The sequence below is a fragment of the Sinohyriopsis cumingii genome, chromosome 1 (assembly GCF_028554795.1).
Source record: "Sinohyriopsis cumingii isolate HCF-2022 chromosome 1, ASM2855479v2, whole genome shotgun sequence".
Taxonomy (NCBI): Eukaryota; Metazoa; Mollusca; class Bivalvia; order Unionida; family Unionidae; genus Sinohyriopsis; species Sinohyriopsis cumingii.
The window spans coordinates 130,775,181-130,919,359 of record NC_142961.1 but is presented as its reverse complement, the minus strand read 5'-3'; the positions used below and the strand labels follow the sequence as shown (position 1 = coordinate 130,919,359).

General features: G+C 36.4%; 1 protein-coding gene and 1 pseudogene across 3 annotated transcripts; one reads left to right on the top strand and one right to left on the bottom strand.

Annotated features, from left to right (window-relative positions):
* Window positions 1-31,986: 31,986 nt before the first annotated feature.
* On the bottom strand, window positions 31,987-116,711 carry LOC149807866 (uncharacterized). 3 transcript variants are annotated; one of them, XM_089971411.1, is made up of 11 exons: window positions 116,571-116,711; window positions 92,486-92,636; window positions 71,945-72,155; window positions 61,660-61,766; window positions 51,963-52,082; window positions 44,613-44,735; window positions 43,756-43,786; window positions 42,695-42,822; window positions 42,063-42,105; window positions 36,518-36,595; window positions 31,987-34,518 (listed from the first exon to the last, which is right to left on the bottom strand). In XM_089971411.1, the coding sequence occupies exons 2-10, from the start codon at window positions 92,547-92,549 to the stop codon at window positions 36,520-36,522; spliced, it is 903 nt and encodes a 300-aa protein (XP_089827537.1). In that variant the 5' UTR covers window positions 92,550-92,636; window positions 116,571-116,711; the 3' UTR covers window positions 31,987-34,518; window positions 36,518-36,519. The 3 variants fall into 3 exon arrangements, with proteins under 3 accessions (XP_089827537.1, XP_089827550.1, XP_089827543.1); XM_089971424.1 differs by lacking the exon at window positions 116,571-116,711 and adding an exon at window positions 112,044-112,130; XM_089971417.1 differs by lacking the exon at window positions 116,571-116,711 and adding an exon at window positions 111,900-112,037.
* Window positions 84,620-85,823, top strand: LOC149807867 (uncharacterized; annotated as a pseudogene).
* Window positions 116,712-144,179: the final 27,468 nt, after the last annotated feature.

Sequence of the window (144,179 nt, the reverse complement as noted above, 5' to 3'; positions counted from 1 at the left end):
CATATTGGTTCGACTGTCCACTCAAAGTAGTGATAACAATATTGTCAAGATGGATGCTGTGTTGGCCATGTTAAATGTTTAAGTGGCATCATTTTCATTTAGAACCGATCAGAATACGTGTGGTAAACTTTCATGGCAATCTTCAAGGTCGAGTCATACCAGCAGACAATGCTTCTTTACAATGTGTTATCTTCACATTTTTGTATGATAAATCCAATGAGCATAGTTCACTAAAGTGATCGTGCATGTGAATATCGGAACAATTTCATTGAACTTTATTGTAAAATACCACCTCGGAAACAATGCATTACCTGAGAAGAATATGACAATAGCTAGGGATTCATTTCTTCATTGTTCTAAATTATGCACCAATCATTTTTGGACTGAGGATGGGAGCGGAGTTCTGTACAGTTCTAAATTTCCATTCACTTGCTCAGCTCTCTTTGATTAAAAACATACTCTATTTCAGTTTGAAATACATTTTTGGACCAATGGTAGCAGGGCATCCCCATAATACTGTAAACTTCATGTTCCTTTTCACTGTTCTCAAAAGATCCATTTTTACAGCGGTATTTTGCAATAAAAGCGAAATTGGTGGTGGTTTGTCCTTCTACGTATTATACAGGTGGTATAATCCAAGGACTTTTTTCTCTCAATACCAATGCTGGATGTAGCCAAGACTCTAGAGACTGCTTACACATAAAAACACAACTTTAAAAACATGTAACAACGCGTGAAATGTATATTTAATATGTTTTTTTTTTGGGGGGGGGGCATTACGATTATTTGTTACGTATCTATAAATTGTGATATTGACCTTGGTCAGTAATTGAGTTTAATACGTACCTGACAAAACTCTTAGTTTTGTGTAAAGAATATGATACATAGCTAATATTTATCTATGATTTTAGGCTATATATTAAGAAAAATATTACTTGAAATAAACGTTTACTTGAGTTTGAATTTTGGACACTTGTGTTCCTCTTGGGAATTCCAAGTGTACTTGCTGCATTACATGTTCTTAACTGAAGTTGTAATAAGAGACCTAACAGTGTTTAAAACTAAGAATATTCTCAGAATAACCTTCATCCTGGTTCTGTTATTAAATTTTGGGGGTTTTGTACAATGGGAGAAGTAACAGAACTTCTTTATTGCATGTCTTGACATCAGTTTTTGAGGATTCAGTTTAGGTTGCATTTCAGTTAATATTTCATAGGATTTATTTCTTTAAATTATTCACTGGAATTTCAATGTACTCATTCTTACATCTTAGGGTAAATCACTATTTTGGAAATGTACTCAACTGATTTAGGACGTTTAGGATTATATCACCCCGATACATGAAGAGAGAGAGAGAGAGAGACGAGAGAGAGTGAGACGAGAGAGAGAAAGAGAGACGAGAGACGAGAAAGACAAGAGAGAGACGAGAGAGAGACGAGACGCCAAGCCAATGGAGTGTGTGTGTGCGTGTGATTTGTATATTGATCATAGCTTTAAGAATTTTTCAGTCATATCACTACACTGTCTGCAGCGTGGCAGTATATAGTGATGTCTAGCACTGGGATGTCATGCTGCTGTCCTACCAAGACACATTATCCTAACACCAGGATAACAAGCGCCAACATTAAACTCTAAATGCTAAGCACCTGTCGCGGAAGCTGTACTATTTTTATATCCTTGGTATGGCTCGGCCAGGGTTCGAACCAGCAAGCTCCCCCATCCAGGACTGATGCCCTATCCACTAGGCTAACGGAGTGGTCTGTAGGAAAATGGAAATAAAAAAGAGAGATGAAGATACAAAGAGAAAAGGAAAAAGTGGAAATGCAATTTAGATTATAAAATTAGAACTGAAAAGTGAAAGGCGACCCTCCCTTTACATGCTCGCTTGTGTTTTGATTCTATCATAAATACTAGGTTAGTATCAATTGTTAGAGAAGAGGAAGTAGATCAATATGGCCAAGAGAGCATTGAAATAGATTTGTGCAAAGTGTACTTATTGGCAAAACTAATAAAATCTACACTTCATTGTCATTACAACAAAATATAATTATGATGTGGCTAAGGATTGCATCTTGAGGAGTGAGTTGGTACCTGACATATATTAGTTAGGAAATTCAAACTGGAAACTGGATAGATCTATATTGCAACAAGAAAGTGCATGTTATTTCTGATTGCTAAAGATTGAAAAGTAAGCAATATAATAAAGACAGACTTTCCAAAAGCTCCTATTTTAAGAGGTCATGGTCACAGTCCTGTACTGAAAACAATACATTTGTTGGATCAAACAAATTAGCCTGATTTTATTATTGAGAATTATAAGCCATTTATGTTGAAAGTTTCTATATCACCTGTGGGCAATTCAACCAAACCACTCCCGATTAAAATATTAAGGGACACATGAGCTACTCAGAGTCTTTTATTATCAGGTACATTGCCTTGCCTGTAACTGAGAAACAGTCTAGTCAGAGTGTTCTTATTCAGGATGTATAGTCAGGATTTGTTTTTCCTCTCCAGTGTAGTGAACTCATGACCATTGGATTACGAAACGCAGTGATCCACCTACTGAGCTGATATAGCCACCTACCCAATAATGTTTGAAGCCAAAGATATAAAAATATATAGCAGCAGGAGGTTGAGAAGAAAAAGAAAAAGATTAAATGGTTATAATGAGTTATAATTTAATTGAGCCAGATAGACATGTAGAAATGACACATATTTCACCGCATACAGTAAATGTTCATCTCCACAAAAATGTTTAATATAAAAGATGCAACCCAAGAAGCTGACCATAGCTTACATACTGAGCCCACTTATGAACAACATTCAAAATGTTGGTTACAATATTATTACAGTGAAAGGAAGTAAAAATTTGTACCATTGAGGGTAATCAAAGGGTGTTGACAGATGAACGAAAGGACATCAACTCCATCCTAGGTGGAGGAGTCTTGACAAAAATGGCATCATAAAAGACATATGCAATACTGCTGCATGAACAATCTCTATTATAATCAACATCAAGAAGCAAGACAATTTCTTTTGTAAAGTGTAAATGTATTTGAGTAATTCAAATAATTTCATCTGTACATATTCAGAGAAAGAAGCAAAAAAAGTTTAAGTTATCTGCACTATAATTCCAATTAGATTGTTTCCCTAAGTCCAAAAGAATGATAAAAATGAGACATTTTCAGCAGAGCTTTGAACACACTTAAAACTGGTGCATAATACAAGTCAAGGATACAGCTGTGACATAATCTCGTCAATTAACATTTTAAACATCTGAAGAAACAAAACAGTTGCATAGGCAGATTCATCTGAAAGATGTTTAATAAATTTTGCCTTCAGTACATTCAAACTTAGGTTGGAGCAATACAATTGTACTAGACTTACATTTAAGGTATGCAATGTCCCATTTTAAAACTGCCATATACTTGTTGTTGTTGTTGTTGTTGTTGGGTTTAACGCCATTTTTCAGCACACGATAGACTATGCATGGCGGCCAGAATTAATGGTGGAGGAAGAACCTGGGAAATATGGCATCACAAAAGACATCTGCAATACTGCTGCATTGTTACATGAAACCATCATCTTATTTATCATTGCTGTCTGCATGGACAATATCTATTATAATCAGATACGGTAGTTCCTTCCAAACTTGATGAAACGTCACACTGTCAATTTGATTTTGGAAGGAACATCAAGTAGCAAAACAAAATCCTTTGTAAAGAGTAAATGTATTTGAATAATTCAAATAATGTTAAATTTACATATTCAGAGAAAGAAGCAAACAAAGTTTAAGTTATCTACGATATAATTCCAATTAGATTTTGTTCCCTAAGTCCAAAAGAATGATAAATATGAAACATGGGCAGCAGACCTTTCAACACACTTAAAACAGGTGCATAATAGAAGTCAAGAATAAGGATGTGACATAATCTCGTTGATTAACATTTTATACATCTTACAAACAGAACATTTGCATAAACAGATTCATCTAAAAGATGTTTAATAAGTTTTGCATTCAGAATATTCAGACCAACTTAGGTTGGAGCAATAAAATTTTACTAGACGTGCATTTAATGTATGCAATATCCCATTAATCTGGCTCCCTGCACACCTTGCCATAATACGCTCCTTCTTCTTTGCCTCTTACTGGTAGTGAATCAGTTCTACAGCTGCCTTCTCCTCCATAGACTATGGTTTATAGTCATTTTCTTCCTTGTTGATTTCACACTTGACTTGCTCTTTTTATCTAAAACGAAATATTCCCTTTTTCTTTCTGATCTTACATTCCTCAAACATTGATACCATTTGAAATAGGAATTATTCGACTGTTTACCTTAAAGAGCTGTTCCATTAAAACATACATGAAACCCAGGGAAGGCACTTTTAAAGTTGATACTCACCCAAAGGTACAATTTAGACATTTCTTATCATTTTAATATGAACTCTATGAAATCAATGCACCGTGGCATATAGTTTTATAACAATGTCTTCCCCGGGTACCATGCATGTTTAAATGAAACAACTCTAAGCAATGTAAAAAAAAACAACAATACTGACAAAAGGAAACATTAACATTTACGGTCTTGAGTGCACACTGACAAATATATTATTGTAACATACTATTAATTTCTTTTAACAGCAAGAGCTACCAGTGAATATCATCTACAAGCACAGCAAATGTAAATGTTTTAACTTCAGTATCACAGCCATAAAGTGCATGAGTTGTAACCAGTAAGTTTAATTGTTAACATCTCTAGCAACATATCAAATCAAAAATGGAATAATGCGCCATTAACTAAATATGATTTAGATATACTGGAACAATTAGCTTTGAATTAAGATGAACTCAGTTTAATATTGTGAGAAATAGCCATCACCAACTTTTGTTAAACAATCTTGAAAGTACAGATGTTAGCATTTACAGTGATTTCTTTATTTTCATGTGAAAGCTTGTAGTATTTAACAAATATATTTCTGATCGTGCTATAATGTTCTGAAATATAATTATTTTGATACAACAAAAGGTCCAAGAAATCTAGTATCATACATTTAAATAACAGGTTATAATCATGTAATTTCAACTTATATATGTTGCTAAGTGGATATCTTTAATGCATGAGCTCGTCTTCCAATACAAGTTATCACAGGTTCTTGCAATTAGTTGTTTGTGCTAACCATGAAGAAAGGAATTTACAGCCTTAGTATTTTTTCTGATCACATCTGGGGTTTTTTTAAAGCATTGCACATCAGTCTTTTTCAAGTGCTAAACTCCAGGGGCGAGAAGTTTAATATATTATCTTCACGAAATTCTGCTGTTATGTAAATTTAATTTGCAATTCTTGTTATTTTTTATAATTATTTTGTATTGCATTACATGTTATTGTAATGTAACATTATATGTTGGACTTGACCTTGTCCACAATTGAGTTCACCTTTTGTTTGACCTGAACTGCTATTTGTTTTTAAATTTGTAAACAAATAATACATAGTTAAATATTCTTTATGTGTATAGGCTTAATATCAGGATTGTTATTAACAGAGGAAGTAAATACGTTTGTTTGGGTCTGGGTCAGGTTTTGAAGTTTCTTTTAGTTTAATTAATATAGTCCAGGTTCAGCTTTCTAATAATAACTAACATTTTTATTTTGTAAGCATCAGTATCATTCTAGAAGGTATTGTCAATATGGTATTAGGATTTATTTTATAAAACTGCTAATTGTTACCTGAGGTCAAGTAGAGTACTATGTAATCTTGTAATTGATAGCACGTTTCAGTCATGCTTTAATATCTACCAATTTCAAGTTGAATTATAAGTTGTGTTCAGAATTTTATTCCGGGCTGGAATCTTCTTCAAATTACTGATTTCAAGTGATTACTTTCTCTGGAAATACAAAAGTGCTCTGACACAAATCTTGGATAGAGATAATCACTGGGATAAATAGTGAATTCAAACCTTGTACTATACTACTGTGATTCAACAAAAGACTGTTGGAACGTAAACACTCTACAAGCTACGACAGACACAGCAACACCTTCAGTTTTGAATTTAACTTACTCAGGCCTTTAAATGATTAGGACTTGTGTCTGTAATTCTAGGATTATTTGGGGTTTAATACATAATACCATAAGTTTCTTTTAATTACATTTTCACTTTGCATTCTATGGAAATAAATCATTCGTTGAATTTTACAAAGCTTATTAGTTTACAGTCTTTTATGTTACTTAAGACCATATATTTTATATCTTGCTATGATCTGACCTTTAAAATTGGGACCTATCAAATATGTGAAAATTGTGAGCTAACATGTATATTTGCATGTCGATTCATCATCATATTTCAAGAAGCTAAAAAGACACTACATATCTGATACGTAAAACACATCAGACAGAAAATGTTTCGCTGTGCATGACACTCCGTCTGTTTATGATACATATCTGATAAACTGCAGAATAATCAGACAGACTTTGGATAGCACAATAACTACATTATCCTTCCAGCTATTTTTAAAAATGATGAGAAATATTGGATTGCAATGTGAAGAAAAATTATCAATATGTAAAATGAGGTCACTAATATCAAAGTGATTATATTTAAACCAATTAACTGGAATGCCATTTGTTCAAGCTGTCATTTTTACCTAAAGTGTGTGCTCTACATCAATTCATTATTTATAGGACCATGTATCAAGCCCAATGTTGATATCTTCCAGTGAGTCGGGATAATCTAAATTTATTTGCATCTACAACCCGTTCACGTTTTTACTATGCAACAGAAGTTAGAAGCATTATAAAAAGCTGCTATAGGGTACCAGTCAGACATAACATGTAGGGCATCACCCCTGATACATACTGGTGGAGGGTCCATGTACTGCCTGAATAATCATTGACCTATAGCATAACCTACTGGCAGTCAACAACAAGGACAAGTTTTTAAGAATCTCACTCATACAGTCCATATTGATAAAACTGCTCGGATTTGATTCTAACTGTGATAATCATACAACATTTACTCTGATGCCTTTCTCATTACAGAAGTATATACATATAAAACCAGGTATTTTTTCCTTCAAAATGTTTGACCATCATTTCAGTAGATTGAAGAGTTATGGAAGCAGATATGTGCCTAATATGGGTGAACTAAGTTTAAATTTTCTTTTAAAAAAGTGGTTAATAACTCTTAGTGGTTCAAAAAAATATAAAAACATAAGCTACTTGATTCTATCTGGATATATTTCCAGAAGTAAAAAGGCGTAAAGGTAATTTCAGTATGACCAAAGCAATTAAACAACAGAACATGTATGCAGCAGATATTATTTAGGAAATGTGTCTGATTTGAATTTTTAATGTAGCTTTAAAATATTTTAAGTCATATTCAAATGATGTCTGCAGTGAGAAAGTTTATAGTGATGTCTAGCAATAGGCATTATGCTACAGACGTGTAGCATCTTGTCCCACTCAGTCAAAGAGCACTGGCCTTATCAAATGTGGGGCCAGATTCGGATCGTTTTGGTGGGGCCCCCTGTATTTATGCAATTGACCCCTTGTTAACAGGGTATTTAAAACTAATTTTTAAAACATGGTTTTATATGATGTTGAACTTAATTTTTTAAAAATGATATTGAACTTAAAATTGTTCCCATCAGACTAAGACCGACCCTGCAGTCACATTATCCTGACACATGGCCAACCAGTTCTAGTACTAACCACTTAATGCTGAGTGCTAAGCGAGACAACTGCTAGTACCATTTTTATCTCTTTCGTATGACCAAGCCGGGGTTCGAACCCATAATCTCCCTCATCCGAGGCAGACACTCCAACTACTTGGCCACCAGCACGGTTTTGTTTAGGAAGTAAGACAACTTCTTTACTGACCACTTAACGGGGCCTTCAATGAGACAACAACTTAATTCATAAACACCATTTTAGATTCAAATACAGCTAATCATAAAAACACATTAAATTCTGCATATGTAATATAAATATGCACTATTCATTTGATTCTGTAGAAAGCAGTGATAAGGAAGCTCAAGATAGAAGCAATCATGCTACTGTTTTGACAAGGTAAGCCCTAATTACACACGGAGACAGGTTCTCAACAAATTTCCAAACTAAAGAGTCATTTGACAATTAATTCCAAAATCTCAAGGGCATTTTATTATATTTTGATGATGCACTGTTTTGAGTCAAAGACATAAACTCCCAGTTCTAGCAATATGACTGAAAAATTGTTAAAGCTCTGTTAAAATGTCAAAATCACACACATCTTCCAGTTCTCATGAGAATGAATCTCTCCATGACAAAAAGTTACTTGTCATAAAAAAAACTGTTACACTAATTATCCTGTTTTTAATTAGTAAAGTTCTCATCAAAGTCCTTAGAAACTATTTTGATGAGGCAAACCAACCTCTGCATAAAACAGTCAGCTACTAAGCATGTGTTGGCAATGTGACAGACATTGGACACCTACATCAGCAACACTGTTCAGAATACTGTAATGAAATCTCAAGTTCCACCTAAGAGCTGTTGTAACCGATTTTCTTAGGTGGTTCTTTGTTACTGTAAATATCTTTATAATACATTTCATAGCTGTATCAGAGTCCTTTATATTTGTTTTAGGGGCCCCGAGTTGCCAGTGTCTAAAGCACTTACTCTTCCTGATCACTGCCATCTCACCTCTGTCTGCGTGGGTTTGATTCTCTGGCTCGGCTAGCGTGGGTATTTGAGATAGCTTACCAGCAGCTTCTCGTGGGTCGATGGTTCTTCCTAAGATTTTCCAGTGTGCTTCCTCCACGAGTTAGACTAGCCGCCATGTACAGCCGATCTTGTGCAGACAAATGGCATTAAATCCGTCAAAAACAACATTTGTTATGTATGAAAGTAGTATGATCTTAAATCTGATGATAAAAGCAATTTTACTTTAAAAGTCAATTTCCTTTAACATAATCTTGATATTTAACTCAATCTGGCCTATTTACGTTAGTTCTCTTAAAGATAATTTAAATCAAACCTTCTCCTGTAACTTTGTCTTTTGTTTTCGATATATGCACTTCTCGAGGAATGAGTTATGATTGATGCATATGCACATTGCCCATTTATTTATTTTTAAAAACTGGTCAAAAGCTAAATCTGATAGGCTATTTTGTTACTAACAAGTAAGCAATTGTATTATTATACCATCATGGTTTTCCCACAATTTTATTATTTTTGTTTTCGAGACAAAATCTCTCCCCATACAAAATTATAATATAAGAAAAACTTTAGGAATGGTAAAGTGAGTATTTTGTCTCATTTTTCTGGTAAATTAGAGTTTTTTATGTACTACTGTTGTTACTTTAAGCAGTATTTTCTACTGGAACATATATTGCAATAGTGGCACTGGGAGTAGTAGACTTGTGTGAAGGTGCGAAGTTTGACAAATCTCAACTAGGTTAGTTTGAGAGTCATATATTTATAGATGATGTCACCAATATTTGTGTGTGGGAAAATATCACCTAGCTCTGTGTATGGATAATACGTGTATGGCACAGGACAGTGACATCTTGTGATGTCCAATCTAAGCTAACTAATAATCATGTGCTAATAATAGCAAGGAGATAGCACATGTAATAGTCAAAAGCTCTGTATCACAGTAACAGAACGTCAGTGAAACAAATATTACAACATACCTATTTGCCCAAGAAAGCTGTTGTCAACAATGTACGCTGATGTAAGCAATGGCTATGCTGCTGACTACTGTATATATGCACGAGATAGTCCTAAGTTAAATAAAGTTTGTTAGGGCTTAGTGTGGAAGTGTAGAAGTATAAATAGCAATATGCAGTGTTTTCCAAATTTGAGAATTAATTTTCTGCAGGAATATACATTTTGATGTGAAAGTGCTCTCATATATCACATGCTGACATGGCCATCCCATTCAATAATAACAGACAAGTCCATTATCAGTGAAGTGGTATATGCAGGACTACACATAAATGTACATAGAAGGAAAATGCTATGTTGTCTGCCTTCGATATTTACAATGTCAAATCATGCACACACAAAAAAATGAAAAATACAAATTTGCCTTTCCCGTGGATTTAACAAGCGGTGTAATTTGCATAATCATGAGTGGGAAGAGATATAAAACTAAACTCTCAACATTATGGTAATTTACGGAATTATCCAGCAGTTACCGAACAGGATGAGCTACATCACTATGCTGTCTGAGGAAAAGAGACTCACCCATAGTGTATGCAATATGCTGCAATGATAGTATGGAAAGACCGTTAAGCTTGAAAGGTGCGGATGATGCTACTATTATTGCCACTCGGATCAGTCAGGTTAGAAATTCAATGAATAAAATGACTTAGTTCTGTGCACTTTGTATCACATTAAAGATTTGCTATTGACGGGGTACAACCAAAGGGGGAGCTATATCTATCTATAAATATGCTGACAGTCACACGTGGGCTTGGCAATTAGGCAACGGATGGTGTGTGGTCAAAGATAAAGTAAAGACGGACGTGATAGGACAGTGAAAAGAGTAATGATGTATGTTTACGTCCCTTAATATTCAGACCAATCCGGCTACAAAAGCAGCGATGAGATAAGGACCTCCAACCAGCATAGTCCTGAGAATCACTAGGTCTTACTTTGTAGCTGACTAGTTCATTAGAACGTGATTTTGGAACACTCCTGCTTGTGAGATACCAAGTCAAGATTCAGACTACAGTAATCAAATTTGTTTATGAACAAGTCTGTCATGTACAGAGCCTTATTTTATGTTGGGGATATGTTGTTTCATCAAGAATGAGAACTGTACTAGCTTGAAAGGGACCAACCATTTACTTTTCAAGGGTATCAGGTATTGACACAGGGGTATTCCGTTTTCCTGTCCTTGCCTATCTGACTTCTTTTTTTTAAATTTGGAATTAAAAAAAGCAAACAAGAGAAAGCGCAATATTCTTCTTCTACTAAAAGGTTAATATTCTCTCTCGACAATCAAGTTAAAAAGGAAATATAGAGAGAGAGAGAGACAGAAGCGGTTCTTCGTTTACCAACTCTTATGACATCAATGTGAACTGTTTTGACATTCGAATATAATAATCAAGACCTTAATTATTATATAGTACGTGTATTATACAGGAGATGTATGACAGGTCAATTTTTAAGCAACGATACAGCCCCTGTGGGTGGATACAAGCAAGTTGTCACAGATAATAACTAATGAAAGAACGAACAGCTCTTTAGGAATAATTTAATAAACAATTTTAAAAAGCATCTATTTGTTTCTTACCAGTTCGATCGATTACGTCTTGCCATCTTCCAAGTTAGGTGCATCAAGTCTAGAAGCAGTAAAATCCATGCACACCAAATCACGCGCCACTAATACCGCATATATATATATATATATATATATATATATATATATATATATATATATATATATATATATATATATATATATATATATATATATATATATATATATATATATATATATCAGCCGCATCGGGCTTGAAATAATGCACTTTCTGCTAGCATCACCAGTTTTCCATTTTACAAAATTATTTCTTTCTAAAAATCACTAATAATCCTAGTAATTATTTTATAGTCGTATTCATAGGTATACGACATTTACAGTGACGCTGCACAGTAGAGATGTTCTCATTGGATGACAAACAGTCAGAAGTCACGCGCCTTCTTATTTGCTAAGTGTTTGCACACCAGTCTACAGCCAAAGGAGAGTCGCAAATTGTGTGAACAATATACACTGAGTGTAAATGTCTGTCAGACATTACCTACTTTTTGAGGACTTTCATAATAACGCATAATTCATCTCGTAATATCATTCTCAACATTTCGAGGACTGGTGTGTAAGTCCACACAATGTAGTCCAGTCCTCAAGATGTTGGTGTGCATTCAAACTCAGATCCTTGCAAGAATACCAAAACACACACACACTCACACACACACCCACACACACATATTCTTGTAAAACCTACCAAACGGGGACATAATGATTTTTAACATCAAAACGGGGACATTTTTATTGTAACAAATTATGACGGATAAAGACTCATTTTAATATGTATTTGATACATACATGTCATTTCTAATTGATTTTTGGTTGATCTGCAAGAAACACTGTATGTGAATCTTTACTATCAGAACGGGGACACACACATATACACAGTACTGGAAATTATACAATCAAAAAGGGGACATCACTAAGTATGCATCATGATTCAAAATAAAATCAATTGAATCGAAATACTGCAGTAATCTCATTTCATGCACATAGTTCCCATCCATATTAATAAACTAAATTAAAATTATAATGTTGAATCTTTCTATGTTTGTTGGATATATAAGTAATAAGTGTCCAGGAGTTTGACGAAGTTGAATTGTCAGAATTGTTTGAAAATACTAAGAATGTATCCCTTTTTCTAAAATTAAATAATCAAATATCTGCATGCCAATCTTCAGTTAAAATAATTGTATTGGCAAAACCAGGGTTTAGAATCTAAAACGCTCCACACATTTTTAACTTTGGTATACAAGAAATCACCATATTAGTGCAATCCCCTTCATTAATAAGCCAATGCATGATAAGATCTTTTCAATATTAAACACACCAAAAGTTTATTTTGTATGATGGCATTGTTTAGTTTAAGTGAGCACATATCGGAGCCGCATAAGTGTCCCTGGAGCCAAATAGTCCCTGTTAAAATCTAATCGTGTGGATCGATTGTGTGACATCATGTGCAGTATTCATGAAAGTGACTGGTAAATCGTACAATTTAATGATTGAAAGGGACAGTCCCGTTATCTGGAGACGCCTTTTATCCTTACTATGATGGTAAATATGGTGTAGAGTTACAGGCGAAATGACGCTTAAAATCATGATTTGACTGACTTAAGGTAGCGTAGGAAAAATAGCTCCAGGTATTTGGTGTTTGAGTTGTGATTTGTATTGTATGGTAGTTAAGTACCGGCGCTACGTTACGGAAATGTATTAAGGAGAAACAATGCATTTGTGAGGTGGGCAGGCAATAGTGAAATTGTGATGTAAATGTGTAGTTGAGATATTGCTGGGCATGCATTAATTAGAGGAAAATTATTCTAGTTTGTTTCATTCGTTCACTAAAGATACCTCTTGTATGTAACATTATTAATGTTATGCCTTTCACTTAGTGAAGTCTGTTGTAACTTTAAAGTTTCATGTTTGTGATAATTGATTGATTAGTGAAAAATTGACGACTGTTATCATCGAGTCCTTAGAAAAAGTAGAAAACAAGGGATATACGGCCATTATGAAATAAAGCTAGCAAGAAGGAGGAACGACAGGCAAAAGTAACGAAGCTGAGAGAGAGAGAGAGAGAGAGAGAGAGAGAGAGAGAGAGAGAGAGAAATAAAAGGTACTGACTAAACGAGAACAGAATGTGACATATTTGATAATTTGCCTCTGAGTCAAACTAAAAATTTATCTGATTTTCTTCTTTCACATAATTTATACTTCAGCCAGCATGCACATGTATTATACACCGAGAAACACTAAATTTGAAGCTTGACTGGTGCCATGAACAAGAACATACGAAGGTTATTTTTATTTCCTATTGACTCAATCATAACTTGTTGGATTTACCTCTAATGCGATTAATTGTAGGAAAGAAATGGTATTATGTTTTATTTACCATGTAGACTGTTCGTTATTATGCTTCTAACTACATTTGAATGAACTAAAATCAATGTTGATATTTTCCAGTGTATTTCTTATCAAAATGTGCATGGCTCATAGTTAGATAGGAGATACAATAAACAAGCTCACATGAATAGCTAGAATATATTGTCCGTCGTAAAATCCGTGCATAATATCTGCATGAAAACTTTTATTCAGTTTTCTTGGTTCCCGATCTAGTTTGGCAAAATGTTTTATGAACGTTGGACTACCATTAATACACATGTTTATCCATATTGTTTTCTGTGTTCTTGATGCTATCTTCGGTCAGTAATTTGGAAGCGATATGCGCAAGCCGACAGCACAATATTGTGAATTTTACACACTATGTTTTGAGTCGAGTGAGCAGCAGAAGGAGCGAACAGACCAGGTTTTTTTCCAAATTTGAAGGCTCCTATGAAATAATTATTTTTGGAAACCTTTGTTTTCAAATTTAAAGGCTGCTACCGGGTGTTATTTTTGATCGAGCAAACCTATGTGACATTCCATGTGTATCAGTGATACATCGATGAAAAAAATAATAAAAATTTAAAATATTCGGTCAAGACCAACTCGTAATTTTTTTTATTTGTATAAATTGAAATTATTTGTATATTAAATACTCATGGATATTGGAGAACCACATTCTGCTAGATTAGCACGAGAACGATGTGAAGCAATACAAAAATATCTTCCAGTGAGAAATTCTGTTAAACGAAAAATACGAACATATGAGGATGCAAAACATGGATTTAGAGAGTCATCAACCGAATTATTTGAACCAATAACTGCAACCACAGAAAAAGTCCTACTTGGAGATGTTAAAGATCCAGATGTGAGAAAAAAGGGTATTCTTCCGGTATTGAAAGAAATTGAAGAACATGCTCGACCTACACCTGCACCTGTACCTGCAGCTGGACCTCGAGGTAGACCTGCAGGTAAACAAATGGTGTATAAACCTCAGGATGCTGAACTTGAAATTCTTAAATCAAAATTTAACGAAGCGGGTGGTGAAACGATACAAAATTTTTTGATTAAAGGTGTTGATGGCGTAGAACATTTTGGTGTGTTTGCAGATTCGTCTTTTATAAGGAGAGCAATGTATTTAAAACCAGAACATTTAAAAGAAGTCCCCAATCGTAAAATCTGGGGTGATTGGTTGTATAAATATAAATTTGATATGCCAAGATTAATTCCTGGTGATGATATTTACAGAAGATTTAGATATGGAATGGAATTAGAAAGAGAACGTCAACTAAATATTAAGAAGGAAGAAAAGGAACTAAAAATACAAAAAAGAAGAAAAACCAAGGAGGTTCCTCAAGAAGAAGAAGAAGATCAAGAACAATATAGACTTCCTCCACCCTTAAAAATATCAGAACAGAGGCAACTTTCTCCAGGGGAACTTTAACCTTCACAAAAACAAGAATATCCAACGAGTAAATTTTTCATCGATGAAACTCTTCGTGTTCTTAGAAGTAATCGAGAAAATGCAATTCGAGTTTCTGCATTAGGTCTTAATGTACGAGAAAGATATTTAAAACCAGATTATGTTTCAGCAGCAGCAATACCTAGTGATTGGCACTTATACGTATATGGTGCTGCTAGAGGTGATAAAAGTGTTGATTTACAGGGTCAAGATTATAAGAAATTTTATGATGAAGGACTTGAATGAAGACATTTAGCACATCAAAGAGGTTTATATCCGCTTCAACTAGGTCAACATTTACCAACTATCTGGGAAATAACTGGTTCTTCTCAGCAACAACAATTATCTCCCTAGCAACAACGACCTCCGCGATATCAACAACCTCGTCCACAACAACCTCCCCAGCAACAACAACCTCCGCGGCAACGACAACCTTTGCCACAATTATCTCCTTCCCAACAACAACTAATTAATAACCCTGCTTGTGTGTTTAATGAACAAATTTTAAAATATTTTCAATCGGGTGAACAATTATTTGATATTGCTGTGCGTGGTTATAATGATAGGGAAAAATATCTGAACCCAGGATGGGATAAATTAATATCTCGTTCTGATTGGATTCCCGCAGTGTACTATACTTCCAAGGGAACTAAAATAGATTTATATGATCCAGAATTTAAGGAGTTTGAAACTAAAGTTTTAAATGAAAGACTTAAATCTTCATTATCACCACAAATACCTGTTACTGGTAGCGGTTATAATTTTATTTGTCCTGATAGCGTTGTTAATGACGTATCTCGGTTAGAGGTTATTATGGGGGGAAAACGAGCTGGAAATAATTCACCAGAAATAATTAACGAGGCAACTGATATTTGTCAGCGATTATTTCGCGGTCGTATCATGGATGTTCACGTTTATAGAAATCTCATCGATGAATTTATTGACGATCACAGCGATTAGTTGTTAAATAAATAATTAATTAAATAAAATGATCGTTCACAAACATCATCGTAGACCTGTGCAAGTTCGAGTAGTAAATGTTCGGTTGAATGGACTTGGTGAAGTTGTTAAAGGATTTGTTACACGAATAGCTCCTAAAGCCGGATCTGTTGCTAAACAATTATCAATGAAAGCTATGAGTTTTGTTCGTGATAAAGCCGCTGCTGCTACTAGTGATATTGCCGGTAAAACTTTTAACACTGTCAGGGACAGAATATTAAATTTAATACGCAGAAAAAACAACCGGTTGAATTACCCAGCACCGCTGTGATGCCTAGCGACGTTAGTAAGATAATAAACGGTGCAGCAAATCAAAAACTAGCGGAATTAGCAAATCAAGAAACAAATAAATTAGTCGATCAGGAAGTTAATAAATTGGTCGATCAAGAAACAAATAAAATGATAAATACTAGTTTTATATCGGGAAGTGGTCTTCCTTTTAGAAGATAATCTTTATAATAAAATGTTTACGCGGATATCTAATGAAGCATTTGACATGAATGAATCTGTAAGTAAAGATACGTCGATACGTGATTATCAATATTACTCGTACGACGCAATACTACCAAATGCGGTTGGTCGAATTGACCTACAGGTCCATGATACAAGTAGATATTTTCTGCTTTGTGAGGCGTTTATTGAGGTTGAGGGTGAAATTATAAGAGTTAATCCCACTCCTGGTCCTTTAATTGTTGACACGTTCGCAGTAGATTTCAAAATAGGATTTGTCAATAACGGTATTATGGCGTTATTTGATAGCGCTAAATATATGATTGATGGAAGAGAGATTGAATCAATTAACGAAAATGTTGATATTGCTACAACAATTATAGGCCTGGCTAGATACTCAGATGATTTTCCCAGATCAACCGACCCAGGTATGATGTTTGCCAAGGATAATTCTGACCACCCTTATCATGAACAATTTCTTAAGGTACAATTAGCTCAAAATACCGGGGCTGCTCAAGTACCAGGAACAATAGCTCAGCCAGGTGCTGCGTTTTCAACGCTAAAAGATATCAATGATAATCTGGGATTTTCCACACGTAATAAAATGTTATCACGTGTTCGTATAAGATTTTCGTGTGCAATTCCGTTATCTCATATATTTGGGTTTTGTAGAAATTTTAGAAAAGTAATTTTTGGAGCCAAACACACAATTGTTCTTTATCGAAAGGGTAATAGTAATGATGCTATTTGGCGAGAAGCTGGTGCTGGTGCCGGAGATGACAGTAAAGTAGTATTATCTAAACTTTCCCTGTGGATGCCGGTAATGACTCCATCAATAGTTGAAGAGGATAAGTTGCTTTCTTTTATGGATCAGGGTGGTAAATCAGTAATGTCGTGGTTATCAACGTCTATCGACAGTATTAATATTAGAATAAATCATCTTTTTACCCGGCAGATATCATCACAGCAAGGTGTTTCTGGGCCTAGACATGTCTTTATTGCTCTTCAGTCAGCTGTTCGAACAAATAATCAACAAAATCTAGGATGATATTTCAAAATTATAATGCAACTAATGTATCATTAAGAATAAACGGACATCAAGAGCCATCCGAAGATATATCTTTAAATTTTGACGAGGAACATCAATCAGTAGCTCGTGTATATCATCGCCTGTTAAGTTTTATGGGGCGAGATCAAAATGTTGATACTGGATTACAAATATCACAGTTAGATTTTATGAATTTATATCCGATCTATTATTTTTCGTTCGAACATATTGATTTGGCAAAACAATCTGTCGTTGATATACATTTCAGAGCTACGATACGTAATGCTGGCGCTCTTGAATTTAAAGCAGTCGCTGTTATACTTAGTGATAAAACTATGATTGTTGAAGGTATTAGCGGTCGAATGAGAATCATTGACGCACCGGTAGAAAAAATGTAATTTAAATTTAAATCAATCGCGTTAATCATAAAATGCCGTACGATCATGTTAGTGTGACTCTGACTCCGGGTCAGATTAAAAAAAAAACTCCAATCAAATATAACAAAAACATGTGGGGTAAAATTAACGTTAAAAAATGCTCAAATTCAAGGTGGAACAAATAAATTAGCGTTAACTAAAACTCAACATAAACATTTTACCAAAGCTAAATCATCAAATACTGGTGTTCATGTTGATTTCTCTGCGGGCGCCATCAAAGATATGGTTAAAGCTGATGGATTTTTCCCACTCTTAGTTGGGATAATACCAGCATTAATTGCAAAAGCAGCAATGGCGGCTCCGATAATAGCAAAAGGTGCTTTATTGGGTGCTGCCGGATAAGCAGGTAGCAAAGTAGCAGAAAAAATAACCGGAGGAAGATACGGTAAAAAACGGTCGCGGTCTGAGGTTGCCAGGAACGTATCTACGACACGGAAAAGGTCTTTGGCTACCAGGAACATATCCGAGAACCCATTAAATATCACACCGATGTCAAATTTTGATTTATCTAACGAAGCTAAAAATAAAAATATAAAATTCTTCAGAGGTGTATTTATGCGAGATCAATTACCAGCTCAACCAAATTCTAACGAAACGGGAATTATAAATCTCGATTCAAGTATTGGTCCAGGAACACACTGGGCTGCTTACACGATAAATCCGCGTGAAATTATTTACTTTGACTCATATGGGTTAGCGCCACCGAAAGAGTTTTTAAATTATGCGAAACAATTAAAAATTCCAATTTGGTATTCAACGTTACCAACGCAGACATTAACTGATCCACCGATATGTGGTAGTGAATCAATTAATGTTCTTGATAAAATATCACAATCTTCCAAACCGTACTACAAGGTTGTACTTGATTACACATCTGATAAATTAAATCAATCGCGATTAAATAATAGTTGATATTTATGGAAGATCTTTATCAAGAGCGCCAAAAAAAGGACCAGTTGATGTTGATTTATCTAAATAAGCAACAAAAGATGACCTTAATAATTTATTAGCGATATCAGGAATAGATCCTGACGAGGTTGTTATTTTTCAGGATCAACACGGAAAATTAAAAACAAGTAATATCAAATCAACCGATATAATTAAAAGAATCGAGTACAGCGCACACGTGAATGATTTTACTGGTTTACAAGAAACTTTTAGAAAAAATAACGAAACCGCCTCTGAAGTAAATAAGAAAATAAATGAGATTAATACAAAAATCGCCGCCATCAGAACCTCCGTTGATATTTGAGGGAACTAATGTATTAATTCCAGGAATTATCACGAAAACCAGTTTCATTAAATTTCCACCAACAATAACATCATCGCAGGTCAATAATATTATATTTACAATAGCGTCGGGATCACTAACGTGGACACCAGAAAATAACACCTTCAAATGCACAGCAACAGTTACTGACATGTACGGATTGTACGTTTTTTCCTCAGTGAGATTTAGAATATTCGCTGAAGAATATAAATGGCGGCATATCAGCGATAGATTTCTTGGATTTAATGAACAAAAATGTCGAAGAAATATTTACGTTAGAACTACCTGAAAAATTGGTAGCAGCGCCAACATCATATTGGTGGCTTATGGAATTTATCTCTGAGTCACCCCAATTTTTTACTTAGTAAGATATAATGACCGCGTCCGAGTACAGATATAATCAGGCACGCACGTGGCAAGATTCATTAAAACTCATCATAGATACGTACACGACAAAAGATAAAAAAATATCAACGTCGATTAGTTATCATTGACGTCGTTGTTTATTCGCTATCAGCAGCTGTTGCTAGCGCCGGAATTATATTATCCGCGGTAACAATGATGGCGCCGGTCGCTGTTACAATTTGTGTTTGTGCAACTACGGCGCTCGCAGGTGTTCTTAATATTATTGCAAAAAAATATCCTCATGCACGAATGAAAAATTATCCTCGTATGTGCTTAAATTGCACATGGCAACGATCGCGTACACGAAATTATCATCGTTGTTATCAGAAAGTCTCAACGACAGGAATATATCTGATTTTGAATTCTGGATGATGATAAAAATTTACTCGCAGGCAGATATTAAAGCTACGAATATTAATAATGTCGCAGCTGCAACAGTTTCTGAAAAACACAACTCCACACAGAACAACAATGATCTCGGCGAGCTCGACTAAGCCAGAATTTAGTATTAATTTTCCAACAGAAATTCCCATCGACGAAATTGCGTTATCACAATTACGAGTTTATTATTGCTGGCCTAATATCAGATCAAAATCATTTGGTGATTTATTATCAAATAATTCGCTTGTTTTTGCTTATAAAAATAACCCAGATGGTACTCCCGATTGGAACGTCGTTGGATTACCAACAGGCAGTTATCAAATCGATCAGATTAATGACGAATTATTACTTAGAATGAAAAATATAACCGGAGATAAAGAACCGGACATAAAAATAACCGCGCACGAACCAACGTTAACTTCGATTATCGAAATAACCTCACCGTACATTGTTGATATTTATGCTAGTTCAATAAGATCCGTACTAGGTTGGCCGTTGATCAGACCACCAATTCCACTTATATTACCAGAACCTATAAAATCTGATTATATCACAGACAAACAAGATTACCATGGGCTTAGAGAAAAAGGTTACGAAGCCTTATTAGTTGGCATGGCAGCGTCAACAGAAGTTGAATTTATTTTTAGAAACAAAGATGATATGATATGGAATTTTACTCGTAGAGAGGGACACATAATTCATTTGCGTCATGTGTTTGAGCTAACTGATGTTAATGATTTTTCAAAATTTTATAATCAAGCACATAAAGAATTATTACAGCGACTACGACAGTATTTTCAAGAGTGTATTTTCAACGTATCAAGTTCATATAACGAGATTATCAAATACGTAGAAATGCTGAATAAGATCGCATATTATATGAATTATATGCACGAGAAGATAATTCAAGTAACAATCGATGATAACTCGGGTAATAAGGAAAACATTTTAACCGCATATGAGCAAACCGAAGCATCTTTGCCAAATTTTAGATTTCCCAGCTACAACGTGCCTGAGTTAAAAAAATCCGTCACTGACACCATCGATGAGTTATTTTCTCAATTAATCACCGCGTGGAGAAAAACATTACCGCCAGCATACCTGCTTGCGCATAATAATGATCAATCCGGACTTGGACGACATATTTCGCCAGATGTCGTAAATATAACAAACGTCGTCGCGGTTAATCTCCACGCTGACGTCATCGAAAATAGTTATAGCGCAGACGCGTCAGTGTCAAATCAGGCTCAACAGGATTTATTCTTTATTCGTTTTCACCAACAACCCCACCGGGATCTCTAATCGTGCAAGAACCGATCAATCCGATTTATCTGCGGTGTCGTAATCGATTGTTATCAGGAATTAATTTCAGATTTACCGATCAGGGAGGAAATTTACTTGATATGCGCGGAGAAACGTTAAGTATTAATTTATTAGTAAAATCCTGACCTTGAAGATCTTTGATCGAGGATCCTTACAACCGTAAAAAAATAACAAAAAAATAGAAAACGGTAAAAATTAATGTTTTATTTAAATTTTACAATTCTCAAATTTCATTTACCATTTTTCTTAGTTGTCTTGCTCGAGTATTAATTACTTTTCTTGATTCGTATTCGTCAGACAACTCCGATCTGATTTTCTCGACAGCGTTAGATTGTGCAACAAATTCCTTAATTTGTGATTCATTGACAGATGCCAACGACTGATACATCGCTGACTGAATTTTCTTTATAAATTTATATTCAGCCGGTAGAACGTATCTACCTTCGTTTTTGTTTTGTGCAAGTGTATCAAAGTCTGCTACGATTTTATCGGTGTCTAACTCGTCAGATAATTTTATTTTTTCTTTTTTAATTCTTCGATTGCGTCAATTATGTAGTTGATATTTTCCTCGTTCATGATATACAAATATTATGTCTTTAATAAATGTAAATTTATTTAAGTAAAATAATATATTTTTTAACGTTAGAAATATTATATTTCTGAAATAAATTTATTAATCTAGTATCAGAGAAATATAATAAAATTCGATCCACGATCCAAGTTTGTATGAAAATGACGATTTATTTACTTTATCTGCAGAACGTCGCACTGAATAACGGTGAATACCAAAATATTTACGAGCAGAACACGTCGACTGAAAACATATTTCTTCGTTAGTTTTTGCATTTATTAATTTAACAGCTCTGCGAACTCAAGAATATTTACCTGTGTTCCCTTGTATGTTATTTTCACTTGGAGTAACTGCTTGGAGATTAGATAATTTATTATTTAATTTATCTCCATCAATATGGTCAATTACAAGACCTATTTCGATTAATCCACTGAAGCACTCGTATATGAAACGATGAGAAAAATAATTTTTTATTCCGGTATTAAATCTGAGATAACCAGTATTACTAACAGTACCAACTGGATTTTTTGGTTTGAAGTTTCTGACAACACCGTCGCATGATGCTTCGTAGTTATCATCGAAGATTGGATGTCTTATGAATATGGAATCCATATAGTAATTATTATTTATCTAAATTAATGTTTGTTTGGAAACCTAATTAGATAATCCTCTTCGCATTTGATTATTTTGTCATCGACGTTAATTTTTTTGTCATAATGTCTCTTTAGTTCTCGATAACGTTTGCCGCCGCAGTGTAAACACAATCTAGTTTTTCCGCGCATTCCGATATCACATTTTATACACCTAGTTGGTCCATAATTACCTTCACGAACAGCTTGCATATGTTCGCCGCAGAATTCATTTCTGTTCGATTTATTGCAACAAGTCAACGAACCGACTAATATCCATTTGCAATGGTTCATTAGTATTTAGATATTTGTTTAAAATATAATATGAAATTATTTGACCTTGACAAAGCTGAATACGATATACCTGACGCTGATAAAGCTAAGAAAGAGTTTTTTGACGATGGGGCGGTTCATACTTGGTCAACTTGGAGAACTAATTCGGTCGATAATACAATGACTGACGAGCGAGCCAAAAAAATAATTGATTATATTCGAGTTAACCACGCCGACGAAAAATTTATATTTGGAATAAATTTATTGCACAAATGAACAACGATGTTTGGGTTATTCGTGATAAACGTGATCCTATAATCGGAGGGAAAACAAAATGTTATTTTATCTGCGAGCAGCCGGCACGGATTATTGACCGGCATAGATAAACCGTATTATGCTAGACCATATCCAGTAACCGCGGTTGTTTATGGAATTTATCGGCTAAATAATAAACCAGATGTTAAAAATCTGTCTTTGATGAAAGTATCTTCGGTAATAAACTGTGTAGCTGAGCGAGTAATGGAGCATTTAAAAAAATACAAAACGTGGATCAGGTTTAACTGATTCCAGATTAACAAAAATAAATACTTGGGCTTAATCAGTTGTTAATGGCACATCGATAACTGACGTTGCCGCGTTATCAAGTAAATTAAAATTTCCAATAATGGTAAAAACGTTATCGGGAGAAATTTTATACGAATCCGCGTATAAATCTTGAGGAGCATCAATTGAAATTGTTGATCATAATTCACACGCTTGGTCATCTGCGGCGACGTTATTTCCACGACATCGTTTTGTTAAATTATATCCGGTAGAAGATTCTGCGGAAAAATCTTTTACGAAAAATGTGTTTGAATTTATTCACAAAATAACTAAATCTGATCCGGTATCGGTGTGGTTATTTTGCAGCGAAGATAAATATGATCAATTCATGCGACCAAACGGTGACGTGTACAGAAAAAAGTTGTTACATGACTCAATGAGTGAATTAGCAGAAAAATATTCGATAAATTCCGAGCAGTTATTAGTTAATTGTTTTACTGTTCCATCTGTTGCTGCTCACGCTGCTAGAGAAAAAAACTCGTGGAAGCCAACTCGAAGTGAATTTCTCAAAGATATTCAAGAAAGTTGTGTCGAATATGGACATGGCGGATTATGGAATACTAAATATATCACAAAATATTATATCTGTTGACATGGCTGCGTGTTGTCCTGGAAGTTTTTTAGAATTAGGTGAGTGTGCTAAATATTTTGCTCAATTTGGACATCCCTGTAGCGAGATGACGCGAGCGGCGATAAATGGTCCACTACCGGATTTTCCCTTAACAGGATTCGCTCGTGTCGTTTCATTCAAATTTGCTGAAAATTTACATAAAATCTGCTACGTCTGGTTTGGTAAACATTTTACATATCAACGATGGGTTCATACGGCGTTGTTGCGATATATGCTAGATTCAGTCATGTTAACGTCGTTGATAGTTAGTGAAGCAATTATTTCATATAAAAAAACAAACTGACGTCTGGCTGCCAACTGATCACGACGAAAAAACCGCAAAAGATTTAGGTAGAAAAATAATCGGTAAATCGGTAAATTTACTCAAGGTAGCGCCTATGATCAGAAACGACATCATTCTAGGTTGATCATGGACGACCTGAATTAGATTTTATAATTGCTGATACCGCATCGAAAGTTATATTTTGTAACCGAGAAACTATTTATCTTGATAGTGGAACAAAATTAGGTACTGTAGTTAATTATCTTGACGGAGAATCACCGCAATATACCCATTTGAGATCATCGATGCTTGCATATGTAAGCATTAATTTACTTTCGATGATAAATAAATTTCCTAATCACGCAGTTAGAGTGGCTACCAATTCGTTCTACATCGATGGTAAATACTCGTCGATGTTAGAAAATTTAGTTGGTAACGGTTCATGGGGCACCTGGAGAATAAAAAACGAAGATATTCTTTGTTATTGTGCATCCGCTGACGTCGTTGACAATGACGAATATCATTATAATACAATGCCAGAAATTTCTTCATCACCGTGTGTTCATGATCCGATTTCAAGACATAAATTTGTTTACATAAATGGACCGGATGGTTCATGTAAAACTACTCGAGTAATCGAATTATTTAAAAATTCAGACTTAATTGTGTTAACACCAACACACAGATTAGCGAAAGATATGAAGCAACGTGGCGTTAATTCCTGTACTTATCACAGTTTTTTCAAATATAGTGGTGGTACGTGGACATCTTCGCGTATGGGTGAAAAATATATAAAGTTATTATTTTCGATGAAATTTGTACAGTCCCGTTAGAAACATTAAAATTATTTTTAGATTGGTTGTCGTTAAAAAATACCGCCGTAATAATGTGTGGAGATCACGGGCAACCAAATCCAATTGACAGTGAATCACCTCATAACTGGCTAAAGAATTTTGTTGATTGTTACGAAGAAGTTAATACCGATTATAGATTTCTTGATGAATCATTAACTGAGTTTAAGAAATTAATTCGATTACAACCAAATAAAATTCAATGTGACGTAATGAGAAAAGTAATCAACGAAACATCGATGAAAAATTTATTAAATTTATGGAGGCCAGATCATTTGATAGTTGCTAGTAGAAACATAGTTCGTGATAATCTTCAACGAGAATTATTTAAATTACAATGTAAGAAATTTCCGTTATTGCCGGTACCGTTATGTTATCGACCAGTAGATACTCGACGACAAAATATTGATGTTGATATACCGGGGAGGGGAAAAAAGAATTTGGTATTAAATGATATTGTCGCCGTTGATATTAATCTCGTCAAGGAGGCGTTAAATGCAGAAAAATCTCCTTGGAAATTAGGATACGCCATGACAATTCACTCGTCACAGGGATTAACTATTTCAGATACTCATGTTTGGATTGTTGATGATCGCATAGTGTGGTCAAATTTTGTTTATTTAGCCTTATCAAGAGTTAGAAAATTATCTCAGCTACGACGAATTGGTTATTTAAGTGATTTAGGTGGTAACTGAGTATCAGCGGAAATTATTTGTAATTCTTCGCGGGGAAATCCGCGTTGAGGAGCCAACGAATCAAGAATATAAATTGCAGGTCTTCCTGTTGACCTTGTTACGGTAGATATTTTATGCGATGTTACGCTTCAAACTGGATCAGTTGCTCTTTTTCTTCCACCTTCAGCCTCACCTGGTTTATATAAATACCTAACAATGATGCTACCTAGAACAGGTTGTGTTGAAAAATCACGCCGTTTTATTGGTATAATTGTTTTTGTAATTGCAATTGCTGGTCTCATTTTTATTGTTCGTGTTATTTCATTATTAACTGCATTAATTACGTCTGGTAATCTTTCGACCCATTCTTGAGATCGCTCATCAGAAATAAATTCTCTCGCATATTGATATCCAAATAATCGCTCAGCAAGTGTTTTATTAAATCGCTCAACAATCGCTTGACCTCGGTGAATTCCAGTGTGACCGCGCCGTATATTAGGATTATTTTTTTTCATCAACGATGAAACAGCACCAAGAAATTCTCTTCCTTGATCAACCTGAAGTAAATTTGGCCAAGTTAGAGGTCCTTGTTGATAAATTCTGTTAAATGCATTTGCAACTTCAGTAGCTGTTTTAGTTGCTAACGGTTCCGCTTCTTTATATCTGCTAGCGATATCAACAACCGTCAACACATATTTGTAAGTTTTACCGTCAATGGTGTCATGTGGAAGAAACATAATATCAGCCTGATGAACCTCGTTAGGTACGCTAACATCAAAATGTACGTGTTCAATTTTCTTAGGTGGAGGAAGATAAATTTGCCAAACAGCTTGCTTAGATAACCACGATGCCGCCACGGGAATTTTTACATGAGCAGCTTTTGCAAGTTTACTAATCGCTGCTTTACCTCGCCAAAATCCCCACGGCGAATAACAAATTGACTCCATATTATTAATTACCAGTGCCGAATACTAATTTACCTTTCATCACGGTATTAATTAACCAACTAACTAATCTTTCCTTGATAGATTTATTAGGAATAGAATTTAACGCGTGAATTAAATTTATATCTGCGAGATGCCTTTGTTGTAAATCACCACTCCGATAAGCAATATCATGAATAAGACACGCATCATCTATAGCATTTACTGGTTCTTCGTTTGGATTTGGTCTATTATCGCTATCAAGTCTAATATCTAATCGAGTACCAGGACCACAATAATTATACCCGGAAAGATGTTTTTCTCCAGAATATTTTGCCCAAAGTGTACCAGGTAATGATGTTAATTTTGCTGCGATATCACCGCCGTGTTTCTTTTTTGTTTAGGTTGTCCAGAAGTAAATCTAAATGTCTTTGTCCCACATTTTGCGCACGCACCAGTCATTGCTGGTTTATTATTACGCGTCGTAACTTTAGTTAGGCCTATCGTTGGAGTGCGTGAACGACATTTTACACAATATAAATCTATAAATATTATTATATCATGAATGTAATTGATTTTTCCGCCACAAAAATACGTGAGCAAGTTAAACATCACACTGCGTTACCAAATTCGATTAGAGTGATAATAATAGGACCATCAGGATCCGGTAAAACTCAGTTATTGTTAAATTTGATAATGCGGTGGTTAAAATGGGATAAATTGTATTTAGTTGCACCATCTGTCGATGATCAGCGATGTTATCAGGTACTAAAAGATTTTAACAAAAACGCGTCCGAGATAAGCAATAATGTTATTGAATTTATCACAGATATCAATGATGCACCATCTGTAGAAAATCTTGACGGAGAAATAAATAATTTAGTTGTGTACGACGACGTAATGTTAGATAAACAAGCAAATCCGGTGAGGATATTTTCTCGCGGCAGACATAAAAATACAGACATTATTTATGTAACTCAGCGATATACACAAATTCCTAAAGTAATCAGGGATAACTGTAACATTTTGGCAGTATTTAATGGTGTTGACACGCACACGCTAAGAAATATTCATCAAACTTGGTGTAATGGTGACATGGATATTTTTAAGTTTAAAAATTATTTTAGTCGTGCTCAATCAACTCTACACGGATTTATAACGATAAATTTACATGATCCACGATCATGATATCGAGTTGGTCTCGACAAAATATTTTAAATTTTTATTATTTTTTTCATCGATGTGTCACTGATACACATGGGATGTCACATAGGTCTGCTCAATCAAAAATAACACCCCGTAGCAGCCTTTAAATTTGAAAACAAAGGTTTCCAAAAATAATTATTTCATAGGAGCCTTCAAATTTGGAAAAAAACCTGGTCTGTTCGCCCCTTCTGCTGCTGTCGAGTGGGACGTGTATATTATTGTGTATAGCATGATGTGAAAAAATACCAACAAAATGGGTACATGTTCAGATACTCTTATTTTATGTTTGTATCATTAAATAAGGCCTGGACATTCCATTGAAGCCGAAAGTACAAAACGGGGACGTTTCGTTTCGAGGTGGGTCCCCTGTCTGTTGGTGTGTATTGACACTGATGTCCCAGTTTTGCGCCTTTTACAAACGCACACACAAACACACACATACATACAAACACACATAGTTGTGTTATGGATAGTGAAAAAGCAATCAATATAAACTTCACTTCTCATGGACTAAGGCACTTTGTCACTGAATATTTTTGAAAATCTTCCAAAAATAACATAACACAGATGGACATCTGCTGCATGGCGCAATCACGTAAACCCCGGCCCCATGTTAGCCATCGTAAAGTCATATTTGCCAACAATCTGTGCTTGTGTCTGATCCACCATGGCGATTATTCGATGCATCAACAAAGTCTGGTAACAAAAAACTGGTTATATTCAGGATGGTTTAGGGTGTTCTCTTTTGCAGGTAAGTCAATGAATGAAATATCTTTGATCATTGTTTCCGCGGAGTTTTCAACCCTTTAACATCTTGAGATCGTTTCATTTTAAATGACAATCTTGCATAACGCAGTATATACTACAATCATGTCTTCATATATGTCCGTATACGACACGAGTTCAAACAAGTAATAGATGACCAAGAACGGTCTCACTGTGGAGAAAGAAAGTTCACATTAATAGGAAATTCCATTTGAGAAAGCCATGGACGAACAAGGTCCAGGTTATAAATCAGTTGGCAGTGATGTTGCTTCTATGCTAACTGCATCAAGTGAAACACAGTGGAGTAAATACCTTTGTGATAAACATAACCCTTGATACAATTAGTGCGGACCCGGTACACGGTAGGATATACGACGTGACTCTAACAAACAACCAAAGCCTGGCGGGGCATCTTTAGGTCTGTTAATGCCTCATGTTACTATCATCATCAACCCATGAACGTCAATGTGCCGACATGGATTTCAAGCATGTCTTTAAGTGAGATTAACACTACACTCAAAAGGCGAACGGAAACATCGATCATCAAAAGGTGCATAAAAGCCATATTGTTTCGAGTGTTCGACCATGTCCACTCATCAAATCCTGAAGTGGTGGCCATTAAAAGTAAATTATATTCATATAAATAAAAAATCCATACTAAAGCCAAAACATCAAAATATACAGCAGGCCGGAAAATGGATCAAGTTGGCCAAACAAGAGCTATGGCAAATGTACCTACCAGTACCATAAAAATTTCACATGGGTGGTTTAATCTCCATACCAATAGTGAAGTTCATCAGACCGATTTCTCATTTCTTCCACATGATAGTTTCACGAGGTTTGCCTACAGGCGTTAACATTTGCAGATACAAAGATTCTACAACTGTTGCAGATTACATCAAGCGCATTTAGGAACATCCATACATTAAGATCGAGTTTGTTTTGGACATATCAATCAACACCCTGACAAACTATTGTGGAACTAATTAATCGCACGATTACGGAACGGAAATTCGGATATCAGTACGCACATGAATTAATAATGAAATCGCAGCGATCTCACGACTGGGTAACACTGCGTCCTTTGGTCATTAGCAGAGTTAAGCTATATAATCACTCTTGGAATAGTTTTAAAACCTACAAATATGATTAAACATAGACTGTTACGTTTACACAGAACATAATGTTACAGATGGCTTGTTTTTGTGCTAACTGTACGTACCTGCAAAGTTTTAATGTGGACAAATTAAAACCAACTAACCAGGAATGGTCCTTTGATGTATTTTCGGTGTCGAAACGGATTGATTCTCCATCACAACAAGCACATTACCCATTACGTCCTATTAATGAAAGAGTAGCAGATACTCCCCGCTAAACATTTCTACGAGAGTAAATGCATATAGTTTCAGCCAGTACAGAACAGCCACCAGTAATAGCTTTAACAATTTAATAGTATCTTTTTGTGCGATCTGAAATGCAATAGTGGACTTCCTTGGACATCATTCAACCGTAAGCTGATGACTAATAGAATGATGACAAATTGCAAAAGTGGTCGGGAAGTGTCCATGTTTCCATCTGCATGGAAATGTTTTACCATTGTATTTGCTATGTCTGTTAAGCAACTGGGTAAGATTCTTTATCCATATATAGTATTACACAGATCTGGAACAATCATACCACTCAGCAACAATAAATCAATATGGGTTTGTCCACGTTGTGCATGTGGGGATATTGCAAGTATATAGTTTTGTTCATCCCAAGTGAACACATTAACAGCGATACTGATGTTAAACATTTTAAACTGGTTAAATTTGGCCTTAGCAACCTGCACAGGAAATTCAATATTGCTAAGATTATGTTCACCCAGGTGTTGCCGGTATTTTCGAGGCTGGTCATGGTTATAACACTTCGTAATGCTGACAAAATCGCCCATTCAAAACATATAGTGCCGTGGTCCGTTATTTATCACTGACCTCGGTGGAGCACAAGCTGGTGTCGGTGTGTAACTGGATACACAAAACAGTTGATATGGGGAGATATGTAGATCACCTTGAACAATTATTTCAAAGAGTTCATCCTCAGCCTGATTTTGTTTATCTATCCGACCTCTCCAGAATTGTTTTCAAAAAGATTTATACCTTGTATTACTTTTACTTCAAGATTTTCTATTGTCTACATATTCGTCACAAGCATTCAAAATACCCAACACAAGTTCTGAGGCCTTTGTTCCCATAAATGATGATGATGAAGGAAAGTTGTTGTTGTTGTTGTTGTGGGGTTTAACGCCATTTTTCAGCACGATAGGCTATACATGGCGGCCAGTATTAATGGTGGAGGAAGAACCCGGAAAACCCCGGAAAGAACCACCGACCCACGAGAAGCTAATGATGAAGGAAAGAGGGTAAAATTAAATGATTATTTCCAAATAACAGTTAAAACAAATATTTATCTTGCACACATCAACACTTTTATCTTTGTCTGTCTGTCTGTCTGCCTCTCTCCCTCTGTTATACAGACACATGTTTGTGTTTGTCTTGCGGAGAAAATGCATAGGTATTTTAATTTCAGAATAATATGTTTGAGTCTGGCTTTTCAGTGATTTTGTATTCGCAGTTATATTATGGCCATTTCTAATTCTCCGCTAAACTATCCAAACTATTGCAATTATAACTATATCATAGTAGATGCATTGTAACAAATGCATTCCAATTTACTGAGCAAACATATTAAATTGTCAAATTAGGAACAATGTGACTATAAAATATAATACATGTGGGTCCGCGATGTTTATCAAGTATGGACTGTATAAACGAAGCAGTACTGCAGGATACTGTTCTACATACACGAGATCATGTGCTTGACCATTTATAAGATGCAGCATTTATGACAGAGTAAAATCACCCATGCCAACACGAAGATCTTGTGACACATCAATACGTGCCACAAACACAGACAACAAAAATCTGGCGAAACGATAAACTCCTATAAAATATACGACGACGAGTGGCAATACTAATAGCACCACATTATCACTGATTCTTGCAATTCAATATTGTTTCATGGAATATATTATTAAACCTGCACGTGGAATAACTGATGCAGATTCCATAGCCCGCGACGCCTTGGGCATATATGAATAAAAAAATAATGAATGTTCAATGATGAAATCTGCAGTTTTATTTAGGTAAAAACAAGTAGGTGCCAATTGTAACAAATAATGTGAAAGAACGGTAGATATTATACATTTAATATATGTACATCAAATGCATGTAAACAATGTTTTACCAATTTAAGATTAGTGAAACAACATGAAAAAAGTAGTAGTAAATGCAGCATGATTTCAAGACAATATACATGTTACTTATTGCAATGCAAAGCGAGAAGGATCCATAACAATATATATTGAGTGGTTTACGAATTGCAGCTATTAAATACAAAAGCATGTAACATGCATGGAGCACAATCATCACAATACCGAAAAGAAAACATAATCTTCTTTTGCATGTGAAAATACCAGAAAAATTGTATTACTGCTAACCGTGCATGTTTTGTTTTTTTACATTTTGAAAAAGGAACTATAATGGTGAGATCTGAATTTCATTTAATGCAAATAAATGTAAAGAAGGACATGGAAGATTAAGTTAACTGCAATACTGTGAACTTTACCAAATGCTGTACAAGTTGCGAACACTATTTCTGAAGCTGAGTGATACTGACTGGCTTGTAAAGGGTATTAAACGTTCACAAAATTAGCAATAGTTGCAACAATATAGAGTGCACATTAATTAATCTTTTCGATAACAAAACACATGTCTCCGGTCTTACCTAGCCTAAAAAATAAAACTCAAACGAAGCAAATTAATAAGAAACAACAGTCACTTAGGTTTCACTATAGGTAAAACTAGAAAAGAAACTATTTTGAAAAGGAAGTGAGATATTTAATGTAATAAAACATGTTAAACAGTATTTATCATGTATGCTGGATGTTAATCAAATAACAAATTGCAAAAAAAAAAAAAAATCCGGCAAGAACAACGAAACTTATAGAAAACCAAATAAGCAAAAAACAGAAGCAAAAAAACGAAAACTAATATGCATGTACATTGTTTGTCGATTGGCAAAAACGATTATTACAAAGTTATACTGCTTTCACACAAGAGTGCTTAAAAGACAGCTACTATGCCCTCAACATAAAACATGATGTTTCCTCAGAGTTGATTCCTGTTTTGTATATAATATGTTTCAATTGTATCTTGAGCAACTATAAAAACTAAAAGATGTAATGAGAATATAAATTAGGAGCTAAGGAACTACTTTGATTGTCAACTAGGAAGGCACATTCCTTAAAGCTTTGCAATATATATTTCCTTACGATATACATTTTAATGTCATAATTGTACGTTATAGTGAGAAAAAAATCATTGTTAAAGAAAGGCATGTATAACTATATATTGTAGTACCACTCGCATTCTTTGAATGCATTCCACATAATTTATTCTTGGGTTCTTCACACTGACATGTATGATCCGGTCATATTGAAATCTATTGTAATATAATTTGAGGCTAAACATTTTTAAAGTATTTCCGAATGAAAATATCGATTGAAATTTGTATCCGAATCTTTACAACGATAGTATATTAGTCATGGAATTATCTTGCAGCAGGTTCAGAATTTTTTCAACAAATATGAAAATGCGTTTTTGAATATGCCAAATGTAACATAAATATTGGAGCTTGAACACCTAATTAATTTCAATAATTATACAATGATAATGCTATATAGGTTATTCCCATAGGGAATTCAATGATAATACAAAGTTAATAAATTTAACGTGATGCCCCCAGTAGTCATCCGTCTTTTATGTCTCGTGTATCATATTGAAGGCATCACTGGGGACTATCTGCCCAAGTTCTAATATGAAACAAGGACAGACATTGTATCCTTATGTCAAACAAATATCATTCTCCAGATTCTATGAATGCATTTACCTATATTCAGGTAATAGTTATGCAACAATATCTTAAATATATTTTAACAGCAAATAGATTATCAAATGGATGCAAATATTATTTTATGGTACAAAATGTCAGAATAAAAAAGAGAACATGAATGGAAGAAAACAACCCTTAGTCAATTTACAAAGGTACTGTCCGATAAATGATATCATTCTTTGTTGCGTATTGCATTAAACATTCTTCTTTAAAATTGTGTCCTTATGCGGTTTTGTAATCAAGCATACAAAATCAAACGGGGTGATATATTAAAAAATGAAATATTAACAAAGAGAAAAATATGCCTACATCTCCACTATCGATGTAACATAGACATTAACAGCGATGATTCGAATCACTCGCACATTGCATTGTATAATACATCAATTTAGATATTAAAGTAAAAGCTGGGACCCAGACCACATAATCTTTATTAATGTATTTCGGTTAGAACAATTTTTTTGAATAATCAGAAATGTGACCATTGCTGTGTTGTTCTATATGTCAATAACGAAGGGAATCTGACACACCGACACGAAACAGCGCTCTTTCATCAGGAAATGCACATAATGCTGGTTCGCACATAGAACCTATGGTGAATTCCAAATAATCGGTAGTCTTATTATTTGCCCAGAAAATACTTGGACAGGTTAACACTGAATCACACCCAACTCTCTTCTGTTTTTATCTGAAACTATAATGCAAGCAAAAGGTTATATTGACATAAAATCATCAAGAAAATATAACTTTCTGCTTTTTATTTATATGTAGTGATTTAATCATAAGTTTAGAAAATAGTTTTAGAAAAAGTAGCACTGTAATAGCTATCTGTCCAAAAGTACTGTAACTGTTGACGGGACAAATGTGCAGATAAAAGATGTAAATTTATTCATGATACAGCATAATCAGAAAAGTATTGATATCCTTTGACACAATTTGAATGATTGATCTCTTAATATTCATGATTTTCCAACATTAGAACTTTCTGATATTTGGTAAATAGTTGCCTTGGCCATTGCAATCCGCCTGATAATATGTGAAACATGACAAATAATTCATGCAAATAAGGAACTGTGTTCTTGAGCGTGAAACACAAACTAATGTATATTTATATACGTCAGCAATCTGTTTGCTCTATCTAATTTGAACAAGAATGGACTGATACAATTTCTTTCTTATTTTTCTCATATTGTATGAAACATAACCAACAATATTAACAACAACAGATGATACATAAAAAAGCTTGATACATATTTTATGCCAAGACGGGTGAAATGATAAGATTAAAACACGTATTTATATGAGGAATGAAAACAGTTATTTTCCTTGTGTTCGAGCAAAACACGATCGCAATTCAGTGCACCTGGGAATATTGGCATGGGTGTCAGATGTCAGAGAAAACACCTACTTTATTCCTTTCTGGATATTCAGTAGGAAATACTACTGAATACCTGTATCCAACACCAAATCAGTAAAAGAAAATGAAACAGGTATGCAGTACCTACATAAATACTTTTTGGACCATGGATGGCCCTGGGATCTAAAGCGCACTAATTTACTGATCACTGCCGACCAACTTCATGGCTCGGCTAATGTGAGTATACGAGAAAACTAGCCATTAGCCTCCAGTTGGTCGGTGGTTCTTCCCGGAGTTTTTCCGGGTTCTTTCTCCATCACCTATACAGGCTGCCATGTATGGCCTATCGTGTGCAGACAAATGAGGTTAAGCCTGCAACAACAGCAGCATACACACATTAAATGTTATTTACTTTACTTTTATCGTTTTAAAATAAAGTGTACATTACAAGTCTGCAGATTTTGGAACTCCAAGTGTGTATTGTCGATGATTATGTTAAAGGCAACACTTCTTTTAATACCTTAATACGACCTCTTTTCAACATTTGAACTGTTACATTCATCATTTTGTGTATGGAATCGAGCTAAGGGCATAAACATATTCTAGATTTTAGACAATTCTCGTATTTATGCATATAGCTAAGTCCCAATACTGTCTATAGGATGTGTATTTGTTAGACAGAAGTACGCTCTAGCACATCAATTTTCAAAGATCCTTGAAGATCATTATAACTTGGAATTCAGATTTACGGAATATGCAATTATCTCAAAAACCTACTAGGATGGTATATTTTAAAACAGTCATGTATTTCTCCTGTCTCTGATTCAAAAACAGGGTTTCTGACGAGCCTCATATTTGGTCAAATTTTATAAATATGTCTATACATATGTTCCCTAAACACTTTTAATATCAATAACATTTCATTATCTATACAGGTCTATCAAATACTTAAAACAAGTAACGAAACATGGTGATCAGAAATTTCCTTTCATGTTGGAATTACAAATATGCTGATGCTCAGTCATGCTTAATGTCACCAACCTAATAACAATAATAATAATAATAATAATATAGATTACCAGAAAAGCAATTTTGTAACAAGGTTCCAGGTATCAATTCATCATCGTGCACCTTCCATTAATCTGCACAAACATCTAGTGCATGCATGATATAATTTTCTGCATAACATACGAAAATTTGTAAAATAGCTAAACAACTCTACACAGTTCATCTGCCAACCGACCTTTCAAGATTAAGAACACTACAGCAATGATCAAAGTTATTTCTATGTTTGCAATATTATTAATCTAATCATCAGGATAAATATAATGCATACCTTTATGATGTGTTCTCAACAGGACTATACATATCGTTTCCATAATTTCTGTGTGGATCAAGCTTTTCATATTCATTTCTGAAAAGGAAATTAGAACCAGCTAGTCAATCTAGCATCTTGTCTACATATTTATCTAACTATATGTATATATATATATATATATATATATATATATATATATATATATAGAGAGAGAGAGAGAGAGAGAGAGAGAGAGAGAGAGAGAGAGAGAGAGGTTAGAAGATTGTATCGCTTATTTTCAATATCTTTAATAAAAGGCTTGTTATATAATTAACTAACCCAACATCTGATTCATGTATACTTTAAAGGTGTCCGATTAAATAGGGCCGATACGTCGGTTCTTTATAAACTACAAAAAATGTGAATGTACAATGCTATGTCATTCCCCATACTAATACTGAGAATTGTTTCGCAGCTAACAATGTTGGGGTCTTAGAGTCTGTAAAGTCCCAGTTATACAAGAAATCTCATGTGCTGGAGTCCTTTCCAGTATGTTTGACGAGTTTATAACAACAGGAGAACAAAAGAGTAATATTATATGCATTACCACTTTCTTTGTGTAATAGAAACTTCCAATATCTGTGTGTGTGTATGTGTGTGTGTGTGTGTGTGTGTGTGTGTGTGTGAATGTGTATGTATGTATGTATGTATGTATGTATGTATTATCCATCCATTTTCATCTATTGGAAACTTCCAACACTTCCAACTGCTTCCTCTCGCCACTTACAACTATCTTCTCACCAGCAGATAAGGTTGACAACACTTTTATTTATTGTAATTCTTACTATTATCAAACCAATTAAAAATTAATAATTTGGTTCCAAAATTTTAAAAATATAGCACCCTTAGGTTCTAATTATTCAGCTGCTTTTTGTCACACTAAAGATTAAAAAAAAAACGTTTCAAGAATTTTTGAAATATGAATGTAGTGACACATGCTTCTGACTTGGTAATTGTGCTGCTCTTTGCAATATGAAAGTAGTTTAGTGAATTATCCATGATCAAAGATAGAAAAAGAGAGAATGCACCAAAACTGCATATTTCATGAAGTCATTGTAATTGTATACATGTATCCTGGGTTGGTGAGTGTGTTTTGGGACAGTCTTCAGCAATTATCAACAAAAGAAAAAACTCTACTGATTTTACTTGATAATTATATAGGGTAGAATTTTACAGATCACTGTCCTTTTATTTGGTAATATTCTGTTTAATTGTCTACACATATCCTGTGTAGTTAAGGGGGTATTGGGACAGTCTGTTTTTGTTTCAGGGTAGTCATGGGGTATTTCATTTGGTAATAAATACAAATATGAGGGGAAAAAATCTCTCCTGATCATACTCAATAATTATACAATGCAGGATTTTACTGATCACTGTCCTTTATAAGGTTTGAGTCAATATAATGGTATACATGTATCCTGGGTAGGTGAGAGTGTTTTGGAAAATCTGGAGCTAGCCTCATTACTTTCTGGGTGACAGATATAAAAATTAACCTGCTGGATGTCCAATGTCCAATTCATGCATAAGTTGTTGGAAATAATCAAACATAAAAAGTGCTGGACAGATTTGAGGAGGCAAGCAAGTGTTAAAAACATTGCCTAAACTTTTAGAACAGGTTTTGCTTAAATATTCTTCAAAAGAATAGACTGTGGAAATCTTGAGGATGCACACATTATGGTCAACAAGTATTGGTGGCTTGACTTGGTATTAGGCAAAGATCCGAGAGTCTACCATTTTTCTGTTAAATGGCTTGTCAAATGCATGAATAGGTTGCAGATGTGCCTTAGATATCTTCTGATTGGAATTTCCTTCCATTTGACAAGTGTGACACGATCTATGGTGCTTATAAACATTACTTTTAATTTTCGGCAAATAAAAATGATTCAGGATTTTGTGATAAGTCTTACTGACATCAAAATGACCAGTTTAAGGATTTGTATGGGCTAGACTATCCATTAAATGTCCATATGACTTAGGAAAAACAAACTGATTGCTCACTGACCACTCATCACCAGCAGGTACATCAGATGTCTCCATTTTCTCATAATGACCCAATTTTTCACAAAGTAACAAACTGATACTTGTGTGGGTTTAATTTATGAAACCCAGTCTTGTGTCTTCTCTGAGGAATAGTACTTGGGAGCCTATAACTCACACTAAAATTACTTGCATAATTATAAAGTAGCTGTTACTTTCTGCTTGGATATTTTACAAATGCAGTTAGAAATTGGCAAGCGGTTTCTATTATTCTGTGATGAAACTAACTTATATATGTCTCTTTCTCTCTCTGTGCTGGGTGATTAAGACTTTTAAGTTAAGGAATTTACCTTTTCTATTGTTCCAAGGCACATACATTAGAGATAAGAGGCCAAATTTAAAATTTCATCTCAGGTTTATAAATATAATAGTTTTATGTAGGTCAAAATATCAAAAATAACAAATTAGCAAATAAAATATAATCCTTTTCATGGCTTTTCGCTCACAGCAAGTGCAAACAACTTGTTTGTATTGTCCACAAAATAAATTCATCATAAGATGATAATTTTAGTACAGTATATATATTGAATACAGATCCAGTAATGGAATGTTTTTTGGGATTAATTGTTGAAACAGACACTAGGGAATATAAACTGACTGTTCTTGAGTCATAATTTACAAATGTATGTGGTAAACAAAAGGTAATGTGTCTTGGCCAATCAAGAATTTAGTTTTAGTTCCTCAGAATTTGCAATGATGAGTGTATGTCCAATCCAAAAGCAGACTGTATGAAAAACTTGTCTTCATTCATGTTTTATTCATGTGAAAGCGACAAACAAAAGGGATCGGCAAATAAATATATAAGAACAATGTAACAAGACAATCCAGGTATTTGTTCCTTATAACTGCCTACCTGTATGATAATTTCTGTTTCAGAATTCATAAAACAATATTGTTTTCATGAATGCCAGTTTAAATTAAACTTCCACTTCATATATGGATGAATATGGTTTTAAATAATACAAAAATGTAGTTTCCAGTTTGATATCTATATAATCTCATAATTGTATGGAAGTGTTCTCTATGTTTACGTATAGAAAATATATTTCATACTCTTAGAATTTCTTTTCTTATATAATGAAATAAGTTCTTATTCTTTTAGCATATATGCTTTGTATGTGATGTCCTTGTTTCAAGTCATTTGCCTCTTGCTGTTGTATTGGAATTGGAGATTTAAAATGAAGTTGGAGATATGACATACAGTGTACTTGTCACAGACAGCTAGTGACAATACTTGCTGGCTATTGCATAATCATCCATGCCATACATATATAAGAATTCTGTATAAGGTTGAGAGAATAAACAGAATCCTCATCTCTGTAATGTACTCTCTCTCTCTCTCTCTCTCTCTCTCTCTCTGGTGAATAAAGAAATGAAATGGAAGCATGGCCTCGAGGTGCAATTATCTGCAATTTGCACAAACCTTATGAGGTCTTTCTTGCTACAAAAAGCAGAATTTGCACTAAGCTCTAAAACAATAAATATTCTCTAAACTGATAACATTGTGAATGAGAAAATATAACATATTAGGGCCTTAAATCATGCTTGTAAGTGGCTATCTTATTCTGCCACCGTGCGGCAGCGGTATATTAAACAGACAAAATGTTCAAATAAAATGGGGTGGGAAGGGTCAGCGGAAATATAACGTTGTGTAAATACATCTAATTTTATACAATTTTATAAATTTAATTTGTTTTGTGCTACTTGCAGGCCACCTCTCTTCTGAATATTAATACTCAGAGACATCAGCAGCTCAGATTTAATTTGAATGCTATTTTAAAAAAGCTAACCAAACATGCTGTAAAATGGTATAACCTCTTGTTGCTATGGTCAGGGGAGTAGTTGTATTGTAAGACATTGACATGTCACAGTGCCATCTGTTGTCATAATGAGGCATTATTTTATGCTAACTTCCTTGATTCTAACTTGCAACATGCTTGATGCTACATTATAGTCATGATTTTGGAAGGTGCAGTTTGTGTAACTTGTGTTATATAGTAAGTTTATAAATGGAATGTTAAAGCTTGTAATAACTAACATAGCATTTACCATAAGACAAACTACAGAATCAATTCAGTAGCTGGCAAATTGCAAGATACAAGGACGCAGAAGGAAAGTAGATCTAGGCACTTTCAAGCAGCCATTTACAGCTTGCATCAATGAAGAATAGAAAAATTATGACTAGAATTATGAATGTAGCACTTGCAAGCAGCCATTGACAATAATGAAGAAGGAAAGTAGCATTTTCAAACTGCCATGTACAATCTGCATCAAGGAAGAATACAATACACATTGATAAAATTATTAAAGTAGCACTTGCAAACAGCCATTTTCAATAATGCATCAAGGAAAATTAGAAAATGCAGGCATATAATTATGGCGGTAATCCCACTCTATAGTTAATGACCTTCTCTCTGCTTTGGATAGCGGAAAGATTGCAGCCCTCATCCTCCTTGATTTGTCTGCAGCATTTGACACAATAAACCATGATATATTACTTCACTGTCTTCAGCAAGTATTTGGCGTTCATGATACAGCCTTACTTTGGTTCAAGTCCTACTTGGTCAACGGGACACTAATTGTGTCTGCAAATGAAATACACTCCAGCTGAGATGCATCAGCTGCATTCGCAAATATCTTTCAATGGATGCCACTAAGACACCTGTACGCTCATTAGTACTTTTAAGACTGGACTATTGTAACTCAATTCTGTCTGATTCATCTACTCAAGAAACTTTAGCAAGATACTTACGCTTCTCTTCCGACAATCATATACTCATTATTCCCACTATGAAAATGATGTCATATGGATAACATTGTTTTGCGTACCAGGGCCCAGTCACGTGGAATGAATTTCCCACCGAACTTAGACACAAAGACACAGTGATCTCATTCAAGAGTGCTCTTAAAACCCACCTATTTCAACCCCAAAAACAAACATAAAGACCTAATAATGTTTCCAAAATTAAATCTTTTCTGCATGTTTTATGTTTTCTAATTTCATGGTGTTTGTTTTTTGTTATCATATCATTATATATGTTGTTTTATGTGTTTTAGGTGTTGTCTAATGTTGTAAAGCGCTTACAGATTCAAAAGATTAGGTGCTATACAAAGTCCTTATTGTTATGTATGTATGTATGTGTGTGTGTGTGTGTTGGTGCGTGTGTGCATGCATGTTTGTATGTATGTATGTACTATCCATCCAGCATCATCTATAGGTTGGCATGTATTTAGATATTTTATTTATACATATATGTGATACTGTTAGGCATTTGTCATTCCACTGGGGGCTTTTGGATATCTTATCAAGTCCATTTCTTTACTCTACATTATATACAATAAATACATTTCTAAACAAATCAATGTTTCATCAGTTTGTTTATCAGTTGGACAATGCACACAACAAGCCATCTTTTAACATACGCCCCTTATTCATTTATCTATCTCGGTAGCTATCCATCTAAATTTCAGTATGATTGAGAACTACCTGCAATTGTAGTATTCTCCATTTCCGGTTTTGATGCATGTTGCTATAATGAAAAATGATAATAATAATAATAATAATAATAATAACTGAGAAAAATAATCATTACAATTTCAATAACAGTCTCCAGTAAATTAATGATACTAACATTTAATTGATCTATGCAATATACACATATGACTATTAACATATTGACCCGACAATGTATTCCTTATTAATTATGTGGTTTCATACAAATATAAAGACATTCATTCATTGGCTAAATAACTATATCTATCTATCTATCTATCTACTATCTATCTATCTATCTATCTATCTATATATATATATATATATATATATATATATATATATACATATGCATGTGTGTGTATGTGTGAGTGTGTGTAAAGAAACAGACAGACAGACAGACAGTTTTCAGGTGAAGAGAGAGTGCGTGTATGTTCAACAATTAGGTTCTACATATTCACTCAGTTCGATCATACTGGTATGCGGTTCGTCACTTATGCTTTGATAAATAAAATCACTGTGGATAGTGTTGGTGTAAGCTCGATCAATCATCAAATCAGGTTCAGGGCTCATGTCGATTTAATGAAGTGAAAGGAGGAGAGAAAAGTATAGCGTTTGTGACCTACCAGTTAGTTCTAAATATTCACTCATTTCGGTCATATTGTTATCTGGTTCTTCATTTATTTCTTCATAAGCATCATCACTTTGGATGGCATTGTCTGAAGTTGAGCCCATCCTCAAATGTGGTTGAGGGCTAATGTTGATTAAAAAAAAATGAAAAGTACTCTCAATGAGTTCTCAGCTGGATCAGTTTTTTAGTGATACATTATATTTAAGAGATCTAATACAGAGATGAGATTAAAATTTGAAAATAGTAAACCCTATCAGTGTATACATTCTACTTAAGAGAAAAATAACCAATTCTAAGCTACTGTGTTAGCATATACTATAAAGGAATGTATACTGATATGAAATACAAATATTAAACACCTCCTACTATTGATGAACTTCCAGGCAACATTATCTCCATTTCTTTATTTCACAAAATCGTTCATTTCTTGTAACTTGCCACTTGCACTATAATACTAGGTGCTCTCAGCTGTCAGGGGAAAATTAAAAATTGGTTGATATGTCTGCAAAAATAATGACATAATTACGTTGTATTTATATTTAAAAAATGCCATGTCTATTAGTGATTGTTCAATATGTTGTGTACTAAATAATAGTAAAGTTATGTGGAGACAATAAGTTCCTTCCAATTAACTATAAAACTGAAATTTCTAGCCTACTTTTACAGCATGATGTCTCATCTTGTAGTTCGTTATATCTTTATGTCATTTAACGTGTTGGAATTAATACATCTAAATGATATATAACATTGCCTATGTCTTTATTTGAGTAGATAATGCTTTTTATTGTCCGTTCAGGACAATTAATCTAGTCTATTCGTCTTGGAAAATATGTCAGGATGTTTCATTTAAGACGATTGTCAATTTGTGGAACTTTTATCCAGAGCTATGATGGGTTATTTATTTGATGGGATTTATTAAACTAAAACTGAGTCATCTTCTGAGTCGATGTCTCAGAACTTATCAAATGTTGGTTTTAAATCAGGCTTATCTAAAAAAAAAAAGCGTTGTACAATCAAGTAGTTTGGTATATTCTGAAATATTTTAATTCATCTTACCAAGTAATTTCCTCTTTTCTCGGTCTTTGTCCTACAATAAATTTATGTATACACTGATGACTACCAGGTCGCTATAGTGTGACCAAGTTATTGTAAATAAAAGATATGACTTTAGAGCTTAGTTTAGGTTAGGTGGGATTTAGGATCCTCGATACCCTTTCTTTAACTAATCTGAAAAATTACAGGACTTAAATACTGACGTCATCATTTGGCCACTTGAGTATTGCACATCCAACTTAATATTTAATAAATAATGCAGACAACTTAATTATCAATAAGGGCTGATAAACCCAACCATTCAGAAAATCGCATAAATTGCTGTTAATTACTGAATACCCATAAACCAAAGTTTCAAAGTGTCATGGATAATGAATGTAAAGAAAGAAAAACGATAAAATAAAAATATAACTTTTAAAATATAGTTCTGCTACATACATAGAAGATGAAGGATAAATCAATTATCAGTTTCTTCATGATTCTACCAAATTCTTCTATGGTAGTATGTTCTAGCAAAAATAGCTATGTAGACTATTTGAATTTCTCTTTGGAAAGAACTATAGGATTGAATACAAATTAAATTCAGCTATTTCTAAGCTGCATGATGATGGAAAATAGGTGGTATATTAAAGCATCCATAAAATAACTGAAATGGCATTATATGTTAGTAAGTTCATCACAAGGCGGTACGAATGCCTTATGATAGGCACACACACACACACACACACACATATATATATATATATATAAATGCTTCTCTTGCTCTCCAGAATGTATTTCCATTTACAGTCAGATCTAGCCTCTGCTCAACTCTTTTGATTATGATGAATGTCTTGTGACGAATTCATGAATTCGCTCACCTAGTCCATTGCAACAGCACCGGAATCCACCTGTTTTCCATATTATAAGCAACATAATGATAACAGTAACAGCAATAGTCACGGCTGCTACAACACCGGCAAATAGTGGTCTCGACCATATCTCTGTCAGTAATAAACAAAGAAAGTATTATTGCAGGCACAGCATTATATTCTGCATCCAAAACAATGCCGGACAAATTAAGTACAATATTATCCAGCTAAACTATGATATTTGTTTTACACAGATGTACAATGCATACAGCCCTATGCTACAAAAATCTTTTTTAACTATTTCCTAGCTCCAGAGCCTAAAGACTATCACTAGAATAATAATGATATCTGCGCAAATATTAGGGTGAAAAAGTGATTAAATGTCACAGGCAAGCAGTAAAATGTGGAAACGATACCTACCATTTTTCAAATTCAGCTTTATAGACCACGCAAGACTTCCACAAAGTTGAATCTCAAAGTACATGAGTAGAAAAAATCAAGAAGGTAGATACAGCAAATGATTATGGTTTAGCTGGTATACGAACGTTTATGATAACCAACCACAAATAGTGGAATACCATGTATTCATATTGAATGTAAGCTGACACAAAAAGCTCATAATTTCATAGCCGATTATCTGTCGTTAAGTCTAGTTATTCAACCACGCTTAAATGCCATCCAATCACATGCATTGTTTTAACCTCTGTTTACGAGTTGTAATCCAACCCTCATTAGGTTGTGATTCATTCATTTTGTCGCGTCTGAATGAGTGATGACACAGCATATTCAAAACTTCTTATAAATTGCTGTAAATGTCCACTCCATATATGTATATCCTGATAACCACAGCTTTAACATAGATGCAAGATAAATACCCCAGGAATAATTTGTGTCTTAAATCTTACATTAGCAAACGAATGTAGTATATGCTTGTATATTTTTCTTTAATTAGCCTTGCCAAGAACGTTGCAAGCATTGATAATGATTATTAAGATGAACATTCTGTTGCTTGTTTTGCTGTTTTGTTGGGATAATTTTTTAATTCAGTACAGTAGTCCCCCTCTTGAACGGGCCCCCCTCCCCGACCAGCAGCCACCCGCTCCTTACGGCTACAATCCATTGGCATCGACAAGTTCGTGTTCAAAAGTACCCCTCACGAAAGGCCACCTGGCTAACGCAACCAGCGGCCAGCATATTAGCGCAATGATATAAAATTTACCTCTCACAAGTGGCCGCATTTTATTTTAATATGTATCCAGAACCACTATTTTTTTTATAATGTGTGTTAAGTAATCCAATTTCTGTTTCCCGATGTGAGGTTTTCGTTACTGAATGAAGTGTTGACTAAAGTACATGTACCACTAAGATTAATATTATATCATTTATGCCTCACGAGAAGCCACATTTATTCCATAAAACCGAGAAAGACTCAAATTTTAATCCATACAAAAGGGTAAGTACATGTCATCCATTTAGCCTTACTGCTGCGTTTTCTTAAGATGTCCAGTTTAGTCACTCTGATAATTGTTAAGATTACAATTATTGAACAGTAGTAACAGATGAGAAGTGGCAGTCTCGGTGTGCAATACACAATTCAGCAGGAAAATGGTTTGATAGCCTTTATGGCATCCCTTAGTAAGATGTTGAACTTGTTCATTTTGATAATTAGTGGCTATTACTACTGACAATAATTGTCAAAATTAGAAATCCTAACGGCCACAAGGTCAAATCTGCATGATATTAATGGTACATATTGAAGCTGTTTTGGCTTCACTCACTTAGTGTAAAGAAATGTATAAAAACAATAGGGTACCAGACTGTGACTAACGAATCACATGACAAGATCACTTCCTTTACAAACACACAGCAGTTTGTTTAGATGCATACAAAATTGTTTTATCAGTACTGTAGTTGGCAACATGAATAACTTACTCCAAAAAGATCAACATGTCATCGAGGAACTGACCGAGATGTGTGGGTGGGGATGGGGGTCAAGGATCCTGGCAGAAAACTAATGTTGCAAAGACTCAGATAAACAATATCGTGAAAGAAAAGGAAACAATTCTGCAGAAGTGGGAAGGTAAGATCGACAGAGAAAGGAAGACTGTTTGAGCCAGGAGATATTTGTATCCTAATTTGAATGACAAGAAAAAGCAAAAATTTTGTCAGTTGAATTGGGATATGACGACTTTACTGCAAGTAACGGATGGTTGCACAGATTTCAAGTGCGACATAATATTAAGTGTTCTGTACTTAATGGAGAATCACCTGATATTAATAATGAAGTTGTCGAAGATTGGAACAAAAGACTAAACGATATATGCAGAGGATATGACAGCAAGTATATTTTTAATTTGATGAGACTGGTTTGTTTTTTAGGCTGTTACCAACAAAAAGTGACAGATGATGTGATCTGTAACATAATTACAAAGACAGTTTTAAAACTATATCAATGGTTATTCATAACATTCTTTTGAAAATGATGAAACAGTTTGTTTTACATTTACTTCACAACATGCTTGTGATTTTTTAATGAAAATATTAAATGTTTTAGAATTAAATGTATGTGTGACTTTCTTCATATGTATTTACTATTCGCATTTGTCATCCCCCCATAGAAAAGCCACCCTCATTATAAAGCCACTTCCCTGCTGCAATAGGGGTGGTCTTTTAAGAGGGGGACTACTGTATAATAACAATAAAAGGTTTTGTAATTGGTATATATATATATATATATATATATATACAGTCAACTCCACTTAACTGCACATCGGTTAACTGCACACTCCGGATAACTGCACGTAGTCATGCCGGTCCCATTTTTTCCCAATGCTTTTCAATGGGAACAAACTTCGGATAACTGCACTTCGCTTAAATGCACACTCTGGATAACAGCACAATAAATGTTCTTCCATTGGCACATTATTCATTACAATTTTACTCCGGTTAACTGAACAATGTATAGTTAGGATCAGTTATTGCCAGTCCACTGCTGTAGCGCTTCAAATAAGCCGACAATTAAGCCGGTAAATGCAACTTTGTAAATGATTGACTTGTAAATGATGCCATAGGTGGTAGATACATGTATATTTTCGTCCACCAGGGAGCAATAGCGTGGGAACAATCATATTACAGCATGGGAAACCTTATTCTAAACCGTGATTTGAACCGGGGGTAATCATCGGAAATTCAACCTTGAATTTATGAGCGTTTATTTTACAGTCTAAAATGATTAGTCGCAAGTGTAAATCCCTGACGTTAGCTCAGAGGTTGGAGGTCATTAAATGCATTGAGAACGACAAAAGTCAGACCTCTGTTGCACTTGAGTTCAGTGTTAGTCACAGTGTGATTTCGCGAATCCTCAAGAACAAGGAGAAGATCATTGAAGACTGGCAAAATAACAGCAATCCTTCTCAGAAGCGCAAGCGAGGTGGCAAGTCCGAAGAAGTTGAAGAAGCGCTGTTACAATGGTTTGCTCAAGTTCGTAGTTGACAGATTCCGATAAGTGGACCACTGTTGCTTGTAAAAGCTAATCAATTGGCAAATGGTTCGGGTTTGCATGATTTCAAACCAACAAATGGATGGTTGGAAAGATGGAAAATCCGCAACGGAATTCAATTTAAACGACAACACGGCGAAAAACAGGATGCAGACGACTTTGGAGCTGAACGATGGGTAATTGATGTTCTACCCGAAATTGTTAGACTACCAACCAAAAGACATCTTCAATGCCGATGAAACTGGGTTGTACTGGTGGGCGTTACCTGATGGGACTTTGTCTTTCAAAGGAGCTGAAGCACCGGGATGTAAGATTGCCAAAGATCGTTTGACAATTTTGCTTGCATGCAATATGGATGGTAGCAAAAAATTGGATGCCTTGGTGATTGGCAAAAGCAAATCCCCTCGATGTTTTAAGAATTTGAAAAAGCTGCCAGTACAGTACGAGGCAAACAAAAACGCCTGGATGATGACAGAAATTTGGAAGCGATGGTTGAAGGGCGTTGACAATCAAATGTGTTTGCAAAAGAGAAGCATCATTATGCTGTGCGACAATTGTGCAGCTCACGGTGACGGCTTCAAACTGTCAAATGTTAAGATTTTTCCTTCCTCCGAACACAACTTCTCTGATTCAACCAATGGATCAAGGAATTATAGCGAATTTCAAGAAGTTCTATAAATCGCTTGTTGTTCGAAAACTGCTGTCAGACATTGATGGATCATCTCCCGAAGAAAAAGCGTCCAACCAGACAAGGAAGCAGACAGTTTTAGATGCACTTCATATGATTAGAAATGCCTGAAGCAATGTAACACAGTCAACCGTAGCAAACTGCTATAGGCGGGCCAGTTTTTCGGTACCTTCTGATGACGAGTCACTTGATGACCCCACCTATATCGGCGAAACCCCATTCGAAACGCCGCACGGCATGAATGTAGAAGAATTTGAAAAATATGTTGCTATAGATGACGGTCTTCAGACAGAAGGTGAAATCGATGACTCAACCATCGTTACAGCTCTTACAGAGACAAAACAAGAAGAAAATGACGAAAGAAGTGATGACGACAATGCAGTAGATGACCAGGTTTCATCTAAAGTCACTATTCAGTCACTCCAGAATTTACGCAGATTCATGGAACAGAGAGAATGTGAGCTGTTTGAAACGTTTTACAAAACAGAGTCGGCAATTCACCAACTTATTAGTAAAACTTGTGTGCAGACATCAATTGCCGATTTCTTTCGGAAATCATACATTCGTGTTTTGCTGATTTAAAGATTTACTGTACCATACTTCGGTTAACTGCACACTCCGTTTGACTGCACAGTCTCGTGACGGGCCCGAGGCTGTGCAATTAACCGATGTTGACTGTATATATATATATATATATCATAATATAGTGCATGTGTCACAATTACAGAAAACACTCACACGTATGCCAATATAATCAGCTGCTACCAACTGTTGGTACTAAATCGGATGAGATACAATGTAATCACCGCTGTACCTTTAGACTGAAAACACTGTATTTGGCCTTTTTAGAAATGTTTTATTTTCTATTCACTGGTGTTTGTTTCAGGCAACTTAGACCAATTGCAATTTTCGTCTTATTGGCCTCTCTATTTTGAACAGTAGTAACCACTTAGCACTTGTAGCTGTATAGGTTCAAATATATTTGCACTGCACGAAATGCCACGTTGCATGAAATATTAATTACGGAAATGAACGTATGCTTTTTTTCGTAAGAAAGCCTACATATTATATGATAAGATAGACACCAATATTACATTTACCAGAATTGAATTGCCGTTAATGCATTCAACATAAATAAATTATACACGGTAAAAAATATGCAGTAAGGTCCTGATTCATCTTTCAAAATACATTCATGACTGTGGTACCTGTATTGCATATGCAACTGGCAAAAAGCCACCTCAACTCTGTGATCTCTGTGATATTACCCAATAATGAGTTATGATGATGTTTTTGTTTTATTAGATACAATGTAATCACCACTGTACCTTTAGACTGAAAACATTGCATTTGGCCTTTTTAGAAATGTTTTATTTTCTATTCACTGGTGTTTGTTTCAGGCAACTTAGACCAATTGCAATTTTCGTCTTATTGGCCTCTCTATTTTGAACAGTAGTAACCACTTAGCACTTGTAGCTGTATAGGTTCAAATATATTTGCACTGCACGAAATGTCACGTTGCATGAAATATTAATTACGGAAATGAACGTATGCGTTTTTTTTGTAAGAAAGCCTACATAATATATGATAAGATAGACACCAATATTACATTTACCGGAATTGAACTGCCGTTAATGCATTCAACATAAATAAATTACACACGGTAAAAAATATGCAGTAAGGTCCTGATTCATCTTTCAAAATACATTCATGACTGTGGTACCTGTATTGCATATGCAACTGGCAAAAAGCCACCTCAAGTCTGTGATCTCTGTGATATTACCCAATAATGAGTTATGATGATGTTTTTGTTTTATTAGATCGTCATTTCATATATTTAGTGAAATTTTAACAACATATTATATTGTAGATTTATATCATATGCTTGTTGAGCAATTGGAATTTTTCATTCCAGATCGTGTGATCTAAGGGCATATTTAACTGACTTATCTGCATTTTCATTATTCATAATATTAATATAGAACCCTTTATCTGAACCAAGTAGCCATTATCATTTTCAGCCTTTTTATAAAATTAAACTAAACCCAAAATAATAAATATTTTTGAATTCATTCTTTAAAGTAGATTCCAAAAGAAACATTTTAAGAAATGGGTATTATAGCAGGTTATTTCGATTTAGTTAAACTTATTCATGATTGACTATATAATAGCACAAGTGTTAAAATCAGACAAATTAATAAATGGTATATTCATTAAAAAACAAACATGAGATTAATTTTCGTGAAATGAAATGTAATGAACTTAAGAATACTTTAAATAAACATAATATTTTAGAAGATTATAAATCTGCATTAAAATCTTTTTACTTCATACACGTTGGCACTGAAAGTGCAATGGGAGTTGCGACTGCCACTTTAGCATTGCAGTGGTATGTAGCTTTTAATTTACTAGTTTTTACAGGAAGTTGTGTAACTTTACTAGATATTGTTCAAAATACCTTTAAAGACAAACTGGCATACAAAAAAGGATTAAAGTTGGGTAAGAGTTTAACCTCTCATATAAATACGTTGAATAGTATTAATGTAATGTTTAGTAAGGGAATACATCGCAATGAAATAAATCACACCATATTTAATATCAAGAAATGCTTCGATGTCAGAGCTGGATTGTGTCAAAAGTTTCTCGTTACTTTTTCATGGAATACTGCCTTGTGACGAAGTCTAGTTACATTGTTGAGTAAGGTCAATCATTGAACGAAATAAATGTTTCCAATCCAGTTGATAACAACGACGGTAAACTGTACATCTTATTTAGAGAATACAGCTGGCTTAATTTGAAAATTTCAATATTTTACCTTAATAAAAGCCAGCTGTACCATATATCTGACAAGAATGAAACCACAAACCATATGAATACCTGGTTGATTCTGCTATGCTAAAATGTACACGGAGAAACTGAAATAATGAACAGCTGTGTCGATCTGTATAATGTGTATTAATTTTGATGATTATGTATTGGTTTATCTAGTAGATATTTAGTTAATGCCATATTAAATACTAGTTTTCTTTATAGCTGCAAGTTTGTACTTTAAGATGAGGCCTTTTTAGTAAATACATTACACGTGTTCACAATAGTGGTAATCATGTTGATGACATCTGACGATTTCACGTTGGTCCAGTTCAAGTATTCTTGCTTGAAGGAAATATAATACCTGTTTCACAGTTTCTTCCAGTGAAACCTTCCTTGCATATGCAAATAAAACTTCCTTGAGTGTTGATGCAATATCCGCTCTTGTTACAAACACTGTCTCCATTTTTGCATTCGTCCACATCTGGAATGAAATGTTACGTTTTGCAGTCAGAAATTTTTATTCTTATTTTTATCCTTACAGCTTTGGAAGTTTATACCATTTCATTTATTAACCTTTAAAGAATATATTGTATCTTATTAAGAATAGTTTCTAAATGTTAATATTCCTTCATAATTGTAAATTGCAACTAGCAACCAGTTTCCTTCGTAGACAATGCAATTTTTATATAGCTGATGCAAGAAGCTTATAAACACTTATGTTGAGCATATGAGAGGTTCCATACAAGTATTACTTAAACAGTGTTTTAAATGTAAATTTGGTTATATATATATATATATATATATTGAGCTAATAGGGTGGTCAGCAATGGGCTCTTTAATATATCTGGAGTTAAGGTTGGTCTGCAGTGAGCTATTAAATATATTCTTGAGCTAAGGTTAATCTGCATTAGGCTATTCAATACATCTTCATTTAATAGGTTGGTCTGCATTGGGCCATTAAAAATATGTCTTGAATTAAGGTTGATCTGCACTGGGGTATAACATATATCTCATGTTAAGTTTGGACTACACTGGAGTACTACATATATATTGATGGGCATTAACAAGTCACACAACAATGTGTTAACATCCCTGAAAATGGTCATGTAATACCAAATGTTCTTGTATCATGGCAAACTGAAAAATGCCCAACATCCCCAAACTACACCAGTTTTGTTAGCTAACAATGAAGAAGGTGGGAAGATGGAGACTATTAACTGCTATCTGGGATAAAGTAGTCTTCGGTGATTAAAATGCAAAAGTTTTACAATGCACAGTTTTCTTAAACTAACTGAAGCACAAGGCTTAAATTAGCATCATAGTCTTCATTGTGAACAATTTATTGCTGAAAAGTATGTTCACAGAAAATATGTGAAATATAATGGCACGGCAAGTAAATATGTAAAATTGTAATGGCAGGGCAAGTAAATATGTGAAATATAATGGCAGTGCAAGTAAATATATGAAATGTAATGGCAGGGCAAGTTAATATATGAAATGTAATGGCAGGGCAAGTAAATATGTGAAATGTAATGGCAGGGCAAGGAAAAATGTGAAATGTAATGGCAGGGCAAGTAAATATGTGAAATGTAATGGTAGGGCAAGTAAATATATGAAATGTAATGGCAGGGCAAGTAAATATATGAAATGTAATGGCAGGGCAAGTAAATATATGAAATGTAATGGCAGGGCAAGTAAATATGTAAATATATGAAATGTAATGTCAGGGCAAGTAAATATATGAAATGTAATGGCAGGGCAAGTAAATATGTGAAATGTACTGGCAGGGCAAGTAAATATGTGAAATGTAATGGCAGGGTAAGCAAATATGTGAAATGTAATGGCAGGACAAGTAAAATATATTAAGGTTATGAACTTGGTAATTTCAAACAAACGAATTCAACAGTATCACTAGGAGAGAAAGATATCCACTAAATATTCACAGTGCTAAATTGGCATGGTTTCCCCACCAAATGGATGAAGTTTATGCAGTATTTTGCAATACCTCCCACTTTACTTTGCTGTACTGAAACAAATAAACAAGTTAAACATAAGCATATTGTTTTGTCCTTAATATCTGATGAAGCTACTGCCAAACTGGACTATTAGTTAATGCAAAATTTTGATAAATGATCTACATTCCTCATTCCCATGGAAGCCTCTCGAGTTATGGAAACAACATGAACTCTGTCCTGGGAAGCCAAAGTCTAGCATAATTCCAAACACTCTGATGCATAATTTAACAAAATTGAAGCAGAGGCTGCAGTCATACAATATTTAGAGATGTAAAAGTAAATCCTGAGATTTGAAATGTCATAATGTTCAGTAAGCTAGTGTATCATTTGACTTCCAGGCACATTTACCTGCATCTGCAGGTCAAAGAACATTTTTACCATGTTCCTTAATTCTGCAGAAACTATTTTCACTGAGTTTTTAGAAGTTGCATGGAATACTATACTCATCTTTCTTTATACACATTTTCTTTATGACTTATTCATAATAACAATATGAAACTATACAGTTTCAACTTTTTTCTGATGGAGCATCATTTTGCTCTTGAATCTTCCTTCTCAACATAAACTGCATTGTATTCATGTTGATAGTTTTCATCAATGAGATGTACAATTTAATTTTTTTAAACTGCTCTCTTATAAGACAGCATTGCTTGCCAAAATATGAGAAATATCTGACTTCTGATGTCAGAAACCTAAAACCCATTGTGTATATTTAACCAGTGCCTGATTAGTGCCCTTAATATATGAGATTGCTTTGGACAAGGCCTTTACAATATTTACACCCATACAATTAAGACCATTACAATATTTAGACCTCAAGGATTAAGACCTTAATAATATTTAGACCCTCTTTTATTAAGACCTTACCAATATTTAGATCTCAATAATTAAAACCTTACAATATTTAGACCTTGATGATTAAGGCCTTAACAATATTTAGACCTAAATAATTAAGACCTTAATAATATTTAGACCTTGACAATTAAGGTCTTAACAATATTTAGACCTCAATGATTTAGATACTGACAATTAAAACCTAAACAATATTTAGACCTTAACAATTAAAATGTAAACAATATTTAAACCTTAGTGATTAAGACCTTAACAATATTTAGATTTCAACGATTAAGACCTTAACAATATTTAGACCTTGATGATTAAGGTCTTAACAATATTTAGATCTAAACAATTAAGACCTTAACCATATTTAGACCTTGACAATTAAGACTGTAACAATATTTAGACCATATATATATATATATATATATATATATATATTGCTTGGCATCCGTCCGCCTATGGGAGACGATGGCGTAGCTCCAAAGTACGCTTTTGCTTATCCTTCTTTTTAGCTCTCTTTTCAGCTTGTTTTATTCTTCTCTCTTCCTCTGCATTTTGAACTCCCTGCCTGACAGCTAGATGCCAGCTTGAATGGTTGTTTGCACAGCTCTCCCAGTCGTTGACACAGATGTTTGCCGTCTTCATATCCTTCTTGCAAACATCTTTGTAGCGCAGATGTGGTCGTCCAGTTGGTCGTGCACCTTCTGCTAACTCCCCATATAACAGGTCCTTGGGAATGCGACCTGGGTCCATTCTCTTGACATGGCCAAGCCAGCGAAGGCGCCTCTCGCTGAGTATGGAGAACATGCTGTTCATGTTGGCACGCTGTAGAACCTCTGTGTTGGGTACTTTGTCCTGCCACTGGATGTGCAGAATGTGCCGCAGACATCTCAGGTGGAAACTGTTGAGTTTCCTCTCGTGTCTTGCATAGGTGGTCCATGTTTCGCTGCTGTAGAGAAGTGAGCTGAGCACGCAGGCTTGGTAGAATTGCAGTTTGGTCTTCTCTGTGAGGCTGGGGTTGTTCCAGACCCTATGGTTAAGTCTGGCCATCACTGCTGCTGCCTTGGCAATCCTGCCGCTCACCTCAGAATCAATGGAGAGTGAGCTGGAGATGTTAGACCCGAGGTATGTGAAGTTCTTGACAACTTCCAAATTGTGCCCATCGATGGAGACAGAGGGAGAGGAGTCTGTGTCCTGTGCCATGACATTCATTTTCTTCAAACTGATGGTCAGTCCAAATTCCTTACATGCATGGGAGAGGCGGCATACCAGCTGCTGAAGTCCATCTTCCGTGTGTGATGTCAAGGCTGCATCATCGGCAAAGAGCAATTCACGGATGAGTACCTCTGTGACTTTAGTCTTAGCACGGAGACGGGCGATGTTGAACAGCTTGCCGTCAGCCCTGGTATGGATGTACACTCCCTCGCTGCAGTTCTTGAATGCGTACCGGAGAAGCATGGAGAAGAAGATGGCAAAGAGCGTCAGCGCAAATACACAGCCTTGTTTTACTCCACTGATGACTGGGAATGCTTCAGATGTTGCACCACTGAAGCACACTGTGCTGTGCATGTTCTCGTGGAACGACATAATGACAACAGACGTGGGGGGGGCAGCCGATCTTCTGCAGGAGTCTGAAGAGTCCACTCCGACTAACCATGTCGAACGCCTTCGTCAGGTCTATGAAGGCAATGTAGAGGGGCATCAGCTACTCGCGACACTTCTGCAGCTGACGTAGTGAGAAGATCAAGTCTACAGTTGACCTGCCAGCTCAAAATCCACACTGGGACTCTGGGTAGACGTGGGAGGCTAGGATCTGCAAGCGCACCAAGGCAACACGGGCAAAAGCCTTTCCGACAATGCTGAGAAGGGAGATGCCCCAATAGTTGTTGCAGTCACTACGGTCTCCTTTGTTTTTGTACAAAGTGACGACGTTGGCGTCACGCATGTCCTGTGGGATGTATCCCTGTTCCCAGCAAAGGCAGAGGAGTGTGTGTAGGGGCTGGAGCAATGCTGGTTTTTCACTCCTGAGGACTTCAAGCGGAATGCCGTCGCTTCCAGGAGTCTTCCCACAGGCAAGGCAATCGATGGCTTTTCCAAGCTCTTCCAGGGTGGGCTGTGTGTCTAGCTCCTCCAAGACAGGCAGGCCTGGAATGGCGTCCAGGGCAGTTCCAGTGACATTGTTTTGGGTTGCATATAGCTCGAGATAGTGCTCAACCCATCACTGCAGTTGTTTCCCCTAGTCTGTGATGACTTCGCCCGTCTTGGACTTGAGGGGGGCGGTCTTGTAGCTGGGGGGGCCTGTCACCTTTTTGATACCCTCATACATTCCACTTGTATCCCTGGTGTCAGCAGCTGTCTGTATACTGTTGCAAAGGTTCAGCCAGTAGGTGTTGGCACAGCGGCGGGCGGTCTTCTGGGCGTTATTCCTTGCAATCCTGAGGGCTTGTAGTGTTCTGGGGCTAGATGCAGCCTTGTATGCCAGGAGGGTTTTCCTCTTTGCCTCAGTCACGGGCTCCATCTCCTCCCAGTTTGCCTCATACCAGTCGACATTCTTTCGCTCCCTCTTCCCGTAAGCTGTGATGGCTGAATTGTACACAGTCATGGATATGGGACCACTTGGAGTCAATGGTGTCATCAGGTGTCACTTTGGCGAGGGCTTCCTTCAGTTTGCTGATGAACTGCTGTGTTTTCTCTGGGTTGCTTGCACAGCAGGTGTTGATGCGTGGGTGACCCTTCTTCTTGGCATGGTGCAGCTTCTTGGGTAATATTCGCACCTTGCTGGCCACGAGGGAATGGTCCATGTCACAATCGGCACTGTGGTAGCTGCGGGTAAGGAGGACACTGGCCAGTTCTGCACGCCTGGTGATGACGAGGTCTAGCTGGTGCCAGTGGCGTGAACGTGGGTGTCTCCACGACACCTGGTGGATCTCCTTGCATTTGAAGAAAATGTTGGTCACACATAGGCTGTGGAAGCAGCACATCTCCAGCAGTCGCTGACCATTCTCGTTGATCTTGCCCCTTCCGTAAAAGCCGAGACAGGTGGACCAGGCCTCATGGTCAGCTCTCACTCTAGCATTGAAGTCTCCTAGTAAGTAAAGACTTTCATTGTTGGGATACTGGATATTGCCTGATCCAGAGCCTCATAAAACTTGTCTTTCTCCTCGTAGGTGGAGCAGAGGGTTGGGGCATACACGCTGAAGATGTTGGCCGGGCCTAAGGATGTTGACAGCCGGAGGGCAAGGATTCTCTTAGTACCTGATGATGGAGGTTCAATGAAGGCGATTAGAGTGTCCTTGACGGCAAAGCCTATACCATGCTGCCTAGGTTCATCCAAGGGCTTCCCCTGCCAAACAAATGTGTAATTGGCTTCCCTGATGGTGCCGCTGTCAGCCAGCAGGGTCTCCTGGAGGCAGGCAATGTCGATGTTCAGTCGGGAGAGTTCTCTGTCAATGACGGCAGTCTTCTGTGCATCGTCGATCTGCTGTAGTTCAGCAGTCAATCCAGGACATGTGGTCCTGATGTTCCAGGTTGCAAAACGAAGAGTTGGAGTCTTCTTATTTCTTCTTTTAGTATTTCCTGATGCAGAGTTTTGTGGCCCACTTGTCGAGATGGTTCTGTAAGCTCCACGCACCCAGTGAAGCAGGCAGGCCATGGCGGTCAGTACCTTAATGACTGGGGGCTGCCCAGCTTGAGGCGGGCGGTAGCTGTCCAGTGAGACCTGGTGATCTCTCCCACCGTCAGAAGTAACCCCTGGCGCCAAGCTCTATACCAATCAATCTTTGACTTAGAACTGGTAAACTGCTACTTCTCATTTTGTGCCGACGCCATATGACGACGCTGGAGTGTCCTCTCCAGTGGAGCTATGAAGCCTGGGCAGGGTGGTATGGAGAATCAGCTGTTGACCATGCAGCAGATCCCCCCTCTCCATGCAGCTGGTGTGCCCAAGGGAATGACGAATGCTGATACAGCTTGGCACCAACGGCATCTACCCGAAGCAACTGGTTTTAAGGCGCCAGTGGGCCGCCTTCACCCCTTCTTCTGTTAGCAGAAAACATGGCCTGCCGGGCTTCAAATCTAAGCCACTCGCGAAGGCCATGAGCTGGATTTTAGTTGACAGAGGCAGTAAGAGACGCAAGCTGTATGGGGCATTTTGGAGGATTGGGGCGCTTGTCTCCCACTCCCACCCCGGGGAATGTCAACCTTAGACCATATATATATATATATATATATATATATATATATATATATATATATATATATATATATATATATATATATATATATATATATATATATATATATATATATATAGATATGTATTCTCTTTCCACAAAGAAATTATATTTTCAAAAAAAAAGAAAACAGTTCATCTGCTGGATAGCTATCTGCAATTTGCTTTACAATATGCATTGAGTAGATGGTTTTTCAAGGCAACCATTATGACAGCAATATTGGATGTACAACTGCCACTATTTTCATTTAGGACCAACTAGGCATCATGAAAAGTATATTGGCAAAAATCCCACATTCGTATAGCCATTCATCTGTGAGTAGTAATAACAAATATTTTCAAGATTGCCACCATAGTGGCCATATTGAGGGCTGGTCATTTTCATGTACAACCAAGCAGACACCATAAGAAGTCTTCTCATGAAAAGCCCACGAAAAAAATGGCTCTCACTTTGAGATGAGTACTGAGACCAAGAGTTTAAAGATGGCCATATACTGGATATCAGATCAGCACCATTTTAATCTAAGATCAACAAAACATTATCAGAAGCCTTACTGAAAACCCCATGATAACATGACCATCCATTCAGGAACAGCAATAAGATTTTCAATATAGCTCCTCTGGCAGCCATATTGGCCACTGACTAGCATCATTGTTATCTGGGTCAATGAGACTTCTTAAGAAGTCTTCTGGTGAAATCCCCATGGCAATTACTTTGCATTCAGGAGGAACAGCAACAAACGTTTCAAGATGGTTATGATGGTAGCCATATTGGACATAAGACAGCACAATTTTCATTTTTGGACAAAACCAGAATCTTGTGAAGTCTTTTAATGAAAGCCCCAAACTGACATGATCATCCATTCAGCAAAAGTAACACTAACAAGAGTTTCAAGATGGCCATTCTAGCAGCCATGTTGGATATCAAACTGGCATCATTTTTATTTGGATCAACTAAATATCATATGAAGTCTTCTCATGAAAACCCCATGTCAATATGACTTTCTGTTCAGGACAAGTAGGAATTTCAAGATGGCAACCATGGCAGCCATACTGAAAATCAGATCAGCACCATGTTCATTTAGGACCAGCTAGATGTCATAAGAAGTCATTCAGTAAAAACGCCATATTTTAAAAACCGTCCATTCAGGAAAAGTAACAAGATTTCAAGATGGCTGCTCTGGTGAATTACAGGATATCAGATTGGCACTAAATGACCATCCATTCTGGAGGAGTTGTGAAAACAAGAATTTCAAGATGGCTACGGTGACAGTCTTTTTGGCTGTCCAAGCAGCACCATTTTCATTTAGGACCAACTAAACCTTGGGACGAATCTGTTTGTAAAGTTTTATGGCATACCTCCATGTAGTTTAGGAGGAGTAGCCATAATTAACTAGTGATAATGGATTGATCACGGAGAACAGAATATCCCAGTGAACTCTTTTGGTCTATGACCAATAGAGCTAAAGATCATTGTGACCAAGTACAGGTTAACTCAAATGACAAATGCAAAGTTTGAAGGCTCTGCCTTGAACAGTGTAGATGGTGTGACATAAAATAGTGCAAAATGTCATAATCCCTGCACTTTCTTTGAAAAGCATATAATTACAACGCACTTCCTGAAAGTGATCTGAATAAGCTTTATGACAATGCATCAAACCAAGTTCCAAGTTTATGGCTCAAAACCTTCATTAAGAAGGAAGTGAAAAGACTGCTATTATTAATTGTCAATACCAGTGGATCTGCAATGGAACAATGCTACAGAGTAATCAAAATGAAGGTTTGATTATTTTTAAATCAAATTCAATCTATTGTGTAACTAAACAATACCAGATAATCGGAACTACCACATTCATCATATGTATACATGCTTTAATAAGTACACATTCTGCTTTCTCATCAGAACTTGCATAAAATTGGCAATTCAGGAGAATTTGAGACAAGATTTTCAAGTTCACTGTGGCAGCCATATCTGAGGCTGCTAAAAGAGACCACCTGTCAAGAGAGAGACCATTATGTTTTGGCAGAAGGGTTGGTCTTTCAAGACAGGTTCCACTGTACTAAACAATGTCACACTCAGGCAGGGCACAGTGATGGGATCTTGTTTATCACATAACAGCAAAGACCATGCAGGTTACCAGTGCTAAACAATGCTGAAAAAGATAACTGCAGTGTGATGAGATTACATTTACCACATAATTGCAAAATTTCATACAAAAGTAGTGCACAGTTGTGAAGTCCTGTATGTCACATATCAGAAAAAGACTATCCATTACTTGCAATTAACAATGTTGCAGTAAGGTGGTGCATGGTGACAAGATCCTATTTATCACACAATGGCAAAGACTATGCACATTATCATACAGTATAGTGACATCCTATTTATCACATAATGGCAAGGATTATGCACTTTATCACACTGTATGGTGACAAGATCCTATTTATCACACAATGGCAAAGACTATACACATTATCACGCTGTATGGTGACATCCTATTTATCACACAATGGCAAAGACTATGCACATTATCAAACTAAACAATTTTGCAATACTGCAGTTCAAAGTGAGGAGATCCTAAGTATATGATACAATGGCAAAGACCATACATTGTTGGTATTAAATAATGTCACAATAAGACAATCCACAGGGTAAAGATCCTATTTATCACCAAAGCAGGTGGCCAAGTGGTCTAAAGTGCTCACCTTTACCAATCATTGCCATCTTACTTACTGTCCACAAAAGGTTCAAGTCTTAGACTCAGCCAAAGTGTGTATGTAAGAAAGCTTGCCAGAAGCTTCCCATGGGTCGGTAGGTCATACCGAGGTTTTCCCAGGTTCTTCCTTCACCAGTTATACTGGCAGCCTATCTTGCAGTGAAAAATGGCATTGAACCCCAAAACAACAACATACTAACAGTAATGACATTAAAATATGATGTGACAACTTATGTTAATATCAAGAAATTTCATTACCTGCTTCACAAAGGTAGTGGACCTCAACATATTTATATGTGTCGGGACATGGATCACTAAACACATCATTTGATGCATTGAAAGTGCAGTTATTGTGACCATCGCATCTACAAGGAAAGAAAAACAAAAAGAATGGCTGCATGCAAATGGAAATGTGACGAGTGTGAAGAGCCCAATATGATAAAGGATGAATACAAATCACAATATAGCTTCTTTTAACAGCTGTAAAAGGTATGACAAACTTTTGTCCAAATAAGAGTACATGTGTAAAAGAATATTTAAAAAAAAAACAATTGCACTCTGTTCAACACCATTTCAGTTTTAAATGTGTGGACTTCCATAATACAGTACAATGATAGCTGTCACAATTACTAATCATCCAACCTTTTCCCTCTTGTGGACTAATGAGACTGCAGTGTTTACAAATGTAAATGGCCTAGTTTATATTCATGCCTGTGAACATTTGTATGTCCAGTAAGTCCAGTTGCTTTACTGATTTTTTCATCATATACATGTATACAGCAGTATAAATTAATATCATGACTATGGTATAATATTGTTTTACCCAAATCGTCAGAAAGACTTGTCTTAAAATTAAATTCTGTCATTATTCAAGGTCTAAGACATAAAGCAAATGAAACTATCTCTAGTATGGCATGTGCATTGTCTATGGCTTGCATATAAATACCATATATGCTCGCTTACCAGTCAAATCCAACTGCGAACAATTTGTACCCTGATCTACCATCACATACTGCACTGACAAGTCCAGGTTTATGTTATTTGTTCCACTGATTACTCCTAACAAATTCAATAGACCCAGACTTGACAGTGCATTATGTAACAGTAAGAATATAAGCAGTTGTCAACAGTAAACAAAATGTACCGAGTTAAGTATCAAGTTTTAAATCAGTTTGATTAAAATAGTTCATTTCAGATAATGTAAGCCATCAACACGTTTAGAAAGCTAGTAAACACTGCATCCTTTATGGAACAACAGAATATTCTTCAATTACATGACTTATTCTTGAGCTGGTTATAACCTAGACTAAATATCCGTCTGTCAATTTTGAGTGTATGATTGTTGTTTTATTGTGCAAAAACATTTCCAAGTATGTTAAATGACAATAATTCCTTTACATGTATATAATTCTAATAAGAAGCAATTCATTAAAAACAAAACTCACCAAGCCAAAGACGATCATTCAGAATGAATAGCAATAATAAGTTGGCCATTGTGGTGACTATACTGAATGTTCAAGTGGCACCCTTTCATTTAGAACCAACCAGACATTATAATTTTCATGGTGAAGACCCAACGCAGGAATAGCCATAACAAGGATTTTAAGATGGCCACTATGGCTGCCATAATGGACATAAGACTGGCACCATTTTCATTTAGAACCATCCAGGCATCAAAGTATTATGGTAAAATCCCATGCTGATATGACCAGCCATTCAGGAGATGCAGCAAATCCAAGATTTTCAAGGTCACTGTAGCAGGAATATTGGATACCGCCAACTAGATGTCCCAAGAAATCTTCTAGTGAAAACCCTATGTCAATGTGACTCTTCACTGAGGAGAAAAAGATTTTAAAACCAACTAGACTATAAAATTTTCATGTCTAAAGTACTGTCAAGCACCATGCTGAGTTATGAACTGTTGCCATGGAAATATGCTTCTGGTTAAAATAACACAATTATTTTTCTTAATCTGCTAATTGCTGTGTCTTACTAAAATTTATCCACAAGTACTGTTAAAGTAATCAAATGCTGTTGATCTATAAGTACTATGCATTTTCAAAAATAATCAAATTTTCACAAGAAGCAAATGCCACTGGAGTGCAAAGATATATATATAAAACTTCACAGTAATACATGACAGACATTTCAAGATATTAGAAATGTAAAGAACAATTAGGATTTAAACGTAACTCATACTAACAATACTGGTGTATGTGTGTGTGATTTGGATTTTTAACGTAACTTTAACAATTTTTCAGTCATATCACTCGTGTAAACTCTGATACATTATAAGGGTTAAACTTTATAAAATCAATGCTGTTAAACCTGATGAAGTGTATGTGCTAAACTTTATGAAACAAAGGGTTAAACCAAGTCACCATCAAATCCTGTACTAGCAATTTCCCTCAATAACTTATTTTTGAAAATGCAAATACAGTGTGACCCATCTATACCGCACTCCGTTATAAGGCAAATTCGGATATAACGTGGTTGTGGCGTGGATCCCGAAATTTCATATACATGTATTTTTCTTGTGAACAAAAAAAAAATCTTAACAAGTACGAAAAAACGTAAAAAGTTGCTTATCATTTTGGGAAAGAGATCGCGTATGAATAATACAAGACAATCGTGGCATGGCTCCTGAAATTTTACATGCATTTTTCTTGTACATGAAAAAGTATTTTCTTCTTAAAAGTTTGAAGAAAAGAAACTGCATAACAAGTTTGTTCTGGGATCGCGTAGGTCTTAGCCAATGTCGCAAACTCGGATTGTTTTGCCTTATTGGCTGCAAAACATACCATGTGTCTTTTTATTTATTGGCAACATTGTTGGCTGTTTAAACTTTTATATACAACTATTGGTTTGGAGTGCAGAAATTCAGAGACCCCATGAAAGGAAGCAGCAAACTGGGATATAAAATGCACTGAAATTTATTTATTGTTACATAAACAAATTCTTTGTCCATACTGACAAACCATCTAAACAGTGCATTGTTATATCATAATCCGCTTAATTTAACATATAGCAGGAGTTCTGTATGCTGTGAAATATCCGCTTTTTTGTTGCTGACCTTTACGGTAACAGAGATCAACTGGATAAGGCATTGTCTCGTAATCTATCTTTCATCGGATTTTTGGCCGCTCGCTAGTAAATTAATATATTTACTAAGACTGACATTAGTATGTGGATGGTAAGTAAAATTCCTCTTCTTGTCACTCAGAATTAAATCCTTCAGAACACTCACGTTTTTTGTAATAATTCCCATCATCATAACACCTGCGTCTCTATTGTCCGTTGATTCATAGTTAATTTTCAGACACATGCGTGGAAGGCAGCATCATGCTGCAACCACAAAAGTAAAAAAGAAAATATATCATATTTATTGGTTTATTCAGTAGGCATGGAGGGACAGTAACTAGAATATTCTAAATGACGACCAATTCCTTTTTACAAATGTACCCCAATAAAATAGTTTGCTGAAATTTCTAAGGAAACAGATTACCTTTGAAACACCTACTGTTATGAAAACATAACCAGCAAATGTAAAAAATACCAGTCTCAATCATGCAATACAATTATTTGATGTTGCCACCACAATAAGAAATGGGCATTCATTTGGTTCTCCAAAGCTGTCCTTTAGTGATGACTTCAATAGCGCATGCAACCTTCATCATGTACCGAATGTTGGTCTTAGTGACCACTATCCTACTTTTTTGACAAGAAAGGTTAAATGCAAGAAAAATAAGAAAAATACACATAAAACGATCACTTACAGATCGTTTCAAAAAATCATTGAAAACATTTGCAATGTCAGTTTCATCAGTGACTATTTGCAGATTTGTATCCTTCCATGTCAGACATAGTTCATCACTATCAAGATTTGTCCTTCTTTGCCGTGTAGAGATAAGTAATATTTTAGTTTTACCAGTATTTACCACCATGCCATTACATGTGCACCAGTTTTCCAGTTTGTTTCCTGTGCCTTTCAGGGAGAAAATGTCTTATCCTACTGAGAAGCCATAAACATGAATTGACTTTTTTACTGGCATGTTTGATATGTTCAGTCCATGATAGGTTATTATCTACCAGAACACCAAGTAGCCTATCATGACAGACTATTTGCAGATTTGTATCCTTCCATGTCAGACATAGTTCATCACTATCAAGATTTGTCCTTCTTTGCCGTGTTGAGATAAGTAATATTTTAGTTTTACCAGTATTTACCACCATGCCATTACATGTGCACCAGTTTTCCAGTTTGTTTAGTGCATTCTGTAAAGAAATTTCGAGCTCATGCTTTGTGTTTTGGATGTCTGACAATGTTGTGTCATCTGCATAGAGATCTGTAGATGTTATTGAGTCTCTTAGTAAAAGTGGTAGGTCATTAATAAATAAAATGAATAGTAGTGGACCTAGAATTGAGCCTTGTGGTACTCCATATCTAATTGTTTCAGGTTCAGACATTTTCTCCCTGAAAGGCACAGGAAACTATTTTATAACAGTTACATACAACCCTATTTGGACTACTGTAGTACAGTATGGGGTAATTCAAATGATAAAAACATAGCAAAGCTGGCACATCTTCAAAAAAGAGCATTTGGGCTAATATCAATCCAGAAAGAAAGCAAGGAAAGTTTAGCTGGTAGGTTAAAAATATTACCTATTAAAGACCGAATCTGTTTGAGAAAAGCCAAATTAATGTACAGGATATCTCAGAATAGTGCTCCTGAATATTTACAATCACTATTCCAGTATAGGCTACCTGGTAATACTCCCCACCTGCGATCCATGTCAACCAAACAGTATAAAATTCCCAAACCAAATAAGGAGTTATTTAAAAAAAGTTTCCAATACTCTGGAACTCTGCTCTGGAATAGTATTCCAGCTGAGATTAGAAATGCCCACTCTATTTCCTTCTTCCAAACCCAATATATCCAGTGGCTTCAGAGATGCAGCTTAAATAAATGAATTCCTTTGTATGAGGGCCTCAAGGTAGATTAGTTTTTAGCTAATTGTGTTACCCTCTTTAAATAAGGTCATTATTATTATTATTATTATTATTATTATCAAAGAAAGCCGACTACAATCTTTCAATAACAGCAAAGAACTTTACTTCAAAGGAAGTCAGTACCAAACTTAATAAAAGTGATGGAATCTGATGGATTTTTGCATTTTCCAACATGACTGGAACACATGGACTGTGCTGTGAAAGTTTCCTTTTTGTAGGGAGAAAGTTTATGCTTACGAACGCTACCAACGGCAGCTTAAAACGCAAACTAACTTTTACAGACTTGGAACGTATTTTAAAGTAAATATGTTTTGTTATTCATTTCGTGATTGTGCTGTTTTTCCACTGAATTCAGACTAATATGACCTGTTACAAAGTCATTGAATATTATAAAGCTGTGTGTGTGCATATTTGTGATGTAATCACTTGTATTGTGGATTCAGTGTATATGATGAGGTTCGTGGGTGAGTACACGGTGTTGATATTCTATTCATGCTATACATTAGACATTTATATTAAAAAGTAAACTACTGTATTATGTCTTCTCTGTTTTCACTACAGGTGTATTTCTCATTTAATATGCATCAAGTTAAGATGGTAACTGTGCCGACGAAGTACGTATTTTACCCCACCCCCCCACACACACACATTTTGGGGGGAGTATATTTTCTTCAGCTAACTGACTTGGATGCATATAGCACGGTTCGGTATATAATACAGTCAAATTTTATGGCTCCCAACTACCATATTATAGTGGGGTCACACTGTAATGCACTACCAACATGTCCATATTTATAGGTTACTGCAGTTGTATGGGAAAATATGAACGAGTTTTGGGATGGAATACTGCACATCCTTGGGAGTACAGTATATCCTTCAGACAAAATGAGTTTCTATTTTCCCAAACAAATGCAGTAACCTTTTTACGATATGCTCAACTTTTTATTCTACCTAACGTTTAATTATATAAACAAAATACACTACAAGAAACAACGTAAATGAATGAATGCCGTATTCCAAACTAAATACACAAGCGCAGATTTTTCATTACACAATGACATCATTATTAGTGCGCACATAACTCCACCAAGATAAATTTGAACTTAGTTGCGTGCTCGACATAACTTTCGAAAGAAAATGGAACGTCTATTTAAAATTGAAATTTGCAGTCATATTGTGAATGAATGTGCATTACAACAACATTTGTATTTGATCTGGAATGAATATATTTTGGTATTTTGTTTCGATCCGACGAAAGTTTGTGATTTTCGACTGGATTCATCTGTGCAAAATATACATGAAATACATCAGATTGAAGTGGCACGGGAGAAGCATGTTTACATCTGCAGATGTGTTTCTGTTTCTAACACTGAATGTTTGAAATCATAATGTGAGAAAAATATGAAGTCTTTCAATTGCAACTATCAAAATGACACAATGGAATTTAATGCTTATTTCATTTTGAGTGCAGTAAGGAGGATGCAACTGCACTTATCATTGAAATTACAGCAGAATTTAGAAATATGTAATCCAGACTGAAAACCTATGACATGGCTCGTGTAATTTGGATTTGCAGAGTTAAGAAAATACATTTTGAGGAAATTCAGGATGTAAAACTGTAAGTATATTTTATTTTGCCATTCTTATCACCAGCTAAAGAAGAGAGTATATGACTTGTCACTTGTATGTTATTTGTAAGGACCTTATCTTCCGTCTGTTATATAACGTAGCTAGCGTAAATCTGTAACATTGTATCAATGTGGAATGTTCTAGAACAGCTGGGTTTTTTTGCAGTCCATGAAACATGTTTCAGTTCATTCAGAAACAAATTTAAACAACCACAACGTAAAGAGCCTCTTACGCAAGTGTACATGATTTGTGTACAAATCAAAAGTGCTGGCATCTGCGTCCATTGTTTCTTTACAATAAAAAGTAGTTCCTTTATGCACGTGAATGCTATATTTGTATTGTCACGTGAGTTCAGTATCCGGTAATATTGAACGAGTCTGCCAATGTAAAGTTAACGGGGAATAAATGAGCATATAATAAATGTGGAAACTGGTACATGTAGCAACAAAATTACCTTACTCTCAAACCACAAAATATACTACAATTAGAATGAAGTTTCAATAACAAGGGCACAGTCAAAAATGGTTTGTGTTAAACTACCACATTCAACACAATATCCATATACCTTAATAACTGAACATCCCTTTTTTGGTGAAAACTTATCAAATAAATGAGACCCTTGCTAAAGTACATTTCTCAATCCCATCATACTAAAACAGAAGGGAACAGCTGCTATAACTCACCAAGAATATAACAATCCTCAGCAATTGCCACTGAGTGCCTTATATGTCATATTCAATGTCATCATCACTTGACATGAGTTAAATCAGTCTCAAAAAACAAACCTTACACATGCTTGATACAGTTAAACCATACTGGACAAACCTCTAAAATGGAGAGTTCCCAACACAAAGGGAGCTAAATCTTCATGTATATACTGTATATGTGATAAATACATTGTTTATATCTCTGGTGTGCACTTGTTATGATAAACTTCATAAATATACCTAATTAATAATAACTGATTAGGTGCACAGTGCATGTATAATGTCAAATATTATATGATACATGGGCAGCATACATGTATAGAACATAAAACGGGGCCCCGAGTGGCCGAGTGGTCTAAATCGCTCTCCGTTATGGATCACTATCTTCTCACCTCTGTCTGCATGGGTTCAAGTCTCGGATTCAGCCAATATGGGTATGTGAGAAAGCTTGAGAGTAGCTTCTCGTGGGTCGGTGGTTCTTTCCAGAGATTCCTAGGTTCTTCCTCCACCATTAATACTGGCCGCCATGTATAGCCTATCGTGTGCTGAAAAATGGCGTTAAACCCAAGAACAACAATAGAACATAAAACAACCGACATGGTCAGTTTGTGCTGGATGGAGTGGAAACAAACACACACACAAACAATGGACTGGAGGTTTTTAAGTAGAGATATTAGAAGTAATACAGTTTTGGATACGCAAAGGTCTAATAAATGAAAGTATACTCCTTGTATGGGGGCTACAACTGCAAACACTTTAGATCAGCAAACAACCTTAAACTAATTAGCCCAAGTGGACAAGTTTGTTCACCTGCTGATATCTGCCTAGCAGCAAAAACCAAGGGCAAATAGTTGAGAAATCAGGTATTTTCTGTTGCAAGTGCATATGCTGTGAAGGCAACTGATTCAAGTTTCTCTACTCTATCTATCTTCTGATTATGTCAAATCAGCATAATTTGACCACTACAATATAGAAAGGCCAGTAAGCCACAGTGCTTTTGTCAGCATTGGTCAAATTCTGTTCAGCACTTTTTTTGGCATAAAGTTGTGTAAATATTTGTCTATATGTACTTGTGCATTGGCATTGTCTGTGCAAATCTGAAAGGTCATTATTTCAGGATGCATTCTGTCAAATTTGGTCAAATTCTGCTGAGCATTTATTGAAAAGAAGTTTTTCTTTTTTTTAGTAACAGTGGTCAAAATTGAAAGCAGATAACATCTTTTCTATAATTATGCTGGGATGATTTCTATCAAGTTTCGTCTGAGGTACTACAGAAGTTGTCAGAACAATTTTCTATTTTTAAAAAACAGTGGCCATATCTGAGAGCAGATTTAGCTATACGTGTACAAAGCTGAAAGGTCTTTAAGCCATTATACTTTTTTGTCAAGTCTGGAGTTTTGGTGAAGAAGTGGTTTAAATGTTTATCTACTTTCAGTAATTATGTTTGCCATATTTACTAGTTTCTGTCTAATATGATCAAATTCTGTTCAGTTGTTTAGGAGAAGAAATCACTTAAGTTTCTTTCATTTGTGGCATTACTGGCCATATCTGACAGCATATCAGCACCAGCTATACAAAGGTGCAAGACCTCGAGGCTGGAATGCTTCGGTCAAGCTTTTTTTATAGTAATGGTAGCTATATTTGATGGCAGATCATCGGTATTGGTACATGTCAATAATGCTTTATGATAAGATTGGTCATTTTCTATTCAGGAATTATAAACAAGTTGTTTAATGGTTTTTTACTCTATGAGTATGAAATTCATCTGACTGGCAAACTGGAATCTAATAACATAGGGTTGCCTACATCCTCTTTTTTACCCCGGACTTGTCCTCCTTTCAATTTTTAAATCTCTGTGTATAATCATGCAGATACTACACCCTCTCTCCTGAGTGTCCGATTTTTTTTAAAGTTCAAATATGGTAACCCTAAGAACAGTGAAAATAATGGAATAATATAAATATAACAAACTCTACAGACCATGATCTGCAGCTGCAAATTTTTGTGCCAGAATATCTGGTTCTATTTTGTTCATTTTTAGGTACACATTATATACAGACAAATAAAAAAAACTGAAATTCTTTTGAGAAAAGGAATATTGTCTACTGCTTCTTCTAAACCAAATTTCATATTTTAGTACAACAAAGTGTACATTCACTAAATTGTGCAAATATTAAATGAAATCTGCACAATAAAATGAGGTTGCAAAAATAATTACAGTCGATTTTTACAAGCAATTTGCTGACCTAGGTTTGTTCAAAATTCAATATAACACTATTATTACAAACAGTGACCATTATCTGACAAAATACTGCACCACAATAAAGTACGGCCCATTTACTTAAGTCAAAAATGTAAACTAAAGCAATGTACAGCACTCCCTCTCTATAATGTAAACTAAAGCACTGTACAGTACTCCTTATCAGTAATTTCTAAACTAAAGCACTGCACAGCACTCCCTCACTATAATGTAAACAAAAGCACTGTACAGCACTCCCTCACTATAAAGCTGTCCATTGAAGCCATAGTATATTCTGCCTTATAGTGAAACTGCCTTATAATAATGCCTATTTTAGTACCACTTATGAAAAGGTTGCCTTATAACAGGAATGTTATAATGAAGAGCCTTGTAGTGTGGGTGTTCTGCATTATGTGAACAATATTTTATTTATGGATTTATTATTGAAAGAATATAAAGATTCAACAGTACTTTTACTATATTCATTGAAAAAACATTACACTGAAATCAGGACTACCTTGAAGTACACATACACAATCTATTCTGGCTATACTTTACAAAAAAGCTAAAACAACTAAACTAGTCTTCCATTCTATTTCACTGCATACTACTTTATCACCAAACCAAATTGAGCCACTGTGACCTACATAAACACCATGGAGAAATAAATAAGTTAAGTGATGTAACAAAAATCTCTCTCAACTGTACTGATCCTGGTACTGTACATTAACTGTACTGATTGTGGTACTGAACATTAACTGCACTGATCGTGGTACTGTACATTAACTGTACTGATGCTGGTACTGTACGTTAACTGCAAAACATTTAACTTCTGATTGACAGTGCTGTCCTTGAAACTTAATTATCACAACTTGCTGCAAACAACAGAAAGGACAAGGAAAGTGGTAAATAGTCATTGATTCGAAATAGTCTTAAAAATGGTTCAAATTAATATACCTTTCGGCAACAATTGTATGAGATCTGGGGGCCATGCATTGTAGTGACCAGCCTTCAGTTTTCCCACGCTGACTACAGATTTGTAGATTAAATCGTCCATAGTTTGCCCGATCTATTCGAATGACTTCCCCATTCTTGCAGGAAATCATGATGGAACTGTTCTCGCATGCATAAGCTTTCTTGATCATGTTGTTATAGTACTCTGGAGAAACTGAAAAGCAATGAGGACATGTACTGACTGCATAATCTGATATATCATGTACTCAGCCTAGCTAAGGCTACCATAATAATGGGTCAGGGCAACCATATATTGAAGTAGCAGGTAGCCCTGGAGTGGACTACTTAATATATATGACAAATATTACAATATTTTTCTGAACATACAGCTATTCCATATTGTAACAATAATGTAATCAATGAAATATTAAAAATAAGAAGATAAATCAATAAACGTTTGATGAATTTCATACTTCACTTCGAGCATTGTGTAGATTCACCTGTCTTAAATGATTCGAGTCAGGCAGGTTAGGAATTGATTTTGCTATACCTGGAAAGGTTATGCAATGAATTGCTAGTATAGGAAATACTATAGTTGACACAAGAAGTTAATCATATTAATTCATTTGTGTAATTCTTTTAATCAAGAAATCAGTGCCTGCCAACTCACTTAGTCCAGTTATTTATAGCCCACAGTATGTCATAGTATGGTTTATTTTGTCTAGGTTATGTTATAGTCCTGTTAGGAATGTGACGAGCTGCTAAGGAAAGACATTAATTTTATGGCAACATGTATCAGGCATCAGGCTTCGAACTGACCCTTATTTAGCCTTAGTTTCTGCTGAATTATGATAAGACAATACCTGACATACTAAAAGTGGGGATTATGGTTCGATCCCAGAAGTAAAGGAGCCTGATAAATATTTAGGTTGCAGCTTTATTTATGTAAATGGGAAAATAACTCCATATTTGTACCACAGAGTAGAGAAAGAAAGCCAACAACTAGGTTATAGTGCCTTATAACAGGAATGTTATAGTGCATGACCTAGAAAAGGTTGGAGAAGGAGGGATATTAGAAACGCTGATCTGTCACCAACACTGAATTTGTAAGGACCAGAAGCAACAAGGTAATGCAGGCATACAGAGCAAATATGTGTATTCATTTATTAAATTTCATGACGAAATTTGTTTTTTTGGTGTAACAGAATGGCTAATTGCATTTCTTACAAATTTTGTAATTTTATTATCTAGAAGAAAGTGTATCATTCAAATATCATGTTCAATTTCAATTTGTTTATGTAATTGATTACAATGTTATAATTTAAATATGAGGACTTGTTTTGTTCTATTATATATCTCTGCTCAGATCTCTGGTATTCCATGCATTAATTTAATATTTTATGTTGTTATTTACTCGATCCACTGGCAATAACACCATGGTTGATTATCTCCTACATAACCATAACCAAATCAAACCACTGCAGCATAAGAAGTAGACCCTGACATGGAGCTTGCCACACTAAGCAGTATACATGTTAGGTTTAAAGCAATAAGAATACCTCAAAAACAGCATGGATGGCAACTATTTTGAATAGCATCCAGCTGTTCAGTAAATGTTATTCAAACCTATCAAATAAGGAAAAGACTTGCATTTGTACTGAGCTTCACTGTGTTAAAAAGACCTTTGGACACAAAAAATGCACACATGAATATGGGGCTGGAGTGAGTACACTTTTTTTGTGAGCTTCCACTGATAAGTCAAGCCAAATGATAGTCTGAGTTTCCTCTGACCCTTGTCACCCAACTTTTGATATTTGGATATTTGTGTTGGGGTGCAGGGTCCGAGTCCATTCCCTATCGAAAAGTTGGATGGTGTTGGCATTAGGTAGCCGCTTACTGACCAGCCCAACAAACTTGAACGACCTTTCATTATTTGGACATTTGACTCCCCTTAATACAATTACCAAAATTAATAAAAATTCTCGAGTGTGTCTGCTTTCTTTTTTTAGTGCACTGTGATGCCAAATTGTTGTTCCCTTTTACACTCTGATACAAAGACAGTGTAATTCATTCCCAAATTCCATTAATTCTTTTTTTATCAAGATATGGGTGATAACTGATGCCACAAACAATAAGGCTGAGTGTAAGTCAGCAGATAAACAGTTGGAGACAGCCACAATAATACATTATCAAACTGTCAGATAAAAAACAAGAAACAAGGGAGAGCTTGAGATTACAAATCTGATCTGGTCATTGTACCAAATCAAGTAATCTAACACATCTTAAACAGTGGCATATTTGCCTAAAGAGAAGCTGGGACTGTCAGTTACAGCTGCCACCTAAAGATAAGATGGGACTGTCAGTTACAGCTGCCACCTAAAGAGAAGATGGGACTGTCAGTTACAGTTGCCACCTAAAGAGAAGATGGGACTGTCAGTTACAGCTGCCACCTAAACAGAAGATGGGACTGTCAGTTACAGCTGCCGCCTGATGAGCTCCAAAATATTCAGAACACTTATGAACCCTTAAGAAACTGACAACACATTTTACTATTATATATGAACAAGAGACCAAAGTGAGCTTATTGTCATTCCTTTATATATTACTAAGAATAATAATAGTGGTTATATGGTGCCAATTTAAGGTAAAGATCAAAAAGTGTGAAACTGAACTGCCCAAAAATTTAAAAGATAAAATACAGATTGGAAAGATGTCTACATCTTCTAAAATGTATATACAGTAAAAGATAATGGTACAGTGTAGAGATCAAAAAATGTAAATCTGAACTGCCCAAAATTTTAAAAGATAAAAAGTAAATTGGAAAGATGCTAACATTTTGTAAAATGTATATACAATAAAAGATAATGGTACAGTGTAATACATTTAAAATTCTTATAATAGGTAGTCACAATTTTTAATATGTATAACTGTATTCCCTCAAAAACTCTAATATTTTTTTGGGTGATACATCGTCAAAGTTCCTTCATGTAGTACACGTCAAAATATTTTTGTCTCACAGTGAAGAATTCAACATTCACTCAGAATGTATGCCTCTATCAGTGGATAATGACAGGTGTTTGAACTCTGGTCAAGGCTCAACCTTCAGAGCATGTGTGTGTCTGTGTGTATATGTCTCTGTGTGTGCCGCAGACATGTAGCATCATGTCTCATCCAGTCCCATTATCCTGACACCAGGCTGACCAGTCCTAACCTTTTAATACTGAGGGCCAAGTGAGGCAGCTGTTAATACCATTTGTACACGTTTTGGTATGATTCAGTTGGGTTCGAACCTGCAACCTCCCGCATCCAATGTGGATGCTCTATCCACTTAGGCTACCTACCGAATTGGTCCCCTTCAGGAGGTATGCATCAGATAGATATGCATGTCCATTAGACAATGAGTAGGATACCATCTCGTCTCTGTAATTTGTTCTATACAAGGGATGCCACTCCAACAATAGGTCTGATGTTCATAAGTGTGTGGAGTTTTATTTTACATATTTTGCCAATTACACCGCTCCCTCGATAACTCGCGCCCGGATAACTCGCGATCCCGCTTATAACGCGGTGTCCGTCTTGGCTCCCGATTTTTTCCAGACAAAATGTATTTAAAATATCTTTAAAATATGCTGAACATGAAAAAAATTACGATAAGAATTGATAAATTAAACCTTGATACATTGCTCGTTTTATCACCGAAAATGGTGATTAATGCCCGTAAAAATATAATCCATATTTTGCAATTTGCAAGTTCTAGAGAAGAATTAATTTCAGAGATCTCGAAAACGCTTAATTACGCGTATTTGGACGCCAATTTCTGACCTGGGACGCAGAAAATCACTGAGGCGGGAGTCCTCCGTACGCATGTAATAGGTGCGCGGGAAAATTCAAAGATTTGCCGGTCCTGTTTCAGCCACCTGCTTTGTGGGAAAATGTGTTGATCAGTTTACTGTGCTGATATTTACAATGACAGAATTCAGTGACTGAAAGACTCTTTGATGTACTGTTGCTATTTCATAAGAGTACATTAAAAAAAAAAAAAGAACATGATGCAACAGCTAGGCGGCTAGTTCAAAGGCTTTGACTTGGCGGCCGAGTGAGAAAATATACTGTTATTTAGTGATTTAAAATCCTAGCGAGACCTCTGTTTAAAGATATCATATATTATGTAAGTTTTTAGGATAAATAGTTGTCATTATACTGTAAATAAACAGTCTGGTGAAATAGCGATCAATGAAAACTTCTGGTAAATGTTAACAGGTGGCAACAGAGAATGAAATAAACACCAATTAAACGACTTCCTGTGTGAAAGTCACGTTCTAATCCTTTAATTCCGTTTCAGTGTAAACATTATAATCACAACATAGTCTGTTAATTGAAAACATGAAAAGAGTCGATCGACCGTCACATCGAAACCCGTGAGTACTTCTGTGAGAACCTAATTACATGTACATGCCGGCTTTGTTTTGATCAACAACTTGGGGAAGTGTTTGTTGCATTAAAAAAAAAAATCGATTACAAGAGACCTCGGGTGCTGGATTAAGGGTCTTGGAGCTGCCTTTGACGTAAAGCAAAACAGTAACAGAGACAACGACGACGATAGTGACTTCGAATGTTTCAGTGAAACTGATGCCATTAATGCCGAGGCTGTTTGGGAGAAATTAGTACAGACTCATGGTCCTGAGATGGGCGTTTCTCTTGATGGAGGAGTGGATTTGTGCTGACAATGATTGCCCTACAGCCGAATACATGTCAGATGAAACTATAATTATTTCTATAGCGAACAAATTTGCAGCAGAAGACGATTCTAACTGGAGTAACACAAGTGTTGAAAGTGATGCAGACACAGATGTTGCACCCCCACCCCTCTACACAGGAAGCAAATATTTTGATATTGCCATAAGGTGGCTAGAGACCCAAAATGTTGACTACGTAAAAGCTCATGCAGTTGAGAAATCTGAGGGATTTTGCTCGGCGGCAGAGAAACCAAGGAGTAACACACACAAAAAAATTAACTGATTTTTTCAAAAGGTGAATTGATATTTGTCAAGCGTGGCACAAACGGCAAGTATTAACTTGTTCTAATTTACGTTGTTTTAAATTTGTAGACCAATTAAATATGTCAGTATTGATTAACTCGTTTTTTTTTGTTTTACATTTTACTTCTATCGCATTCAAATCTATCTATCTATCGTTCGATCGACACTGTTTCTCGAAAAGAGTCGATCTTTTGTGTATAAAAAACTTCTAATTTGGCTGAAACAATAAAACTAGAATGTATACAATTCAACATAAAACTTAGTGACGTAGTACACAGTGTGTGAAGTGGTACACATGTTCAGCGAACGGAAACCACGTGGAATAATGTTTTCGATGATCGCCTCAATATACTGTAATTTATCCTGAAATTTTTAATGTTGTCCTATGAGAAAATAATAAAGTACACCGTTATGAAGAGATATTTATTAACAGTTAATTTCAGAACGATTATAAAGTGAGTATTCAACAGTATAATCTGCCTACCCCCCCCCCCTTATTTTTCCGTTATGTCGTCAATTACTTTATTGGTTTTGGGCTTATTTTATAGGTCCCTCGATAACTCGCTCCTCGCTTATAGTGCGGTCGATGTTTCTGGACCCCGATGTGCGCGAGTTATCGAGGGAGTGGTGTATCATGAACATGTCTATTTATACAATATTTGAAGTCAGTTCAGAAACTGGTGACTGCAGACCAGCTTTAACTGCAATATCAGTTCTTGCATTACCCTTTATAACCATGTTACTAAGGCAACAAACATCAACATGTTTTCAATATTGTATGAGCAAATTACGTTTCTGTAATGTATGGGATGTTAACAAGTGGTCAGCTTTAAGACTCTGCAAGGCTTTCAATGTGGCAATAGAATCTGAAAGGTTCAGTGAAGTTCAAAGCTAACATTATGGCACTAATTTCTGCAGTAAAATTAAGCTTTATCTATTAACCAGCTCAAGTATGTCCACATGGTACTATTATAGCCGTTCAACTGCTTCCATCAACCCAGCCTGAAAAGCCACCACACAACTAACCAATTACAGACAGTACTACTCCCCAGGGAGTATTTACCAAAGTCTACCATGCCACAACTGAAAATTAGAGAGTTAACCCAAAACTCTTAAGATATGATCTAGATAGTGCCAGTCCATACAGAAAACATGCAGTTACAACACAACACACACAAACAGCACCACACCGGACTTTAATGAATATGGCAAGTCACTTCAAAATAAGAACAATAACAAAATGGGGATGTGAGTGAAAACTTTTACTCTGAACTTTTGCAAAGGGAAAATTAGTATGATCCTAAGTTTCATGCATGTAAACTTCAAGGCAAGAAAACAATCACAAGCACTAGTGTTTGCAAGTATTGATCTCAGAATGGAAACCGACCTATGTAGATGTACCGAGTGGAAACGGAGTACAACTCAGAACCCGCATGCAGGGACAATTTAAAAAATATGGTGAAATGAAACAAAGAACAACACTGACGGAGGAAACAAAAAATAATATAAAAAATATTTATATATATAAAAATTAAATCACACATGAAATTGAAAATTGGGAGGACAGGGAATACATAAATCACAAACCATTGACCTTTAGAAACAAAAAACAGGGTGACGCTTCCAACTCTTTACCAGCATGTACTGGAACAGAGTCATGGGGTGCCAACATAAGTGAACTGTCTGGATACAGGGACATATGACTACAAATAAAGGCTCTGATTTCATTTAATGTATGGGTACTAACAAACATTAGTGTATCTGTTGAGGACCTTTTAAAATGGCAATGATCAAATACAATTTTGGTGGGTGTTAAAAACAAACAAGGTGGAGATTTAGCAATATAGAATTCTGCGATATTTGCAAAATTCGTTTTTGCTGCTTCTAGGTGAAAATGACTTGATAGTGGAATGTGTTTGGTTTCTGAGTGTACAAAGTTTGGAATTTGGGCCTAAAGAGTCAAATAGACCATATCATATGCAGAATTGTACGGATTATAAAATTATTACTTTTTTGTACATGTAGCCTTATTACAAACAAGTTATTGTACATCTATTACCTAAATTTAGTACTACTCTGCAAAGGATGTAATGACTGATCGATTGACTGGTGTTTAATACATATCAACATGATTTCAATGCACGAACGGTTATATTATGACAAGGAAACTTAAGGATAATGCTCATTGACTGGTCATTGTCAGGATTCAAGATTAAACCATTTTGGTCACAAATCTTCATTGTCGGTATGGAAAAAATATTAAATGACTATTCAGCCTAACAGAACAAAAACTGGAATGTGACCAGAACCTTCTGCTATAAATGTAGTAGAAACTAGCACGACCTTACTCAGAGAACAGATGTGGTGGCTGTTCTGAGACTGCTAATTTGCAAGTAAACTCAGCTTAAATCTATTATGTGAATTGCACAGAGGTTTATGGCATAAATCTGTAAATAAAACCTAAACAAAAAATAGGTCTTGTTTTAGATTTTTTGACCAAAGCATTTTTGCTGCCAACCCTACAAAATTTCTAACAGAAAAACAATTTTTGAAAAAAGAGTCTTTCAAAGACACTGACTCTTTACTAAGTTTAAAAAATTTCTGAAATTCAAGGTCAGATCATCCTTCATTTCAACTGCAAACTGCTGAAACTATTTCTGATATTCAAGATTTTCAAAATTAGTCTCTGTAGTAGACATACCAGATGTTAGACTGGAGCCATTCTCATTCAAGATCAAACAGGCATTATAATTATCTTGGTGAAAACCCAATGTCAAAATGAACATCAATGAAGGAAGGGGTCAGTACTGACAACAAGACTTTACCATTTCATTAGGAACAACTAGGTCTCATAAGAAGTTAAGGGAAAACCCCATGTTGATACAATTGTCCATTGAGGAAGAGTTGAAATAACATTTTTTCAAGACAGCCACTGTGAGAGTTAGTCATTTTCATTTAGGACCAACTAGACATCATAACAACTGTTCTGATAAAAATGTGATGTCAAAATGACTTTCCATTTAAGAGTAGTTAAGTGAAATCAAGATTTTCAAAAAAGCCATAAATGAATTCATTATAAGAAGTCCTTTTTAATAAAACCCAATACTGATATGACTATTCCTGCAGGAGAAGTAATATTAAGTCAAAATTACATCAGACTGGCACCACTGTTATTTAGGACCAACTAATTGTATCAAGTCAACTGGCGAAAACATCATGTCAACAGGACTTTCCAGTGAGGACAGTACCAATAATGATATTTCCAAGATGGTTGCTGTGGCAGTTACTGGACACCTAAACAATACAATTTTCATAAAGAACCAACAACACGGCATAAAAAGTCATTTAATGAACGCTACATGTTGATATGACCATCCATGTAGCAGGAGTTGTGATAAAGTTTTTCACCTCTGTCTGCATCGGTTCGAGTCTCAGATTTAGCCAATGTGGACAGTGTGAGAAAGCTTGCCAGTGGCTTCTTGTGGGTCAGTGGTTCTTTCCGAGGTTTTCCTGGGTTCTTCCTCCACCATTAATACTGGCCACCATGTATAGCCTATCGTGTGCTGAAAAATGGTGTTAAACCCTACAACAGCAACCATTTGCTGCTGGAGAAGTGCAAAGATTTTCAAAATGGACTTTGTGGCACCATTTTCATTCTGGACCAACTAGATGTCTTTTAGTGAAAACCATATGATCATACGACCATCCATCTAAGAAGAATTAGTGAAAACATGATTTTCAAAGAGTACCATGGTCATTTAGGACCAATTAGACAGTGTGTGTGTGTGTGTTTGTGTGTGTGTGTGTGTGTGTCTCACTCTCTCTGTAAAGTTTCATGTCAATCCAGTAGTCAAGGAGCAGTAGCAACAACAAACTTGTGCTAATGGGCAGATGGACAAAGGACAAGATCTTCTGTCTATGACCCGGAGAAATTAAAAAAAATAACTAATCTTCTATTAAATGTTTTAATCATCTTGAGATAAAGGAGAAACAACTCCTTGCTGTAAAGAAAATCCCATGCTCCCATTTCCCCAGAAGCTTAAAACTATTTGCGCTAGCGCAAGGATATTTGTGATGAGAGGTGAATGGGCCTTGTTATGCAATTGAAACAAAGCAATATTGACCATTGGGTGGCAAGCAGAACCCAGAAATGAGGTCACATGACTCGTTCAGCCAATGGAAGATAGTTAAGGAGTATGAATATATGGGTCAGCATCCTTAGCGTCACTTTCAAATAATTCTTGGAGATACGGGTAGTATATTTAGAGATCATAAATTTTACATTTTTCTTCTTTTTTCCTTTCGATCCTTTTAATCGTTCCTGTTTTTTTGCACAATTATTTCTCATAATTGTGAGGATCATTTTCTTGCTCGCACTTTGGAAAGAAGAAGGTTAGTAGAATTTTCTTTATGAACATAGCCATCGTTTACTTTTTAGAAAGACAATGACAAAAGCACTTATTATGGGCCATTCACTTTGTAAATGGTTAGATCGGTATTTGAGGTCCGGAACGGATCTTAGACTAAGTCCGTCTTTTAATGTAACGGAAGTTTGTAATGTAAACATGAAGGGTATCGGTGGGCGCACAATCGACAAGTTTTTGCGCCTTGACATGAATGAAGTTCGCTTAAGAAGCCCCGATATTGTAATTATTCTGATTGAGGACAACGATGTAAACGCAGAAACATCGCCAGAAGTAACTATACATAAGATGGTCGCATTGGCTATGCTTTTACATAAGAAATATAAGGTTAAACAGATCGTTCTGTGTCAGCTTATGCCTAGATTCCCGGCAACGTTACACCAAGTTGGGGTCGCGGGAATACTAAACCATAACAATGAAGCAGCTGATAAAAACTATAAGGATATGTACTGTCACTTAGCAAAGGAGGTCAATGATATTGTGAGAGCTGAAGTGTCTGCTTATCTTTATTTAACATTCTGGGACCATAATAGCAAATTTGCCTTTGATAGGCCTCATGTGAGGGAGAAGTATCGCTCAGATGGCATTCATTTGTACCCTAAAGGACAGTGGCACTCTTATAAGTCACTTTGGGGAGCTCTTCTCAATGCATGTTATAAAATAACGCACAATCATTCAACGAAAACTAGGCTAGGTTAGCTCTTGTACTAATTTTGCTTTCAAATTTATTTGTATCTGCCCACAAAGGGAGATATCAGGCCAGGTCCCGTACCTGTTCCTTTGTTTTTCGTAAACAACCTTAGTGTCTGCCATTGTGGAGGCACTGGGTCAGGTCCCGTACCTGATCCTTTTGGGACTTGTTCCTGGCAAGCCACTCTGGTCTACAGAATAGGGGTTCCCCATACTAATTTTGGTGCCCCCCCCCCCCCAAGTTAAATGATTATATACCAAATCCTTGTTCTTAAGTATTAATTATTTCACAAGGGGTCCTTTATGAGTGGCTTCCTGGAACAATCACAGCACGTGTCAATATCTTTTGTTATCTGCTCACTTTGGGAGATAACAGGGAAGGACCCGTACGTGTCCTCTTTTTCTTTTGCACTTTTGCATCAGCCTGTTGGCCTGATAACAGGTCTGGTTGCATACCAGACCGCCACCTTCTATACATAAGCCATTTTGCTAAGGACAAAAGGTTTTATATATATATGTATGTATATTTGTGTCTATCAATGAAGAAATTAAATCAGGTAACCTTACATGCATTGGTTTGCCAATGACGATATGTTTGTGCATTTTTCATTAAATAATAACATGCCTTGTGCATAGGACCATATGAGATAGTCCATATTACTTCTTTCTTACTATTTACTATTATGTTTAATACATTAATTTTTCTAACTTAACCAGATCATGCCACCCAAGCGCAAAGCATCAGCAGGGGTTGAACGGGTTGTAAAGAGGATTCAGTCATCTGGTTCACGGATTAGAACAGTTGATTGCCAAAAACAGCAGCATGGAGCGGGAGCAACACATGCAGATACAGTAGACCAAGCTACCGTTGACCGGATAGCACAGCAGGTGGTACAGCAGATTACACCTGTGATCACCGCTCAAGTGGACAGAAAGCTGGACCACATCTTGGAGATGCTGCATGGGACCACTAGTCCACAACAACCTGCCATGTTGTCGCAGGAAAAAGAGCAAGGGTCATCTGCCTCTTCAAGAGCCCAAACAGAAAGAAATGTTGAAACGTCCGTCGGGGGAAGCATTGCACAGGCTACCTCAGCCTTAACTGGAGTCTCTCATACAGGTATAGGTACTCTGAGCGATTTATTAGCACCTATTAATATATTAGATACACACAGTCAGTCCAACTTTGTAAGCACATCAATTGGTATAACTGCCTCTATAACTGATAAAATTAAGCAGCAGATTTGGGCTGGGACATACACAGATTTTCAAACTCTCCTTTCGACATCCATGGACAATGCATATAGATTACAGTGCAATATCACATCAAACACATCTGAATTTAACCTAGTCCCCATGGCCAGGAAGTCCCCACTCTCGATCAATCAGTCATTGACAGCATGGAACAGATTTGCTACAATAATATGCATGAAATCCCCCAGGTTGAGCACAGTTATCTCACCACATGGAAATGGTCATGAAGTTGTCAGAGCGCAGGGCTCATTGGAGATACTACAATGAGCAGTTTCGGCGCATGATAGAGAGGGGAGAAGCAAAATGGGGTTCCACCCACCTTGAACTTTACATGCGATCTGTTCTGGACAGCATTGGTGACAGGATGGCCACCAGCACTGCCACATTACCATCCTCAGTCTCAAAATCAAATCCCCCAAAAGGGGCCTGCTTTAACTACCATAGGGGGCTGCAGTGTTTAGCAGGGCTAGCTTGTAAATACCAGCATAATTGTTTCAATTGCTTGGAAGCCCATCCCTTCAGCAAATGCAAACTGCCCATTCAAGACCCATTCAAATTGTTGCCGAAATATGCCCCAAAACAAGCTAGAACTGACAGCATGTAGCCCTTTTGTGGTGGCTACAAACCTACTCAGTCCCAAGGACCTACATCAAACTCCATACAACACAGCCAGCAAGGAAGAGGGGACCTGTGAAAACAGTAAGCTTCCTACTCCTGTTAAAGCTCAAAGGTTACAACATTGGTTGAAAGGGTACAATACTGCCATGATACAAATTTTGATACATGGGTTTACATTTGGATTTAAAGTGGGGCATGAGGGTTCTCTGTCCCCTATTCAATCACAATATCTAAAATCAGTCACACAAAATCCACAGATTGTGCAAGACAAAATAGACAAAGAACTTGAGGCTGGCAGGTTTGCAGGGCCTTTCAAGAGCCACCCTTTCTCGCTATTTCAGATATCACCACTTGGCTTGGTTCCAAAGAAAACACCTGGTACTTTTTGCATGATTCACCATTTATCACATCCTCAAGGGTCTTCTATAAATGATGGTATATCCCCGGAAAAAAGTGTTGTTCAATATCAAACCGTGGAACATGCTATTGCAATCATTAAAAAACTTGGTAGAGGTTGTGTTATGGTAAAAACTGACATAGCTAGTGCCTTCAGAATTGTTCCACTCTGCCCGACTCAGTATCGTATGTTTGGCTTCTCTTGGAATGACCTATATTATTATGACAAGTGCCTTCCCATGGGCTGTAGATCCAGTTGTAAAATCTTTGAATATTTAAGCACTGCATTACAATGGGTGGCAGGACACAAATTGGGCATTGGTCACATGGTACATGTTTTAGATGACTTTCTTCTGTTGGAATCAAACTATCACACCTGTAAGGAGAAATGAGACCAATTCTTAATTCTTTGTGCAGATACTGGGGTTCCCATGTCTGAGAAAAAAACATTTCTTCCCAGTACAACATTGACCTTTTTGGGCTATGAACTGGATACAATCAAGATGGAGGTAAGACTTCCCACAGATAAACTCCAGAACTGCTACAGTCTGATAACACTCTGCCTACAAAAAACAAAAATGACGCTCCATAATCTCCAATCCATAATTGGTACACTCAATTTCACATGTGCAGTTGTCCTGCCAGGCAGAGCTTTCTTGAGAAGGTTGATTGATCTAACAGTGTGTGTGTCAAAACCACATCACTTCATACGCATTATGAGGAATGTTTGGGCTGATCTGCAGCTGTGGTACACATTCCTAAGAGAATTTAATGGTAAATCTTTATTCCTCCCTGATCGCTGGCTGGACTCTGATGCCATTCATTTGCACACTGATGCATCAAGCACAGTTGGCTATGGCGGTGTACTAGGCAGTAAATGGTTCTATGACACATGGAATAAAGAATGGCGAGCGCTAGATATCACAGTCCTTGAGCTATATCCAATTGTTCTAGCCATCAAAATTTGGGCCCTTCAACTTGCAAACAATTGCATTTACTTTCACACTGACAACAAGGCATTGGTTGATATTGTAAATAAGCAAACCTCAAAGAACCTTCCATTATGTACCTTGTTAGAGACCTGGTCCTTGCATGCCTCAGATACAACATACTATTTCAAATCTGTCACATCCCGGGAAAGAAAAATGTTCTGGCTGATGCTCTTTCTCGATTGCAGGTGCACAGATTCCGGACCTTGGCTCCACATGCGGACCCAGAACCAGTGTCAATACCGGCACTTCCCAACTTGATTCACTAACAAACACACTTGATACGCTACTGGATAGTACATTGACACAAATATCAAAAGCAGCCTACCGACGCAGCTGGAACTTATATCGAGCTTTCACTGCAGAATATACCTTGGAAACCTCAATCCCAGTCTCTCAGGCTAATCTGGCACTTTTCATCTCTTATCTGGTTAACAAGCACTATGCCTCAGCAACAATATTCTCACATGTATCTGCCATAGGGTTTGGACACAAAATCAATAATTATGCAGACCCTACAAACTCTTTTCTAATACAGAAACTGCTGCAAGCATGCCACAGAAATAAAGTTTCTTGTGATGTGAGATTGCCAATTGATAAGTGTATGTTAGAAAAACTTATCCACGCTACAACTTGCGCTATATCTTCTTGGTACAAACAGCTCCTATTTCGAGCTATGTTTTCCTTGGCATTCCATGCCTTCCTGAGAATTGGGGAGATCACAGTGCAGTCCCTTAGCCTCCATTACCCTAATCTGTTGCATATTGATCAGTTGGCTCTTGATCACCATTCCATCACTCTGATATTTAACACCTTCAAACACAGTCCGGGTCAGAAGTTCACTTTAAAAATTAAAAAAAAAACAATAATACTGCAGTGTGTCCGGTCTCAAATCTCCAGCGATACATCCAAAAGCGAAGTAAGGGTCCAGGCCCAATATTTATGTATCTTTCAAACACAACTATAACTCGGGCAGAATTCAATGCACAGCTAAAACTCGCTCTGCAGTTCTGCAGATTTGATCCAAAATGCTTCAAGAGTCATAGCTTTAGAATCGGAGCAGCAACAACTACTGCTGTACAGGGCTTGTCCAATAGTCAGATTCGTCAATTAGGGCGATGGAAATAGGATGCTTTCAAACGATATATTTGATGTTCTGAACGTCACTCCAACCTCTAATTTCTTTTGGGGTTTCAGTTAAGTTTGCACACAAAGAGGTATCGGGTGTTCTCAGTTACATTTTGTTTAAAATCCACCTTCAAGTACATTTTCCATCATAATCATAACCTGGGTAAATATCAGGTGCACCGCTACTCCCTACATTATATATAGATATGTTATATCACATTATTTTCATGTCACATAAATACTGCGCAAACATTTCTTTCCATTTCAGGTCTAGTGCATTCACATACCTGAACACACTGTATAATCACATCAGAATAGCAAGTGGGTTCACTGCTGATAAATATGACAGGAAAAGTACACACGATGAAACCTCAGCTGAAGTCAAGAACAATATAACTTAAACGTGAATATAACAGCATTGATAGTTGTTCACTAGGTGCAATCTTCACAGTTGGCACTTCTATCATTCTCATGTGGAAGTCACAAATGTCGGGGGGCAGACTGAGAAAGGCATGGTTGATACGGGCCACGGTCCATTCTGGGGCTGCACAGGCCCCATGCAAAGTGGGTGACTTGCATGGTTCCCATGTTATGGCGGTCTCAGCTCCCAAATGGATTGTTTTTTGGTTTGATGGTTACAAATTTACATTCAGGTCTGAATTTAAACTATGTAGTTTATCACATACTATGTTAAAGTAATTTTGTAAATAACCTTATGCATGTTAGATCATATGAATATATTATTAATTTCAATACAATTGTCACTTATGTGGCCTGCATCAACAAATCGTTTTCAGTGTTATTCATTATGCTCAAATTCTTACTTTCCTCCTTAATTTTGTTATCCTCTCACACACACTTCATCACAAATGGTCAGTTCCTAAATATCCTATGTTTGAATGTAAAGGGCTTTCTGAAAATTTACTTACACTACACAGGGCCTACTATAACTCTTGGTAAGAGACAAGAGTTATATATATATACAACCATCCTTTCCTTACAAATATTTGTATTATGTAACCACAGTATCTGTGCTGTTTGATTACACGGATGCTGTACTGTCATGCATGCCAGTTTAATCAAGTGTACAGGAGTGTTACAAGGGATCAGCTGACAATGTGCCCCATTGTATTCTATCTGCTTAATCTAGGCTAAGCAAACCATCTTCAATTTGTGGAATTATCATACATGACAGGAATTTTGTAATATTCAGATTTCAAAACCAAAGGCTGACCTACGCACTGAATGGATGTCAAAAGAATACAGCAGTTTTTATGTCAAAAGTAACTGCACCAATATGTCAAAAGTAACTGCACCAATATGTTGAAATATTGTTTAGAAAAGACAGAATGAGAATGACCTATGTCCTTGGGTGTAATTAGACATGTACCTTTCTTGATCACTATCACAAAACTTTGGCATTAGGTATATGGTGATAGACTGTTTGTCTGTCTGTCTGTTTCCACATATCTTCCTAAACATCCATGTAGTTATTTACAAAACTGACTAAATATGATCACAATAATCGTATATGCAATGGAGGTAATATTCTTAAATAGCATCCTAATGGAGGGGAGCATTAGCCCATATGTACCAGACCCATAGGGGCCATTTGGAATTCACTGCACCTGGCAGATAAAATTCACTGCATCTGGCAGCTACAAATTCCCCCAACACTGCTAACAAACACTTTAAAATGTCTCAATTTCATTTCTGCAATTGACAACTTTGCCAATGCACAGAATGTCACCATTTTTTGCAAGCTCTTCATCTGTGAAAACTGTAATTTTCTGGTCATATGACCTTTAGTCCATCCTGGTTATTCAACAAGATGTCAATTTAAACTGACTTAATTTACTGATTGTTGTTAAAGTTTTAATTTAATTTTGGATACAATTTGATTTAATATGAAAAAGTACAAGTCTATGCGGGACCTGAAACTTATTAAAATTATGCAAAAGAAATGTTGTCAAGACCCAGAAAATAAAGGCAGTACCTGCAGACCTGATGACCAATATGGAACGACTTTAGACTCAGACCAATATGGCACAACCTTAAGACCCAACCCAGACAAATATGGCAATACCTGACGACCCAGATCAGTATGGTATGACTGAATATGCAATCCAATATTGTACTAACTGAAAACCCAGACCAATATGGCACTACCTGAAGACCCAGAACTATATGACATTAAACCCATACCAATGTACACATCAAAAATACTGCATACAATTTTTAATGCAAAACAGAATATAATATGCTATTTTCGTGACTATACAGAAGATACATCAACTCTATAGGCTGAGTGCTAGACTCATAATTCAAGGGTTGTGGGTTCAATACCTGTCCAGGTCAGCTGCCACAGTGTATACATGTGATTCAGTAGGCCAAACATTCCATTTTCCAAACATTCCTTTTTAATGGCTTTAAAGAATTTTTAAGAAAATAATTGCATAACAGAAACCAAACACAGTATTATTATGTGTTCTATCAACACAATTGAGAAAATAGCAAGAACCAGTTTACTGGGGACTGGAAACATTCCATAAGTACAATGGCTGGTGTGTGGCAGAGTAATAGGATTAGCATTGTTAAAGAATAGCTAATATGTACACAGCAAGCTTTCAACTGATTACCTTAATGGTGTTATCTGCAGCATATAAGGCAAAATGCAGATGTTTCTTGCAGTGTTGTAAGTAATAATGACATCAACGGTTGCTCCATTATAACTTGTGACTAAGAAGAGATAAAATGGAGACCAACCATAAAAAAATAATTTCAGCGGACATACTAGAATTAGTATTCTGAATATTTTGTTACTGTATTGCTTAATTGTTACTGTCCTGCTGAAGATGTTTTATGTGGATTATGCAAGGACAGCTCTTCCATTTTTGTTTCAATTCATGTCAAAAGCTAAGACATGTGCTTTCTCCCAGTGCTGAGAAACCACCATCTACAATACATTACAAGTTGAACAATGCTTGGATATTAGAGTTTAAGTGGGTGCAGTCAAGTAGCAAAGGTCCTGAGTCTGTACTGTGTGTTCCAAAGATATGAATATTTTGTGTTGCATACATTAATTAAGTTCAAGTCCTAGATAAAATACATCAGTTAAAAATATATTACAAGATAATTAATTTTAAAGTTGGGATAAATTACTTATAAAAACATTAATACATCATGTATTTTTTATTGTTTATTTCAAGTCTAAATGAACCTTTATTTTTTTTCTCTATTAGCAGTGGTGAAAGTTGCCAGCAGATTTTTAGATCTGAGTTGTGAAGAGAAAGAAGTCCTTGAGAATGAGGCTCAAAAATACAGCCGAAGTCCAAGTCAGGAACTTCCTTCTCTGAGTGAACATAACTTGCTGAAGTAATGGAAAGCCATTAGCAACCTTACAAACCCAGGAACGGGAAACTAAAGTTAGAATGTCTTTGCAGGTTGAGTACAATTACAATTTAATGCTGACACAGAGAGGATATTCTCCATTCTCCATAAAATACTAGTGATTCATGGGAAAATCTGGACCAGAAAACTACAAACAACCTGTTCAGTGTTCAGCTTAATAATTGCACTGAATGTCATCAGTGGTCACCAGACAAGGATATTGTGGAAAAAAGCCTTAAAATGTTATTAGATTCTATCTACAGTGATTGTTATGATAACTGACAACATAGAGACACGTACTACTTATTATTGTAACATTTTCCACCAGAATCTAAATCTGATTCCTGCTTTATGTATGAAAAGAATACAAATTATGGCAAAGCATGCACTTGTTTTGTTTTCAATCCTCATAAAACATATCAAATTTATGCTGATAAAAAATCCACTGATTTTGAAGCCCATCTACTGATTAAAATTTGTAAGTCTACTGGTCTGAAGTCATAATTCTTTCACATAAAAGACAGTGTGTTCTTGGGAAAAGTTCAATGCTCTGACCCATTTCCACAGCATAATTCATCCAATAAAGTGTTAAAAGTGCCATTAAAACCCATAAAAACAAATGTTTCTGCCAAAGGTATCTTGAAACACAAAATTTAACCCAATCAATACTTCATGTCAAATATACAAGTTTTGAAAATTTTTAATCATTGCTGCAATCAGCAATCCACCTGTCTGTAATCTTGGAATATTTGGCAGGGCTTCCTCATTAGCAAGGAGCTGGGTGATTTACCAGTCTACCTTTACTTTACACCTGGTTACAAAAAAAAACATGTATCCCCATTGAGTGAGGTCACCCAAACCCCTGCCTACTTTGGCAACTCACCCTCCAACTTTAAGTCTAATGGAAGGCACTGAGCATTTATTAAAAGGAATCACTGATATAAAAACAATTATAATTATTGTGCAAGGATATGTTGAAGCATGTAGCTACTCTGCAATAGTCCAAGTCATGTCATACATGGTTTCAAAATCATAAAGTATCAACCATATATACATGTACTTGCATACAAGTCAGATACAACTGGAGAGTACAGACTTAGATCTGCTGTAGCATAATAACGATATGGGTCTATGCAGTCTGTCAGGACTTAAAATCAGAACAATAAACATAGACCCTGATCTACCAGTATAGCATTTGCTGGCAGATCAGGGTCTATGTTGTTTGTAGTTGGGCCCAACTTGTACACAAGTGTTTATGGATGTGCACATGTTTTAGGTATAATGAGCCTTGAAATATGGAATAAATGTTTTTGTCTTTTAGCCTTTGTAAGATATTGATAACTGCAAACTTTTAAGAATGGACTCTAAAATTAACAAAAATTAACAAAAGCCCCTCAAAAGGGACTGATGCCCTACTGGGTTACAAAATACTTTTCAGTAATTCAACATTTAGATCATTTCTTTCTTTGAACTGCAGAGTGTTTAAACCATCTTTGATCTTCTTCAGCAATAATGATTTTCAAATTGGTTGCAGCTGGATGTCAGATTGGTACCATTTTCATTTAGGACCAAGCAAACATCATAATAAGTCTTCTGGTTATGTCAATATAACCATCCCTTTAGGGTGTGTAGTGACAGATTTTCAAACACCCATCTTGACAGCAATGTTGGATGTGGGACTGCCACCACTTTATTTAGGACCAGTAGGTCTTGAATGATGTATGTTGCTGAAAACCCCATGTTGATACATGCCTCCATTACTGTGAGTATTAATAAGGCCAAACCAAAAAATATGTTTCCTATTACACTGGTTATAATATTAGTGTAGGCAGGTACTTTTTATTAAAATTAAAACAGACAATGATTAGTATATATATTCTACCAAGTGCTTCAAAGTCCTGGACAAAACTGGCTCAATGAGATGCACAAATTAATATCATTTTTTTTTAAATCATGGGGGGGGGGCAAAAAAAATATTAGGGTCGGCAATCAGAAACAGGGATGGTCTGCCAACTAGATACACATATTTTTTTGCCTATTAATATTTTCAAGATGGCTACCATGGTTTTCAAAATGGCAATCCTCAATGTAGCTTGGAAGCAATCAGAAACTTGTGTTACTGGATAGATAAAAGAACAACCTATTTTGATCCATGTTCAATAGTGCTAAAAATCTAACCTCAAAATGCATCAACTTTTGAAAACCAATCATAAATTCAATGAAAATGAAATTGCAGGGCAATACACATTTTTATATTCATTGTAGTTTCTTTTATAACTTACTGAAAGAACTAAAGTGTATTGTATATTCCAATAATTTATATAAAAAAGCACTATAGTTGTTTCATTTGTGTATTACAAATTATTAACTCATGAAACTTAAAATTAAGATAAAAAACTAAATTTACTTAGTTTACAAAGAATGAATTTTTAAAATATGACTTACAGTGAGTACATACAATGACTTTTTAAAATAAGACTTACAGTGAGTACAAACAATGACTTTAAAATATGACTTAAAGTAAGTACAAAAAATGACTTTAAAATATGCCTTACAGTGAATGCAAACAATGACTTTTTAAAATATGACTTACAGTGAGTACCAACAATGACTTACTATCTGATCCAGTCTCACTCTGGAAGACAGCAGCAAACACCAATAGGGCTTGTAAAACTCTCATTTCAATTCAACTGATGTTTTATCTTTGACTGTCCTAAGGAATGCTACACAGCAATTATTCCACCTCTCACATACTGTAGTCTTCAACCTAAATAATGACATTCAAAATTAATTAGACGGTATCAAAATTAAATTTGGCACTTACAAATGAAGCCAAAGACTGACACTGATATCCATTAATCTATTACCTGTTACTCTATAACCTGTTAATCTGTTTCCTCTTAATATATTACCTGTTAATATTTACCTATTAATATATTACCTATTAATATATTACCTGTTACTCTGTAACATGTTAATCTGTTTCATCTTAATATATTACCTGTTAATCTGTTACCTATTAATATATTACCTGTTAATCTATTACCTATTAATATATTAAATGTTAATATATTACCTATTAATATATTACCTGTTAATATATAACCTATTAATCTATTTCCTATTAATCTTCAGCCACTGCAGCTACCATGTGAAAATGAAAGAAGCTTCATCAAGATAAAACAAGCAAGTCAAATATAAAATCTTCATAACTGACTTAAATTTTCTCTGAACTATTTCACCTTCAAGTTCCAAGATTTAATGATACACGCTGCAACCAATTTAAACCAAAACGTACTCTGATAATTTACATATAGTTTATTATTGCATCCAAAGAATATCCACACTATGCTTATGTGAAAGAAAAACTCTTTAGAAAGCTAATAACAGGCTAGATGGTATTCAAATTGCTTGAACAAGGTAACCTAGCAGCAGGGGGGGCGAATCCGACATTTTGTCCAATCGTCATTTGGCTTAATTAATACTTTCTGCACTCAGCGGATCCGGTGTCGTCAGCGCCTGGTAAAAAAAAAACGACGTCGTCGTCGAGGGGATCGTCCGGACGTCATTTGGTTTAATTAACACCTTCTGCGCGCCGATCCCAGCGGCGTCAGCGTCCGGTAAGCACATCGACGACCGCGTCGATGTCATCGCCCCCCCCCCCCCCTGCTGCTATGATCTTACAAACAAAGTGATCACTAACTCCTCCTCTTGTAGATCAATTAGGTTATTTGACTGATCGGTAAGTCTGAAATTAATTCTCGTTAAAAGCCGATTATGGCATCGCATATAGACCGGATTAATCGGACTCTCAACGATTAAAAATCCCGGGGGGGCTGTTGGTGAAAATGAATAAAGGATGTACCCCTGTTGAGCCTGATTTGATTGCTTGGTATCCACCTGGTAACTCCCTTCGATAACATCACACACTAGATTAATCGCTATCACCGATGCGATATTTACGTTGTACGGGGCAATATGCCTACCATCATCTCCGTTATCGTGTCTGAGGATATAAGTTGATGAACCGAGAAAATCATTAAGAGACTTTCTTAGTTCTGGCGCGTTGTATCCTGGAAACTTGAAATCGGGTAAATCGGCTTCTGTGATATTATACTCGGTTAGGAATTTTTGTTTACTACCATCGCTGTTATCGGATATTATTTTAACGACTCGTTCATTGATATATTCCATGTCTGATATAAGTTGATTTAACACCTCAACGTGTTTTCGTTCTTTTGTTTCCCGTAGCTGTTCTAGTTGTAATTGGTAATAATGATTAATCTCGGCAAACATATCAGTGATATCACTTAAGATAAATATTAATATGGCGACCGATTCAGTAGTTTCCCTATGCTGAAAATACCACTGCATGATATTCCTGTGTTGAAATAAAAACCAACTGGGTGATAACGTGCTTTTTATAATAGATAATTTATATAGATAATTGGGATTAATCTCATGATACGATTTCTCATTCGTGTGCAAGTCCGTGGGTTTTTCCTTAGGCCATCCTAGTATGGTTCTTATTGAACTGTTATAAATATCAACCATATACCCCGGTGTGCTTATTTCAATCGTCGACGATAACGTCGGTTCATGAACCGTAATAGCGATTTTTGATTCCTTTCCTGTGATCGATTTTATCCTGCGTTGAAATTCTCCATTGATTTGTTCTATTTGGTATGACCCAGTTGGTATTGTAACCTTATTCCAGTCTGGGGTTCCATCGGGCTTATTTGTCCACGCAAAAACCAGCGAGTTATTAGGTTGTTGTCCGTTAAATGCGTCCGCTCGGATATTAGGCCAACTGTGATATATTCGCAATTTTGCCAGCGCTATTTCCTTCACTGGAACCGGCGATGGGAAGTTCACACTGAATTCGGGTTTCGTTGACGTTATCGATATCATATTTGTTTGTACCGGAGTGGTATTCTCCGCGATCCGCTGAAGTAATTGAAACCCTTCGGGGTTCAGCGACATTATTATTATTCGTTGTCTTTAGTGTCTAATTTCAACAACCAGGTGGTTCCGGCTTCCAGTTAAAAATCCTCGATTTTTGACATCGCGGAGCTATACAACTGAACCATCGTGGAGAATTCAACATCGGATATGAACAAATTATCAATCGATAACGAGATCAACCCGGATAATTTCGAGTACGCGTCGGATACTATTTGATGTTTTACTGTATACTCGTCGAGTTTTTTCTGAAAACACGATGATATCTTTTTAGTGATTGCGTTGGCGACTCCAGCAATTGTTGTCATCGCGGAGATAGCGATTGGAACAGCGATCGGGGCTATCGTGGTCACCGTGGATAAAATAACACCGGTACCGGCTACTATACCCGACACCGAGTACACGACCGCGTCGATGGTGGTTATTTTTCTGCGGTATTTTTTTATTTTTGCGCGGTATTGTTCGGAAAGCGTTTTCAAGTTCGCGGAGAATTCTTTTGCGGTATCGAATTGATATAGATGTGACGTCGGTGATACCTCTGATTCAATTACCCTGGTGGTCATTTTTATTTTAAAAGAGCTAGTGTTTTTAATTAATTAGATTCGCTACAAATCCCACATACCATGTGATGTTTGCCCGGGCTAAATTTCCATCAACGGCATAAATTGTAAACTGTTCAGTTGCGTTCCTGTCTATAATTGTTGATATTGTATTGTTAAACCCGGATGAACTCGACGATAATATATTAAACTGCATCATTGAAACCAGTGTCAATCGATAAATGCCCTTAACAGTTGCGGTTATATTTACTGTATTCTGTGCAGGAGTCCAATTGAATGATCCATGCCGAATTGTGTATACTGTGTTGATGATGTCCTCATGAGGGGTTTTTATTTTTTCGAATTGCTCTGCTACTCTCGGTAGTCCGTCTTTAATCGCTTCAACATCAGTTCTAATTATTTCCATTCTCAACAAATTCGCGTCCATATCATTCTTGCTCGCTGCAACATTAGTTTTGATTGTTTCTATTTCCCGTGTATTCTCGGTTATACTTTTTTTGTTCGCTGCAACATCAAGTTTGATTGTTCCTATTTCATATGTATGCACGTCTATATCTTTTTTGTTCGCTGCAACATCAGTTTTGATTATTCCTATTCCTCGCCAATACGCGTCTACATTTTTTTTGTTCGCTTCAATATCAGTTTTGATTGTTCCTATTTCCTGTGTATGCGCGTCTACACCCTTTTTGTTCGCTTCAATATCAGTTTTGATTGTTCCTATTTCCCGTGTAGACGCGCTCATATTATTTATGATCATTGTAACATCAGTTTTGATTGTTTCTATTTTCCGTCTATGCGAGTCTACATTATTTATGATCGTTGCAACATTAGCGCCGATTATTTCTATTTCCCGCTCATGTACTACTACACCATTTCTGTTCTCTGCAACATCAAGTTTGATCGTTTTTATTTCCTGTCCATACGCGGTGATATCATTTATAGTTGTTGTAATCTCATCCAGCTTGGTATTTTTTTTACCAAAGAATTTATCAAAGTTGTCATCGATCCTGTTAACATTTTTTCGTAACGTGTAAAATTGGCCCGACAGCGTTGCAAAATCCAAAATAGCATTCCTTATTGTTGCAAGATTCGGTTCGGTTACCGTCGGGGTCCCGAAAAAACTAGCGGTAGTGAGTTGTATATCGGTGATAGATTTTTTCACCTCGGTGGCAGATTTTTTCACCTGCGCGTCGAGTTCGGTCACCGATCTATTCAACCTTATAAAACCGTCTTTGACTAATGTTATCGTCGACAGATGTTCACCCGGTTTGAGTCGTCCGTCGCTGGTATACAACGCGATAGTGTCCTCGGCGGCATCACGCTGTCGTGTTAAAACATCATCCAGCGACACATTACTGGATTTCAATTTACCCTGGCGGTCTTGAAATACGACTATTTCACCTGGGTCAACACTGGTTAAATTCAACGTATCAGCGATTTCATCCTCCATTAGTTTTTTTATGTCGGCGGCGGCCGTTTCCGTGGATTCTTTCAGCGCCGAAACCGGTCGTCCCCAAATATCAATCATCGTTATTGTAAAAAAAACAGCGTTTCTAATTAACCCGCCGGGCCTCTACGACCCCACTAGTGTATTCGTTTACAACCACATGAGGTGGTTTTCGCGATGATGAAATCGCCGCGAGTACGTTCAATACCTCACGGCCACATATCGGTGGGTCACTTAATCGCTGTGTTGGAAGCGTGGAATAAAAAGCCCGGGCTGAACACGCCCGGATATACCGCATGAACTCGTTCGGCGGGGCTAACCCGTATGAATCAAAATAGACGATCGCACGCGGATCAATCGCGTATGCAACCCAATGAGTTCCCGCTCCGGAGGATTTATCGAGGTTAATTATGCCGGTTTCAATATTCCTTGGCGCCGCCGGTAATTGATCCCTCATAAAAACACCTCTAAAGTTTTTTATCGCTAGCGCGTTTGCGGCGTCTATTAAATCAAAATTAGACATGGGAGTCATTGACTCCTGAGTCAATAAACGGTTCCCGGTAGTTTTAGACCCTTTCCCGAGTACCATGAATACGGGGTTCCCGGTAGTCTTAGACCCTTTCCGGCTACGGGTCGTTTTTTTTATAGCCTTTCCCGGTTGCCTTCTTCAATGCCATCCCCGCCGCGGTACCAACGGCTCCTAACGCCGCCGCCTTAGCCACTGCTGGTGCGGCCGCGGCAATCAACGCTGGAATCGCAGCCAACAACGGAAATATCCCGCCTGTCTTTTCCATGTTTTTAATCGCTGCGGCCGAGAAATCTATTTGAACACCCTTTTTATTCTTCATCGCATCATTGAAATGTTTTATTTGACGCGCCGTCAACGATATCTTATGATTACCACCTGCCATCTGCGACGGCTTCAGCGTTATTGTGGTCCCGCATTGTTTAGCCGACTTTGATCGTAATTTCTTGACTTGACCATCAGTCAACTCTACACTGACGACACTATACGACATTTATTGTAAACGCGTTTTGTGCTTTCAATTACATGTTTTCCACTGGCGCATCAACGATTCTCATTCGTCCACCAACGCCTTCTAGCAGCATTGATTTATCGCTGAGAATGACAGCAACCGCTCTGTAATTAACACCACCCGGGGCTATACGAGCTCGGAAGTGTATATCAACGACGGATTGTCTCGTTAAATCAAGATGTTCCAACGAAAAATAATAAATCGGATACAGCTTTTTAAAATCAAGTTGTGATATTTGCAAACCAGTGTCGACGTTTTGATCACGGCCCATATATGACAGCAATCGATGATACACACGTGCGATATGGTTGTCGCCGTAATTAAGCTGTATATCCTCGGATGGTTCCTGTTGTCCGTTTATTCTCAGCGAAACATCCCTGACTCCTAATTGATCAAATATCATATGGCTGTGTTCTTGATTACCCAATCGTTCCCTATTCTGTAGCGCTATGAATATATGACGCGGGGCTGAAACACCCTGTTTTGACGCCAAGTGCCATGTAAACGTATCGGCGACGTTATCCTCTTTAGCATCAGTTGTTACCGCTAGCCAACTCAACAGCGATTTCCCTCCCTGTTCCATAAATGCTAACAATTGTGCTTCCGTGGTAACTGATGGAGTCAGCACCGGCATCCACAATGCCATTTTAGTTAAAACGACTTTACCGGCAGCGACGCCAGCAGCACGCCATATTGCATTGTTATCATCGCCCCTTCGCGTCAGCGCGATTGTATGCTTAGCCCCATAGATAACTTTTCTGACATTTCTGCAGAATCCAAATATGTGATGGAGTGGAATCGCGCATGAAAACTGTCGGCGTGGTCTTTGCAACATTTCTACTCGTGTTGCAAATCCCATATTGTAATTATCGTTAAGACTTTTTATAATATTGAACTCAGCGCCCGGTCTTGCCCTGCGGTCTGGATTGGCTGCTTCAGTTTGATTAGCAACTGCGGTATCTCTTTCCACCAGCACGTTGACGTACTGAAGATGGTCAGCGTTATTAGTGATATCCTTTGCGAACATCATAGATGGGCCCGCCGATCTTGTATAATCATCCGAGTATCTCGCTAACCCAATTATCGTTGTTGCAACATCAACCTCGCGTTCTATTGATTCAATTTCTCGCCCGTCAATAAGATATCTGGCGCTCTCAAATAACGCCATGATACCGTTGTTGACAAAGCCAACTCGAACACGATTGTCATCTGCGTATGGCGCATTATCGGCAGCATTTGTCACGAGTTCTCCCTCAATTTCGATAAACGCTTCACACGGCAAAAAATATTTACTGGTATCTTGGACCTGAAGTTCAATTCGCGATCGTAGGTCGGGTTGCGCTGCATAATAAGAATAATATTGATAATCACGGACAGAATCATCCCTGCGCACTGGGGCGTCCATATCAAACGCGGGGTCAGCGGTTCGCGCAAACATTTTATTATTTATCATGTTGATATTTTCAATTGAAATCCATTAACGTCGTTTTGGTCGTAGACCACTCCCCGCTATCGCGTTCATGAGCGCGTTGGTTGCCGCATCGGCTGATGGCGAAGTCGCCAACGACGGAGTCGTCGCCGCCAACGACTCTAGTTTTTCTTCCACGGCGTTATTTATTACTTTACTGACATTCGCAGGCATCACCGTCGTTGATGGCATCACCGGTGGTTTTTGTTTTTTTCTTCTCACCAACGACATTAGTTTGTCCCGCGCGGCTGAAAGCGCCTTTCCGGCAACATCTCCAATAGCACTAATACCCTTATCACGAATAACATCAATAGCCTTCATTCCTAATTGTTTGGCTAACGGCGCTACTTTTGGAGCCATTCTTGTAAATAAACCCGCAATGGTGCTACCGAGACCATCTCCATAGTACGCGCGGTAAACAGGCAATCGCGAGTTTACCACGTAGACGAGTACTGGTTTATCATGGTTGTAGTGTATGATCATCCTTATTAAAAACACCAGTTTTCCAATTAGTAATTGTGATCACCAGTGATTGATCAATCGCTGTGATGACCGTGGTCATCAAAACCATCCACGAGTTCGTTTATGAGCATTCGATATATATTAATACCCATTACACCGCCGGCAAATAGCCGCCTGCAAATATCAGCGGCTTCATTAATAATTTCTCTGGAATTATTTCCGGCTCGTTTCCCTCCGATAAGTACTTCTAACCGTGATATATCACTGAGAACATTACCAGGACAAGTAACACTAGCGTTTCCAACTAAGCCGCTGCCTAAATATCCATTTCCAGTTGTTTCTTTAGTTGTGTCCCATTTACCAAGAAATCCAGTTGACTTTTCTTTATCCACTCTACTCAATACCATCTTTTTAAAATCCTCGAAATCATTGCGAATATTTTTTGTGATTTTAAATTTGCCGCGTTTTGCCAGGTATACTTTTTTTTATCCAATTCTTGTCATTTTTTATGTACTCTTTATACATTTTGTTTACAGCGTTTTCTCTTAGATCAGGTGAAAAATTCAGCGCGGTGAATCTAGCTAATTCAGTGACATCTAAACTTTTAATTTTATTGTATACATCGTGTGTAAATATGCTTTGTGGTGAATACATTTTTTCTATAGTAACGTCTCCTTCCTCTTCTTTAGTATCACCTTGTCGTCGTAGTTCTTCTAGTACTCGTTCTTTTTGTCGTTGTTGCTGTCCAGTAGTTGTTATATCCACGGGGAGTGTTTCCAGAGACTTTTTTGTTTGTTCGGTCTCTGCTGCTATCTTTTCAAGTACAGGAAGAAGAGGCACTTCTCGTCGCTCGCCCTCCTTAGGAATATCTCCATATATTGCTCGTTCTGTTGCCGCTGTAACATCCTTAGTCGCTTTAGTTACCGGGGCAAATAACTGTTCACTTCCAACAGCAAAATCAGTTTGCATTTGTTGCCGCGTTTGAAGTTTTTCTCTCACTCTGTCTCGTAACGGTATAAACTTTTTAAGCGCTGCTAGCCGCTCTCTGGCTAGCCGAGTAGTAAGTGATTCACCTACCATTATTGTAAATTGATCCGCAATTTCAAATAAAATTTTCTAATTTTCCGCCGAGTCTTTCCATGGTGGCAGAAATATATCGAAGCGAAAGTTGTGTCATTGTGTGTATATGGATAGGTAATTAAAAACGTTATAGTACGACTTTATCGAAAAAAAAATAAACCATTACTTTTTCACATCACATGTATATAATGTTACATTGGTATGCCGACTTCGTCACGCGACGTGGGCACAGGTAACTTCAAGCTGAGGCTCCCCACAGGGGTTTCGTCTATAATCCTCCTAATGTTTTTAATCTTACTAGAGATCTCGCGGCGTTTTTCATAAAGCTGCCCGAGTTTTTTTCGTATTGTTTCAACGGCAGTGAATAACCCAATGAATACGCTTACGTCATTGCCATACAGGTTCTCATTAATTGTATGTTGTAATCGTTTTATAAAAGAATACTCGCGGGCTAGCGTAAAACGCCCCCGCTTCGATTGCTCGTTTATAACCTCATAATCGGATAATATTTCCTCGCTGTTGAGCCTATCAGATAATACAATTCCTTGATTTTTTAATTTTGAAATCTCAGTTAATATATTATTGATGTCTTGGGGATCCATATTCTTATAAACATCTTATTTCTAATATCAAAAATTTTAATAAAATTATTGGGGGGTCATTTTTGACCCCGTTTTTTGTATGGACAGTACAATGCCGTAAATCTCCACTCGAGTGTTGTGGCAGATTACAGGCATACATATACTTAATTATGGACAGTACAATGCCGTAAATCTCCACTCGAGTGTTGTGGCAGATTACAGGCATACATATACTTAATTATGGACAGTACAATGCCGTAAATCTCCACTCGAGTGTTGTGGCAGATTACAGGCATACATATACTTAATTATGGACAGTACAAACAATGACGGGGGCGTGGTTTGCACTCAACCGAACCAAAACGCAACCCATAAAAATCAATCATGGTTGCGTAGTTGGAAAAAACCAACCGCGCACACTATGAATGATAGTGTGTGGGCTGCGTTTTGGTTCGTTTTGAACTTCAACGAAGGGGGCTTTATCCTCTCCCCCCCAATTATATAGAAAAAAAACATCTAACCGTTTCCCGCCAGGCAATTGCCCGCTGCGAGGCGCGAACCCGTAAATTGTTGACTCGAGTTTCATAGTCAAACATGTTTGCATCGGACTACGGACGCACCTAACAAATAACGAGTTTTTAAAAAATATAAGCACGTAGTGCGTTCCAGGTGAACGCGCATAGGTAACTCATTTACATTGAAACAGACGACTATTTGCAATCACGTGACAGCATAACTCTATCATGGCGACTTCGTCATACCCTCACGAGTTATCCCCCTTCAGATATGAAAATCGAATTCTATGTCCGTTTTTACTTGAGAAAGCTGTTTGATATACTCGTTCTGCAACAAATCGTACTGAGGCGCTACAAATGTCAAAATATTTTCCTGCCTCATTCATTGACTGAAATATTTTTTTCCTCGTGCGTTGATGTATCAAATGATTTGACGCCCCTTGCTGCTTTTGAGTACTTACCAGTCTGGCCTTTTTTAATATTTTCACTCTGAGAGATAGCTTGCAGATTACACAGTCTGTTATTTTGATAATTAGAATCAATGTGATCAATAACGAGACTATCTTTGATCAATTCGTGGAAACATTCATAGATGATTCTGTGACAGAGATATTTTTTCCCTCCAGCAGTAAACATTAAATACCCGTGATTGTTTTTCCATCCAACCGGTTTTTTTAGTCTGCGGTTTCTAACAATGCCGTCGCAAGATGCCTCGTAATTGACGAGCAGGGGATGCGGCTGAAATTCTTGGTCCATTTATATAATAATACTACTTGTCTAATTTATTATTTGGTTTAATTATAAATCTTTCAACATAGTCTTGGGGGGTTTTGATGACGGAGTCAGCGGTGGGGTCAATGACGGCGTTTTTAATTCGTTTGTCATAATAGCGTTTTAGTTCCCTGTATCGCTTTCCGCCACAATTAATACACAACTGCGATTTTCCTCTTACACCAACGTGACAAACCAAGCACGGGAGGGGGCCAAGAGAACCATTACGAACGCTTTGTAAATGATACCCGCAGAATTCACCTCTACATGATTTATTGCACGGGGTTATCGACCCAATCATCAACGATTTGCATTTATTCATTATACTATATTCTTTTATTTAAATACTTGTTTTAATTATATGGATGAGTTTGAGAGATTAGCAGTAATTAAGCCCTGGAAAAATATTAAGTTCAATCTCGATAGAGTCCTCAAGGACACACCAAAAGCGTTAATAAACGATAAAACCCTGTTGAGTAAAATACGCGATTGTATCAATGAATTCAAACGTGATGGTGCATCTCATAGTTGGTCAACATTTCGAATTGATGGTGTTGTTGATGCTACCATGAACGACAACCGCGCAGCAACGACAATATCACAACTTGACGGTAAAAGGTATTTCTTCAGAGTAAAATTCATTGTCCGGGTGGAATCAGGCGATTGGATCATACGTGATAAATTTGAACCAGTTCTCAGCGACAAGAAAACAGTCATTGTCAGCCGCGACTCCAAGCCGGGGTTGTTAACCGGAATTGACAGACCATACTATGAACGAGCGTATCCTGAAACAGCAGTTGTTTATGGAATATACCCGTTAAATAAGAAACCTGATATCGGAAAACTGAAACCGATGAAACAGTCAACGGGGATAAATTGTGTAGCAGAACGAGTAATAGAGCATTTTACAAATGCATGTCGAGGAAACAAATTGACTGATTTACGACGTAGCAAAATCAACCAGTGGGAACTAACCGTAAAAGAGCGTGGAGCAACCATCAGGGACATAGCGAGATTAGAAACGTCGTTGAGATTTCCAATAACCGTTACAACGATAACCGGTGAAGTATTATACGAATCGAAGTATAAATCAAATGGGGCCCCAATCAAAATTATTGATCATAACGAACACGCATGGACGCCCGCGATCACAATATTTCCACGGGATAGAACAGTAAAGTATATACCCGAAGAATTCTCCCGGGATGGTTTTCTCGCGGAGAGGAAACTATTTGATGCTATTGCCTACTTGTGTAAAAACGACCCTGTATCAGTGTGGTTACTTCGCAGCGCTGAAAACGATGCGGATACCTTTGATCAGTTTGTAAGACCAAACGGCGAATTATATCGCACTGAAGCATTTCACAACAGGATGAAAAAAACCGCCATGGAATTTGAAGAGCATGATGAACAACTGCTAACAAATTGTTTTACGATTCCATCGGTTGTAGCTCATGTTGCAGCAAGGAAAAATGCGTGGAGACCAACACACAAGGAATTTCTACCGGATGTACAATCCAGTTGTTTGGAATACTATCACGGTGGACTATGGAACACTGAATACAGCCGCGACGCTATGATCTCGGTTGATATGGTTGCCTGTTATCCAGCGAGTTTTCTCGGGTATGGATCCGCCGCTGAGTATTTCAAACGATTTGGACACCCCAGTCATGAAATGACTCGTGTTGCTATTAATGGACCACTGCCTGATTTTGATTTAACCGGATTCGCTCGCATAGTATCATTTGAATTCGCGGCAGGACTTCATCGCTGTTGCTATATTTGGATCGGTAGACACATGGCTGAAAAGAAGTGGCTGCCAATAGCGCTGCTACGGTATATGATTGATTGTAGCATACTAGTTTCGTTGATTGTCAGTGACGCGATTATATCATACCGGGCGCAGACTGAAGTCTGGTTACCAGAACCGGAGCGTCTAGATAGCATAATTGACGAGTCCAGAAAACACATTGATGCCGACGAGGAATATATCATCGAATGGTCCAGGAGAATATTCAACCAACGAAACCGCGAGGCAAAAGATCTCGGTAGAAGAATAATTGGTAAGTTCACACAAGGTGGAAAAAACCACGACTACAAACGATATTGCTCACGGCTGATTATAGATGACGAAGAATATGATTTCGTAATCAAGGACGCAGTGGCGAAAAATAGATACGTGAACTGCAAAACAGCTTTCTTGTCCAATGGAACAAGGTTGGGTACAGTTGTTACCTACAGCGACGGAGACAGCCCAGCATACCCGCATTTGAGGGCGTCTATGCTGGGTTATGCCGCTATCAATTTATTCTCGATGATAAATAGATTTCCTAACACCGCGGTTAGAGTAGCCGTTGATTCATTTTACATAGACGTAAAGTATAAGGGAAACGTAGCCGAGTTTACTAGTCCGGACGAGAGTTGGGGTACATGGAGAATTAAAAATGAAATACGACGCGATTATTCCCCGTCAGCAGATGTCACCGTTGAAAACAATTACCTACGCGGTGATAAATTATCAGAATGGTCTAATGCACCACCGTGTTCTGATCCAATTTGTAGACACAAAATAGTTTATTTAAGCGGCTGTGGCGGGTCAGGAAAGACGACTCGGGCAATTGAATTATTCCGAACGCGGGCAAGTATGATCGTGCTTACACCGACCCATAGACTAGCGCGAGAGATAAAACAACGAAATGTTGACGCCGTTACTTATCACAGCTTTTTTCGATACAGCGGCGGTGAGTGGACTCCTGATCGAATGGGTGAAAAATTTATTCCTGAGGTTATCATCTGGGATGAGATATGTACTGTTTCGTTAGACGTTTTACAAATGTTTCTTGATTGGTTGCTGCGCGCGAATACAGCGGTGATCATGTGTGGCGACCATGGCCAACCACCACCATTTGTCGGCGAGGGCCCACATGATTGGTTAAAGGGTTTTGTGGACTATTATGAAGAAACCGATACTGATTACCGGGCACTTGATGAACAACTGCGCGAGGTTAAAAAATTAATCAGATTACAGCCGGATAGAATTCAGTGTGAAATAATCCGCGAGGTGATTCCGGAAACGCCGTTAAATGAATTTTGGGAAACATGGAGACCAAATGATTTGATTGTAGCGAGTAGAAAGATAGTCAGAGACACACTTCAGCGGAGGATGTTTACGTTGCATAAGGAAAAGTTTCCAACGCGCCCAGTGCCGTTATGTTATAGACCCGCGGACACACGGCGGCAGAACATTGAAGTTGAAATCCCGGCCCCGACAGCGTCAGGGACAAAAAAACAAATTCTCGTGCTGAATGATATCGTGCTCGTTGATATCAGCGTCGTCGAGGACGCGCTACGTGCTGATAAATCCCCGTGGACGCTAGGATACGCAACAACAATACATTCCTCGCAGGGACTGACTATCACGGACACAATTGTTTGGATAGTTGATAATCGCATCGAATGGTCAAATCTAGTCTATCTTGCAGTGTCCAGAGTACGAAGGATAAATCAGCTTCGAAGAATTGTTATTGACGAAGTCAGTGACGGAGTCACCAATGACATCATCGATGCAAGCGTCATTAATAGAAAACTCTCGAGTTACCGCCAACAGGATAAAAAAAAAACAGCGGCGTTTTTATACTGATGCCGAATTAATAATTGCGTTACGACAACAACAGAATAATCACTGCGCAAGTTGTAATTGTGTAATGCGCTGGCGTTATTCGGATAAAGACGCTCGCCAATTTACCGTGGACAGAATCGATAACAGTCTCGGTCATGTTAAAAACAATGTGAGGTTGACCTGTCTTGAGTGCAATAGACGCAACGGCGCTAGTTAAGACCACGCGGGGGTAATTGAGTATCGTTAGGTATCACTTGTAGTTGCTGGCGTGTAAATCCGCGCTGAGGAGCAGTTGAATCCAGTCTATAGATCGGTGGTCTACCAGTTGATCGTGTTATCGTTGATATGTTATGTGTGGTAACACTCCAAATAGGATCAGTAGCTCTTTTTTTACCGCCTTCAAGCTCTCCTGGTTCATATAGATATCTAACAGTGACATCGCCAAGAATCGGCTTGGAAACGCTATTTATTTTTGATTTTCCGGGTATATACTCGTATTTAATCGCGTCGCTGGGCTTCATGTTGATTGCTCGGGTAATCTCGTTATTTAACGCTGCAATTACGCCTGGCAACCTTTTAACCCATTCACGAGATCGTTTTTCTTGGATGAATTCCTTCGCGTATTGATATCCAAATAACCGTTCAGCAAGAGTCCGATTGAATCGTTCAACAATTGCCTGATCACGATGTAGCGCAGTATGACCTCGTCGTATCGCGACGCTATGATGTTTCAGCGTTGATAAAACAGCGCCGCGAAATTCACTACCAGGATCAACTTGTAATAGATTTGGCCAGCGCAGAGGACCTCTTCGATAAATTCTTTCAAACGCAGCGGCTACTTCAGTTGCTGACTTTGTTTTTAACGGCTCCGCTTGTTTGTATCGACTCGCAACATCAACTACGGTTAGCGCGTATTTGTAACCGTTGTCATGCGGCAGAAATAGTATATCAGCCTGATGAACTTCATTAGGTACGCTGACATCAAAGCGCGAGAAGTTGATTTGTTTAGGCGGTGGTAGATAGATTTGCCATATAGCCTGTTTGGATAACCAATTAGCCGCAGTGGCCTTTGTTACCTTTGCAGCGCTTGCAAGCTTACCAATTGCGGCCTTCCCCTTCCAGTATCCTCTCGGAGAATAATAGATGGATTCCATGTTGTTATTATAAACGCTAGCGTTTTCAATTACCAGCACCCATCATTAATTTACCTTTCATAGCCGATTTTACCAACCATGAGGCCAATTTTTCTTTGACGGATTTATCAGGAATAGCATTTAACGCGTGAATTAATTTTACGTCCGCGATATGACGCTGTTGCAGATCGCTACTTTTGTAAGCAACATCATGAGCATGACACGCCTTATCGATAGCGTTTATTGGATACTCACCGGGTTTGGGCTGATTTTGATCATCGAGTCTGATATCTAATCGTGTTCCGGGGCCACAGTAGCTATATCCTGGGAGGTGCTTTTCTCCTGGATACTTTGCCCACGGTGTTCCGGGGAGTTTTGATAACCTGGCTGCAATATCACCTCCTCGCTTTTTTTTAAAACATCCCCGGGTTTAATAGAAATAAATCTAAATTTCTTTGTACCGCATTGTGCACACTTACCAGTAAGGGCCGATCTGTTATTTCTTGTTGTAGCGGTTGTCATATCATTTGTGCCAGTACGTACTCTACACTTCACACAATATAGATCCATAATTTATGTATAGAGATATGAATATAATTGACTTTTCAGCGACTAAAACATAGAACCAGTTAAGCATGTTGCAGCGTTACCAAACTCGATCCGGATGATTATCATCGGACCATCTGGATCCGGCAAGACGCAATTACTACTTAATTTAATAATGAGATGGATGAAGTGGGATAAGTTGTATTTAATCGCCCCTAGCGTGGATGATCAACGATGCTACGAGGTGTTGAAAGATTTCAACGAGAATGCATCAGCGATCGCTAAAAAAAATGTCATCGAGTTTATTACAGATATCAATGATACACCAGGTATCGATGATATTGATGGCGACGTTAACAATCTAGTCGTGTACGATGATGTTATGTTAGACAATCAAAAAAACCCAGCTAGGATATTTTCCAGAGGCAGGCATAAAAACACTGACGTGATATATGTCACTCAACGGTATACTCAGATTCCAAAAGTAATCAGAGACAACTGTAATATTCTTGCTGTATTCAACGGCTTTGATACACACACGCTACGAAATATTTGGCAAACATGGTGCGGCGGTGACATGGACTTTAATGGTTTTCGAAACTTTTTTAGTCATGCTCAGTCGACCCCACATGGATTCGTAACGATAAATTTACATGATCCTCGGACACGATATCGTATCGGACTTGACCAAATATTCGGTTAGTTGTAAATAATTTTCATTGTAAGCAGCAGGGGGGGCGATGACATCGACGCGGTCGTCGATGTGCTTACCGGACGCTGACGACGCTGGGATCGGCGCGCAGAAGGTGTTAATTAAACCAAATGACGTCCGGACAATCCCCTCGACGACGTCGTTTTTTTTTTACCAGGCGCTGACGACACCGGATCCGCTGAGTGCAGAAAGTATTAATTAAGCCAAATGACGATTGGACAAAATGTCGGATTCGCCCCCCCTGCTGCTAACCTACCTATATTATATCAGTGAGAATTGGAATTATTTTCTGCCATATATACTGTACACCTGAAAAGACATGCAGATATATGGTTCCAACAGCATCCATAAGTGATTCTTCACACTTTTGGAATCTGAACTTTCAGCTACTGACTTCTAATTCAACTGGCTGGTTCTAAGGTACAAGGATTATAACGCATGTACCATTAGAGAACTAAGGATTCAGTCCAAAAAGAAATGCATCGTCAAATCTATTGTTAGTAACAGCAACATTGCCCTCAAGTATACACACCCGAAAATCAGTCTTTTTAGGGAAAAGAAAAATGTATTGTACGGTACTGAAATTATAATCCAAAAAAGAAATGCAATGCCCAAATCTATATACAGTATATTTGTACTGTCATAGACCTTGAAAATGGAGCTACTGACCTCCAAATTATGAAGGCTTCTTCCAGTGGCAAGAGGGAAAATGTACTAAATTTCTTTGAATTATGCTACCTGACATAAAGTTATCAAGCAAAATGCAAGCCAAAATCTACTTTTCAAAGCAATGACCTTGAACATGGAGATTCTGTCCCCAAAATCAATAGAAGTGTTCTAAAAGCTTGGAGAACATGTGTACAAAGATGCATTAAACTTTATATCATCAACACTGTAAACTGATATAAAATCCTAATATATGTAATCAAACCTACCTTAAATGTAACCCGCATAAAGCAGTAAACTGTCTTTAAAGTCCACCACCTTTGAATTATACATGAAAATACTGTACAAAAAGCACCTTTGTAAACTTATCAACCACTAGTCTTTTTCAGGCTGTACCTCTTACTTCCCAAAAATGTTGGATACTTCCTACAGGTATGACTGCACATCTCTCCTATACTGTTTATAATGCTAGAAATTATGTCTCCCCTGAGACAGTACTGGCCATGGGGCAGAAAAATGCATGAGACTTAGCATTATTCCCCAAGAAACAGTAAATGTATTTATTTTAGGGCTGAACTGATAAGCTGATTTAACTACTGTACATTTTCACATATACGATGAGTCTAACTGTGAAATGCACAGACCCAGATCTGCCATCCCATTATGTTCTGACAGACCCTGATCTGCATTGCTGTTTGCAGTTTAAGTTTACTTATAAACAGAATCTCAACTGGGTAACGATTTAATAAAAAAAATTAAAACTCACTGATAAATGTCCATCTTCTGTAAGCCGAAAAAGCTGGACATTATTTAAGTTTCATAAATTTAATAATATATCATCGCCAAATTAATATTAAACCATCACCGATTTGAGATTCTTTTTATCAGTTTATATCAGTGGAAATTTTTTTTAAAGAAAAGGAAGAACAAATAGTTATTGTTCATTCTGACTGAGTAGCTGCACATTTCATTTGTTGTGCATTACAAAAATAGTCCCCAAGGACGATAATAAGTATTAATGTCTAAAAGTAGATTAAACTTTTTTTTAAACTTAAAAATCAAAGAGTAAGTGTCCTGTCAACAGAACATTTTACACAGACAAACTCATTTTTCAACACAAAATGTCCAATGCATGTGATATGTCACATTGCTTGATGCAGTACCAATTAGGGTAGATAATCCATGTGTATCCTAAAAGGTATCACTTTCACAACTAAACATTACATTGTTGTAATATTCATGTCAATGAAGGATAACTGGATGCAGAAAAATTCCCATATGTACTGTGATCTATTTGCGACCAGATATTTGCATTATTTGATTTGTAATAGTAGAATATAGAAGGCATGAACAAATTTCACTTTGAAACTGAATTGAATCACATATTTACCATGTAAATATGTTGTGAATATGTTGTGCTTGGATGAAATTCTGCCAGTTGGGAAAGCAGCTTATGTCCACAATTTCCTGTGAACTGAGGTAGGTTTATTTACAGTCATAAGTTAAAAAAGTTAATATTTAACCCACATTTGTATACAGGGTGGACTCCATGTCACAGGTGTACAATTCACCCATACCCCTACACCTGCTATCAACTGAATACCTTTAGTTTTACTTGTTGTTTTTCTTGTCTTGGGGTTCTACACCATTTTTCATAGTAAGATATGCTATATATGACATAACGAACTCAAACATGTGTAAATTCTCCACATTCAGAAAGACATGACCTCTTTACCTGGTTCCCTTTAGTCAGTCAATTCAAAAAATGCATGCCAAAATGTTCATAGCATTAGTAAAAAGAAAAATATCAAAAAGGTGGGGAAAAGACAATTTCCTCATGATTGAAGCCAATCAGTAAAAGGAATAATGCATAAAAACTTCATGGACTTATCTGAATCAGAGTCACAAAGTAATAAGTTGATATGTTGTAATATCAAAAATATTCAACTATACACACTAGACTATGTGATAAAGAGTACATACGGTGTGAAATGCTGAACAGATTTCTATATAAACTAAAACCAATTACAGACAATTTTAACAGGTAATATTTTAACCATCAAAAACTAATTAAAGGACACACTCACACATTAATCAGCATGACAGAAAAATCTCGCATCAGAGAGCCCAAAACATAATTTTCTAAAAAAATTGTGCTGGGCAAGAAATTATTATATTTTGGTCCAGAATCTGATATATATAAAGGTAAACAACAAGATTTTTATGTAATTTTATGATGAACTTAAATGCTGGACAACCAGTCAAGTACAGTTTTATGATGAACTGTCAATGTAAGAAAAAAAAACAATTCCATGACTTGTCAATGCTGAACAAGTACAAAATTTCACAATTTTTAACTTGAGTCAATGAAAATAATGTGTGAGTATACCTGTGCGAATTATTTTGACATGGTAAATCATTTAAAACATGTCTCCAAAACTGGACATTAATATAAAAAAATTTGAATGTACCTGTAAGCTTAGCATGTGAGTAATCCGTCGTTCCTAGGGATAATGCAAATACCCTTGTGTTTAACAAAATGGTAACTGATTTGTTTTACTGACAAATTTTGTACTTTTAAATATCATTAGGATTAGCAATGTGAAAAGATGTACCTAATATGCCCTCTCCAATTCTGGTTTAAACAACAACAGATGACAACAAAGGTTTGACTCAGATAGTGTTAATTGCTGAAAACTGAGACTTTGGCCATGTTTTACAATACATTTACAAAACCATATCTACCCATGTACAAATGCATCACATGTTGCAGGTTCAAATCCCACCATTGAATCCGACCAGATCAACAAACATGTGTTCATGAATACAGAATTGTATCTGCCCTGGCATGCTATATTCTTCAAAGTGCTGCTGTGCCATCAAATGTCAAACTTTTTCATACTTAGATGTGAGTTATACATGGATAAATACAGTACATAGTGCAGTAAACTGCAGTACAGTCAATCCCAATCGACATTCCTGTTTAATAACATGATGACAAAGATTTCCTGTAGATTTCCATCCATCCATCTTTCCTTCCTTCCTCCTTCCCTCCCTCCTGGGCATACAACTACATGAAACCTCCTAAATTTAATGGATCTGCCCCCACCCCTTAAAAATGAATGAGCACAGGGAAACTGAGCATTCAATGTACCATAACATTAAAGAAACCAGTAAGATTCTTCCACATTTAGCAAAGCTCAATTTCATCATAGGAACGCTTGTCATCCATGATTGGACAGCATAATCAAGCACAAAGTGATTTTCATTTACAATTGAGCAACAAGAAAGTCATGGATCTAATTATTATATCCATTCCACAAACTGCACTAATGGCAAGGTTGTACCATGGCAAAAGTGCAGTTTTCAGTATTCAGTAATAATGTCTGTCGTAACATGTGGTTCCAATTTATACAATGCTGCAGAGCTATCTCCTGCTTGGTCACACTATGATACATGACACATTACTTTGGTGGCAATAAAATACATACCTAGATACTCAATTTATCATTTAGTTAGCAGATGATACAAAACACTGTTGATACAAAACATACCTAGCTATATTGAAAAGTATATATGGTTTTCATTGAATGACCCTAATTTTAACTGCCGATTCTAAATTGATTTGGGAAAGAAACAAAAATAAAACAAAATGTTGATGTGGTGCATTGTAAGTGCATGGCTGTCTGTCTCTCATTGCATATAATGTCCATGTTGACGTGGTGCAATGTAAGCACATGACTGTCTGTCTGTCATTGCATATAATGTTCATGTTGATGTGGTGCAATGTAAGCACATGGCTGTGTCATTGCATATAATGTTCATGTTGATGTGGTGCAGTGTAAGTGCGTGGCTGTCTGTCATTGCATATAATATCGATGTTGATGTGCAATGTAAGTGCATGGCTGTCAGTCTGTCATTGCATATAATGTCCATGTTGATGTGGTGCAATGTAAGCATGTGGCTTTCAGTTTGTCATTGCATATAATGTCCATGTTGATGTGGTGCAATGTAAGTGCATGGCTGTCAGTCTGTCATTGCATATAATGTCCATGTCAATGTGTTAAAATATAAGCATGTGGCTTTCAGTTTGTCATTGCATATAATGTCCATGTTGATGTAGTGCAATGTAAGCACGTGGCTTTTAGTTTGTCATTGCATACAATGTCCATGTTGATATGGTGCAATGTAATCACATGGCTCTCAGTCTGTCATTGCATATAATGTCCCTTTTCAGTGTGTTGCAATGTAAGCATGTGGCTGTCAGTCTGTCATTGCATATAATGTCCATGCCCATGTGTTGCAAAGTAAGCACATGGCTTTCAGTTTGTCATTGCATATAATGTCCGTGTCAGTGTTTTGCAATGTAAGCACACGGCTTTCAGTTTGTCATTGCATATTATGTATATGTCAAGTCATTGCATATAATGCCCATGTCACTGTGTTGCAAATGTAAACATGGGGCTTTCAGTTTGTCATTGCATATAATGTCCATGTCCATGTGTTGCAATGTAAGCATGTGGTTTTCAGTTTGTCATTGCATATGATGTCTATGTCAAGTCATTGCATATAATGTCCACGTCCATGTGTTGCAATGTAAGCATGTGGCTTTCAGTTTGTCAATGCATATAATGTCCATGTTGATGTGGCGCAATGCATATAATGTCCATGTTGATGTGTTGTATTATCTGACCCCTGAAATATTTCCAGACAGAAGCCTTAAAAGCAGCAGAGGGTTACTATGGGATAGGAAGTTGTTTTTTTACATGGACATGATATATCTAGAAACAATCTTAAATACCTGCAAACAAAATTTGTACAGAAAAAATATTAATTCTCAACATATGATTCATTAATCATTTTTCATTTAGACTCTTTGGTCTCAGATCTAAGGCAGACCAGGTACGAACTGCAAACAGACAGATGAACCTTTGCAAAAAGTAGGATAAGATGGGCATTTGGAATAAAGAGTGGTCTCGATACAAAAATAATGGGTCTGTTGAGCTAAAAAAAAAAAACTCCAACTTTTACCCCTCTGCTCATGCGTGAGCCCAATAACCAACGAAAAACATTTCCTACTCGAATTTCAGGCGAAAATGAGAAAAGCCTCAATGAGTTAATGTGTTATAATGTACATAAAACAATACTAAAATTCAATTTTTTTTCCTTTTCTCAGCATTAATTATGTAAGTTTTGATAGATCATCTTTACGCTATACTGCATTGATTTGATTAAAAGGATGCAGTACTGCATTGATTTATTGTTACATCATGATGCAATATGTTGGGTTACTGGCTAATAAAGATATATATATATATATATATATATATATACACACACACACATCAGTAACGATATCACTGTTACAAGATAATGTCTTGATGCAACATTTATCAATGAATCACATAAGTACAACTATAATATATAGTGCTCTTGTAACACTATGCCAATAATTACCATTACAAAGTTAGAAGATTTATCTTAATTTATCCATTAAATTATATATATATATATATATATATATATATATATATATATATATATATATATATATATATATATATATATATATATATATATATTGAATTATAAATATACACCTGACAGAAGGAATGTGCTATCCCTGGATTCTATAGGAGAATGCTTGATAATAGCAGGCAGAATTAATATTTAAAACCAATAATAGTATCATACAGGTTTGAATCTATGTAGAGTACAAATTAAAAATTCACTAACCTCTATGATAGTATTATTTGTATTATATATATATATATATATATATATATATATATATATATATATATATATATATATATATATATATATATAAAACTGCAAATAAGCTTTCTTAGTAATCTAGCTATTTTAAACAAAGTTTTTAAATCATGATATTATATGAAAAGATACCAAAGTCATCATATGGTTAAGTCAAAGGGTTTGATTCTTTAATGCCTCTCTCTCAATGTCTCAATGCAGTTGTGTTAATTAGTACAAGGATTAGTATTGTGTCTATGAGGCATCTTCTGGGTAAATACTGCTTTAGGGTCAATCTGGACTCTTTCATCCTTCTATCTGCAGTGTCACTGACTTCAAGATGAAAATACATCTGTTCTGTATTTGATAACTGGCAAAGGTGTGGTAGAGCTAAGCTGTACCATAAGCCAGAGTTTAGTTTCAAGGCTGAATTAAAGAAAATGAAGTGGCCCATAATGCGAAGTTATTTATTACACACATTTTTTGAACTATACTGTATTTGATCACATGTATTATTCACATATAAAATCTGTTCCCCATTTTAAAAATCATCTCCCTTACAAAACTGCCCATGAAAAATCACCCCGTGGGATGGAAATCCTGGAGAATGTGAGAAAATCATTGATCTTTGACAAGAATGTTTTCCTTAAGATTTTGAACCCATATTAAGATGCATGGAAAAGGTGCAAGAAAAGTTTAGACAATGAAGTGCAAACTATGGTTTACAACCTAAAATTTTCAATTTTTTTTTTCATTTCCAAAGAAAATAAAGAGAATAAATTCTTAATTCCAATACACCTAGAATTAAATATTCATGGTCTAGCAGGTGAAAGTGAATTACAGTCTATTATTTTTGATGACTTTCATTTAATTCCACAAATACATTTTTGTACACTACAATAAATGTGATTAACTCAATCAAAAACCTTTCAAAATTAAATCAATTTACCCAATGATCTAGTTTTTTTTAATGTTGTTAATAGCTATGTTATAGGTCAATGAGATCATGACTGTGTTTCACAAAAAAGGAAGAGTACACTTGTTAAGATATTGTGGCATGCTAAGTTACCTATCATTCATTGCATTACTTACTTCCTGCCTACAATGAATGCATGGGTGAATAATCCAAATTCAAGCAATCAAATCATGAAAATTACATGGTTAAACAAATCATAATTTAAAAAAAAAAGTTCAACAACTGCTTTTTATCCAAAATATCTCTGACAACTTAAAATATTTCAACCTGCTGGGTTAAATACACCATAAAAATCACAGTTACTTTGATTTTTTATTTTCAAACCGCTTCAAGCAAATGCTGATTATAAATTGCCATCTAAATATAAGATATGTTCTAAAATTTTAGTCTGGATGGTGAAGACATTACCTACCTTTTCTACAAGTGTAAATTCATCCAAACAACCTTTAAGTGAGAACAATATCCATAGGACGTCATCATAACCTACACCACACTTCAGTGAAGCCCAATAACTGGCTGAGATGGTATTATATAGGCTTACATATTCTGTCTATTACTAATTTTAGCAACTAGATCCAGACATAAAAAATAAATTACCATGTATACCCATGTACAATATCCACCTAACTGCATGTAATGCACTGGCAGATCTGAGTCTATGATGCTCATTTTAGTTATAACTTCTAGATACAGATACAGAACCTTTTGCTACTGTGATGAAAGGTGGGGGGGGGATGTGAGCAGTTTTGAGATGGAGTGATTAATTGTCGCTATTGGTAACTTTTGCCATTTTACTGTGAAGATCAGTAAAACTAGAAAAGAGGGTCCCTGTGAACACCTACCCACCCCAAACCCATGCTGGATCTGACACCAGTCTGCAAGCAAATTGCTTTCTAAGATCTTAATCTGCCAATACACAATGTCAACATAACATCCAGCCATGCAGGCTGTCATCCCACAATGTAGGATATGCATCACAAGTACTTGATTATGTGGAAACTAATGTGTACACTCACCATATAACACATATACATGTATCAACCCTATGACTAACAGAGAAAGAGAAACCTCAGGAGACAAATGTGATTGTGAGTAAGATTATCAGCAGTATGAACATTAGTCCGACAAAATCTACATCTCTATCCTGGTTCAAATAAATGATGTCTTATTGAACATTTTTAGAAAATTTACATTCTCTACAAACACTTTCATTGCAACTTTAAAACCAACACAGGGATCGTCCTGGGCTTCGCCAATGTCGCAAACTGCGATGTTTTTTTCTTATTGGCGACAAAAATATCCCATCTAGCGATTTTTTTGGCGACATACTTTTTGGTTATTTAATTTGTACATACAATCATGGATTTGGACTGGATAAATTAAAAGGCAGAACGAAAGGAAGCCACAAACTTGACTAAGCAATGCATTGGAATCAATCTGTTACACGAACGATCCTTTGTTCTTATTGACAACCCCATCTTTACAGTGCATTGTTACATCATAATCTGCTTATGCTGACATCTGGGCTGAGTACTGAATGCTGCGATACAGTCAATCATGCTACCGCACTATACCTAAAACTGACCGACTTCTGAAGACGCGAATAGAACAGATACAATTAATTGAATGGCTAATCCTTCTGTTTTTTGGGGTTTTTTTATACATATACCAATACAATAGTTTTGCTGAACCTTCACAGAAAACTGATAACCTTTGAAGTACTGACTACTGTGTATAAATACAAAGCAAATGGAAAAAATCTCAATCACAATTACATCTGTCGCCAGTACAGCATTTTACTCATTGATCTTTTCCTTTTGCCATCAGTCCCGTGTTACGGCTGCAGAGACTTAAACTCCGCAACAAGAAATAGCAAAAAAAAAAACAGTTTTGCATAATTAATAACAATTATTTATTTCACAAAATACAGGAGTGAAAGAATCCCTAAATTGGGTGTGAATTTATGCTTATATATACGGTCCAACATTGCCAGGTGTTGACTCGTGTAAGTTTCATTCGTGGGAATGGAGATCATATTTTTCTTGTTGAGAAAATGTATACAGCATTCAGTGATCATTCTTGGGATTTAGGAAGCAATTCGCTACAAGCTTTGTGAAGCTAGCCATAAAGGGGGGGGGTCTGCTGAGAGACTACTAATGTCACCTGTCAGCACTGAGGACTGTGAACGTGGATTCAGTAAGATGAACCTCATAAAAACTGGCATCAGAAATAAGCTCTGCATCTCACCTCTCGAGAATTTAATGAGAATCAGTATGTACAGATGTGAAAAATTAGACTTTGAAACTGCATTCAACAAGTGGGCAGCCCTAAAATCATGACGGATCTTCATGTAACACTTTGTAACATTTTGTTAATGCTTGTTGTAATTAAAGTATTAACTAATCCATCTTTTGTAATTTTCATTGCCTGTTACATTAATAGACTAAATTAACACTTGGAAAACTGTACACTTCCTTTTTTGGCGACACTTTTTTGAAAATTGGCGACAAAATATTGAGGTTGGCGATTTTTTTGGCGACAGCTTTTTAAAAGCCAGGACCATCTCTGCTAACATCAAATTCCCTTTGAATGTAGTTGTTGCTGTTGTAGGGTTTAATGCCATTTTTTAGCACAAGTTAGGCTTACATGGCGGCCAGTCTAAATGGTGGAGGAAGAATCCAAGAAAACCCCCAGAAAGAACCTCCAAGCCACGAGAAACTACTGGCAAGCTTTCCCATTTACCCACATTGGCTGAACCTGAGACTTGAACACACACAGATAGAGGCGAGTTGGCAGTGATCCATATTGGTGACCGCTTTAGACCATTCAGCCTTTTATTCACTGACTGACAGCAATGTCTTATTGAATTTCATCAATCTGGGCCTGAATTAAGTTGAATGTCTGCCCTTAAATAGGTTAAAATATGTTATCTCTGATTTACCTAAAATAACTGGAGGTAAACGAAAAGAATATCTTAAGATTGTGAGAAAATCCCAGGCTGCCTCCTGAAAAATAAAGTTCCCTGGAAGGGGCAAAGGGAGAGCAGTTGCCTTTTTTTTTAAAACTCCACTGTGCAATATGTATATGTATATATCCCTTTGATTTGGGCTCTGCACCCCATTCCACCTCGAGGAAAAATTAATGTGGATGCCCATGACAGTTCATATGTAAAATAGCCCCACTTAGTCCCATTCTGGAATGAAAACACTGCCTTTTATGGCAAACGTTACAAGCTGAAATCAACTAGCTTTTTATGGCAAGTGTTACAAGCTGAAATCAACTAGCTTTTCATGACAAATTTTACAAGCTGAAATCAACTAGCTTTTTAAGGGCAATAGAATAACAAGCAGGACTAAACACTGTTTACATTAAACTTATAAAAACAACATTCCTGAATGAATTTGTGTGATACAGATATAAAAGATGTCAGCTTCCTTAAGCTTCACTTACGCAAATCAATAACAGTAAAATTGCACACCTGCAAAATGAGGACATGTTGCAACAGCATTACTTTGTATAAAAACTGCCAAAAGTCAAACTAAAAAAAAATGATACAATTTATAAACTAAGAGAATCCATTATCTTTAAACAACTATCATATATGCTTGCTTAAAAGACAAGTCCCTATAATTTGCAACTGCAAAGTGCATGGACACAGATATGCCATCGCATAGTGCACTGGCAGATCTAAGTCTTTGCAGTTTGTAAAGAGTAATCAGTGGAGAAAACAAGATAGACCCTGATCTGCAGGCACATTATGCTATGGTAGATCAGGATCTTTTTAGTTTGCAGTTTGATGTCACTAATAAGCAAGTAAATATGGTATTTCACCATTTCATTATCTTTGGAAGTAGTGTACATGCATACAGCTCAGAACTGAAGGACAAGAAGAGTCAACGTAACATTAAAACAAAAAAAGGGGATTTCTATTATCTTAGAAAATTTTAAATAACGTTTTCAGAAGGCTGCCAGCAGCAAATGAAATGGCTGACTACTATATTTTTGCCATATATAAAATGAAACCCAGCTGCAAATACCATATAAACTGTATACTCACTGATAGGTCGAGGCAAACTGCAAATAACAACTCGCATGCCATGGCATAATACACCTGTAGATCAGGGTCTATATTGTTTATTCTACTGATTAATCTTAACTACATGTAATTGCACAGACCCAGATCTGCCGGTGCATCATGCAATGGCAGATCTGGGTCTGTGCAGTTTGCAGTTGGTATAGATTTATAAGCGAGTACAGACGGTAACATAAATCCGAGACCTGACAGCATGTAACATGTTAGTGGTCCAGCTGGGTCTTGTGCTATCTGACATTACCAGCAGAACAAATGATGTACAACCTGATTTCCCTGTGCATAAGCATATCTGGGTCTTTGCTTCCCCAGTACTAGTTTGATTTTGGCGTTTTATGGTACAGCAACACTGAAAGGAAATGATACAAACTGAACTGATAAGAACTGAACCAGCGCCATTTTGGTCACTTGTTCAATGCCTTCACCGCCAAGCCATAACAATTCATGCCAGTACATGTAGATCTGGTTACTAGTATACATATTCTTTCACTTGGACAGAATTCCACATAAGCAAATCCTGTAGCTTAACAAATCACATACAGCCTGTGTGAAAACTTCCCTCCTGACTTTAACCAGATTCCAGGTGGTATTTTAAAGCGGATTTCACCCAAAGCCTAGATTCCTCTTATTATAAATTTTAGGTGGATTCAGGGTGGAATATGGCCCAAAATATGCAAATTATGTCTATTATTAGGAGGAATGTTTATTCCGCCTACTAGGGGGAATTTGTTTATTCCATCTACCTGGCGGAATCTGCTTCTTCCGCTTATTTAGCCTAGATTCACTGTATTATCACTTTTAGGCAGATTCAGTGTGGAATATAGCTTGAAATATGCAAATTACTCCGTCTGTTACTAGGCGGAATCTTTACTTCTGCCTAATTAGATGGAAATACCTGCAGAAACCCCAGCCAATAATGAAAATGCCAAGGTGGATTTCAGACGGGGTTTTTAAGTGCTTTCTGCCTAAACCATAAAAAATTTACTTCAGATTTCTATTAAACTGCCTAATGATTTTTAAACATTATTGGGAATCAATGATAATTTTCACAGTAATTTTTTTAATGGATCATAAATTTTACTTTGACAGACAATATCAAATAAGATTTAGGTTTTTCTTGTCCTCATTTTCTTTCTTGCATACAAAATCTAATCCATGATGGCATTACTTAAGTATTTTTTATTTCACTTTAAATAAAGTCTGGCGAGATTTCACAAATATTTTGATCAAAACTTTCATTGAAATTATGGCGAGGTCTCACTAAAATGTCTTTGAAATATTTGTCAGGTTTCCAACAAAAAAAATAGAATAAACCTTTTGTAAGATGTGATTAAAATTTTTTGATCATTATTTAGTATTTTTCTGAAGTTTCAGTAGTGTTTCAGACATTTCAAAAGGTTTCAAAGAAATAATGGATATAAATTAAACAGGACTTTATTAACCAAGGTGATATTTATGTGTGCATGAAAACAACTATACTGATGTAATTATATGACATCCAAGGCAAGAGAAATGGGAGTTAATAATAATAATAATAAAGACTTTATTTAGAGAAGGTAATTCAAATAGTTAAAGAACTAATCTACCTTGAGACTTTCTATCTGTGATTCACAACATATACAATATATACAACATGATAGGAAGAATCTGGCTTGACACTATATAATTAAGTGATTTTAAAAATGAAAGTATCAAGCCTTGAAACATATGCACAGGCATCTGTGAACACATAAACATATACAAAAATATTAATCTGCATTGAAAATTCAGCCGTGAAAAAAATGCAAAATTACAGAAAAGCATCCATTTGGGATAGTGATTATGAAAAGAAGAAAACTAGGAGCCTGCTTTATGTCCCTTGTATTGTAGACTTGATTTTCGATTGTACAAACTATGATGAAGTTGTGGTCTCTTGAATTAGTCCTTGTTCCATAAACAGCCTAAATAAACGAGTATTATTTTACAGTGAATTCTAACACACCTAGAATATTTTGATAATATACACAATAATGCCTCACGATATTGAAAGTAGATTCTACTTTTCGGCCAAGAAAATTCCACAAAGATATTACTATTTTGATAGACATGGGTATCTGGCAACAATTCCCACAAGTGATCTATACGTCGTCCCTCCTTAAATTCTGTTAATCAGTTTGGAGTTGTATAACTTCGAAACCACCCTGATTCCTGTTTCAATTCCTTGTTCTATTTAGCACGTAAGCCGCTATTGTAAAGCTCTTTATGACACAAAAAGCAAAATGCTTGTCCTGGCGTTCAGTTTTCATACAGACTGACCGATTACGTTCTCATCGACTTTGCATTCAAGCTATTCCCATTGCCGAACATTTTTCAAATGGTTATTCAATATCGTATCCCGCTCGAAAATTCGAATCGCCATATTTAGCGAACATCTTCATTCTCATCAATTTCTGTTACGCGACGATTCATTGGGCAATTACGAAATTTCGACCAATCAGAAAGCTTTATACAACGATAATCTGTTAAACAATAAACGGAACAAATACTTATTAGAAAGCTCGTTGCGGAATGGGTCCGAATAGAGTATTATTTTTAAAAAATGTTTCGGAGACAGTATTAAAAAATGGATCCATATCGAGCAAATTCAGGTCAGGAGAAGAGCGAAATTCTGTTTTGAAATGGAAACAAGTTGAAAACTTGCTTGAGGGCAGTTAAATTCAATTGAAGTTAAACAAAAATACAACAACAACAACAATAAATTTGAAAAAGAAATGTAACAAGGAAAGATGTGGAAAGAAGTTATAAATTGTGCCCATAATAAACAATAAAATGACAGCTATTAGAAACAGGAAATATAAATGCTGCTTAAAATCATTCAAATTTTACAAGAAACAATAAATTTTATTATATCTTATTCATATTTTTATTGAAATGTCAGTGATATTACAATCACAAAATATCACTACACTTTCAGCCATTTAAATTTACAGACTCACAAAGTAGCCAAGTCCTAAGTCTGCTTTATTTAACTGATGTAAATGACTAAGTTTTTCATTCGGCCTAGATGTTGGTTAGAAAATAAACTAAGTCCAGATTCCTCCTTTCATATAATATATGCCAGTGACTAAGTTCCTAAGAATTCCACCTAGAGGGTGGGTGGAAAATCAACAAAGTCCAAAATTATGCCCAAAGATGTATTATAATTAGCAGGAATTTTGACAAAAGTCCATCTTAGAGTTAGACGGACTCTACATGGATTCATCTTTGACTTCTCCAATTTTCCATGTCCGCCTTTGTATAATTTAACCAGATTTTTAACATTTAAGGCAGATTCCGCCTGGAGTCTGCTTAAGTTCCAGGTGGAATCTGCCTAATTATTTCGTACTGGGGTACTGTCAATTTATTATAATGAAACAATGCATCAATGGTCATGGGATATCCATTAATTATATATGCCATCAGAACTTTGCACAAAAGACAGTCTATATAAATGATTTATTCTGTTAATCTGCACCCTTATGATGTTTAAGCAAAGTGGCTTGAGTTTTTGCATGCTGCATGAAGCTGTAGTGTGCACCTTCTAAAGTCTTAAATAAATGACTTAAGGATAATATGACTTGGGGTTCACGTCATCTAAATGAAGAATCTTGGATATGGAAACTTGCCAATGCAACTTTGTTCCAGAATTTGATGCTACATGTATTGTGCAGTAAGGCCTAAAAGAACAAAAGTCAATTGTATAGACCAATGCAAAGTAATGGCTGAAAAGAATTTCCAGGAATTCAAGTATGGCCATTACTTCCTTTTAACTACTGAGTGTCCAAAACAAATTTGATATTCTTCAGCAATAATAAGATTTTTCAAATTAGCTATTGGACTTAAAGAGGACATCAACTTACAACTATTTTCAGTTAGGGCCAACAATGCATCATAGGAAGTCTTCTGTCTTTCCATTTAGGATGAGCTAATTACATGGTGGAAATATCTGACATGAGATTGGCATTACTGTCATTTCAAAAAGAGCAATTAATAATATTAAAAAAATATCAAGATGGCTACTATGGTGGCAATACTGGTCATGAGATCAGCGCCATTTTCATTTATGACCAGCTAGACATATAAAGCTGTTTAGTTAACACATTAACCCCTAGTGACGACTTAACGGGACAGGAGGTTACGGTAGCCTACTGCAGAGCTCTGTAGTGTCATGGTCATGCAAGATACACTAAAGTGGGTGGTATTATAGAAAGGTAGACAGATGTAGCTCTACAATGATACCAACTAATCAGAAATATCTAGTTGCACTACAAAATACAGATTTTAAAAATCTCATTTTTTGGACGACTTTTTTCTACCCAAAATTTGCCCGTGGTCGGAATCCAATTTTGTATCTGGATTTTAGACCTTTTGCTCTGAGATCTAAGGCAAACCGGTATGAATTGCAAACAGACAGATGAACCTTTGCAAAAAGTTGGATGAAAGAGTGGTCTCCACACAACAATAATGGCTCTGTTTAGCAACAAAAGTTTTTAAAAAAAGAAATACAACTTTTACCTTTCTGCTCATGCGTGAGTCAAATTGCCAATGAAAAACGATGTTTGTAACACAACTAGGCAATATGTTATTGAAAGATCACCGGGGATTTGGTGTTTTCGGATGTATTCAGAAATAGCTTTCAAAATGTGTTTCCTACTTGATTTTCAGCCGAAAATGACAAAAAGCTCCAGGGGTTAATGTGTTAAAAAACCCATGTTAACAAAATCATCCATACAATTTTCATTGTGAACAAATTACTGATGTTTTTTTTTATACTGTCCCTGCGTTTAAGTGAACAAGTAACTGAATTACTACCCCTCTATACCCTTAAAATCTATTTTAAATACCAAAGATACAAATCTGGTCATATGGAGTCATAAGATAAATCGGGAAAATAATATCTACATGTTTTTAATTTTTAGCCTCAATTGCCACAAAAATTTACTCTTGACCACAAAATTTTGATTTAATTCAAATCAGATAACTGAGTTCAGTGTTTTCAATGCGAACTGGCTGGAGCAGAGTTCAATAAATACCAAAGTTAAGAAAAGAAAGGACAGATTTGATACTGGTATAAATTTTGATGAACATTCAATGAATATTTGAATAGGAAAATGTTACTACATGTAGTTGCATTTACAGGAATTTGTCAGACACTATATCAAGCTGCAAGGTAAAAAGAGCAAGAATTCTTATAAACATTGCAGGAGCAAAGAGATGATATGCTCACCTTCCGGTGACAAACATAATAATATACAAATTTCACGGCAATCTACCAAAAGCTGTGAGACTACATGCACTCACAAAATTGTGTGATAAGTAGATTAACCGACACGAGGAGTCCTTGAGGTGGAGGTCTAAAAAAACAGACTTTTGGACAATCAGTCAAGATCACCAGTCAGTTATAGGTGGTTTTAAAGCAACAAGCAAACAAGCATTTTCATTGTATCAGATAGCACTATGGAAAGGGCTTTCATTTTCTGAAGGAGTCTTTCTTCTGTGAAAGTAACAATAAACAGTGGTGAAGGAAACTTTTACACAGCAGGACTGAGAATAAGATGGGCATCTATAAAGGAAAGAAGAAAGAGAGCATTATACCACTTAAAAACTTACCTAGGCATCAATATATTTGCTGATTCAATACATGCATGAACATGGATACAAATGGTGGAGAACTGATTCAATACCATTTATTCCCATCCCGTACAGAAAAATCTCACCAGTTCACATGAGCTGCTCATAAGCTGCACATGAGAACCTTGTTAGAAATGTATGCAAATTGGGTAGATTTTGCAGGCTCATGTGTGCAGTTTGTTAGATCTTGTGAGCCAAGGAAAAACTAACCTGATTCTCACGTGAGCAGATTTTGCTCACGTGAGAATCTAAATTTTCACATGAGAAAGTAGAACTTAGAAAACATTCTTTTCCATTACATACAACCATGTTTGAAAATAAGACAGAGTTCTAATTTCTCACGTGAGTTATCACGTGAGAAACTTGGACTTTGATTCTGGTTAAACACTTTTTTCAAATTTATTCAAAGTTGGATTTTCTCATGTGAGTTATCACATGAGCAATTTGGACTTAAATATTTTGTGTATGTTGAATGTCAAGTATCTCCATTATTGTCAAATAGACATCATTTCTATTTTGCACTTGCTGTTACTTTGTTGTAATTTTTAAATTTTAAAACATTTTCAACTTATTTTCTCACAGTGAGTTTTAATCTTATTTTGACCCAACAGGCTCCTTGTATTTGAACATATTAAGGTTCATTTCACTGTTTATAAAACGAAACAATTCAGAATTAAGGTCTTGTATAACCAGACTACTCATTAAACTTTAACAGCTGTCAAAGAATAGAGTTAATAACTTGCATACTGATCGTGGTTGATGTTTAATAATCCGTAAAAAGGTGAAATGTTTCTCTCCCCAAAATTCACAGTTTACAAATATAAAAAGGAGCAGCAGAGAGGGTGAACAGACCACTTAGGGGAATGGTCACCCTTGTGTTTTACCAAAAAAAATAGTGACCACTCATAGAGGTCAATTACCACGTCTACGATTATTGTTTGTCCCAAACAGAACCGTAGACGCCCCTCTATGCTGCTATCAATATTGGGAATCATCATCTGAATCATGGGAATCTTCATCTGTTTCATCTTCATCTGAATCTTCGGAATTTGTTCTATGTTTCAAGTAATATTCAAGTTCTGATGGTGGTTTTTCTATTTTTGGATTTATGTTTTTTCTTTTTCTGTAATAGTTCATCAAACTTCTGTATTCCTCTTTTGCTGATATTAATTAAATTATCATGTTATAATAAAATGATACATCCAGAATCTCATACTGCAAGAACAGCTAGAGAACGATTAGAAGCAATTAAAAAATTTCTTCCTGTCAAAGACTCATTTAGAAAAAATCTACAAGCGCAGCAAGAAGCAAAAATTGAGTATGAAGAGGACACTAAAAAACTATTTAAACCCGTCACTGCAGCTACTGAACAAGTTACAACTGTCATCAAAGAAGATCTTCTTCCGGTATCAAAAAAAATAGCAAGAAGAACTAAACAGACGAGGGAGATTTTACGAGACCTTCCAACTGGCATAGCCGGGAAAATAGCTGCGGCTCAGCCTCCACCTGTTGGTGAGGAAATACTTGAAAAAATTGGACAACTTCGTGCTGAGATAGGTGATATGAAAGATCGTGAATCAACAAAATCAGAAGAAGGAAGAATGATTATGCTGAGCAATAAATTTACTAGTGCGGGTATCAAGTTCATAAAAGAAATTGAGGATATTAATACGTTATCAAAACTTGCAGTAGAAAGTTTTAATAAAAAAGAAGAACTTTTAAGACCTGAACATAGTTCCGCTCGTATTAGTGATCCTGAAATCTGGTATAAATGGATATATCGTATATATTACAATAAAGATAGAGTTTACTCTAGTGATGAGGTATATAATGATTATCGCAGAAAAATAGACATGTATCTTGCACAAAAAGAACCAAAATCTCTCAGAACAATAAGTGAGGAAGAAGAAGAAGTATCACCCTCAAGACTATTTAAGAAAAGATCACCCTTAAGACTATTTAAGAAATCAGAAGAAGAAGGAGCTACTGGCAGTGGCCTGGGAAATAATTTTATTTGTCCTGATAATATCATCAATGACGTGTCACGGTTAGAAGTTCTCATAGGAGGAAAACGAGCTGGAAATAATTCACCAGAAATAACCAATGAAGCAGCTGATATTTGTCGGCGACTATTTCAAGGTGGTATCATGGATATTGGCGTTTACCGAGAACTTATTGATGAGCTCGTTGATGACTAGTTGTTAGATAAATGGTAAATAAAATAAGATGATTGTGCATGATAATCATCGTAAACCCACACAGGTTAGAGCGGTAAACTCACGATTACCAATCTATGAAGCAATTTACGGAAATGGACTTGGTGATGTCATTCGGGGATTATTCACGAGGATAGCTCCAAAAGTAGCACCAGTTGCAAAACAATTATCGATGAAGGCTATTGATATTGTTCGTGATAAAGCTCCTGGAGCAATTGTCAATGTTGCTGGTAAGGCGTTCTCGGCGATCAAGGAAAGACTAGCGCGATTATTGCGACGAAAACAACAACCACCGGTGAAACTGGCAAGTACTGAGGTGATGCCCTCAGACGTAAGTAAAATAATAAATCAGGCTGCAAATCAAAAACTAGCGGCGATATCTGAAGAAGCGGAAAAAAATATAACAGCAAATTTAATAGCAGGAAGTGGTCTTCGTCGACGATGATCATCATTTGGAAAAATGGTAACTATAATAAAAATGTTCAGGCGCGAATCAGACCCAGCATTTGATATGGAGGCACCTGTCCTTAAGTACGAGTCAGTACGTGATTATCAGTTTTATTCTTATGACGCAAGACAACCAAATCATCCGGGGAGAATCGAATTACAGGTTCATGATACAAGTAGATATTTCTTGCCCGCTGAAGCGTTTATTGAAGTAGAAGGTATACTTGTAAAGGATGATGATACGGCATATGGTGCCAATCTGCGTGTTGGTTTTGTCAACAACGGAATTATGGCACTGTTTGATAGCGCCACATACATGATTGATGGAAAAAATATTGAATCAATTCAGAAGGATGTTGATGTTGCTACAACAATAATTGGTCTGGCGAGATATTCTGACGACTTTACAAGATCAGCTGGTCCAACAATGATGTTTGCTAAGGATATCACCGACAACGCTGATCATATCAGGTATGCTAAAATACGAACACCAGTAGGTACTGCATCTGATCCACAACCGGTTGCTGATGGTCCTGAATACGCAGCCAGACCAGCTGCTGCTTTTGATATTGTAAAAGGTGATAGCACGACTTTCAACTTAGGATTTACAACACGCCAAGCAGCGCTGTCAGGAGATAATAGAAATTTTTCGTGTGCAATTCCATTATCTCACATCTTTGGATTTTGCAGAAATGTTAGAAAAGTCATCTTTGGAGCTAAACACACAATTGTGCTCGTAAGAAAAGGTAATGATAATGATGCAATCTGGCGAGGTGCTGGTGTTGCTGATGCTGGTAAAGTAGATATAACAAAACTTTCATTGTGGATGCCAGTAATGACTCCATCTATTACTGAGGAACAAAAATTACTATCTTTTATGGATCAAGGCGGTAAATCATTGCTATCATGGTTAACAGTAACCACAGATGCTGCTCAAAGCAATATTAATGGTTTATTTACATGGCATATAGCATCACAACAGGGTGTTTCTGCACCACGACATATTTTTATTGCACTACAAGATAATGCTCGGACGAATAATCAACAACGTTCACATATGATATTTGATAACCTTGGAGTTAATGAAGTTTCCTTGCGAATAAATGGACATCAAGAACCAACAGAAAATATACAACTAAATTTTGTTCAAAATCATGTAGCGCGCGCATATCATCGTTTAATGTCATTCATGGGACGTGATCAAAATATAGATACCGGCTTGCAAATATCACAACTAGATTTTACAGGTCTATATCCGATTTATTATTTTTCACTAGAACATCTTGATTTATCCAAACAATCTGTTGTTGATATACACTTTCGAGCTCATGTTACTAACCCTCCTCCTGATATACCCGGTCCACCAATTGTTCGCGGCGCCTACAAAGCGATCGCGGTCATACTTAGCGACAAGGCCATGTTACTTGAAGGTGGCAGTGGTCGAATGAGGGTCGTTGATGCACCGGTGGAAAATCTTTAATCGTGTTATTTAGAAAAATATATTTTATATAAAAATGTCGTATAGTCATGTTAATGTTACTCTGACCCCGGGTCAGGTAAAAAAGCTTCAATCAAAAACCGCCAACAAATGCGGAACTAAAATATCACTAAAACGAGATCATATTAGTGGTGGTCCAAACAAATTATCGTTGACAAATAATCAGATTAAACATTTCAATAAAGCCCTAGAATCAAAAACTGGAGTTCAATTCCATCTCTCCCCGAGCGCCATCAAAGACATGGTTAAAACGGGTGGTATATTTCCACTACTTGCGGCCATTCCGGCATTAATAGCTGCAGCTGCTCCAGCCGTAGCAAAAGCGGCCGCGTTAGGTGCTGTTGGAACAGCCGCTGAAATGGCACTAAAGAAAGCAACAGGGCAGGGATACAAAAAAAAGGGACGCGCTCTAAGATTACCGGGATCTCGTTGGGGGAGAGGCCTAAGGCTTCCAGGGTCATTTCGTTAGACGTTCCAGCATCAAATTTTGATTTACTTGATGCTGCTAAAAAATTAAAAATATCCGCCTTTAGAGGTGTTTTTATGCGAGATCAATTACCGAAACAACCAAACAAACTTGAAACAGGTATTATTAATCTTGACAAACGTTCCGGACCCGGTACTCATTGGGTATCATACGCGGTTGATCCGCGTGGAATTGTTTATTTTGATTCGTACGGGTTAGCTCCACCTGTTGAATTTATCAAGTATGTCGCACCACTCCACGCAACAACCAGAGGTTCCAAAGTTTGGTATTCAACGCTACCCACACAAACAATGACAGATCCGCCAATATGCGGCCGTGAAGTAATTAATGTACTCGACGCAATATCAAAATCATCCAGGCCGCCACATAAAGTCGTGCACGATTATACAAGCAACCGATATGTTGCGCGTAAAGCATTTTAAACAACGGATCTTATTATAATGGTTGACATTTACGGAAGATCTTCTACTAGTAAGAAAATAAAATCCGACGTTGATCTGTCAAAGTATGCGACCAAGGATGACCTCGCTGATATTATGAACCTTGCTGGAGTTAATCCAGATGAGGTTGTTATTTTTCAAGATCGATACGGTAAACTAAAAACCAGCAATATCAAATGGAATGATATAGTCCGGCGAGTACTCGGTGCAGTTACAGATAATATTCCCGTGTTTACTGATAGCGGCAAAATCAGAGATTCAAGTGTATCATTAGCAACAATTAGAAATGAAATTGAAAGAAGTGTGCTAATCGCGTGAGAAACACCGGTGACACAATGACGGGTGAACTCAGCATGAACGGAAATAAAATAGTAGTTTTAAGAGATCCAACATCTGACGAAGACGCAGCAACAAAAAAATACGTCGACGTCAACTATGGCACCGTAGATAATAAATTATCCACGTTACGGGCCGAATATGATGTTCACGTAACCGGTTTTTCAAGGTTCCGAAGAAATTTTCAAAAAACCGATGAATCTATAGATAAATTCCTCGGTACTCCACACGTCATTGACATGAAACTCGTTGATATCAAAAATAACCTAGACACGATCAAACAAACACAGCAAGACGTCATAGCGGGAATTCCTGAGATTGTCAGTAAAACCAATTTGATTAAAATTCCAGCTGCAATAACTCCCGGGCATATTACAAACATCGTATGCACGGTATCATCGGGATTTGCAACATGGTCGCAGCAAAATAATACTATCAAATATACCGCAACAGTCACTGGCGTGTACAGGCTGTCTGTGTTTAGTGCTGCAAAATTTGAAATATTTACAACGTTTCCATGGCGTCATTCCACAGACAGGTTTTCCGGGGTTGTATCTGTTGTATTAAATAGCGGAACCGAAGAAATATTTATTCTGGAAGCAGCTGATAAGAAATTAACCGCAACATCCTTCTGGTGGTGTTTGGAATTTGTAGCTGAAACACCTCAATTGGTTACGGCATAAAAATATATATGGACGGTGCACAATACAGATACAATCAAGCGCGTGAATGGCAGGCTGCGCTAAAAGATCAAGTCGATCAATATACAGTAAAAGTAAAAAAATATCGACGACGATTGGTTATCGTTGATGTGATTGTTTATTCAGTATCCGCTGTTGTTGCTGGAACCGGTGTAATATTATCAGCGTTGACAACGATGGCACCAGTAGCTGTAACTATCTGTATTTCAGCAGCAACAACTATTGCAGGTGTGCTTGGTATCATCACAAAAAAAATATGTACTTGTACGAACGAAAAATTATCCGATTACAAAATAAAATTACATACAGCGACGGTAGCATACTCGAAATTATCCTCGTTGTTATCAGCGAGTCTCAGTGATGGAATTATATCTGATTTCGAATTTTCAATGATGACCAAAATATACGATGAAGGTATTAAAGATACAAGTATCAATAATGACAGAATTACTCCAGCAGATCGTGACCAACACAACTCCGCCAAAGATAACGATGATCTCGGTAAGTTCAACTAATCCTGAATTTAGTGTTAATTTTCCTATTGCAATTCCAGTAAAAGAAATAGCACTAGCACAATTACGAGTATATTACAGCTGGCCAAATATCAGATCAAAATCATTTAATGGTACACCAGCAAATAATTCGCTCGTATTTACCAACAACAACAAACCCGATGGAACACCTGACTGGGTTGTTGTTGGAATACCAACCGGCAGTTACCAGATTGAAGAGATCGGTGAGGAATTTGCGCGTAGAATAAAATCAATAACGGGAAAGGAATCAAAAATATCAATAAACGTTCATGAGCCGACGTTGTCCTCGACGGTTGAAATAAACTCGCCTGATTATGCCGTTGATATTTATCAATCTTCAATCAGATCCGTGCTAGGATGGCCTGAAATATCACCACCGATAACACCGATACCACCAGAACCGAAAAAGTCTGATTATGTCACGGATAGACAATCATATCATGAAATTAATCCATCATACAGGGAACATCTACGTATTATAAAAAATAAATCAATGCTTCACAATTTTGTTTTCTTCGGTGAAATTGAGGCATGGTTTTTTAAAAATCCGGGAGAAACAGGACATTTTAGGGGTTTTTATCGAGAAACGATTATTAGATTTTTTCAGGAAATCAATCAAGAATGTAAAAAACAACTAGATCAACTAAATCAATATTTTAACGAACATATTTTTGACATATCAGCGTCATCGCGTGAAAAAATCATCACGCGTGTGGAAATATTAAATCAGCTTATATCAGATATGGAATATATTAATAACCGAATAGTTCAGGCGACGGTTAGTCTTTTAGAATCACCTGAAAATCCTGATGTATATAAATGGTTAGAAAAATATAAATTAACAGAAGCCGATGTACCGAATTATAAATTTCCCGGGTATAGTGTAACCGAGTTAAGAAAATCTATCAATGATGTCATTGATGAGTTTTTTTCTAAACTACTCGATGCATGGAGAAAATTAATTCCACCTCCAACTGTTCTTAGACATGATAATGATCCACACGGCGGCGGAAGACACGTATCTCCGCGGATCGTTAATATAACACCGACGGTCGCGGTCAATCTGGTTTGTGACGTAATCGATGGCAGCTATCAAATAGATCTCGGAAGATCAAATCAGGCTCAACAAGGATACATCCTGTACACGTTCACACCACAAGTTCCCCCTGGAAATTTAATCGTGCAAGAACCAACTAATCCCGTGTATTTGCGGTGTCACAATAATATGTTAACACGAATCAATTTTAAACTCACAGACCACCTTAATCGCTTAATTGACATACGTGAAGAAGAGCTTGTAATAAATCTGTATGTAAAGTCCTAGGACTTTTGTCTTAAGGATTTCTGTCCTAAGACTTCCGTCTTAAGGATTTCTGTCTAAGGACTTTTGTTGTAGATCTTCAGAATCAAATTCGATCAACTTAAAAAAATATTTTATTATTACTGGCACAAATTTGTGTTTGGTACAAATTAATCGGCCCAGGCAACTAAAAAAGCTAGTCGATGAAAGTAAAATTAAAATTTCTATCACAAAAAAAAATAATATTTATTAATTTTCATGATTTTTACTGAAATTGTACAAATTACTTGATTTTGACTACCAACTACCCCCTCAGAAACATAAAAATGCACGAACTACTTGATTTTGACTACCAACTACCCCCTCAGAAACATAAAAATGCACGAACTACTTGATTTTGACTACCAACTACCCCGTCAAAATCAAGAAAATTCTAACCTTGTCAAATTGTTCCTAACAAATTTTATTTATTATAAATTAATTTTATTTATTAATAATATTATTTTTACTGAGATTTTTATTTTTTTTTTTACTAAAATACAACGAAATTGCTCAATTTTCCTGATTTTGACTACCAACTACCCCGTCAGAAATCAAGTAGTTCGTGCATTTTTCTTTGATTTTGACTACCAACTACCCCGTCAGAATCAAGTAATTTGTGCATTTTTCTTGATTTTAGTATAAAAAAAAATAAATCGTCAGTAAAAATAAAATTTATAATAAATAAAATTTATAATAAATAAAATTTATTAGGAACAAATTTGACAAGGTTAGAACTACTTGATTTTGACTACCAATACACGTGGTCAGCGTTGACATGGACCCCAGTTACCAAAACTTTCATTTTCATTATCACCAGTAACGAGGTTACCTTGGATCGTTTCACCAGTAACGAGGTTACCTTGGATCGTTTCACCAGTAACGAGGTTACCTTGGATCGTTTCACCAGTAACGAGGTTACCTTGGATCGTTTCACCAGTAACGAGGTTACTCTCTGACATAATTTTTCTTAATAGTCTTATGCGAGTACTAATCGTTTTCTTTGCCTCATACTCGTGGGATAATAACGACTTAATTCTTTCTACGGCGGTAGAAAGAGGAACGAACTCCTTCACATGATCATCTTCTACGGTAGCTAGCGACTGAAACATTGCCGATTGAATCCGTTTCATGAGACTGTATTCAGATGATAGTGTGTGTGTCCCCATGGTTTTACGTTCTTGTAAAATCTCAAAGTCAGAAACTATTTTTTCAGGATTAAGTTCATCAGATATATTAATTCCATCTTTTCTTAATTTTTTAATAGCGACAATTACATCATTGATATTTTCATGGTTCATTATATAATATATAAATCTTTAAAATAAAAAAAATATCCCTAGAACACCTATCGAGTGTATTAGCGAGTTCGTCGGGATGTTTCAGGGACAGCACAACCAAGAACTCATAGCTTGCCACCGCAATCTACCAAGTTCATTAGGTAAATAGTCCCTCTACGAGAGCCCCTAACCCGCCAAACAACGGTCTAGAGGCCCAACAGGGAGGACAGCACAACCCTCATTAAACTCGTAGCTTGCCACCGCAATCTACCAAGTTTATAGGATATACATATAACATATAACTAAGGACAGCACAAGGACAGCACAGTCCTCATTAAACTCGTAGCTTGCCACCGCAATCTACCAAGTTTATCGGACATACATATAACATATATACAATGAATGAAGAGCCCCTATCGAGTGTATTAGCGAGCTCAGATTATGAATGAAACGGCACTAACTAAGGACAGCACAAGGACAGCACAGTCCTCATTAAACTCGTAGCTTGCCACCGCAATCTACCAAGTTTATCGGACATACATATAACATATATACAATGAATGAAGAGCCCCTATCGAGTGTATTAGCGAGCTCAGATTATGAATGAAACGGTACTAACTAAGGACAGTACAAACATATACGCTCAGCAAAATCACACCCACAATAATTAATCCAGTGGGTGATACGAAAATATGTATCAACCACAAGTCAATATTGTGGTTGTGAATTTGCTGAGCGGAGGGGTTCTTGCGGTTCCCCCCACTGTTATAAAAATCGCAATTATGCGCACCACCGACAAATTGTCAGCCATGGGGGTTTGATCCTGGACCGCGAGCGCCACAGTCCAATACCATACTGATCGAGCTATCAAACATTGTTACGAACATATGTTTCGGAAGTTAATATATAGCTAGCTATATAGCTAAGGAACCAATATTTACACTAAACAGCGGTTTCTGAATAATAACGGTTTCTGTATTTAACAGTTTCTGTATTTATAACAGTTTCTGAATAATAGTTTCTGTATTTATAACAGTTTCTGAATAATAGTTTCTGTATTTGTAGCTGGTTTCCTAAGCAGACCGAAAATCAATAATAACAGTGGCATTAATGCACCAGTCAAAGAACTTTCCAGAATGTAAGTTCAGTGAACACACAACTGCAGGTCAATTACAATGAGCAACGGTTTCTGTTTCACACACAGCTTCCTACGGATCAATAACATTATCATGTGTTGTATGATGGGAAAATATTTAAAAACCATAAATAATACTTATGAGTCTAATGAGTTAGGTTCGTCGGCACTATACGATGTAATTAGTTAAACTGACTAATTACGATCATAAAAAACCAACCATCTACGAAGAAAACTATATATTACAAAGTAATCTCCCTTATGTAATCAAAAATTCAGTAGTGTATGGAGGACCTACTGTGACATAAATTAAAAAAATTAATTCAATGTGGTGATGATAGTTAATAATGTGGTGATGATAGTTAATAATGTGGTGATGATAGTTAATAATGTGGTGATGATAGTTATTGATACTGAAATGTAATTTTCTGTTTATATTTTTTCGAGAAAGTAGATCTGGTTATATTATCTGCGACGTATTTTACCACACGCGAGTTAATATCAAAATATGTCGCAGCCGCGTTCATAGACTGAAACATAATTTCTTTACCGGTTTCTATGTTTGTGGAAATTACCGCCCTCTTTCCGATTGTCTTATATATTCCTGTATTTCCACGTGTATTATTCTCGCTGTATGTGACAACACGAAGGTTGGATAAATTATTGTTTTGAGTGTCCCCGTCAATATGATCAATAACAAGACCATCATTGATCACTCCGAAGAAACATTCATACGTAAATCTATGACACAAATAATGTTTCTTCCCCCCCTCGCATGTGAACCTTAGATAGCCAGTATTAGAAACAACGCCAACTGGTTTTTTTAACTTGCAGTGTCTGATGACACCATTAATATTTGATTCATAGTTTGTTATGACAGGATGTGGGACAAATATATTTTGCTCCATTATAATAATATTATATGTTTAAATCATTGTTTGTCTGAAATCTTGATATATAATCCTCCACGGATTTTATAGCGTTTTCACCGCTATTATTTTTTTTGTCATAATATCTTTTAAGTTCTCTGAACCGTTTCCCGCCACACTTCCCACATAATTCTGTCTTTCCTCGCACTCCAATACCACACCGTAGACATGGTATTGGTCCTAGACTTCCTCGTCGTATGTTTTGTGAGTGCATCCAACAAAATTCCTTTCTACAGGATTTGTTGCATCGATTTACCGAGCCGATCATCAACCATCTGCATTGGGACATTGTATATATATATATATATATATATATATATATATATATATATATATATATATATATATATATATATATATATATATATATATATATATAATTTTCTTTATTTAAATATTTGTTTTAATTATATGAACGAGTTTGAGAGATTATCCCAAACTAGGCCTGTTAAGTATAAATTCAACCTTGACAGATTATCTTCTGACTTGCCAGTGCGAGATCTGGTTGATCCGAAAAATAAAAGTTTGATCTCGAAAATTCACGACGCCAAGAAAGAATTTTACACGGATGGTGCATCTCATACATGGTCAACGTTCAAGATTATACGCACTGACGGAGTCAAGGACGTTGTCACGGACGCCACAATGAACGACAAGCGAGCGGCAACTATCATTAACTACATCGCTGAATACGAGGGCAATCAAAAATATTTCTTCAGAGTAAAATTTATTGTATTAACAGAAACAGATAGTTGGATTATCCGTGACAAATATGATCCTGTCCTTGGTAATAATAAAACTATCATATTAAGTAAAAATTCCAGACCGGGTCTATTGACTGGTATTGATAAACCGTATTATGAGCGAGCGTATCCTGTAACAGCAGTTATTTATGGAATTTATGAGATAAATAAAAAACCCAACGTTGATAAACTAGCGCCGATGAAATTTTCAAGGTTAAATTGTGTAGCCGAACGAGTAATAGAACACTTTACAAACGCGATGCGTGGAAATGGATTAACCGATTTAAGGCGTGAAAAAATAAACTCGTGGGCTGATTCAGTTAAGGACACCGGTGCTACAATAAAAGATGTTGCTGAGTTAGGAAAAATATTAAAATTTCCAATAGCCGTAGCGACAATAACGGGAGAAGTACTGTACCAGTCGAAATATAAATCGAAGGGAGCTCCAATAAATATTATCGATCATAACGCGCACGCATGGACTAACGCAGTAACAATATTTCCACGTGATCGAACTGTTAGATTTTACCCCACAGATATGGCTGTGGCAGATAATTCTGTGGCAGATATGAGTATGTTTGATTTTATCAACGAAATAAGTAAAACCGATCCTGTATCGGTATGGTTATTTAAAAGTAATGAGGAGGGTGAATTTGATCAGTTTGTCAAACCGAACGGTGAAATATATCGCACAGAATCCCTCCATGACGAGATGAAAAATCTTGCGACGTTTTTACAGTGCAAGCACGCGGAAAATACTGACAAATTACTAACTAATTGTTTTACCGTTCCATCTGTTGCGGCTCATTTCGCCAGAGAACGAAATTCATGGAAACCAACACGATTTGATTTACTCGAGGACGTACGCGCAAGTTGCGTCGAATATGGACATGGCGGATTATGGAATACCAAATACAATTACAATGATGTTATTTCGGTTGATATGGTTGCATGTTATCCAGGAAGTTTTCTGGGATACGGAGATTGTTCTACGTACTTTGAAAGATTTGGTCACCCTACAAACGAGATGACGCGAGTGGCAATTAATGGACCATTACCTGATTTTGATCTGACTGGATTCGCCTGTATTGAATCATTCGAGTTTAACGAAAATCTTCACAAGATTTGTTATGTTTGGTTTGGCAGGCATTTTTGTGAAAAACGTTGGGCACCTATAGTTTTGTTGCGATATATGCTAGATTGTGCGATACTGACATCGTTGGTGGTCAGTGAGGCAATTATATCATATCATGCACAGACCAAAGTTTGGTTGCCCATGTCAGATTCTGAAGTTATTAGCGAGTTTAAGGATGATATTCCTAATAAACTCAAAACCGCAAAAGATCTCGGTAGAAAAATTATAGGTAAATTTACTCAAGGTGGTGCATATGATTATAAAAGACATCACGCACGATTAATTTTAGATGATGCCGAGTACGATTTTATAATCGCTGTTACAACGGCGAAAAATACATTTGTAAATCGAGAGAGTGTTTATTTATCCGACGGAACAAAATTAGGTACGATCGTTAGTTACATAAATGACGTATCCCCGCAATATACTCATCTAAGATCTTCCATGTTGGCTTATGTTTCTATAAATTTATTATCGATGATTAATAGATTTTCTGAGACCGCAGTCAGAGTCGCAACAGATTCGTTTTATATTTCAAGTAAATATTTAGAACCTGTTATGAAATTTACAAGTAATGATGAACGATGGGGTTCGTGGAGAATAAAAAAGGAACTATTACACAATTACACAGAATCAGCAGATGTTCCAGTGAGAGATTTTTATCGTGAGGGTAATAAAATATCAGAAATGTCGAAAGCACCATCGTTGAGTGATCCAATAACGAGGTATAAGACAGTATATCTCAATGGACCTGGTGGATGCGGCAAAACAACTCGAACGATTAATGTTTTTAGAAATTCAGATATAATCGTGCTGACACCCACACATAGACTTGCACGTGAGATGAAACAGCGGCAAGTACAATCGTGCACGTATCATAGTTTCTTTCGGTGGGGCGGAGATACATGGACTCCTGAGCGAATGGGAGAAAAATATATACCTAAAATAATTATTTGGGATGAGATATGCACGGTGTCATTGGATACATTAAAAATGTTTCTTGATTGGTTGTTGACGAAAAATACCGCCATAATAATGTGTGGCGATCATGGTCAACCGCCGCCCTTTGTTGGACCATCTCCACATGATTGGTTAAAAAATTTCGTTGATTATTACGAAGAAATAGATGATGATCATAGAGCTCTTGATGCAAATTTGAAGGAGTTTAAAAAATTAATCAGATTACAATCAAACAAAATTCAGTGCGAAATATTACGTGGAGTGATCTCAGAGACATCAATGAGTGATTTTTTGAACTCATGGAGACCCACCGATTTGATCGTAGCAAGTAGAAAAATAATCAGAGACGCTTTACAACAGCAGTTATTTCAACTACATAAAGAACAATATTCAGAACTACCCGTACCGTTGTGTTATAGACCATCAGATACACGAAAACAGAATATTAATGTTGATATTCCAGGACCCTTGACAGAGTCAAGGAAACAGAATCTCGTATTAAATGATATTGTCGCCGTTGATATCAGTGTGGTCGAAGATGCAATACACGCTGACAAATCTCCATGGGTGTTGGGATACGCCATGACAATCCACTCGTCACAGGGATTAACTATTTCTGATACACGAGTCTGGATTGTAGACGATCGCATCGAGTGGTCAAATTTAGTTTATTTGGCGGTATCGAGGGTCAGAAATATATCTCAATTACGTAGAATCATAATTCCTGAAATCGTTGATAAATTTAACATCATCGATGATGATATAATAAGAAAAAAATTAATCGGATACAAACAATCTGACAAAAAAAATAAACGCGACTTTGATCTTGATGTTGAATTTATTATTGAGTTAAAACAGCAGCAGAATAATCATTGCGCATGTTGTAATTGTATAATGTTATGGCGATATTCGAGTAATGATTCAAGACAATTTACCGTAGATAGAAAAGATAATAGTCGCGGTCATACACGAGAAAATACCATGTTGACCTGTCTTGAGTGTAATCGACGTAGAGGCGCTGGCGCCCTTGGCGCTAGTGCTAGTTAAGTGATCGAAATCACCGAAGTGATCGCGGCGGTAGTTGTGTATCCGCGGGAATTATTTGTAGTTGTTCACGTGTAAATCCACGTTGAGGAGCAGCAGAATCTAATCTGTAGATTGCAGGTCTGGAAACGCCTACATTTCTTCCAGTGGATCTTGTCACGGTAGATATTTTGTGTGTGGTAACACTCCAAATAGGATCAGTTGCTCTCGCGCTACCACCTTCAAGTTCACCAGGCTCATATAAATATCTGACTGTGACATCACCTAATATTTTTTGTTTTCCAGTATCTTTCCGTTGTGTTGGTATATTTTTTTTTGTGACCGCGCTAATGGGTTTCATGTTGGTTGTTCGTGTGATCTCATTATTTAATGCAGCTATCACGATTGGTAATCTTGCCACCCATTCGCGAGATCTTTTATCCTGAATAAATTCCCTCGCGTATTGATATCCAAATAACCGTTCAGCAAGTGTTCGATTAAATCGCTCAACAATTGCTTGATCACGGTGAATTGCAGTATGACCTCGTCGTATTTTGGTATTATGTTGTTTCATCAACGATGATACTGGACCAAGAAATTCCTTACCAGGATCAACCTGTAGTAGCTGTGGCCATCGTAGACCACCTTGTGGTCCGAGTCCTCGTTGATAAATTCGTTCAAACGCATCGGCTACTTCAGATGATGTTTTCGCCGATAGCGGCTCTGCTTCTTTATATCTACTTGCAACATCAACTACGGTTAGCGCGTACTTGTACGTTTTTCCACGCACAGTATCATGCGGTAAAAACAGAATATCAGCTTGATGAACTTCATTAGGAACACTGACATCGAAATACGAGTACTGAATTTGTTTAGGACGTGGTAGATAAATTTGCCATATTGCTTGTTTAGATAACCACGTTTTAGCAGTAGAATGTTTAACCGCCGCTGCATCAGCGAGTTTACCAATTGCTGCTTTGCCTCTCCAGTATCCTCTCGGCGAATAATAAATTGATTCCATTATTAATTACCAGCCCCAATCGCTAATTTACCTTTCATCGAGGATCTTACTAACCAATTAGCTAATGATTCTCTAATATTTTTATTTTTTATAGAATTTAATGAATGAATTAATTTTACATCTGCAATATGCCTATCTTGTAGATTTTTACTTTTATAAGCTACATCATGAGCATGACAAGCTCGATCGATAGCGTTTACTGGTTCCTCGCCTGGTTTTGGTTGATCTTGATCATCGAGCCTGATATCGAGTCTGGTACCAGGACCGCAATAATTATATCCTGGTAGATGTTTTTCTCCGCTGTATTTAGCCCATGGAGCACCCGGAAACTTTGACATCAAATTAGCAATATCACCACCGCGCTTATTAGGTAAAAATGAAAATTTCTTTCTACCGCATACAGAACATTTTCCACCGTACGCTATTTTTTTGTTTTTTGTCGTAACCGTAGCTAAATCAACAGTTGGAGTTTTAACTCTACAGCGTAAACAATATAAATTCATGTTATAATATATATGGATATAATTGATTTCTCAGCAACTCGGCAACGAGAGCCAGTTAAGCATCATCCTGCGCTACCGAACTCCATCAGAATGATTATCATAGGACCATCTGGATCGGGTAAGACGCAATTATTACTTAATCTGATAATGAGATGGTTGAAATGGGATAAGTTGTATTTAGTAGCACCATCCGTTGATGATCAACGATGTTCTGATGTACTTAAAGATTTCAATGAAAACGCGCGATTACTGGATGAAGATAATGATGTTATAGAGTTTATAACCGATATTGATGAAGCACCATCCGTAGATTCCATAGACGGATTTATTAATAATTTAGTTGTATACGACGATGTGATGCTAGATAAACAATCAAATCCAGCCAGAATATTTTCCCGAGGTAGACACAAAAATACAGACGTGATCTATGTTACTCAACGATATACACAAATACCAAAAGTGATCAGAGACAACTGCAACATTTTAGTTGTGTTTAATGGCGTAGACACACACACGTTGCGAAATATTCATCAAACATGGTGTGGTGGTGACATGGATATAATTAAATTCAAAAATTTCTTCTCACGAGCGCAAGCTACCCCGCATGGATTTATAACAATAAATTTACATGATCCAAGAACAAGATATCGTGTGGGTATTGATAAAATATTTGGGTAACAGGGGTGATGATAAAATTAAATTTAATTAAACAGATATCATTAATATAATGAACAACTGTGCGTGGCTGCGTCAAGGAACAACAGATAAATGCAACAAAAGGTGCCGTGGAGAATATTGCAAGAAACATAATTATCTTATAAAGAAAAATCCTCATGCTGGTCCACGAAGATGTGTTGGATGTAACAACGGCGTTAGAGGATTATATCAGATTTGCAAAAATTGCGGTGGGGATCGATACAGAAGTTTGATGAACTATTACAGAAAAAGAAAAAACATAAATCCAAAAATAGAAAAACCACCATCAGAACTTGAATATTACTTGAAACATAGAACAAATTCCGAAGATTCAGATGAAGATGAAACAGATGAAGATTCCCATGATTCAGATGATGATTCCCAATATTGATAGCAGCAGAGAGGGGCGTCTACGGTTCTGTTTGGGACAAACAATAATCGTAGACGTGGTAATTGACCTCTATGAGTGGTCACTATTTTTTTTGGTAAAACACAAGGGTGACCATTCCCCTAAGTGGTCTGTTCACCCTCTCTGCTGCTAAAGGAAATAAAACTTTTGCCCTAAAATGAATCCTATGTACCATAAACATATGATGCAACTCCTTTATTCACAAACTTCTAACAGCCCACAATCAAGTTGTAAAATAAGTACATAACCTCATATCTGGAAAAAAATAGACACTGATGCACAGTCCTTTTGGCCTAATAAACTCTCAAGTTATTTTCCATAAAAATTGGAGAATTACATAAACTACGTCGTTTTCTTCCATGCCTAACGTTCGCACAAAAGTCAATACAATCTTATACTTACTGAATTGTGTAATTCGGCTTAGGGGTCTTCCATTTAGTACGTACGCAAA

Excerpts from the sequence above, each read along its gene's own strand:
- LOC149807866 (XM_089971411.1), bottom strand. The coding sequence starts at position 92,549 with ATGAGAGTTTTACAAGCCCTATTGGTGTTTGCTGCTGTCTTCCAGAGT. Across the intron at positions 52,083-61,659 it reads CCACTACCTTTGTGAAGCAG|ATGTGGACGAATGCAAAAAT; the intron begins GTAATGAAATTT and ends ATTTCATTCCAG. Across the intron at positions 36,596-42,062 it reads GGAGAATACTACAATTGCAG|AAATGAATATGAAAAGCTTG; the intron begins GTAGTTCTCAAT and ends TTTCCTTTTCAG.